This window comes from Ochotona princeps, chromosome 16, assembly GCF_030435755.1.
Source record: "Ochotona princeps isolate mOchPri1 chromosome 16, mOchPri1.hap1, whole genome shotgun sequence".
Classification (NCBI taxonomy): Eukaryota; Metazoa; Chordata; class Mammalia; order Lagomorpha; family Ochotonidae; genus Ochotona; species Ochotona princeps.
The window spans coordinates 31,138,417-31,281,451 of NC_080847.1; the positions used below are offsets into that span (position 1 = coordinate 31,138,417).

Sequence of the window (143,035 nt, forward strand, 5' to 3'; positions counted from 1 at the left end):
TCACCCTGGGTGTGAATCCGCAGGTCATCACTCTCCCTCACCTGTGCAATTCCCCCAATCTCCCTGCAAATTCTCAGCCCCAAGTTCCTGGAGCGCACTGCTGGGCGGCCTGAGGGTTATACCCTTGGAGCCAACCCTGCTGCTGTCGCCAGCTAGACAGGGGCAAAAAGGCCCCGGCAGGCCCCTGAAGTCACCCGTGGTTCCTGAGGAGCATGCGGGCTCAACATGACATCAAGCAGGCCCAGCCTGGCGCCACCCCTGCTGGTGCTGCCAGCTGGCAGGCAGGCCCTTATGTTCTTATTTTAGTTAAAATCATATCTGGCATTGGGGCCTATAATAATTTAATGCTATTTCCATTTTAAAATAAATACTACTTACCAAGATCATATTTTTCGGTATGAAGATATCAAAAGAAATACTGGTTTACTGCAAAGTTACACTGGGTAAGCATTTTGTGTTCACGTGTGAACCCCTGTATTCTAATACTACAGAACACTCATAGCAGTTACTGTGCTAAACACTTTGCACTCAGGTACTTCTCAAAATTATCCAGGGTAGTGCTACTTTTGTTACTATTGATTTTTACAGGGGAGGAATGAAGTTAACTCATTTGCTCAAGGTTCCACTGGTAGGTAAATGCCTGCGCAGGGTTTTAAGTCCACAAATGACACAATTTGTGGTCAGTGCACAACAATGTAGGGAAAAAAAATCTTCCCAGAGTAGAAACAAACTCTGGTCTGGCAAGGACTGCTCCATACTGGTAACAAGTACAACTTGTATATAAAAGTAATATTTATTAACTTAGTCTGTACAACACATCAATTTAGTCAAATCAGAAAGCCTACGGAAGACCTAACTGAATGCATTTTACGCTGCAGATAGGACAGGACACTGCCTTTTGCTTTGAAAACAAAACAAAATCCAAGAGAACAAAGCAAAACGGCTCCAATTTTTTCACAGAGCTGGGGGAGAAAGGGCCACGTGAGGACTCCCGCCTTATCTGCTCATCATCACGCTAAGGGTCCGCCCACTGCGCAGACCTCAGCCCCCGTGTTCGCTTCTCTGCTTTAAGGCAATCATCTTAGGGTCAAACAAACTCCCAAGTCCTTACATCTTCCTGAGGCACCACAGGTCAGTCTGGACACCATTCACTCTGTCATAGCCTTTTGAGCAATGGCAGCATTTTCCAAAATCTTCCTTCTCCATTCTTCATAATCCTGTGTCAGATCCTGTGGTCTGTTTGAGGGCTCTACCATCTTCTCTGTTGCTGAGGAAAAATCATCAAAAGAGTTCTTCAAATTTTTTGTGCTTGCAAAAAGAGATTAAAAAAAAGTAAACTAGTCTGAAGTGTTTGCTTTAGCTAATTAACATAACTGGGAATAAGAATTCCAAGACATCTAATAGCAGCTAACATTTATCAATGCCCTATTTTGAGCTTGATAGGCATGGAAGTAAACACTTTAAACAGTGCTTCATTTTCCTAAAACAAGATTTAATTATTTTTTATTTGAAAGGCAGTTTTACAGCGAGTAAGAGATCACCAGTATCCTTAATGAACATAGATGCAAAAATCTCCAACAAAATACTAGCCAACACAATGTAATGATACGTAAGACAGGTCATTCACCCAGAACAGGTGGGATTTATCCCTGGCATGCAGGGATGGCTTAACACATGCATATCTTAGCATGCTGGACTCTTTGCCATTGTTCATATCTATAATGTCAGGATACACTTAAATAGCAGAATGATGGACTTATGACTGTTTGTGAAGGACTGTTCTATAATAATAATATAGGGGAAATCATTGGTGGGGGAGGGGATTAAGGGAATGGGAATGGGAAATCCCAGAGCCTATGGAACTGTATCATTAAAAACAAACAAAAAAATCACAGATCTATAAATGAGATATACATCATATCAATAAACTGAAGAACAAAGACCATATGATAGTCTCACTAGACAAGGAGAAAGCATTGATAAAATCCAACACCACTTCATGCTAAAAACCCTAAGCAAGATAGGCACAGAAGGAACATTTTACAACACAACCGATACAATTTACAAACAAACCCAATGCCAGTGTCATACTGAATGTGGAAAAACTGGAAGCTTTCCCACTAAGATCTGGAACTAGACAAAGGCCGTCTGCTACTGCCATTGGAATTCAACATTGTACTGTAAATCCTTGCTAGAGCTATCAGGCAAGGAAAAAGAAATTAAAGGAATTCAAATTGGAAAAGAGGAAGTCACATTTTCTCTGTTTGCAGATGACACGATCCTATACATAGGAGAACTAAAAGGCTCAATAAAGAAACAGCTAGAACTCATAAGTGTTTGGTAAAGTGGCAAGGTATAAAATAAAGAAATGCAAATCAATGGCACTAGTATATACAAACAATTCCTGGGCTGAAAAAGAAGTAGTCAGCATGGTATCTTTCAAAATAACAAAGTAGATACTGAAATACTTTAGAACAAACCTAATTAAAGATGTGGAAGGTCTCTATTAGAAAAATTACGGAACATTGAAAAAGAAATAGAAGTGGAGAAATATACCATGTTCCTGGACTGGCAGAATCAACATCATCAAAACATCCATATTGCAAAAAGTAGTATACAGATTCAATGTGATACCAATCGAAATCCCAAGAACATTCTTCACAGAGCTAGAAAAAGTGATACAAAGATTCATCTGGAAACACAAGAGACCATGAATAGCCAAAACTATCTTGAACAATAAGAATCTAGCTGGAGGGATCACAATTCCAGACCTTAATACATATTATAGGGCGGCAGTAATCAAAACAGCCTGGTACTGAACAGAAGCAAAGAAGATCAGCGGAGCAGATAAGAAATACCAGAGAGAGCACCCCCCCACACACAGCCAACTAATCTTCAACAGAGAACAAAAAACATCCCAAGGAAAAAAGTTGGGTCTCTTCAACAGATGATGTTGGGACAACTGGATGACAGCCTGTAGAAGTAAGAAACAAGACCCTCAGCTTCCACCATACACAAAGATCAAATCTAAATGGATACAGAGCTAAACCTACACCCAGAAACCATCAGGCTCTTAGAAAAAAACACAGCAAACACTGTGTAAGACATAGGAGTGTGCAGACTCCTTAGAAACGACATCAGAAGCACAGGCAGTGAGGAGCAAAATAAACAAATGCAGCCACATCAAACCAAGAAGCTTCTGCACAGCAAAGGAAACAATCAAAAAAGTAAAAAAGCAACCAACAGAATTGTGCATTATACAACAGATGCAGGCTAATATTCAGGATATATAAAGAACTTCAGAAACACAATAACAAAACCAAAGAACCCTGTTAAGAAATGAGCAAAGGATATGAGCACATTTTTCAAAGGAACAAGTTCAAATGGATAACACACATGGTTCCATTTAACTCCGACAAGAATCACCCCAGGCAGAGAACTACCAACAATACCTGCTGGCGAGGATGTGGGGGAAAAGGTACCCCAATCCACTGCTTGTGGGACTGTAGACTTGTGCAGTCTCTATGAAAGTAGGTACAGAGAATACTCAGGCAACTGAAAATTCACTTAGGATTTGACCCAGCAATCCCACTACTAGGAATATGTCCAAAGCAACCTGGATCACCGTATTCACTGCAGCACAACCACTAACCGCAACTACATGGAAACAACCTAGATACCCACTGAGGGAGGACTGGATAAAGAAACTGGTGTATCTACTCTACGGAATATTATGGAATCTTACCATTTGCAACCAAACGGTCCCAAGTGGAGACCATTATGATTAGTGATAAAAGACAACTTCCATCCAAGATAGAAAACAAAAACAAATACATAAAGGTAAGTGAACACACACTTGCAATCTCACAAACGAAGGATGTAACGGAGACTAGAGTGCTAGGTATCAAAGATCGACAGAATTCTTCCTTACTTCTGAATAAAAGTAGGACTGATAAAACTTCTGAATGCATCTAGACAACAAAATACTAGCCCCTCTGCTATTGCTTATACCAACAGTGCATGACTCACATAAAGAGCAGAATGTTGGAGTCCAGACTCCAGCTGAAGGACTACTACTGTAAAACATGGCAGACAATGGGGAGGGGAGAAAGGGTAAGGGGGGAGGAAGCCAATACCTGCAATTTGTAAAATGGAAAAAAATCATTTGTCTTTATTTGAAAGGCAGTTTTACAGAGAAACATAAATGTAAATGTGGCCCCAAATGGCCAACAGGTCGTGCTGAGCTAATCCTTAGCCAGCAGCTAGGAGATTCTTCTGGGTCTTCCCGTGGGTGCTGGGGCTCAAGGACTTGGGCCATCCTCTCCTGCTTTCCCAGGCCATAAGCAGAGAGCAGGGTGGGAAGTGCAGTAGCTGGGATGTGAACTGGCACCCATACGGGATGCTGGCGCCTGGAGATGGAGGATTAGTTAGCTGAGTCAACGTGCCAGCCCCTAAACAGTATCTCATTTAAAACTCACTTAAAACCTACAGGTAGGTGCTAATATTAATCAAAAATCACAAGCCAATAGGTGGTGGTGACAATAGGTAAGTGAACAAAAGGAAACCATTAGCTGGAGCTCTTACATAAGCAAACTGGACCTTAAAATGGAAACATTTGTAGAGGAGATGAAAAAACAACAACAAAATCAATCTCCAGCAATTATAAACAGCCAACCAGCTGAACAAATGGTTCTATAACCAGGGACCTCCTATCAGACGACACCCTAAAGCAGATGCCCGGCCATGACCAACCAGGTGATTTCCCTACTATGCTTTCCAGTGCAGGCCAGTCTACAGAGACTGCTGCCCATGCTGCTGGGTGGGGCACTCTCGGGGGTCCCTCTAGTGGGGACTGGGACTCAAGGCGTGACGTCCGCACTAAGAAGAAATTTGGGACACAGGAGTACACAGGCGAGATGAACCAATGCACACTTCACTGAATTTTACTGGGCAACTTATACCATAATTGTTGTAGAGCAAGCAGGTGGATAAAGATTACTAACTAACTAAACAATAGCATACAAGCTGCCCTAACAATAGATCACAAGGGATTTGGAAAACAACCACCAGGTCTCAAGCAACAGGATAAGTAAACATGAGTTACTGGTAAACAAACAGATATAACTAAAAAAGGAATCTAACAGAACTTTGTTCTCAGATACGTTCAGGCCACAATCGCTAAAGAAAGAATTGATAGTGAAGATGCCTCACACCGCTCCAGGCAGGCTTAGCCAGCAAGACAGCCACAGTGAGCAGGAGCCCGCCTTCTGCTGCATTCTCAGTCTGCCCAGAAGGTCTGAGAGTCAGGGTCCCCTGGGTATCTGGTGGTCTGGTTTAGGGGGCAGAACTCCACAACTAATAAATCTCCACAGGGCGTGAAGCTCTTTCCACAGATCCTTCATCACTCTGTAACAGAGTGTTTCATTTTTTCTGAAGTCCTTTTCACAGTGTTAAACAAAGATTTGAACCTAGGCATTTTGTCTTCCGAGATGTTCTTAACTACATACTTCTATCATGGCCACCAATAGATTCTTGGAAAACTGTTCTTATCAAATGATTACTAATCATGATTTATTTAAAACCCGATTCTCAGGATGGGTATTTGGCCTAACGAGTAGTATGCAAATTAAGGGCCCAGTGTGGTAGCCTAGTAGCCAATGTCCTCCTTGCCTTGCATGAGCCGGGATCCCATATGGGTGCTGGCTCTATCCCAACAGCCCCAATTCCCATCCAGCTCCCTGCCTGTGGCCTGGGAAAGCAGTCGAGGACAGCCCAAAGCTTTGGGTCCCTGCATCCACGTGGGAGACCCGGAAGAGCTCCTGGCTTTGGATTGGCTCAGCTCTGGCCGTTGGGGCCACTTGGGGAGTGAATCAATGGATAGAAGATCTTCCTCTCTGTCTCTCCTCCTCTCTGTCTACCTGACTTTCCAATAACAAAAAAAATCTTAAAAAAAAAAAAAAAAAAAAAAGATGCAAATAAGATCCTTGCTTTCCACACTGGAATACATGGGTCTGATTCAAGGTTCTGGCCCCTGATGAGTTTATGCCAATGCAGACCCTGGGGGGGCAGCAGTGATGGCTCCAGTGGCTGGGTTCCTGCCACCCACATGGAGACCAGGGTGAGTTCCTGGCTCAGGACTCCAGCTCAGAGGCCTCTGTCTAACCTGGTGATGGCAGGCATTTAGGGAAAGAGTTAGTACTTGGGAGCTCTCACCCTAGGTCTCTGCTCTTTTTTTTTTTTATAGGTATAGTTCTTTTTTTTTTTTATTATTAATTATTTTGCATTATGTGACAGTTTCATAGGCTCTGGGAATCCCCCCTCCCCTCCCCTCCCCTCCCCCCTGGTGGATTCCTCCACCTTGATGCGGTATTACAGTTCAAATTCAATCAAGATTCTTTCCTTGCAAACATATACCAAGCATAGTCCAGCTACTTATTGTCTAGATAGGTTGAACAGTTTCTTGGGGAGACCATTTCTGGTCCGAAGTTAGAGCTAGTAGAATATCATCACAGTCAATTAAGAGTCCCAATATAACATCAACAGCAATTTGCAATATTATGGAATTGACATGGTTTTGAGTAACCAGTATGTTAAAAAAAAAAAAAAAAAGCAAGTCCTAACCACAGCCTATGATTTGCTCATTGACATTTCAATTTTAGTTTATATACAGGACCGGCTGCTATATACCTTAAAATGGCTATAAGGTACCATTCAGCTGTCTCGTGTCTATTTCATTTTAGTATTTAGCCATTTGTTGTGCTGAAGTATAATTTTGCTGATCTTGGCAGATTTTAGGATAATCTAGACTGGCTTGTAGCTCTAACAAGATATTTGTCGACATTTAAGGTGCAGAACATTTTTTTTGGGGGGGGGGGGCGGGTGTGCAGGAAAATCCTCAACACCATGGTGAGGAGTAAGGTCTCTGCTCTTAAATCAAAAAGCAACAGCAGCAAAAACGTTAAGTTGTTTGTCATTAGCGCAAGTAAGACTTACTCTTTGCTGGCAACTCAAACACTGTTTTCTGTTTTTTCTGTGGTGGAGTAGGTAAATCTCCAGGTTCTCCTGTGAGGAAAAATAAAAGTGTTGTCAACATTAATTCTTCTCCTATTCTTAATTGTAGTAATTGGGCATGTTTTGGCTCACAAGTAAAAATGAGAAACCTTGACTGACCAGTAACTAGGGGAAGGGGAAGGCGAGCGCTCCCCTCTTCCCTGACTTCCCTGGTCAGATCTAGTCTAGCCTCTGTGAGTGAAGGCTGGCATCTAACATTAGAGAATGCTACAAACAAAATCAATTTTGCAGACATGCAATTGTGGAATCCTAAAAAGTTTCAAAAAAAAAATCACCACGCTACTTAAAAACATAAATTTTCTCACTAAAAAATTGCTTCATACCAAATTTTCATAGATTCAGGAAGCAACTACTGTGTGTTAAAAAAAAAATACTTGGCTTGTGGCCAGTGCTGCGGCACGGTGGGTTACACTTCTGCCTCCAATGACAGCATCCCCCTAGGCACCAGTTCGAGTCCAGCTGCTCTACTTCTGTGTTGTGGGCTGAGGAGTTGATTTACATTACTTTAGCTGAGCACTCAGGAATTGGGCCTAGGGCAGTAGCACCCGGCCTTTGCAGACTCATTGGCGTCCTATTGTCCTGTTAATGGGCTTGGGGGAAAGAGGATATAATAGGGTAATAAAGAGGCTTAGGAGCAGATGGCTCCCACCACTTCTACCACCATCATGGTCTCCGTGTGTCGGTGCTTTTCGCTCGGACTTTCGCTGTGCCTACTATGCCGGCTCAGCTAGCCTCGACACTTCTGATCCCAGAAAGCAGAAGACAGCCCAAATATTCGGGGTACTGCACCCAGTGGGAGACGTACAGGAAGCCTCTGGCTTCAGTCTGGTGCAGCCCTGGCCATTTTTGCCATTTGGGGGCTCTCTCTCTCTCTCTGGATGTGTCTGCGCCTCAGCCTTTAACTCTGCCTTTCTCACTGAAAAAAAAAAAAAAAAATATATATATATATATATATACATATATTTGTTTTAATTTCTTTTAAAATTACTATCATCATTCTATGATAGAGTTCCACAGGCCCTGGGATTTCCCCTCTCCCCTCCCCAAACTCCCCTATGTTATTACTATAGCACAGCTCTTCATAGACAGTCACATGTTCATCACTGCGGGCGTGGACAACGGCAGTAACTCTGCCTTTCAAATCAACAGATCTTCAAGAATACTCACTGTCAATCTGCTGCCCGATCTTCTCCAGCTGCTTACACAGTCTATCAAATATGGCTTTTTTTACACCAGATGCGGCTACCATTTTGTTCTTATCCACTTTTAGCTTTAGAATCCTACAAAAGATTAAAAATCGATTTTGTCAAGAACAAAATAGCTTTCCTGGCCAAACAGTTTACCAACCTATTTCCTTTTCTGTTCATGCTTTAATAAGAGTCCCCAACTACCTAATTCTTCCTTTGTTCCAAACATATGTCATGAGCTATAATCATACAGATTTGTTTTTGTAAGCTCTTTATTTAGTCATTTATTGGACTGAGAGTTAAAATGCACATGGAATTTTGTTTTTGCAACAATGGAGCTCAGGAAAAACATTTGCTGTAATCCCTGATGCTTTTTAGTCAACTTCATATATTACTAATTTGCCAAATGACAACAACAGCCTCTTCTAAGTGTTCAATTCACTTAATCTAGGATCCAACTCAGGAAGAAAAAACAAATCAACCAACCCCCAACTCTCCTAATCCTAATAATTTCCCAGGAAGCACTATTAAAAAACACAACCAGGGCCTGGCACCGTGGCCTAGCAGCTAACGTCTTCGCCTTGAATGCACTGCAATCCCATATGGGCGCCGGTTCTAATCCTGGCAGCTCCACTTCCCATCCAGCTCCCTGCTTGTGGCTTGGGAAAGCAGTTGATGATGGCCCAAAGCCTTGGGACCCTGTACCTGAATGGGAGACCTGGAGGAAGTTCCTGGCTCCTGGCTTCAGATCGGCTCAGCTCTGGCCATAGTGGCCGCTTGGGGAGTGAACCAATGCATGGAAAATCTTCCTCTCTGTCTCTTTTCTCTGTATATCTGACTTTGCAATAACAATAAATAAATCTTTTAAACACACACACACACTCAAACCAAACTTCTTATTTAGGATAACAGATCCACGTAGACCCATTTTGCTCAGTATAACTGATTTTAAAAATGGAGTTATTTAACTACCCTCACTGGTTTCTGAAAAAGCCTTCTTCTATCCCTATATACACATACCTTTGCTGAACTGACAGGACATTTTCTACAAATAGCAGTGAAGAAATATCATTTCCAAGTATGGAGGTAACAGAGCTAAACATATCCAAATTAGTACATAGCCAGTGAGAAATTCATCCTTTAAAATTTTGATTTCTGTAATTTTACAGCAGTATGTTTTAAAAAAATCACACATGACCACTGTTTTAATGTCAGACTTCAACACTTACAATGGACTCTGAATTCAGAATACTTAGCTTCTCAATATAGCTGTCTGTTAGCAAGGGAATTTAAGCAGTCCTAGTCCCAACTTGCTGACTACATTCAGGGATAACTGACAATCTGGCCATTTGACCATTATTCTCAGTATTATTTATAGGAGAAAATGTGCTCGGAGTTGAAAGCACTCAGTGTTAAGTACCCTTTTGGAATAGAAAGCCCCTTTTCTTGGACGTTAAAGGAACACTCACCTGCATGCCGAGAGTACCGCAGCGGTAGTGAAAAGCGGCCTGGACAGGTCAAGCTCCACTTGCTGTGTCTGGGGAAGACTGGATTCATAGCTGAAGAAGTTTGGCGGAATTATTTGTTAGAAAATATCACTACAGAAGCAGCTGAAAACGCAAATCGAAACTTACAGGCTTTTAAAATGCATGACATCTGCCATCACTTTGGCCTTTTAAAGCAGAAAATGAACAAGGACAGAACACTAATTTCACTTTCCCAACGTAAAGGCTCTCCACGACCCGTACCTCTGCAGTATCTTTGAAGCCATGTTCACCGCTTCTGTACAGCTAAACTGTACTGCGAGGTCTCTGATTCCAACATTTGAATTCAGGCCCAGTAAACACTCAAAAGATTTAAGACAGCTCTGATACATCTTCTTGTTCAAACCAGAAAGTTTAATTAAATAAGCCTTCGGAAAAAAAGCACAAAGGTTCATATATTAGTATTCCTGAATACTTGTTTAATAAGTAGTATCAACTCTTCCAAATCAATTCGGAGGTAAATCCTTTTACTGTAAATGATTCCGTTTAGTCAGAACCATAAACACATCAAGCAGAGACGATTTGCTTGTGAGAACAATTTGAATTACTATGTACTATTAACATAGCCAAGCTGTGCTTTGGAAACCACGGAAGACACATATGTGGTTGCTTATTTTCTCAACAAAGGTGCCAATGGAAAACTTACATGGAAAATGAGGAAAGCAGTGAGTGAGCAGGGTGTGTGTACAGAGCGAGGAAATGAGCGCAGGGAACCGAAGCAGAAGATCAGAAATTCTGAGAAAGCAGACTCAAGGATATGACATCAGGGCAGGGTCACCTCGGACCAACAGGAGCTTGCTGGAGCAGCACTCCAGGATAAAAAGGCGTCGTAGGCACGAAGCCATGAGTCACTCAAGTGCAAAGTCTGTTCGTGAATATTACAGTTTCACATAAGGGTTCAAGGGAGGCTGCAGAAGGCCAACATAGTTTGCCTTTCTTTACTTTTCAAAAGATTTAATTATTTTCATTGGAGAGGCAGATTCACAGAGAGAAGGAGACAGAAAGATCTCTGGCTCTCTCCCCAAATGGCTGCCACGCCTGGAGCTGCGCCAATCTGAAGCCAGCAGTTGGGAGCAAGGTCCCGAGGCTTTGGGCCACCCCCATTGTTTTCCAAGTCACAAGCAGGGAGCTGGATGGGCAGCGGAGTGCCCAGGACATAAACCAGCATCCATATGGGATGCAGGTACTTGCAGGCAGAGGATTAGCTGGTTGAGCCACCCCCCACAACATCACCACTTAATGTCTCCATGGTGACAAAGGTACATTACACACAGCACACTGCTTAATCCTCATAGTCCTACCAAACGGAGGCCTGTATCCCTACTTCAAGAATGAGGAAAGTGGAGACTCACCGAACCAGTAACCAGCTTAATGTTTGGTCTCAACACCTAACTGCTGACTCTACAGCTTGTTCCCTGTGAAATGGAAAATTTAAAACCTGTGCTTTAGGACAATAAGCTAGAGCTGTGTGGAAGACAGCTTCTAGCGAAGAAAGAGGTGGCCAACCAATTAGACGGTACAGAATATTGTATACACAGAAAAAAAATTCCCAGCTAATTGTTGATTCTAAGGTTTATCCGGAATGACACACAAAAAAAGCCGGGGGAAGGGAGGAATAAATCAACAGATAAAAGTGTATCCTTTTGGCTCCCCCCCCCCGCCCCAAAATAAAAAATAAGTTACAGCTGCATGTGGCGTTGCCGCGCTCACCCTGTCCAGCGGGTACTTCATGCAGGAAGCTGCGAGGTCCAGGCACATGACCGCGTTGCTCGTCTCGGTGGTGCGAGCAGACAGGCCAGCACACTTCACCTGCGACAGGCGTAAGTACTCCTCCGCTTTCCTGGTTAGAAAGACGGACAACGCATCCCCTGAAACTGCAAGCGCGCAGCGCAGCCAGCTGGCCTGCGTCCCGCGCTCAGTTCCCTGCAGGTTCACTCAGGGCCGGGAGGACAAGCTCTCGCCGAACCAGCACCCTGACTGCAGACGGGGGCTCTCCGGCCAGAGGGAAAAATCCAGCCCTTCCACTGCCGGAGGGGGCACGTGCGATCAGAGGTGGGCAGGGTGGAACGGGGCACCCAGCCACCACCCCGGAGGGAGGGCATGTAAACACCGACTGCCCGCTCCCCTCCTGCTTCTGCTCAGTGGGCCTGGGAATTTGCATGTTTAGTAAGTGTCAAGAGGTTGCTCGCCTAGGGAACCTCTGCTGCCAACGTCGACTTGACCGAACTAAAAGAACTTCATTTCCGACACGCGGGAGATCCGAGGCCCTGTTCTTAAATCTTTAAGGCGGCCGCCTGGCCGCGCTGCAGCCTCCTGGGGTTTAATTAAGGCGGACTCCCGACCAGCCCCTTCCCGTCCCACTCGGCATCTCACAGACCCGGCAGACCCCACGGATGTCCACAGCCGCCGCTTCTCGCCACCCCCAGCCCCGTCGCGCGGGAGGATCGGGCCTCGCCCCCGGCTCACCTCAGCACCAGCGGGTCCGCCAGCCCCAGGCGCGGGGCGAAGCGCTCCAGCAGCGCGGACCCCATGGCGCCCGCACGCTCGGCTGAGGCGCGACAAAACGCGCGCCCGACGCGGCGCCGGCCAGTGACGGCCAGGCCCGCCCCGTCGCGCCGCGTGACTGGTGGAGACGCGTCGCCGAGCCCAGCCCACAGCCCAACCCGGCCCTGCTCCGCGCGCTTGCGCACCACGCGTGCGCGCGCCTAGGCGGATGTTGTGAACGCGGAGGGCGGCTCCCTTGGCCTCCCGTCCTTCCTAACAAACGCGTCCCGCTCTGCCTCGCCTTCCTGCCTGCCGTCTCCAGTCTGGTGGCGGAGCGAGCGCCCCTGTCCCGCAAGACCCCGCGCAGTGCGAAGACGCCGGGCTGCGCCGCGCGGCCTGTCAGTCCGGCCCTGAATGGCAGGCGCCCATGGCCAATGGCGGGGCCGGCTGCGGGCCCGGGGGCGGGGCCGGGCGGGGCGGGGCCGCGGCGTCAGCTGACCGCGAGCGGCTCCGCGCGGGGTCGGTGCTGCCTGCTGCGGGCTCGGGGGAGTCGCCATGGTGAGTGCGAGGGGGCGGCGGGGCCCCGGCCTGGCCTGCTGCTGCCGCGGCCGCCGGTGGCCGTGGTCACCCTGGAGCCCGGAGGGTGGCGAGGGGGCCGCTGCGGCCCGATGGGGGCGAGGGCCCCGGCGTGGCCTGCGGAATGGAGGACAGACAGGCCGCGGAAGGCCGCGGGCAGGCTGATCCGGGCCAGGGTGGGCGGCGGCTCCCGGGCTGCGGCGGCTGATCGGAGAGCCGGCGGCCCGCGGAGAAGCCGTCTCTGCGCGGAGGCCTTGGCCGTCCTGGAGAGAGAGGCCTGAGGCGGTATTTCAGAGCAGGGAAAGCCGGAGCGTCCGGGCGTGCGGAGGAGGAGGGCCTGAGGCTCCGAGGTGGCGCCGGACCCGCCCAGATGTGGCGTTTCCACCTTTGTGCTCAGTTTTGTTCCACGGGCCCCACACACACCCTTTTCTGTGTTGGCCTTTCTTGGGCCCACAGACCCCTTTGCTGCAGCGTTTGCGAGTTCTGGGCACCTGCTTACGTGAATTTCCTGGAAGGATTCCTGCAGTCTCCCTCTAGTCCTGACAGTTGGAAAAGAGACGGCTTTTTTCCTTTAGCGTTTGTTCCCTGAACATCCTGGCCCTACCGTTTCCCCGAAGATGAACTGTGGGAATGTTTCTTGTTGGGATGGGCGGCTTCGCACCTCTTCAGGATGACCAAATCGCACTGTGGCTGTTGGCTAGTAAGCTTAAACTTCCTCAAAATGTGCATCCTTATGTCTAGTCCCCACAAAGGCAAGTTACAGTTTGCCTGTTATTAGCGCTTGACACAGTCTGCACCAGACAAATCATGGCTTTAGAAGATGGTGTCCTGTATGTCAGTTTTAATTATCTCACCACTCACTCTGCAGAAAGGCCTCACTGTGCAGATGTTGATGTTAGCAGCATTAGATGTTTGATATATAGTGCTTTGGGGTGCCATACAAAGTGGTTTTGCTTGTTTCTCAAGAACTTTTGCAATTGGGAATTGATACAAGACCAGTATAAAAGTTTAAGAGCTGCCCTGGTGGTTCAACAGGGTAATCCTCCACCTGCAAGCGCTGGCATCCCATTTGGGCACTGGCTGCGCCACTTCTAATCCAGCTCCCTGCTTATGGCTTGGGAAGGCATTGGAGGGTAGCCCAAGTGCTTGGGACACTGCACCCACATGGGAGACCCTGAAGCAGCTCCTTGCTTCAGGTTAGCCCAGGTCCAGCTGTTTTAGCCATTTGGAGAGTGAACAAGTGGGTGGAAGGTCTTTCTTTGTCTCTACTTCTCTTTGTAAACCTGCCTTTCAAATAAAAATAAATCTCTTATAAACAAGTGTAAATTCAGGCTTTGCATGTTTCTGCACATATGTTGGCATCTAGAGGCCTTTGTAAGGAAAGGCACTTAAATGAAGGTCTGTTCTCTGCCCTCCAGTTCTGTGCTGGTGAACTGGCCTGGAGCAGAAAGCCAGCCTCAGTATTATCCTCACTAATTTTACTGGGAAAGACAAACCAGGTTAGCCGTTCTGAGCACTTTTGCATCTGCAAACAAGTGCTGGCCTCTTGGACCGTGGCCAGTGTTCACGCTCAGATTCGGTCCATCAAACGTTGTACCTTTTGAGGCATCGATTGTGCCAGGCAGGGATTGCTGATACCTGCGTATCCCACGTAGCCGATCGCTGGGGGAAGACACGCTTGCAGAATTTCTGTCTCCTAGTGTGAGGATTGCCTTATTTGTACTGTCAGCCAGGTGCTTTGGGGTCATGGAGGGAGAGTGGGTTTTGTGTATGGAGCTTGGTAAAGACTACAGGAGGTCATCTGGGAACCCAGGCTCTGAGACGGCTAGCAGACATTTTTCAGTGTCTGCCAATAAAGCTGTAGATACTCCTCAGGGAGAAGTATTGGTGAATTAGGACTGCTTTGGTGTTCAAATGATGTTTGGAAGTTCCCATTGCATGTCTTTAATTCTCCCTGCTTCAGTTTGTGCCATACTGGTTTTAAAACAACATGCATTAACATAATGCTTGTGAAACGAACTTGCAATGCTAGACACGCTTTGAGCTTTAGCTATGTCACTTTGTTCATTTCTCGTAACAGTGATACAAGTACTCTTTTCTTTAAAAAAAAAAAAGAGAGTGGGCCCGGCGGTGTGGCCTAGCGGCTAAAGTCCTCGCCTCTAATGCCCAGGGATCCCATATGGGCGCCGGTTCTAATCCCGGCAGCTCCACTTCCCATCCAGCTCCCTGCTTGTGGCCTGGGAAAGCAGTTGAGGACGGCCCAAGGCTTTGGGACCCTGCACCCGTGTGGGAGACCCGGAAGAGGTTCCTGGTTCCTGGTTCCTGGTTCCTGGCATCGGATTGGCGCAGCACCGGCCGTTGCGGCTCACTTGGGGAGTGAATCATCGGATGGAAGATCTTCCTCTCTGTCTCTCCTTTCTCTGTATATCTGACTTTGTAATAAAACAAATAAATCTTTAACACACACACACACAAAGAGAGAGATGTTTATTCATTGGAAAGTCAGATATACAGAGAGAAGGAGAGACAGAGAAGAAGGTCCTCCTTCTGCTGATTCACTCCCCAAGTGGCCATAATGGTCAGAGGTGAGCTGATCCAACGCCAGGAACTAGGAGCTTCTTCCGAGTCTCCCACGTGGGTGCAGGGTCCTAAGGCTTTGGGCCATCTTTGCTTTCTCAGGCTGCAAGCAGGGAGCTAGATGGGAAATGTAGCTGCTGTACCCATATGGGATGCCGACGAGGATTTAGCCATTGGGCTACTGCACCAGACCCACAGTACTCTTTATTATCCCTGTTTTATAGATTTTTTTTGAATGTGAGTGATTCACCCCGACTTTTCTCTTTCTGTGTCCCTTATATCTAGATTTGAAAGAGCTGCTTTTGGCCCCCAGCTAAAGCAGCTAAATCGCAAGCGTTAATTTGATCTTGATTCTCTGATATTGATAAATGTATTTGCAAATGGATCACCACTTTAGCATGAGAGAACACAGTTGGTGATCCGGCTTAAATGTAAAGATAGCATATTTATGTAATGATTGTTCCCACTGCATGCAGCACTGTCTAGGAAGAGGCTCCGGAGTAACCCTAGAATAGACATATGGAAGTGGGCATTGGCCTGCAGTTAGGACACTCAGCCCAACTCCTAGCACCTGGATTTGATGCTGGCCTCTTTCCTTCTTCCTTTTTTCTAAGATTTGTTTATTTGAAAGGCAGAGTTACAGAAAGGGGGAGGGGAAGATTTTCCATCCATTGGTTCACTCTGCAAATGGCTACAACAGCTGGGGCTGTTAACCAGGAGCTAGAAGCTTCTTCATGTCTCCCATGTGGGTAGGGGGTCTCTGATGCTTTCCCAGGCGTGTTAACTGGAATCTGGATTGAAAGAGGCATCTAGGACTCGAACTGTTGCTCATCTGGCGTGTTGATGCTACAGGCAGCAGTTTAGCTCACTATGCCACAAGCTTCCTGAAAATGCAGACCTTGGGAGGAAGTGATGATGGCTGAAATGATTGGATGCCTGCCACCAGTCTGGGGAACCTGGTTGCATTCCTGGCTGGCTCCTGGTTTGGCCCTCACCAGGAAAGTAAACAGCAGATGGGAACTCAAGTCTCAAATAAATGCAAGTAGCCATTTATAGCATAGCTATATTGTCTTAAATAATGTAATGTAAAGGTACATTTCACTATTACAGCTCTGTTTCTTCATTAATAGTCTATGCAGTGTGGTAAATGAAATAAGCCAGACAAAAGGAACAGTTGAAGCAGAGAAAGTGACTTGGCCTGCGTGACAGTTACTGGTTTTCCCATTTGGACAATGGAAAAGTTGCGGAAATGGCTGGCAGTGGTGACTAAAACAGTGGGAATCCACTCAGTGCCACTCCTCTGCACACTTCTGAAGATTTTATGGCTGTTTTATCACAATAAGGAACATATAAAAATGTTTTGGTGTATCATTACTTATTGCTAAGTTGGCCTTTTGAACTTGGGGAAATACACTTATTCTCCACTGCATTCAGCTATAAGGAGCCCAGCAGGCTGAGTGGTACCTTGGTTTCACTAGTTATTGGGACTGGACCATGATGAGTAGTAAATTTCATTAAGTTAAAAATCCACATATACTAGTAACCTCCTCACCTATGAAGCCAACATTTGCTGCTGATAGATTTTCTGAATAAATTCTTTAAGTCAAGTTTAGATGGCATCTAACTTTTTTGGAAACAGGGAGTTATTTATGCTTTTGGGAATGGTACTTGCAAGGGAACTCAATTATGCACAGTTTGTGCTAGGAAAAAATAAAGGAAAATGCATGGCATTATTAAGTTTTTTTTTTTTAAACTAATGAAGGAGAAAGTTTTCAGTTTTACTACTTCAGTTCAGAATTAGGTTTCATGAAGCTTGTGTTTCATTGTTAATCTCAAAACTGAAGTATTTTGATTGTCTTACATAATGGAACATATTTGATTTTACCTTCATGTTTGTGTAAGCCTCTGCTTTGGCTTTTGTAACTCATTGCATTGCAGTCTGTCTTTAGCTTTTTTTTTTTTAAGGTGGATGGATATCACATAAAGTTGACCACTTGAAAGTGAATAATTCAAGAACATTTAGAACATTTACAGTATTATACAACTGTCATAACCGCTGTTTAGTTCCAGAATCTTCTCAGCCAGAGTATTCCTCAGAAGGCAGCCTGATATTGGTTAGCGGCTATTTCCTCACTTTCCCTGCTGGTAACCATTAGTTAGCTTTGTGTTTCTATGAATGATTTATTCATTAGAGATATTTTATAAATGGAATCATACAGTGTGTGGCCTGTTTTATATCAGATGTTTTCTGCATTCATTTATGTATCATATGCCACATTTTATGGCTACATAATATTCTATTGGTTACATACACCATAATGTTTTGATACATTTACCTGCTGATTCTTTGGTTAAATTTAAATAAAACATATATTTTAAAACTTTTAAATGAACTTTTTCATTTGTACATCGAGCATTTATGAAATACCCATTATGTTTCAGGCCAAGGATTTAAAAACGATCATCATTTAAAATTTTAGTGGTATTCAATAGTAGAGGGTTTTTTGTTTGTTTGATTTGTTTTTATCTGAAAAGTAGATGAATGGAGACAGATCTTCCATCAGCTGGTACACTCCCCGAATGGCCACATTGGCCAGAGCTGAGCTGATCAGGAGCCATTAGTCTCTTCCAGGTCTCCCACATGGGTGCAGGGGCCTAAGGACTTGAATCATTCTCTGCTGCTTTCCCAGACCACAGGCAAGGAGCTGGATGGGAAGTGGAGCAGGCAGGACTCAAACCTGCGGCCATATGGGGTGCTGGCACTGCAGGCAGAGGATGAGCTTGCTTAGCCACAGTGTTGGCTCCTTGTGGTAGATGCTTAAAGGAGTGTTTAAATGAAGTTCTGACAGGGAAGTCTAATTCACTTTGCAAATAGACTTTTGCTAAAAGCAAAACACCAGTACATGACATTCGTCCATTATGACTGTAGATTTGTGTGTGCGATGGGCTGTGCATTTGATTAGAGTATTAGGTGGAAATTATCCCTGGTATGCAGGGCTGGTTCAGTGTCTGCGCATCAATGTGATACATCGTCGCAGTGTGATATATTACTTTAGTGAACTGAAGAATAAAAATATCAATACAGAGGAAACATGTAATAAAATATAACATTCTTTCATGATAAAAACCTTAGGCAACTTGTATGTAGAAGGACATAGCTCAACACAAGGCATGCCAAAGCTGCTCACGCTCACCATTACTATTCAGTATGATTCTGGAAGTTTTAGCTGTAGCCGTTAGATAAGAAAGGGAGGTCAAAGGGAGACAAATGAGAAAGGAATAAAAGGAATAAAAATATCCCCGTTTGAAGATGCTATTTCCATAGAGGAATCAAAAGACTCCACTAAGAGATGATTGGAACTCAGGAGTTTGGCAGTTGCAGAATATAAAAATGAGCATGCAAAGATCTTTATCATTTACTGCTAGTCACTAGTACATTCAGCTCTGAGGGGGCTTCAGAAGATTTGTGGGAAAATAGAATTATGCCTGGCATTTGGCATAGTTAGTCTGCTACCTGTAACATGTGCTCATTTTACATGAGCCGTGGTTTGGAGTCCTGATTGCTGCACTCAGTCTAGCTCCCTGCTAATGTCTCCGGGATAACAACCCAAGATGGGCCAGGTACTGGGTCCCTACCATTGCAAAGGAAACCTGAACCAAGTGCCAAGCTACTGACATCAGTCTGGCCTAGCCTTGTGTGGAACAGCCGTTTGCAGGATGAACCAGAGGATGCAAGATCTCCTTTCTTTTTCTCCCTCTCTCTGTCTGTATTTTCTTTTCTTTTTTTTTTTTTTTTAAAGATTTATTATTATTGGAAAGCCGGATATACAGAGAGGAGGAGAGACAGAGAGGAAGATCTTTCATCCGATGATTCACTCCCCAAGTGAGCCACAATGGGCCGGTGCGCGCCGATCCGATGCCAGGAACCTGGAACCTCTTCCGGGTCTCCCATGCTGGTGCAGGGTCCCAATGCATTGGGCTGTCCTCTACTGCATTCCCAGGCCACAAGCAGGGAGCTGGATGGGAAGTGGAGCTGCCGGGATAAGAACCGGCGCCCATATGGGATCCCGGGGCGTTCAAGGCGAAGACTTTAGCCGCTAGGCCACGCCGCCGGGCCCACTCTGTCTGTATTTTCAACCAAAGCTCCAACAAGTTCAAGATAGTTTTCTAAGTAGGGATATCTGTCATTTAATCCTATCCACGTAGTCTTTCAACATTTTAGAATTAGAAAAAAAGGAAGTCAGAAGGAACCAAATCAGGACTGTGTGGTGAATGCCTAGTAATTTCTCATCCATATTGGAAAACTGGTAAAACCTTCCTGGACATTTTTGATAACAGCTTTGGCCAACTTTCTCAAAGCGAAGTATTTATTATTAAATGTGTTACCATTATTTGGCCCTGCGGAAAGTCAACCAGCAAAATCGTGACTCCAAACTGCCCATGACCTTTGCTCCTGATTGTTCTGCTTCTGCTTCCACTGGAATGTTCCACCTCTTGATAGCCATTACTTTGTGTTTTGTCTTGAGAATCACACTGATAAATCCGTGATTCATAATCTGTCCAGTCGTTTGCTTCAGAATCTGATCCTATTTGCTTCAAATTCCATTGAAAAACTCTTGTCTGCAGCTGATCTGGGCCTAAGGTTTTGGTACCATTAAGCAGGAACCTTAAATAAAAGCATAAAGTCAGTTAGATTTGTGCAAGCTAAGCTGGCTGTTTCTATTGTTAATCATTGGGCCTTTTCAATTAGGTTATGGAAAAGATTGAAATTTTTTTCCTAACAAATTAGGTGAATGGTCTGTCACCCTGGGTATAATCTTGAACATCATGTTTTTCTTTTAAACGAACTAGGTGTTTGCAAACTGTCAATTTCACTTGGCATTGTCCACCATAAACTTTATAAAGCACCAGTGACTTCACCATTCTTCAACCCAACATTCACCAAATCATACTCTTCAAATTCGTGTCTTATTTTTCTTAGCATCTCACACTATTAGACATATTAGTGTTGGTTAATTTTGGTGCCAAAAAAGTTTTTTTTGAAATCTGTAATTTTTAAAAGATTTATTTACTTATCTGAAAGCCTGAGTGCCAGGGGAGAAAAGGAGGGGAAGAGTTTGATCTTCCTTCTGCTGGTTCACTCCCTACATGCCAGGCCTTAGATTAGACCTTGGAGCCATTTAGAGTTGATATCTACATCTACTGGGGGTTGAGGATCTGTGTCTTTCCTTTCACACTCCAGATCCAGGTTTCTCAGCACCGCTTGTTGAACAGTGTGTCCTTTCTGCCTAGACTGATTTAGATTCATTTGTCAAAAATAAGTTGCCAATAGATGTGTGGGTTGATTTCTGGGATTTCTATTCTATTCCATTAGTTTTCACGTGTGTTTTTAAGCCAGTACCAGACTGTTTTGATTACAGCTGGCCTGCAGTACATCTTGAAGACTGGTTTGTGATATCTATACCTTTGGTTTTGTTTTTTAAGATTGCTTTAGGGGCGCAGTGCTATAGCCTAACGGCTAAAGTCCTTGCCTTGCACGTGCAGGACTCCCATGTGTTTGCTGGTTCTAATCTGGGTGGCCCCGTTTTCCATCCTGCTCCCTGCTTGTGCCTTAGGAAAGCAGTCGAGTATGGCCCAGAGCCTTGGGACCCTGTACCCATGTGGGAGATCTAGAAGAGGCTTCTGGCTCCTGGCTTCAGATTGGCTCATCTCTGGCCATTGTGGCCGCTTGGGGAGTGAATAATCGGACGGAAGATCTTCCTGTCCGTAGATCTGAATTTCTAATAAAAATTAAAAAAAATAAATCTTGGGCCCGGCGTGGTGGCCTAGCAGCTAGAGTACTCATCTTGAAATGCACTGGGATCCCATATGGGTGCCAGTTCTAATCCCTGTAACCGCATTTCCCATCCAGCTCCCTGCTTGTGGCCTGGGAAAGCAGTCGAGGATGGCCCAAAGCCTTGGGACCTGCACCCGCGTTGGAGACCTGGAGGAAGTTCCTGGCTTCAGATTGACTCAGCTCTGGCTGTTCTGGTCACTTGGGGAGTAAATCATTGGCAGAACATCTTCCTCTCCATTTCTCCTCTTTGTATATCTGACTTTGCAATAAAAATTTAAAAAAACGGCTTTAGCTATTTGGGTTCTCTTGTGTTTTCATATGAATTTCAACACTTTTTTTCTAGGTCTAAGAAGGAAGTTGTATTTTAATTTGAATCCTGTTAAATCTGTCATTTGTTTTGCTAATGTGGCCATTTTGTTGATACTGATTTTGCAACTTCAACTTTTGAAGTCTTCCTCTATTTCCTCAGTGTTTTATAGTTCCTTCATACAAACCCTTCATATCTTTGGTTAAGATTTCATTTGAACATATTTAATTTTCTTTGTTGCTGTTGGGAATGGAACTGATACTACGTTTTTTTCTCAGCCATGGAGTTGTGTGTACACAGGGCATTGATTTTTTTGTGCTTTCATATCCTGCAACTTTGCAAACACTCATGATTTCCCATAGCCTGAGTCTTAGTCTGTGATCCTGTGTGGAGTATCATGTCGTCTGTGAACAGGAAAGCTGACCTCTTCCTTCCCCTTTGGATTTCTTTCTCTTGCCAAACAGCAAAATTGACATAAGTTGTCCTTTAATGTCAGAACTGGCTAACTCTAGCATCTGAAAAGTCCATCCTCCTAGAGTGATATTGAGTCAGTTTCTGAGAAAGAAACGTTTCTTTGTCTGTGTTACTATTCTGCCAAAGTTTAAGCTGTAAACTTTAGTAGCCAGGTGTAGCTGTGTGGTCAGGAATTTTCAAAAACAGATAAAAAGTTTGAGATGTAGAGCTAGAATGAGCCTATGCGAACATCTTGGAGAAGGGAGTGTGAGCGGAACTATAGAAATCACTGATTTGTTAAAGTGCTTAGGAGATTTTCATGGCAGTTTTGTTTTGTTTTTCAGCCTACGACACAGCAGTCACCTCAGGATGAGCAGGAAAAGCTCTTGGATGAAGCCATACAGGCTGTGAAAGTCCAGTCATTTCAAATGAAGAGATGTCTGGTAAGGATGGGCATGGGGGGAGGGGCGGTCCGCGCCCTCGGGTTCTAAGGAAGTTACCAGCATCGCCGCTTCTGGCAGATCTAACCCTCAGTGTCGGCAGCGCCTGTCCCGCTTCTCTCAAATGCTGTATGGAACAATTTCAACATGTTTACCACCCACGTTTGTAGCTGTAACTTGGATTGTCTTCTTACTCAAAAGTAAGCTCATGAGGACCAGAGACCCCAGGCTGCCTTTTCATAGCTTATAGTGACCTGAATTACAGGTCTGTTCAGTTCTATACCTTAAATCTGAGGAGTACGTGATATATGCACTCAGTAAATATTTGTTGAGTGAATGAATTTAAATGCTTTCATTTTTAATTCAGCTTGTTTTCCTGAAAATTTTTTTTTTCTTTCTTGTTATTGTTATCATTTTATGATACAGTTCCATAGGCTTCTGGGATTTCCCTTATCCCAGCCACAATTCCCTTCCCCCTTACCAAGTTCCCCTATATTGTTACTATAGTTCTTCATACACAGTCATATGCCCCATCATTGCAGGCATGGACAATGGCAGAGAGTAGAATCCTATTGTCAAGATACAGTAAACAGTTTCATTGGGAGTCCATTTTTGTCTGGAAGTAGGGATGCATACTGCATTGTATCCTCACATCTGGATATGATAATCTCCATTACACAGTTACTGTACATCCCCTTAAATGAAAAGCCACAATACAAAATCAACAACAGGAAGAAAAATAGAAATTTACAATGCCATGAAGTTAAATAACATGGTGCTAGATATGATAGTCTCCATTACACACTTACTATACATCCCCTTAAATGAAGAGCTGCAAAACAAAATAGCAGGAAGAAAAAAAAGTTAACAGCACCATGAAGTTAAATAACATACTACTAAATGACTAATGTGTTACTGAAGAAATGAACAAGAAAATCAAAAACCTTGAAGAAAATGATGCTGCTCTATGATCTATGAATCATTGAAGAATTTAATCAGAAGGAAGTGTTTTGAAGAGATGAAACCAACAAAAAAAAATCAAAATCCATGAGATACAGTTCCCGCTGATCTTTGTTGGTAAAATGTGTCTCCTGTAGGCAAAAAATAGATGGGTTTTGTTGTTTTAATCCACTCTACTAATTTATGCTTTTTGGTTGATGAGTTTAAGCCTTTTACATTCAGGGTTAATATGTATGGGTGGTAATTTGGTCCTGTCATTTTAGCAATGGGTTGTTCATTGACTTAGTCTTCTGTTATTTTACTGGGATGTTCTTTGCATTTGCCTTTGTTTTTGATGGTTTCTATTTCTTTTTTCTTTCATGGAAACATCCTTGAGTATCATTTGTAGAGCAGGTTTAGATGAGACAAAGTCTTGAAGTTTTTCTTTACTGTGGAAGAATTTTATTTCATTTTCAAAGACAAAGGAGAGCTTTACAGGATAGGTTATTCTGGGCTTAAAAATTTTCCTTTTCAGAATCTGGAATATGTCACTTCATTCTCTTCTGGCCTGTAGTGTTTCCTCTGAAAGGTCAGCTGTGAGTTTGATTGGGATTCCTCTGTATGTCACTTGATTTTTTTCACGTGCACATTTACTTTTTGTTCATCTGAAGAGAGCTTGATTATCGTGTGTCATGGTGAAGATTGCTTTTGGTAAACCCTGTTGGGAGTTCTGTGACCTTCCTGGGTATTGTTTTCCAATTCTTTCTCTAGATTAGGGAAATTTTCCCTTGTTGTTTCATTGAATATACCTTTAATCCCAACTTCTCTTTCTGCACCTTCTGGAACTCCCTTAACTCTTATGTTGGACCTTTTAATCATATCTTTTAATTCTTGGATACTTTTTTTTAGCTTGACCCAGCTCTGCTTCCAGCTTTTTGTTTCTTCATGGTGACAGGAAATAATCTTCTAATTCTGAAATTCTTTCTTCTGCCCCGTTCATTCTATTGTTGTGACTCTCCACCGTATTTTTAATTTGTTCTACTGTGTTCTTAATTTCTGATATATCAGCCTTGATTTGATTTATTACTGCTATTTCTTCTTTGAACTCTTGTTTGTGCTTCTCATTGTTGATCAGCAGCTTATAACAAATTTTCTGAGTTCTGTGTCCCCCATTTTCTCAATGTTTTTCTCAGTTAACTCAGAGTGAGCGAAACTTTTGCTCCCTTTTCTGGAGAGCCTTCAGTAACGTTCATAGTGTCTTTGTCTTTTCTTTTACCTTTTGTAGTTGCCAATCTGGTTGACGAAATTGTCTCTAAGGTGTATTACTTACAGGTCTATAAGTTGATTTTTATGTTCAATCAGTGCCCTGAAGTTGGAAAACACAGTTGTCCTGAATAATTGCTTTCTTGGCAGCACTGATTTTGTAGGCAACACTAATTTTGTCGCCCCCTGTTGACCAATAAGTCTGAGTATCTCCTGGAGTTATTTTGGGTGGAGTTGGTGGCATGCCTTGTCTGGGCTGTTTTTTCTGCAGAGCCTGTGCAGTGCTCTAAGATGGTGGTGATTTTGTTCCCAGCTTAGTTCTTGGGCAGCTCAGCTGTCCTCCCTTCAATGTAACAGTGCCTGGTCCTGTGACACTGATATCTGAGAGCTGCTGAATTAGTGCATGCGCAGTTTACCACTCCCCCTTTTGCAGTTTGTCAGTGTTCGGAGCGCTTGCCTCAGTGTCCAAGATGGCACCCATAGGGGCATCAACAAAGATCAGGGTGCTGTTAGCTGTCAGCTCCAGGGACCACACAGACCCTGCAGGCTGCAAGGCTGGCGCTATGGGCTCAGCTCAGTGCAGTTAGCTAGTACAGGCCCACTCTGGACCTTCACTTGGGGTCCACACTTGCTGTCCTGCCACCTGAGATGGCGCCAGGTGGGATGCTGCTGGAGAATTGTGGTTGCTGACTATCAGCTTGTGGGACCACACCGACCCTGCAGGAAGCGAAGTTGGTGCTACCCTCCCCACTTGGATCAGTTCGTGTGATCAGCCAGAAACAAGCCTCCTCTGTTGCTCCGTCAACTCCGTGTTCCACCTGTCCATACAAGATGACGCCCTGAATCTCCTACTCTCTCCACCTGTGGCTGGTCCCAGTCACCCAGCTCTATGTCACTTGCCTCCCGAGCTCCCCACACAGACCTAGGCTCCCACCTGGCGGTCACAAGAGCTGTGTGGAGGCCACTGCTGGATGTTTGGCTGGTGCTGGAAACGGATCGCCAGAGCTTGGATTGCTGGGGTCTGAGTGGCTGCTCGCCGACCACTGGTGGGGTTTTTTGGTCCACTGCAACACTGCTGTCCCATCACCACAGCTTCCCTGTGTCCAGGGGGTCTCCAGGTACCCCCCGCTTACTGCCTGAGCCCTAATTTTCCCCCTGTAATCTGCGTATTGTACTTCACCCTGTCAAAAGATTCTTCATCTTGTCAAACATATCTATACCCTATGCCACCATATTGCCCTACTAGTACTAGAGTTCTTCATCTGCTGACCGTCAGGTCTGAGGGCTACCCAGACCTGTCTTGGGTGGAACCTGTAGTAGGCCATGTTTTTGCAGTTTGCTGAGCCATAAATATGTTCCCTCCCAGCTCAGCATATGCTCATTCCCTTGGCTTGCCTTTGCCTCCTTAAACAAATTGATGCCCAATTCGGCTCTAGGGGGGTGAACTGGGCTGTGAAATCCACCCTGTTCCCTCACTGCCTATCTGAGATCTGTTGCTGCTCTTTCTGTGTTCCTGGTCTAATCAAACAGATCAGCAGGATGGGCGGTTCTTTGGGTTCACCTCCTTAGCTCCCAGTGCAAGTCCCTTCCCACCTTATTGCTGGTGGAGTTCCGGGTACTGTAGGATGCCACGTTGTTGCAGTTTGCTGAGCCAGAGATTAGTTCACTCCCAGCTCAGTGCATGCGCAATACTGTCCATAGCCTTTGCCTCCTTCAACAAAAAGGGTGCCCAGCTTGGCTCTGGGGGGGCGGACTTGGTTGTGACATCCACCCTGTTCCCTCAACACCCGTCTAGGATCTGCTGCTTTCTCTCTGCTCCTGGTCAAATCAAACAGACCAACAGGACGATCAGTTCTTTGGGTTCACCTCTGTAGCTCCCACTAAAATTCCTTCCCACCTGGTTGCTGGTATAGTTCTGACTGCCCATGAGATTCAGATTACTGTTTGCTGAAGGCTGCTGGGGTATCAGTCACTGCAACACCACACCATTGTTTCTGCTGCTTTCCTGTGTCTGTTTGTCTCCAGGTACTCCGCTGCTGTTGTCCTCTCCTTTTTCCTGGAATGTGCCCTCTCTGCTTCATACTGGCTAATGTTTCTCTCTCCATGCAAACGTGTCCTTACCCTATTCTGCCATCTTGATTCTCCTCCTGAAAATTTTTGAAAAGTTAAGCCAATTTAAAAATTATACTTACATTGATCCTGGCACGGTAGTCTAGCGGCTAACGTCCTCGCCTTGCATGCACAAGGATCCCATATGGGTACTGGTTCTGCTCCGGGAACCTGATAGCCCTGTTTCCCATCCAGCCTCCTGACAGTGGCCTGGGAAAGTAGTCAAAGACAGCCCAAAGCCTTGGGACTCTGCACCCACGTGGGAGACCCAGAAGTGGCTCCTGGATCCTGGATTCAGATTTGTTCAGGTCTGGCCGTTGTGGCTGTTTGGGGAGTGTACCAGTGGATGGGAGATCTTCCTCTCTGTCTCTTTTCTCTGTGTATCTGACTTTGCGATAAAAATAAATAAATCTTTAAAAAAGTTATACTTACACAAGGGGCTGGGTGTGATATGTAGCAAGCTAATCCTCTGCCAGTGGCACCAGCATCTGTCATGGGTACCAATTCATGCCCTGGCTGCTCCACTTCCTATCCAGCTCTCTGGATGGCCTGGGAAAGCAGCATTGGATGCTCAAGGCCCTGGACCCCTGCCCCCATGTGGGAGACCAGGAAGAAGCTACTGGCTTTGACTGGCTTAGCTCTAAGTGTTGTGGTCATTTGGGGAGTGGACCAGTGGATGGAAGATCTTTCCCCTGTCTGTCCTTGTCTGTGAATCTGCCTTTCAAATAAAAGTAAATAAATCTTTTAAAGAAAATTATATATATTTTTGTATTCTGAAATACAGAGTGTAAGATAATTTATATCGATACTATACTACACATGGTTTCCTTGCATATAAATTGGTAAAGGAAAATAGTCTTGGAATGCAGAAAATGAGTATATTTCTTGTTTCTCTTTCTGTTTATGGCTAGAATTTTTGTATCTGAAGGAGCCGTGTGCATTCACGAGTAGAGTGGGATATAGGGGATTTGTAAGGATTTGAAAAATACTGGAGTGAAACTGATTTACATGGGTATCATTCCAGATAGCACTGAAGAGCCTTTTTTAATCTTTAACCTATGACAGAGTAGTTGTTAGAATAGAATCTTGTTTTAGAATGAGTGCTAGCTCTGTTGATTGCAGATAAAATGGAACTAACAGATTTTCCTAGTCTCTAGACATTGAAAAGATGAGAATTGTACCAGGAAATTTGCAGACATGAAAGTCTTGTGAAGCTTTGCAGCCCCAGTGGGAAATGTGTGAATTTTTTTTAAAGAACAGAAGGTGAAATTGTTTAAGATTGATTTTCATGTGATTAAAAAATTTAAATGCTATGTACTTTTAAAACTATGTGTAATCTTTGACTTAAAGGGTTTATGTAACCAGCATAAATGTTTATTTGAAGTAAACAATCTCATCAATTATCTTGGTTTTTTTTGTTTTTGTTTTGTTTTGCAGGATAAAAACAAGCTCATGGATGCTCTGAAACATGCTTCTAATATGCTTGGTGAACTGAGGACATCTATGTTATCGCCAAAGAGCTATTATGAACTTTGTATCTTTTGATTGTTGAATAGTAAACATTTGGATTTTACTTCATTTTCTTTTAAAATTTTTATTCTTTTTTTTTTTTTTTTTGAAAGCCGAGATACAGACACAGAGATCTTCCAGCTGCCTGTAAGAGCTGAGGCTGGGCCTGGCTGAAACCAGCATCCAGAACTCAATTCAGGTCCTGCTCTCTCATATGGAATATGAGCAGTCCAACCAGTTCCTGTTCCTAGATTATACTCATTTCTTGATCAAGCTAATTATGCTTTTTTTTTTTCTTACTTGAAAGGCAGAGTCACAGAGAGAAGTAGACACACACACACACACCCTCCATCTACTGGCTCACTTCCCAAATGGCCACACAGCCAGAGCTGAGCTGAAGCCAAGAGCATCCTCCAGGCCTCCACCATGGGTGCACGCAGCTAAGGACCTGAGCCATCCTCTGCTGCCCTCCCAGGCCATAAGTGGGGAGTTGGATTGGAAGTGGAGCAGCTGGAACCTCAACCAGCACCCACATACGATGCTGGTACCGTAAACGACAGCTTAGCCAGCTATGCCCATGGCGCTGGCCCCTAATTAATGCTTTTTAATGACATTTTTCTGGAGTTCTTCATTGTCATAATTCAATGGTATGACCTATATAGACACACTAGATGAGAGAAATAAAAACTTTTAAGAATACTACTTTTCTGTGCTAAAATTCTTTCAAGTGGGCAGTTACTCTATCTCGATTTTTGAACTTCATGAAGTTTGGTGTGATGACTCAATTGGTTAATCCTTCGCCTGCCCCACTTCCCATCTAGCTCTCTGCTTATGTCCTGGGAAAGTAGCAGAAGATGGCCCAAAGCTTTGGGACCCTGCACCCGCATTGGAAAGCTGGAAGAAGGTACTGGCTCTTGGGTAGGGGAGTAAACCAGGAGATGGAAGATACTTCTCTGTGTCTCTTTTTTCTGTAAGTCTGCCTTTCCAATAAAAATAAACCTTTTTAAAATAAAAAGATATTGAGGCTATTAGGTAGTTGTTTTGTTTTTTATGTTCTGATTTTTGCCTTGAGGAACTCTGAAATGTTACAAAATTGTTCACAATTTCTTGCCCTTGCAAAATCAATTAGTATTTGAAAGAGAGATATCTTTATCTCTCGCATCATTCCCCAAATAGCCACAGTGGCTGAGTGTGGGTCAGACTGAAGCCAGGGGCTTCATTCAGATCTGCCTTTGTGGGTGGCTGGATTCCAGGGACTTGGATTATCTTAATCTGCTTTTCCACGGCACATTAGCATAGAGCTGGATTAGAATTGGAGCATCCAGGTCTTAAATTGATGCTCCTATGGGCTGTGGACCTCACAGGCAATGGGTTTGCCCACTGTGCCACAGCGCCAACTCCTAAATTTTTTTTCAAGTATGTGTTTGGAAGGCAGAGTGATAGAATTCCACCTGCTAGTTCCCATCTGCATTCATCAAATGCCCGAATCGGCCAGGTGTGGATCAGGCTGAAGCCATGGTTCAGGAATTCCATCTGGGTCTTTGGGATGGCAAAACCTCAGTACCTGGATTTCCAAGGCATGTTAACAGGAAGCTGCTGTGCCACAACACTGGCTCCTAAGCTGCTAAAAGAAAGGAAAGGCCAACTTGAATTCTGTCTTCACTTGAAGCCCCTCTGTCTGAAAGACTAAAGTTTATGATATCTACCCTTAGGTTCAGTGACTCCAGTAAGTTGTTTTTGCTTAGATTGGCTTATCTTTATTTTTGTCCTTAATCGTAATTTAAAAGATATGGCTATTTCTGATGAATTGCACTACTTGGAGGTCTACCTGACAGATGAGTTTGCTAAAGGAAGAAAGGTGGCAGATCTGTATGAACTTGTACAATATGCTGGAAACATCATCCCAAGGCTGTAAGTAATTAAGAATTTGAAAACTCTTACTTCTGGATTTCCTCCTTTGTCTTGAAAAATTTAGCAACTTTTTAAAAACCAATATGAAAGAATTCTTTAACAAATTGAGATGAACATTTTGGTAGATGTTCTGTTGTTGTAAGATTTTAGAGTAAATTTACTTTTATGTTTGTGGACAGATTTATTTATTTCAAAGGCAGGAAATTAGAAAGAGAGGGAACACTTTCATCTGCTGGTGCATTCGTCAAGGGCCTTTAACATCTAGGGTTAGGCCAGACCAAAGACAGGAGCTAGGAACTCCCTCTGGGTTTCCTCTATGGGTGGCAAGGACCCACGTACTTGGACCATCCTTTGCTGCCTTCCCAGGCATATCAGCAGGAAGTTGGATCTGAAATATAGTAAAGAGACTTGAACTGGCACCCTGATATGAGATACCAGTGTGGCAAGTGGGAACCAACCTGAATGCCACAATTAGAGCCCCCAAATTTACTTTTATGTCAATGGTTGGAAGAATTTTGGAAATAAAAAGAACATGCTATTTTATAGTGTCTTGACTTCTTCCACAGTTTTTCTTTTTGTGATTTCAGCTACTCATGGTCATCTACTATCTAAAAATGTTAAATAGAAAATTCTAGAAATAATTCATAGGTTTAATTGTTACCCTAAGTAGCATGATGAAATTTCACCCTAGGGTGTGAATCATTCTTCCGTCCAGTGATCGTATGCAATCTGCTTCCCTGTTAGTCACTTAGGAGCTGTCTTGGTTATCAGATCAATATTCAGAATTCAGGTAACCCGTACATACTAGCCTAACAGTGCCCCACGGTACCTTCATGTTCACATCACTTCATCTCATCTTACAGCTTTGCACATATCATTTCATACCATTACAGTAATGTACAGTACAACATGCTTTGAGGGAGGTTATCATTACATCACTTTTATGATAGTATAATCGTTATATTTTAGTTGCTAAATTCTTACTGTGCATCATTGACAGGTTAAATTCCATCATAGTTGAGTATGTGTGGGAAATGAATACTATCCATGATTTTAGGCTTTCACTGGGAATATATCCTCCCGTGAGTAAGAGGAGACTGCATATTCACATTTTTAGGGGTCAGTCAGTGGTTATGTCTTAAATAAGATGATATGTTTTTCACACAGAAGAAACATGGTTCCTGTTTATTTTGTGTTCATGTGTTCGAACCTAGTTAATATGAATATTGCATTTCTAATCAAGTGTTTCTTTGTAATTCTTCTAGTTACCTATTGATTACAGTTGGAGTTGTATATGTCAAGTCATTTCCTCAATCCAGGAAAGACATTTTGAAAGATTTGGTAGAAATGTGCCGTGGCGTGCAGCATCCCCTGAGGGGTCTGTTTCTTCGAAATTATCTTCTCCAGTGTACTAGAAACATCTTACCTGATGAGGGAGAACCGACAGAGTAAGTGGGCTTTTTCCTTGATTTAGTTGTATTTTTTCATTATAGAGTATATAAAAATGTACAGGAATAAGTAAGCAAATGTTAATAATTCCTCCATCAGTCAATTCTTGGTAACATTTTGTATTTTCCTTTTTTTTTTTTTTTTTTTTTTTTAAAGAAAATTATCTGGAAGGCAGAGTTATAGAAAAGGGCAGGAGAGAAAGAGCGAGAATTAGATTTTCCATTTTCCTGTTCTTTCTCCAAATGACTGTAATGGTTGGAGCTGGGCCAGGCAGAAGCCAGAAGCTAATTCCCCGTGGATGCAGGGCCCAAAGGGCTGCTTTTCCAGGTCCATTGGTAGGGAGCTGCATTGGAAGTGGAACAGCAGGGGTTCAAACTGGTACTTACATGGGATGCAGGAATCCCAGGTGGCAGCTTTCAGCTTCAGCATAGCCCATTAGATTTCATTTGTGATAAATACCTCCTCGTTAACGTGTAGTATGTGACTCAGCTGAATGATTTAAGCAAATCATGTCTTTGGATTATTAGGACCTGCGTTTTTGATTTTACATAACTGAGAGCAGTTTTCCATTATGTTAAATATTCTTCAAAAGGATGGCTTTTAAAATCAATAACATTTTGAAAATTGTACTTATGATCAAATAATAAAGTACAAGTATGGTCACTTTTTCCATGTACCAGCTGGTTTTTATAGCTATGGTCTGCTAGTTAATCTAGGATGTGTGATTATAATTCTGTACACAAGTTAGATACTCCAAAAAGAAAAAGCCAGGACCCAGCATGATAGCCTAGTGGTTAAAGTCCTCGCCTTGCTCGCACCAAGATCCCATATGGGTGCCAGTTCTAATTCCAATGGCCCTGCTTCCCGTCAAGCTCCCTGCATTTGACCTAGGAAAGCAGTCAAGGATAGCCCAAAGCCTTGGGACCCTGCACCCGCATGGGTGACCGAGAAGAAGCTCCTGGCTCCTGGCTTCAGATTGGCTCACTTCTGGCCATGGTGGCTGCTTGGGGAATGAATCATCGGATGAAAGATCTTTGTCTCTGTCTCTACTCCTCTCTCTATATCTGCCTTTCCCATAATGATGATAAAAAGCCATTCATAAAGACTGTATGTTTTGTATAGCCAGCGTTGTAGTTCCCAGTTTCACCATATTTTTTATCCTATAGAAGTTGTCTTCAGACACTTATGTTAACATGTTGCCTAGGATAGGGAGTTGAGATGTTCTGTATCTTCTTCCTGGTGTCCGTGCTAGGATTTGTTTCCCTTGAAATTTATTATTGAGATAAGGAATTTGTGGTTTTTATAAAATGTTGGTGTAGAACAGATAAGAAATATAGAAAGGTTGAGGGGTAGTGGTAAGTTGTTTTTGTAATTTAAATACCGTGTCAAGATTTTTCCAACGATTTCTTTTCAGTGAAGAAACAACTGGTGATATCGGTGACTCCATGGACTTTGTACTACTCAACTTTGCAGAGATGAACAAGTTGTGGGTGCGAATGCAACATCAGGGCCATAGCCGCGATAGAGAAAAAAGAGAGCGAGAGAGACAGGAACTGAGGATTTTAGTGGGGACAAATTTGGTGCGCCTCAGCCAGCTGGAAGGTGTAAATGTGGAACGTTATAAACAGGTGTGTGTTTTTTTTTATTTGTCACTTTTTCTCATGTTGTGTAGTATGAACTGAAGCTCGTTTTTTTTTTTTTTTTAATAAAAACTCTAAAAAATAATGCATTGATGAACATTTTTAGATCACGAAGTTTGGGGATCAGAATTGTTGAGGCTGCCTGGATAGCAGCTTTCCTTGAGCTTCTCGGTGAAGTTAGTATATAATCTCATTCAAAACTGCAGCAGAATTGGTTTTTTTTTTTCCCCAGCAAGTTTATTTATTTATTTATTTAGGTAGAAATCAACAGGCTGATTTTAAGTTTTGTATCAAAAAGCAAAGAACCTTAGCGGCACAACAGTTTTGGGAAAGAGGGACAAAGTGGGACTCCTTTCCGAACTCAAGATTTACTGTGAAGCTGACGTAAGGGAAGGTGATTGTTGGTGAGAGGGATGGACATGTCACGTGACGGGGAGAGTAAAACACTGACCACTGGGCTTCCCTTAAAGGCTCTGATACTAAATATTCTTTGTTTTTGAAAACCGTGTGGTTTATAACTAATAAACTCGGTAAATATAGCACAAAAGTAGCCACAGACAAAATGGAAGTGAGTAGGATCAGCTATGTTCCATTAAAATTTGGTGTACATAAACAGCCAGTGACCTAGATCTTCTGATCCCTAGAATAGACAATCCATAGTAGAGCCAAATACATATAACTAAAAGATACGAAAGTAACTTCTTTAAAAAAAAGATTTACTTATTTGAAAGGCAGCATGAGAGAGTGAAGGAGAGACAGAGAAATCTTCCATCTGCTGGCTCATTCCCCAAAATTTTCAGCAATGGCTGCATCTGAATTAGAACAGAGCTAGGATCCTGGAATTCCATGTGGGTTTTCTACATGGGCCATCTTCTGCTGCTTTAGCAGTTGTGTTAGCAAGGAGCTGGATTGGAAAGAGAGCTAGTGGCTCAAACTGGCACTCCTACAGAGAGAATGCTGTAATCACAGACACAGACAGCGGTTTGATTCACTTTTTATTTGAAAGGCAGATTTACAGAGAGGAGATGAGAGGGAAAACTCTTCCATGCACTGGCTCATCCCCCAAATGGCCGCAGTGACCGAAGCTGAGCCACTCTGAAGCTGGGAGCAAGGAGCTTCTCTGAGTTGCCCATGTGGGGTGCAGGGTCTCAAGGACCCGAGCCATCCTCTGTCGCCTTCCCAGGTTGTTAGCAGAGATTTGGATCAGAAGTGAAACAGCCAGGACAGGAACTGGTAACCATTTGGGATGCTGCTGCTTGAAGATGGGAGAATTAACCTGTTGGAGCCACAGCACTGGCCCACTAAAGGGAACCTTTTAAACAGATGGTGTAAGGGGATGGGCTGACATAATGGCTCAATTGGCTAATGCTCCACCTACAAGCACCGGGATCCTGTGTTGGCACCGGCTCATGTCCCAGCAGCTCCACTTCCCATCCAGTTTCCTGTTTATGGCTGGGAAAGCAGCAGAGGATGGCTCAAAGCCTTGGGACCCTGTACCCACAAGGAAGGCCCAGAAGAAGCTCCAGGTTCCTGGCTTTTGATCAGCTCAGCTCTGTCTGTTGCGAACACTTGGGGAATGAACCAGTGGATGGAAGATCTGTCTCTTCTTCTGTAAAATTGCCTTTCCAATAAAAGTAAATCTTAAAAACAAACAAAAAATGCTTTTGGAACAAAAGTATAAAAGCTCAATCTTGACCTTCATTTATGCAGTGTAGAATAATTCTTAAAAATGGAATGGAGATCTTAATATGAAACCTAAACTTATTAGGAGAAAATAGGGAGATCTTTATGACCATGAATTCGATAAATATTTCTTAATACAGAAAAAATATAAACCATAAAGAAAACAAGTTGATAAATCGGGCTTCTTTGTGACTCTTACTAAATAGAAATCCAGGATTTTTTATTTAAAACATCTGTAAGGTTATAAAATTTAAAGAATTATGGGTGAAAAAATTCTAAAATATGATTTTCAAGTTAGTAGTGAGATCGTGCTCCTTTTTGTTTTTCCTCTGTCGCCTGATTTAGATCGTTTTGACTGGCATATTGGAGCAAGTTGTGAATTGCAGGGATGCTTTGGCCCAAGAATATCTCATGGAATGTATTATCCAGGTAAGTGAGAAATTTTATTTTCTAGTGGGACCCATTTTACTTTCCATTGTTTACAAAAAATATATTGCCAAAAGAGAAAATAACGTTTTTCTGAATAAGGAATTCTGCTTATTACAACTTAATAACTTGTTTTGTATTAATGACTCCTATTCTCCCCCAAAATGTGGGAAAGAGTGATCTTCACATTTTCTAGGTCTCAGTAGCTTTAAAACTTTGCAGGAGTTCTTTGGTTCCTGGAATATTTCCATCTGGGTGCTGTTCAGAGACATTCAAAAGCAACATGGTCGAGTTTAGTTGAATACAACTTACATGATTTTTTCCCCACAAATATGAATTTTAAATGTCATGTTAGTTCAGACTGTTTTGTGAAGTATTTTTACTTGTATCAACCAATTTTTTGTTTTTCAGGTTTTTCCTGATGAATTCCACCTCCAAACTTTGAATCCTTTTCTCCGGGCCTGCGCTGAGTTACACCAGAATGTAAATGTGAAAAATATAATCATTGCTTTAATTGATAGGTAAGACCTTTCTGCTCCAGAGACAAATATTCTGGCTTGGGCGTAATAATACATTCTTTGTGAATTATTTGTGAATTTTGTGAATTATTCATGCTTTTCATGTGATTATCCAGTAATTCAGCTTTGCTAGTGTGTTTATTAGGTGCTTGCCTAACTTAGGTACAAATGAGTTTCGTTGTGTGGGAGATGTGGAAATACTGAGCCCTTTTAATTTATGCATTTTATGGGCATTGACATTGTTGTATAGACCCATCATTTATTCTTCCAAATCAAAGGCTCAAACTTGTTCTGTATCATAATGCAAGTCATCGTCCGTTGGGAGTGATGTGACTGAGTGCTCTGCTAGGTAGAAATTACATATAGTTGGTTAAAAATGAAAGGTTAACTAAAATTAATCGCTGTTAACACATTTTCTCAATTTTCTGATATGTTTGGTAAATCCCTTGTAAGTTTCAGTCATTTACTTATTTATGTATCTATTTATTTATTTTAGCCATCAGTCTTGATTGGTTAAAAATAAAAACTTGGTCAGCATTTTGACACAGCACGTTAAGCTGATACTTGAGGTGCCAGCATCCCATGTGAGTGCTGGTTTGAGTCCTGGCTGCTCCAGTTAAGATTCAGCTCCCTGCAGTGTGCCTGGGAAAGCAGAAAAGGGTGGCTTAAGTATTTGAGCCCCTGCGCCCATGTGGGAGACCTGGAAGAATGTCCGCACTCCTGGGTTCACCCTAGCCCAGCTGCAGTCATTACGGCCACTTGCAGAATGAATCAGTAAATGGAAGACCTCTCTTTCCTCCTTTGAGATTCTGCATTTCAAATAAAAATAAACCTTTTTTTAAAAAACAAGACTATTTTAAAAATCTATGTAAAACTTGGCTTCTAATAATCGCTGTAAGAAGTATTTGGCAACTGTGCTGCCTTGGTATCCCTGCCGCATACATGATCATTGTCAATGTGAAAACAAAGTCAAGATGTATTTCTGTAAATACCTTTAGTAACTAGCTCATTAAATTTTAAATTTGAAGGACTCAGTTTTCCAAAATATCAGTTCAATCTTGGGCAGTAAAAATTATAGGTTTCATGGGGCTGCCCTTAAAGGAAGTTGTGTGTGATGTGGGATGTGATGTCACTCAGGTATCTTGTCAGTACTGACTCTTGTGAGTCTAACAAAGTGACTCTGTAGGTAGAAACAATGAAATAGACATTATTTTTAATAGCTTATTGAAAATAGTATATTTACCTTAAAAAGTACATTAATGGGCCCAGCATGATAGCCTAGCAGCTAAATCCTCACCTTGCATCCACCCGGTTCCCATATGGGCACTGGTTCTAATCCCGGCTGCTCCACTTCCATCCAGCTCCCTGCTCATGGCCTGGGAAAGCAGTAGATGACAGCCCAAAACTTTGGGGACCCTACATTGTCGTGGAAACCTGGAAGAGGCTCCAGGCTCCTGGCTTTAGATCAGCTCAGCTCCAGCCAGGGAAGCCACTTGGGGGGTGAACCAGTGGATGGAAGATCTTTCTCTCTGTTATCTCCTTCTCTCTGTATATCTGACTTTCTAATAAAATAAATAAATAATAAAAAAAATTTTACATTGGTTAATTAAAAAAACTTTAACAGTAGAATCATGGTAATTAAAAATCATTTGCTTTTGTAGTTGTGTTTCAAACTTTAGTAAAATTGCAGTATTTTAAAGGTTATTCATTTAAATCAAAGCAATTGGAAATATTTGTCACTTTAGTGTATTTTTATTCATGTCAGTTAATTTGGCTTCAGAGTGCAGAGAATCAGCCTGTTGAAATCTATACAGAGTGATATTAAGTAAAAAAAGCCTATAAAATAGGGTATTATTGGCAAAACGGTTGTTAAAAATAAATTAAGGGAATACATTTAGAATCCTGTTTTAACAACCTTTATTAATGAAGTATCATTCATGATTCCACTACCCAAATATCTCTGTCATTTTAAAAGTAAAGTTTTTTTTTTTTTTTTTTTTAGATTAGCTTTATTTGCCCACCGTGAAGATGGACCTGGAATCCCAGCAGATATCAAACTTTTTGATATATTTTCACAGCAGGTGGCTACAGTGATTCAGGTTTGTATAGATTTTTTTTTTTTTTGAGTTCTCAAAACTTTGAAACTTCTCTGCTCCAAATTGTTGTATAGTTTTTTAAAATAAATTATGTGGTTTTCTAAACATTCCAGTCTAGACAAGACATGCCATCCGAGGATGTTGTATCTTTACAAGTCTCTCTCATTAATCTTGCTATGAAATGTTACCCTGATCGTGTGGACTATGTTGATAAAGTTTTAGAGACAACAGTGGAGATATTCAATAAGCTCAACCTTGAACAGTAAGTTAAAGTTGCATTTTGTAAGCAACCTTGTAAAACACTTTTTTGGTCCCAGATTTCTTTCTCAATCGCTATTTTTTTCTCACTTGCTTCTCAAAATGTTCGCCTTTGTCTTATTGTAAGCATTTGTTAAGACTGTCATGTTCTGTGGTTGTGTACAGTAAGGAAAAACTGCCACTCTCGGACCAGAGACAGCTTTTGGAGACCATTGTCTGCAAATTAGACTCCCCATTATGCAAACATTTCCTTGGGGGCTAGCCTTGTGATTTAATGTGTAAAGATGCTCGCTGAAGCAGCGTGTGAGTGTCCTGGCTGCTCTCAGCGGATGACCTGGGAACAGCCACGGAAGATGCCCCAGGTGCTTGAGCCCTCTCACCTATGTGGAAGTCCCTTGCTCCTGGCTTTGACAAGGCCCAGCCTTGGTGGTTGCTGTGGCTGTTTGGGAAGTGGATTAGGGGGACAGAATCCCCTCTGTGTGTCTCCTTTGTCTCTACGTAACTCGCATAACTAGATCTTTTTTAAAACAGTTTCCTACAGATGAATAAATTGCAACCAGATTGTGGCATATGTATATTTAAGGTGTAGAAATCCAGTTGATTTAAAGATAGTTTTCTTTTTTGAGCTTGGATTTTGATACCATCAAAGAACATATATAGTAAATACTGTATTCTGTCCCCCATTTTGTTTTACACTAGCTATCCAGTTACTGTAAGCCTGTGGCATCCTCTAGTGGCCATTGAGGGCATTTCTCCTAGCAGTTCCCTGTGTCCTTCCTCAGATGCTGGTGAAGTTGGGTCAAATGGGGCATTCCTTTTTTCCACTCTGTTATTCAGAATTTCACCTATTGTCCTCTTTCTCCTTTTCAAGTCCCTTCTAGTAGTTCAGCTGTATCAGGAAATTTTTAATTTCTTCCCCTCCCCTCTTCTCTTTAAAGATCTACTTACAAAGGGCTCTTCCGTCTGCTGCCTTACCTCTCAAATGGCTACAACAGCCAGGGCTGCGCTAGGCTGAAGCCCAGGCCTTCAGAATTCCATCCAGGTCTCCCATCTGGGTGGCAGTGGCCTGTGTTCTGGGGCCGTCATCCGCCTGCCCTCTCAGGGACGTTAGCACCTGATGTGGGTGTGAGCAGCCCGAGCCGGACCTTTATCCCCTGTGTCCTCTAACACCTGCCCCTATAACTTCCTTCTGCTCCATTTTGTTGCCTTCTTTTCTTTCATACATCCTCGTATCTCTGGGATCTCAGAAACAGTCCAAAACTCTCCTCAAGTGATCTTTAAAGTAAGCAGAATAATTAGAAACCTCAGCCCCTGAAGATCTTACAGATTCCTGGATATGTGTTAGTCTTCCTGGAGCGTTTCTGTAAGCTACTGTCTTAATTCGACCTGCTTTTCCTTAATCACCAACATATGCCGCGCAAGAGATAATTTATATATTTTATTGAATTGTTGGTTTTAGAAAGCATTTTTTCCTCTTTATTTTTTACTCTGAATATGTAATACTTATTAGCTTCCCTAGGAACCAAACCATCACTTGAAATATTTTTCTTATAAATATAAAATTGGGATATGCCTTTCAGTGCAGTAGTACTTGGTATACTCACATTTTTTGAGTCCTGGCTCTGCCTTTGATACAGCTTTCAATATGCTAATACACCGTCTTGGGCAGCAGCAGGGATAGCTCCAGTGCTTGGGCCGCTGCTGCCCGTGTGGAAGACCTAGATGGATTTCAGGGCTCCTGGCTCAGCCCTGGCTCCGGCCTGGCTCAGCCCTGGCTCAGCCCTGGCTACTACAGGCGTGTGGTGATGAACCAACAGATACAAGATCCCTGTGTCTTTTGTCATTCATGCATACATTTACTTTTTAAGTAATGAATGTAAAATTCAAGGAGCAGGACTAGGGAATCTTTTTCTGCCAGAGGTCATTAAGATATTTATGATATGTGGGCCATACAAAATTATCAACTTAAAAATTAGCTCGCTGTAGATTTATTGAAATTCAGGTCTCGCCTGCTGTTGCCTTGACAACGCCAGGTGTTCCCTTCTCCTGTTAGTCACCTGAACTCCAGTACAATGTGTTCATGAATGGGAGACAATTTATTGTATCTTATTTTGTGTCAGTAGAACAATAATACGTGAATAAATATTTATGCTTTATGGATATCTTTGTCCTTTTAGAGAAAGATCATTGGCATGTTTTGGAGTAGTGTGATTTACTTGGCTCACTTCCTTTAAGCGGTATAGAACTTTATGATCTTTATGAAGCAAGTTCTGTTTGTGTAGAAAGTTAATATTATTCGCTATAAGGCTTCTGTTTTTCTTTTTGTAGTATTGCTACCAGTAGTGCAGTTTCAAAGGAGCTCACCAGACTTTTGAAGATACCTGTTGATACTTACAACAACATTTTAACAGTCTTGAAATTAAAACATTTTCACCCACTGTTTGAGTACTTTGATTATGAGTCCAGAAAGAGCATGAGTTGTTATGTGCTTAGTAACGTGCTGGATTATAACACAGAAATTGTCTCTCAAGACCAGGTAAGAAAATGCTAACATGCTGTTTTAGGAAAATGATGCTGTAGTTTTGATTGAGAAATCTCAAAGAGATGGGAGGGGAGAATAATTTAATACTGAGGAAAGATCACAAGTAGTTTATGTGTTATCTGAATTACAAGATTGGAGAATTGGAGAAATCACAGATAATTAACACTGGGTCCATAGCTGAGGGATTTCATGGAAATTGTATTATGAAGAAGCTATGTGTGGTTTTCAATCAAGTTCCCTAAAACTTACTTTTAATTCAGTTTTCCTGCAAACTTTTGAAGGACTTCTGTGTGTGTGCATTGACATGTCTATATAATTTTCTTACAAAAGAAGGAATTATTTTGTTGATATTAATTTGTACCTTTACACAATTGAAAATATTTTTGATGGTGGCTTCGCATGTCAGCTGTTTGACCTTAATGATTTTATTGTGCCCCTCATGTTACAGGTGGATTCCATTATGAATTTGGTATCCACATTGATTCAAGATCAGCCAGATCAACCCATTGAAGATCCTGATCCGGAAGACTTTGCTGATGAGCAGAGCCTTGTGGGCCGATTCATTCATCTTCTGCGATCCGAGGACCCCGATCAGCAGTACTTGGTATGATGTACTGCTTCCTGTAACCCTTCTCCACCTGCTAGTGAAGTCAAGTAGTTTACAATGGTTTAATAGGATTTATGATTTTGAAAGAACTACTAAATAGAAGGTTCATGGCATCCATGAATTTAATTTGCATAGAAATGCTGGAGCCTGTGAGGTACAAGTTTCTAGTTTCTTCTGTAAACTTCTTAAGAATTGCAGAAAAGCCTGTCTTCTTTTACTTGGGTATCCCATGATTGTGCTGTATTCATTTTCTTATTAAATTTTGTATTTACTTTAGAAATATTCAGCTGTCTATCAAAATAAACTTTATAAGAAACATCTATATTATTTATGTTTCTGTGGTTTGCAAATATGTTATATTTGTCACGCTGCATATGTTTTAAAGACTTTAAGCTTCAACTTGCCTTTTCCTTAATTTGTTTTGTTTCTGCTTAAGGTAGTCAGATGAAATCTGTCTCTATTATTAAGCCTCAGTAAATCTGAAATGAGTGAAACATATTGCTGGAGAAAAGGTATTGGCTACTGATAGCAGGCGATTTTAATGATGGAAAAGTGCGGTTTGGGTCCTTGATTATTGACAAAGTGGTTTAACTATTGTTGGTTGCATAGGATGTTGACTAGTGTAATGGAAACATTTATTTGAGGATAAATTGTTGACTGTTTCCTTGTGTTGGTTATCCTTGTGGTGGCCGACACTCCTGTCCTGCGTAAGGATTAGTCTGAAGTGCAGGGTTGATAATCTGTTGGTAGTAAGATAGTCTTTGGCTTGGTCTTGACAGTCATTGTGTGTCATTATTATGGTCTGTGTATGATCTCTTACATTGACTGTGCAAGTATTTTGAGTGATTGCTTTGTGTGAGACTTTTTTCTTGTGTGTGTCTGTGTGTATTTTCATTTGCTTTGTAACCAAATGTAGCTGACCAGATAGTATGGCTTGAATTTTGAGGTTTTCTTTTCACTTTTTTCTGAGCCAACATTATTTATTTCACGGTGGCTCTTTTCAAAGTGAATTGACGTTTCTGTTAAATGGTCCTAATGGTTTTCTGAATTAGGAAATATAACATGCTAGCCATATACATACAGCTATTTGTTTGTCATAGTAATAGCCAGTGTTTTCCAAGTACATGCCTTGTGCTGGGTACTGGTAGTATGTGTCCTTTCATCTTCTCAGTAACCCTAGGAAAAGTATAGCAGTCTATTTCTCAAATGGGACTTGTACCCTAGGCGTCATTTGCTTAGGTCACACAGTAGTAATATTAGAATCTACTTTTTTTAAAAAGATCTACTTAGTTTTATTTGAAAGGCAGACATACAGAGGGAAGGAGAGGCAGAGAGAGAAAAAGAGATCTTTCAGCCACTGGTTTACTCCAAATGACCATAACAGTCAGGCTGAGCTTATCCGAAACCAGGAACTTCTTCCAGATCTCTCCATGTAGGTGCAGGAGCCCAAGGACTTGGGCCATCCTCCACTCCTTTCCCAGACCATAACTAGGGGAAATGTGAAGTGGAGCAGCTGAGACACGAACCGGCAACCGTAAGGGATGCCAGTGCTACAAGAAAGAAGATTAGCCTACTGAACCACATGCCAGCCCTAGAAACTACTTTGAAATATAATCTCTCTTACTATAGTTTGTATGTGGAGTATGAAAATACATTTCAATAGATCTGTGCTCCTGACTAGCTACCTTGCACAGGTTACACAACCTCTGGATCTTAACCTTCATGCGTGAAATGAGGTTAGTGTCCGTCTTAAGGAGAATGTGATAACTCAGGAGATAAAAAAATATCTAAGTGCCTTATGATAAGCCTGGTGTAACCTGGTGTTTTAATTTGCAAAATGGCAGCAATGGTGTATATAGAGTCTTTGAATGAATGATGATCATTCTGTGGGAAAGATGTGTTCATTCATTTATTTTGTTTTTGTCAGATTTTAAACACAGCTCGAAAACATTTCGGAGCTGGTGGGAATCAGCGGATCCGCTTCACACTGCCACCTTTGGTATTTGCAGCTTACCAGCTAGCTTTTCGGTACAAAGAAAATTCCAAAGTGGTGAGTTTATTTTTAAGTATGTTGCTACTTTTTCCTTTTTTCCTCACTGAGTATGGAGAGTGTGTGTGTGTGTGTGTGTGAGAGAGAGAGAGTGTTTTGCTTTTAAACCTACAAAAAAGACAATAGCATAGTAAAAATCCACTTTCAGTTAACTCTTAGTTTATTACTTACCTGATGTTAAGTGCTCCTGATACTTGTAGATCACATACTAGTTGAGGGGTCACCGTCAGAAATAGATTAAAACCATTGAAAGTTATGCTAAATGAGATCAGCTTATAGCTAATGAAAGGGCCCAGCATTGCATAGTCACTTTCCTAAAAGCTGTGTGAATTTCTTTCTTTCCCGGTTTCATGGTTAAGTCTTCAGCAGTATAATTTGAAGAAGACAACCTTAATCTCACACTTGAAAATTGAGTGACCATGTTTATGTGAAGAAATAAACCTTAATGAACTTAATTTTCTTTTTTAGGATTTATTGATTTTAAAAGGCAAATTTACAAAGAGAAGGAGAAATAAACAGAAAGATCTTCCATGCTGGTTCACTTCCCAAGTGGCCACAGTGGGCGGATTCTAGCTGATCCAAAGCTAGGAACCAGGAGCTGCTTCTGGATCTCCCATGTGGGTTCAGGGTCCCAAAGCTTTGGGCCATTCTCCACTGCTTTACCAGGCCACACGCAAAGAGCTGGAAGGGAAGTGGAGCAGTCGGGATACAAAGCAATACCCATATGGTATCCCAACAGCTGGAGGTGGAAAATTAGCCAGTTGAGCTACCATGCTAGGCCCTAAACATAGTTTTTTAATAATGGGTTGAAAATGATTATTCAGTAGACCTACCATTGTGTTACAACTACTTCCAGCCAATTTTTATAATGGATGCTTCTTACTGATACTCTTCTCCAACGTTTGATGAATCTAACAATTAAAAATGTGACAGTGGTAATGCAATTATTATAGAAAAGGTAAACCTCAGTAAAGCTAATTTTTGAGAATGCAGAATGGGGGTGAAAAGGGGAAAGAAAACAGCAACTATAGACAGGTGGTACAGCAGGTTAGGCTGCCTCTGGGGATGCTTACTCTACACTGAGGTACTAGTGCAAGTCTCAGATGCTCGGCTTCCAATCCAGCTTCCTACTAATGCGTACTGGGAGACAATGGATAATGTCTTGAGTGCTTGGACTCCTGCCATACATGTGGGGGACCTGGGTGGGGTTTCAGCCTCCCGACTTCAGCCTGGCCCAGCCTTAGCCGTTTCCGCCATTTACATAGTGAACTAGGGAGTGAGAAGATCTCTCACTACTCGGTCTCTCCTACTTTTCAAGCAGATGTGCATAAATAAATAAACATTAAAAACAGTTCATACACAAAAAGTATGTTTAAATAACAACCGCTATACTCAAAGCAATGTGTACTGCATCACAACAGACACATAATTCAGTGGAACAATCCGGAAAGTCTAGGAATAAAATGATGTAGCAACAGACAACTCATCTTAAGTAAGGGCAGCAAGAGGATCCAGTGTTTTGGTGAAGCAGTTAAAACATCTGGCTGCTGCACTTGCAATCCAGCTCTACGCTGATGGTCTAGGAGGGCAGTGGAGGATGGCTCACGTGCTCGAGGCCTTGTACTCACGTGGCAGTCCAGATGAAGCCCCCGGCTCTGGCCTGGGCCCTGGCCACTTGGGGAGTGAACCAATTGTCGTAAGATCTGTTTCTCTGTGTGTCTCTCCCTCTCTCTGTAACTCTAGCTTTCAGATAAATAAAGGCTTAAAGAAAAAAGAAGGGAGAACCAAGAACGCACGGTGGGGAAAATGAAGACAGTAGCCTTCATGAAATAGTATTGGGAAAACCAGATGTCTACAGGAAAAGAATGCGCAATTGCATTCTTACCTTACAATATATGCAAACATTAACTTGACATGGATTAAAGACTTCACTGTAAAACTTGAAACTGTAAAGCTCTTAGAAGGAAACCTCACTCTAGTCTTGGCAGTGGTTTTTTTGCGGGGGATTTCACACCAAAATCTCAAGCCATAAAATAAAAATAAGTAGGGTCTTAGTAAATTTTGTTTATTTAGACCATTCAGTTTGTGTCTAACAAATTATTACTAAATACAATGCAAATTGTTTTTCTGAGAGGGCAGAGCAGACGTTCGGTGTAGGGATCAAGGTCGCTTGGGACACCCATATTCTAGTGCTTGGGCTTACCCATGAAACCAGCCCCCCGATAGGCACCCTGGAAGGCAGCACATGATGTTCCAAGTATGTGGTCCTTCACCCCCTGTGGGAGATACCCGGATGCCCTAGCTATTGCAGGCATTTGGGAAGTGAGCCAGCAGATTGGAGATTTGTTTCTGTCTGTCTCATTCTCTCTCTCTCTCCTTCTCTCTCTCTCTCTCTCTCTTTTTGGGTTTCAGATAAATTAAAGAATAAGGGGGAATAAATTGTTCTGTATATGTAGTTTATGAAATATTTTCCAACCATCAAAATGATCTCAAATAACTTCTGTGTGAGGAAAATTGTTATAATAGAGTAAGAGATAAAGAGAGATTGTAGTGGCTGCCACTGTGGTTTAGCAAATTAAGCTGCCACCTACAGTGCTAACATTTCCAGTTGAACACCTGTTCGAATCCTAGCTGCTCCACTTCTGATCCTGCTCCGTGCTAATAATGCCTGAGAAAGCAGCAAAGGATGACCTAAGTACTTGGGCCCCTGAACCCATGTGGGAAACCAAAAAGAAGTTCTTGGCTTTGATTTGGCGTAGTACTGGTCTTGGAGTGTGAACCAGCAGATGAAAGACCTTTCTTCCCTCCCCTCACTGTCTGTAACTTTGCCCCTCAAATTAATGGAATAAATCTTAAAAAAAAAAAAAAAGGCTACATGCAAATTATCTACAGTTTGAACCCAAGTTTATTTAATTTTTCTTCAGAGGACTTAAAGTAAAAACCACTTACAAAGATCCAAATTGTATAGGAAAAAGAAAGGAAAACGTTACTATTAGAATGTTATTAATGATTATTATTCAGTGGTGGATTAGGGAGAATTTTAACTTTTAAAATCCTTTTATGGGGCCTGGCACAATAGCCTAGTGACTAAATCCTTGCCTTGCAAGCACCAGCTTCCCATATGGGCGCAGGTTTGTATCCCAGCCTCTCCACTTCCCATCCAGTTCCCTGCTTGTGGCCTGGGAAAGCAGTAGAGGATGGTCCAAAGCCTTGGGACCCTGTACCCACTCTGGTCATTGCGGCTACTTGGGGAGTGAACCAGTGGACAAAAGATAAAAATAAATAAATCTGGACCCAGCGGCGTGGCCTAGCAGCTAAAGTCCTCGTCTTGAACGCCCTGGGATCCCATATGGGTGCCGGTTCTAATCCCAGCAGCTCCACTTCCTGTCCAGCTCCCTGCTTGTGGCCTGGGAAAGCAATCGAGGACGGCCCAATGCATTGGGACCCTGCACCCACGTGGGAGACCCAGAAGAGGTTCCAGGTTCCTGACTTCGGATTGGCACAGAATCGGCCATTGCGCTCACTTGGGGAGTGAATTATCAGATGGAAGATCTTCCTGTCTCTCTCCCCTCCTCTCTGTATATCTGACTTTGTAATAAAAATAAATAAATCTTAAAATAAATAAATAAATCTTAAAATAAATAAATCTGTTTTCATACCTTGTATGTGATTTCCTACTTTTCTCAATTTGTGAATGTATTACTTTTTGATCAGAAAAAACAAATACCTAAACATTACAAAGGCAATAGCCTCAGGTGGATATATTGAGAAGACATCCTGTGTGCTTCCATAGGAGAGAAGAAAATGACAAGAGTATAAGACTTAAGCTTTCACCTTTTTTTTCTGTTAAGATCCTAAGTAAAATGAAAATTTTTTTCATTTTTTTTTTTTCATTTAATCTTGACCTTAAGATATTTTCTCATTTCAGGATGACAAGTGGGAAAAGAAATGCCAGAAGATTTTTTCATTTGCTCACCAGACTATCAGTGCTTTGATTAAAGCAGAACTGGCAGAATTACCATTAAGACTTTTTCTGCAAGGAGCACTCGCTGCTGGAGAAATCGGTTTTGAAAATCATGAGACAGTAGCCTATGAGTTCATGTCCCAGGTGAGGATCTGTTCTTTCTGGTTGTCCATTAGTAAGTTTTGTTGAGTTCAGTCACTTATTACAGTGGTCGTGCACTGAATAGGTAACTACTGCTTTCCCACTGTCTTGGAACTCTAATATATTTATATTGATTAGCATGGAGCAGCAAAATTGATCAGTTCCTGGATTTGATGGAATTTAAGGTCTCCATGGGAGTCATGGGAACAGTGCTTCATGGAGAGAGTTCCTTTATCTCGGTTCACTTTGGAACTTCTTGGTTAAACGAAGGTGGGGTAGTTTTCCTCATTTCAGCATACCAACACAGTTACATCCTGTGCTGCTTCATGAAAGGGTACCACAGGCTCAGATTCCAGGGAGCTGTGGAGTGTGCCACAGGCTAGGGGCTTCACTGGACGGACTGGGGGAAATGTTGGGGTGCATGGTTGGTCCCTAAGAGTGTTTTGTGTCCCACCAGGCGTTTTCTCTGTATGAGGATGAAATCAGTGATTCCAAAGCACAGCTGGCTGCCATCACCTTGATCATTGGCACTTTCGAGAGGATGAAGTGCTTCAGTGAAGAGAATCACGAACCCTTGAGGACTCAGTGTGCACTTGCTGCGTCCAAACTCCTGAAGAAACCCGACCAGGGCCGAGCCGTGAGCACCTGTGCACATCTCTTCTGGTCTGGTAGAAACACTGACAAAAATGGGGAGGAGGTAGGTTGTTCTTGACCCTGTTTTGATACACAGGTTCAATGGCCATGGCCTTGTGCACTGGAGGAGAAACATCTGGAGTCTTCAGAAATTTGATGTCGGAAACGGCATTGTTTTGTTAAAGGAAAGAAGTGGAGGGGCTGCGTGCAGTGCTGGCATCCTATATGGTGTGGTTTGGATTCCTGCTGATGTGCCTGAGAAAGCAGTGGAAGATGACCTGGGTGCTTTGGCCCTTTGCATCCATGTAAGAGACCTGGGTGAAGTTGCTGGTTCCCGGTTTTGGTTGGCTCAGCTCTGGGTCTTAACAGCCATTTAGGGAGTGGTTGTAAGCTCTCTCTCTTTCTGGATCTCTACCTTTAAAATAAAATAAAAAGCTTTTTTTTTTTTTTTTTTAGAGGGAGGGAGTGGACAATAATATACAGGAAATCTCATCCTGTGTCAGAGTCTCTGCTCTGAGGATATTGTAAACAGCGCAGATTCTGTGTCCCTGTCTGCTTCGAATTCACTACTTGCAAGACAGAATTATTAGAGAAGACAGAATCTCAGTGGCAGCTTAACCTACTGTACCACAGTGCTGGCCCGTTTTAAATTTTATCTCTCTCTTTTTTTTTTTTTAAGATTTATTTCTGTGGGAAAGTCACTGCTGATTCACTCCCCAAAAGCCAGAGCTATGCCAGTCCAAAGCCAGGAGTTCAGAGCCTCTCCCAGGTCTCCCACGTGGGTGCAGGGTCCCAGGCCCCAAGCAGGGAGCTGGATGGGAAGTGGGGCCTCCAGGATGTGAACCGGCTTCCATTTAGGATCCTGGTGTGTGCTCCCGTTTTTAATTTTCAAATACAAAATGAAGGCTGAAGTTTCTTTAAAATAGGTAGGAGGACTGAAGTATTTGATACTGAAGTATTTGATACTGAAGTATTTGATACTGAAGTATTTGATACTGAAGTATTTGTGTCACAATAGGATGTTTACGTTCCATCGTTGTGTTCAGTAACTCCCTGCCCTTTTATTTTAGCTTCATGGAGGCAAGAGGGTGATGGAGTGCCTAAAGAAAGCTCTAAAAATAGCAAATCAGTGCATGGACCCCTCTCTTCAAGTGCAGCTTTTTATAGAAATTCTAAACAGATATATCTATTTTTATGAAAAGGAAAATGATGCGGTAAGTGAACTTCAAGTCTTCCTGGTGTTGCTGTTAAGTAAATGTTCCTAAGTGTTTGACTGTTGCTCTGACGAGGCTTGGTACATACACGTTTATTCTGTTTTGTTCGGAGGAGTCAGAGTTTGCAGGGCCCAACTGCTGGTTTCTTCTGTTCTCTAGAATCTCTCTAGTGTATTACTCTAGTGGGAGAGCCAATATGTGCAAGAACATTCCCAACTCTCTTGTTTCAGGTGATAGAAAATAACCCTTGTCTATTTGAAAAATTGCAAAATAATTCACAAATGCTAAATAAGCTGATCCAAGTAGTTTAAATGCATTGTTATTTTAGCAGTACGGTAGTGGTCAAGATGTGTAGGTTAAATGAGATGTTGCTTTCGTTCTTTTACTGGTTGTTGTTACTCTGTGTGTAACATAGTTACTGATGGAGGAACAGCCAATAGTTGCGATCAGTTGATGAGAGTCATGTAAGTTGCGCTGAGTCATGTTTTGTGCGGTACATGCTTGGTCCTGAAGGTACATGTGTTCTTTTGTAGGTAACAATTCAGGTTTTGAACCAGCTTATCCAAAAGATTCGAGAAGATCTGCCAAATCTCGAGTCCAGTGAAGAAACAGAGCAGATTAACAAACATTTTCATAACACGCTGGAGCATTTGCGCTTGAGGCGGGAATCACCAGAATCCGAGGGGCCAATTTATGAAGGGCTCATCCTGTGAGACAGAAGCAGCTCTCCACACTCCTTCCCTGTACATCCAGTGAGGGTTTAATATGCTAGGCTTCCCTTTCATAGATTGTGCCTTCCAGAAATGCTGAGGTAGGTTTCCCATTTCTTACCTGTGATGTGTTTTGCCCAGCACTTCCAGACACTCACCTGCAGGACCTTAATAAAGTTTCTCACCCTGTAAGTGTTCAAGTTTGTCTGATCACCCCAAGTGGCATGACTGATCTGCTATTTAAATTCCCTGTGATCCTTTTTTTTTTCTTTTAAAACAAAAACAAAACAAGAACAACTTCTCTTGGCTACTAGTGAAGCTTTCCTTCCTTTTGTTTGTTTCATTGTTGACTGTGTGTATTTTCTTCATTGCTGGGGACTAACCCAAAAGTGTCTGTCTCTGTTCTGTAGTCCAGTTGAAGATTAATTTAGAGGAAGGAAATACTGTATGTGAAATTCAGCTTGGGCTGTTCCCTAAATGCAAGATAAGGCCATGTGTACTATTTTCCCCAAAACTAGAATGTATGAATGCATGTTGAAGAATTTTGAAACACCATGGTCAAAATCAAAAGCTATATTTTGCAGATTTGGACTCATTTACTCGGAACCTGTTTGTCCCCTGGGTATATTTATCAAAATAATTTGATTCTAAATAGTGCAAAATAGAAAATTGTGATCTATATAATTTATGTTTAAACTTCATTGTAAATTTTATGGGAAATGCATCACAGTTATCATAAATTTCCTTTTTTTTTTTTTTTTTTTGCACCAGTGAACAATAAAAATTGCTATTAACAATTTTGGCTGTTTTTCATACCATCTTGCTTGATAGAGAAACTTACAGAAATCCTGTGGCGTCCAGGTGACTTTATCGTAGGTTGGCAGAGCTCACTGTTCAGCTGATCACTTATTGAACAAGGTGCCGTTTATTCTTTTAGTTATTTGTTTCCTCTGCCGTTCCTGAGCCATGATGAATTACCTCAGGCCCTACAAGGCTCACTGCCCATTTGAGTTACTTGAGTGCAACAGGTTATCATCAAACTTAGTACCATGAAATAATATATGTTCATCTCAGCGTTCTGTAGATTAGAAATTTAGAAACAGTGCAGATGGTGGTTCTGGTAGCAGTCATGGTTTTGGCCAGGGTCGCTGTCACCTGAAGGGTTGATGGACTCCTGTGTAAGCTCACTGACTTGGCTGTTAGCCTGCGGCCGTCGTTCTACCTGTGGTCCCCTCCGTAGTGTCACACAGCTTGGCAGTGGCTTCCTCAGAGTGAGGGATCAGAAAGGGGCAGAGGACAAGAGCAAGCCACAGTGTCTTTCATGACATAACCTTGGAAGTTGCTCCTTGTCATTTCTGCCTGAATTCTTCTAGAAGGAAGTTGCTTAAATCTAACCCATACTCAAGGATAAGGGAATTAAGCAGCACAATTTGGAAGAAGTAGCAGATGATTTACAGAGGTTCTTAAATGACCACAATTGCTTAACACCTCACCGTCTGCCTCACATTGTTGTAGTACTTGTTAAGTTTTACAAGCGCGTGTTTCCAAAGTTACAAAATTAGTACCATCAAAATCTGTGAAGTAAGCCAAGACTTCCTGTGGCACAGGCTGATCTACCAGCTTTGTCTGTCTTGGGCAGGTGTTAATTTTCCCTGCAGAAACGAGGTTAAGGGTTGTGGCTATTTTGCTTCCATGTTCAGTGAAATGCAACTGGAAAAGAGTGGAAATGTAACTGGGAAACACAAAACTTGAAACACCTGCATATGAGCTCAGTGGGAGAGGATTAGTTGGGAAGAATGTTTCTGTATAGGGCATGCAGTAACTCATTTTCTGGCTGGAGGTACAGGTATCTTTTTCAAATAAGCTTCATTTATTTTTGAAACTCTGTTATGGAGAGGAGGAGACAAATCTTCCACCTGCTGGTTCACTCCCCAGATGGCTAGGATAGCCAACCCTGGACCAGGCATGTACTGCAGTTCTGTCAGGCTTGGTTTGGTTTGTCTTCCTCTTGGGTACAGTGGTTTCCTTGCGTCATACTGAACAATGGTGAGCTTAACCTGTAGTGCCATATTTAACAGCTCAAGAGTGAGCCAGGGACTGATATAAGTTAGGTTCTTGCCAGTGTGGAATGAGGTAAATAAATATTTTTTAAAGTATTATTTGGGGCCCGGCAGCATGGCCAAGCGGCTAAAGTCCTCGCCTTGAATGCCCCGGGATCGCATATGGGCGCTGGTTCTAATCCTGGCAGCTCCACTTCCCATCCGCTCCCTGCTTGTGGCCTGGGAAAGCAGTCGAGGACGGCCCAATGCTTTGGGACCCTGCACCCGCGTGGGAGACCTGGAGGAGGTTCCTGGCTCCCGGCTTTGGATTGGCGCGCACCGGCCCATTGCGGCTCACTTGGGGAGTGAATCATCGGACAGAAGATCTTCCTCTCTGTCTCTCCTCCTCTCTGTATATCTGACTTTGTAATAAAAATAAATCTTAAAAAAAAAATAAAGTATTATTTGAAGATTTATGCATTTGAAAGGCATAGTGACAAGAATAGAGATCGCCCAACTATTAGTTGGTTTCCCAAATGACCATAATAGCCAGGCCTGAGAGAGGATGGATTTACAGAGGAGGGACAGAGCTTCCATCTGCTGGTTCACTTCCCAAATGGCCACAACAGATGGAATTCAGCTAATCTGAAACCAGGATCCAGGAGCTTTTTCTGCGTCTCCCAGACAGGTGCAGAGTCCCAAGGTTTTTTTTTTTTTTTAAGATTTATTTATTTTATTACAAAGTCAGATATACAGAGAGCAGGAGAGACTGAGGAAGATCTTCCGTCCGATGATTCATTCCCCAAGTGAGCGCAGCGGCCGATTCTGTGCTGATCCAAAGCTGGGAACCAGGAACCTCCTCCGGGTCTCCCATGTGGGTGCAGGGTCCCAAAGCATTGGGCCGTCCTCGACTGCTTTCCCAGGCCACAAGCAGGGAGCTGGATGGGAAGTGGAGCTGCCGGGATTAGAACCAGCGTCCATATAGGATCCCGGAGCCTTCAAGGCGAGGACCCTAGCCGCTAGGCCATGCCGCCGGGCCCGTCCCAAGGTTTTGACCCATCTTCTTCTGCTTTTCCCAGGCCATCTGCCAGGAGCTGGATGAGAAGTAAAGTAGCCAGGTATGGGATACCAGCACTTTGAAGTAGAGGTTTACCTTGTTGAGCCATTGTGCTGCCTCCCACTGAGTGCTTTCAAGAAGGAGGATGAGCAATTGTAAGATTCATGAGAAATTTGAAGGCACTGGGAACATAACAGTTCAGGAATAAATACACCATCATAGACACTGAGGGGGAATCTAACTGTCTAGATTTCAAAGGAATCTTCCATTACATTTGCTATTTCATTCTGAAAACTCCACAAATTCAAGCAGATTGGGATTGAAAGCATTCCTAACAGAATTCTCTTTGATGGGGCCCAGTGCGGTAGCTTAGTGGCTCAAGTCCTTGCTTTGCATGCGCCGGGATCCCATACTGGCACTGGCTGATGGACCGGCTGCTCCAGTTCCCTGCTGGGAAGTGAACCAACGGTTGGAGGATCTTTCCTCTGTACATCTTTTCAATAAAACTTTTAAAAATCTTTTTTAAAAAGTTGTCTTTGATGATGGGGACGTCAGACAACATAATGTAAATGAGAGGAGTTGGATGGAAAATTTCTGAAGGAGGCCTTGCCTTTTGCTAGGATTGTTCCCATCAGAATGCCTAGAGGATGAGTTGCAGAAACGAATCCAGTTGGCTGTAAGTACACATTTGCTATACACTCAAGAAACCTAGAGGAATAGCTAGTTTTTTTTTTTTTTTAAGATTTATTTATTTATTATTTGAAAGATTACAGAGAGGAGAGACAGAAAGATCTTCCATCTGCTGGTTTACTGCCCAAGTGACCGCAAAGGCCAGAGCTGAGCTGATCAGAACCCAGGAGCTTCTTTCATGTCTCCCACATGGGTGTGGGTTCCCAAGGCCTTGTGCTGTCCTCTACTGCTTTCCCAGGCTACAAGGCAGGGAGGTGGAGCAGCAGGATATGAACTAGGCCCATAGAGGATCCCGGTGTGTGCAAGGTGGTAGCTTACCATTCTAGCCCCAGGAATACCTAGTTTTGATGAAAGAAGTTTCCAAGTCAATTGGAAGTGGACTAGGATAGGTTTTATACAGTTACCTTGTAGTGTAACAATAAAACTGCCATGCTTCCAGAATCTGGAGGCAGACTCTGCCCCTCACTGTAGTGTTTAGCTTTTGATCAGAAATCCTCCCTGTTATTGACAGGTACTCAGTCCTGGCTTGGCGTATTCCAAGTTCTTATCTGTGTGCAGGAAAAGAATTGAAGGTGTACAGGAGAGCAAAACTTATTGAAAGGATTTTACACCTCAGATATGCGTGTGGGCAGCCTCTCAGGAGGAAGAAAGGGATACTGTACCCACCAAAGTTGGTCTTGTCATTTTATAGGTAGGGGGTGGTGCATGGGGCAGTGCCAAATTGAACATTCTAAAGGAGGAGAAGATTGGGTGGGGCTTGAAAACTGCACTTTTCTGGCCCTTTTTGTGGGATCTCGGAAGTGTTAGGGCTTCTCTGCTTAGCACTGGGGCACATGTGGTCCTCTCTAGGGGGGTCGTGGCATCTAACGCAGGGTGGGGAACAGGTGTGTCGAAGCTGTGGTTATGTTGGGTATTTCCAGCAGCGCATGTTAGAAGGAGCTGGGCTGCTCATACGGCTGGGACACCTCAGCTTACTTACCATAACCTACCCGTCCACATCATTCTAGCTAAGTAAAACCTTCAGCTATGATTTAAACCCATTTGCACTCAGCAGCGCTAAATGCAAATACAGGGAACCCTTTGGAAGCTCCGTGGCGATCAGGTATGATTTCTTAGAGTTGTCTGCTGTGTCATTGCAAACCAAGTCTGCTGTGTTTTGTAAATAAAGCCTTATTGTTTTTCATCATATTCATATATACAAAAGTGTCGGAACATTGCCATATACCGACAAAGAAGAGTGACTAAACAGGTGAGCCTTATCGGGGAATGAAATTAACAACGGGATAGTGTGTGAAAATTTGGCCAATTTAATACAAAGCTGAGTAGCAGTGATCTAAGTGTTAAACAGGATGTCTGCACAGGAGTTGAAATATTCTAAAACAATTTTGTCTCAACCATTTTTATCTTCTACACATCCTCGTACCCACGTTTCTCAAACATTGTTAAACCTACAGATTATCTGGGGGTCTTGTTAAACTGCAGGTTCTGATATTCAGCAGGTCGTTTTGGGCCAGAGGTTTTGAACGGGCCCAAGTAACGCCCATGCTTCTAGTGCAGCCACCACTCTCAGAATAACAAAGCCCTGGGTGTCCGTTCCATAAACAACATCGCAAAGATGCAGTCCTTGCAGGAACTTGTTTCGCGTACTGCTTTTTTATTATTTTTTTTGAAGGCAGAGAGACTAAGGGGGATATTCGATATTCTATCCACTGACTCATTCTTCAGATGCCCGCCCCCAACAGCTGGAGCTGGACCAGGCCAGGCCAAAAAGAGGAGCTGGATTGAAATCCAGGTCTCCCCAGGGGTGACAGGGACTCAGGTACTTAAGCCATCATTTGCTGCCTTCCAGGGTGCACATTAACAGAAAGCTGGATCAGAAGCAGAGGTGGGTCTCCATCCCAAGCAATCTGATATAAAATGAATGTGTCCCATGCGCTGTCCTAACTGCTGGCTAGAAACCCGCTCCACTTACTTTTGCCATGGGCTGCAAGTTTCCTTGTGGCAAAGACAAGATGAAGTGGGTGGCAGTGGCCTACTTTCCTTGACTGACTTGGAGCATGAGGGGTTCAGATGATCTGGCACAGGAGGCGCTTCTGTCACATGTATATATGAGGGTGAATCTTGGCCTTTCCAGGGCACAGCAGTTTGATGAATGCTTTTCTGAAACTCATGTGGCACAGTGGGTACAGGACAGGGTTGATAGCCGAGTTCAGCCAAAGGAGCCAGAAGGATGTTTCATAGAGCGAGTGCCGAATGCATGTCCCATGGCAGGCAGCTCGGATGATCGTGAGCAAAGTGTAGGGAGCCCAGCACAGGCCAAACACACACACGATGATGGCCAGTGACTTAGCCACTCGCTTGTCTCGGGAGAGCCGCAGGCGGCTGGCGAGGTCCAGCCCACCTGGGACACTGCAGACCCGCCCCCTGGCCCTGTAGTTGTTCTGTTGCGGTTGTGTTGCTTTCATTCTGCCATCCACCTGCGGAGGGGGTAAATTCTGAGCTCCAGAAACGTCCCAGCAAAGACTCAGGTGCCTAAGGGAGGTGTCTGGATCTTCTCTCTTCCTGCTCTTCCTCTCAGCTGACTTAAAAAACACGATGTGCTTGTTTTGTTTCCTCTTCAAGTCCACCTCCAAGCCGTCTTGGCTGGGAGCGGTGTTGTCCTTCTTCAGGGAGGCACGCTTCCGGATGTTGGCATAGATACTCAAGCTGAAGTAGGTGACGCTGATGAAGGGAGTGAAGAATTCAATGGTGGAGGCTGTCATCAGGAAATACCAGTTGTAGAAGAACTCAGCATAGCACTGTCCCCGGGGCAGGATGCTTTTATTGGCCACGTACTCCCAGCTGATGATGGCGGGACCGTAGAGGAGGAATGCTGCCACCCACACCAGTGCCATCTTGAGGATGGCATTCCTGGTCATGTCCTTCTGGGCCCTGTAAGTCACCTAGAGGGAGGGCGCAGGCAGCTCAGGAAGGTGCTGACAATGAGGCTAACCATCAGTTGTTAGTTTGGGTGGCATTTGAGGGATGGGGAATTTTTTGGTCCTGATGCAGCGGAACTCTCGACTCTCCATGTGGATGTGGTCGTTTGACTAACTTTTTGCACATGCCCGCATTACACGCAGGGCCTCTAATTCAGAGCAATGAAAATCTATCCAGCATGGGAGGGTCTCGGGGGGATGGAACCCATGCCACGCAGTCTCTGGGCTCCTGGAAAGTTAGAAAACTCCACTTCTGCAGCATTTATATTTAGGAGATGATTCTCACAGCAGTAAAGGGGATGGGAGACAAGGAAGATCCGGGCTTCAGCAACAATGGAAATTGGTGATTTTCATTCTCAGCTGTACCTTACAAACACTTGAAGGCATTTTTCTAAAAATGCCAATATCTTGGCCGCACTCCAAGCCAATTAACATGAGTTGAGAACTTCAGCTATAAGTGAAGCAAACGTGTGGGTGCTGCAGAGTGGACTTGGCAGTGGCTCCGAAAATGGTGTTTCTGCTAACATGGTCTGGTAGCTATTAAGAAGTTAAAGCTGGCTAGTATTTTCTTTTCCTGTGATGAGGATGGATTGCTTATAGAAAGGTATGTTTTTTGAAAGCCCAGAGGAGAGTCCTCTGAATTCTTCCTCTATTTTATTTACCACTCATGTCCAGCTTACTGATGAATATCTTTGAGCCTTATCATCCCCATCTGTAGAGTGGACCTAAAGCCGCCTTAGTTTCTACCTGTCTTACATAGAGGTGAAGACCACAGGAATTTGCCCTGCCAGAGACCGGTTCCAAGGGATTTAAAGCCCTGGTGTTCCGATGGGAAAACAGAGGTGCCAGCATGTGCCTCAGGTCCCCCAAGGCGTAAATGGCCAAATTAAGAAGGGAACCAAGGTCTAGGGACTCCCCTCCGAGGTCAGGCGGAATAAACAAGCGATGTGCAGACTGCTCAAGCAGACTCTGTCTCAGTTGTCCCTTGCAGAGCCGGGGGAGGGGTCATGAACTCCTGGGCCGCGGGAGAGCCCTCGAGGCAGTCCTGGTCACAACCACGGCAACAGCACTGATGTGCCACCACGCGCGGCCCTGAGGACGCCTCCCGAGAATGGCACATTATGAGGCTTTTACATTTCTGTATGTAATACTTATAAAGTAGCTTGTGTTTCAGAGACACCTGAGACCCCATGCGGGAGCGCTATGGGCCCACCCCCGCCCGCACGCCCACCCCCGTTCTTAGAGGAGTCCAGACCCTACTTACCGCCTTGGTGACAGACAGGAACCTGTCATAGCTGATGAGGACGATGTTGAAGACCGAGGCGGTGCACACAAGGTAATCCGTCACCAGCCACACTTTACACAGCGTCTTCCCCAACTTCCACTTCCCGGTCAGGACATAGGGGATGTACAGTGGGATGCAGACGCCTCCTGAGGGCACAAAGGGGCGCTGAGCTCTCATCCCGCTGCTGCAGGGTCCCCGCGCTCCCTGCGCCCCGCAGCGCTCCAGCTCCCAGACTGCCGGGCTCCCCCGCTCTGGACCTGCACTCACCCACCAGCAGATCGGCCACTGCCAAGTTGAGGAAGAAGAAGTTGCCACGGGAGCGCAGGCTGCGATCCACGGCGAAGGCCACCACGACCAGCGCGTTACCCAGCACCGTGGCCAGCGCCAGCAGAGCCATGAGCGCCGCCAGCAGTGCGGCCTCGGGCACCGAGAAGTGGCCAGCGTGCGGCCCGGGGTGCAGCACTTGCCCGGGCTCCAGCTCTGGCTCCGGCCCGGGTCGCAGTGCCGAGGAGCACGCGTTGCCAGACAGGTTGGGCTCCATGCCGCAGCGAGGGCTAGCCGGGCGCAGCGGGGCTGGCCAGGCGATCCTTGCGTCCGGAAGCGGTGCAGGGCAGCGCGCGAGGCGAGTGCGGGCAGCGGAGCCGGTGGCGCGCGGGCTTGGGGCCCCCGGGTGATGGGGCGACGGGAGCGGGCTGCACCTTGGGCACTCCTCTGAGGAGGGTGGGAAGCAGGTACCGCGGCTAGCAGCACCGGGTCTGGATTCCCCGCAGCAAGTTGCTATTCTGTCCAACAGTTTTCTGTATTATTTCAATACCCGCGCTTGTAAAAAGACAGCAAACACTATCGGAGGGCACAGAGTAGATGTGAAATTTGTTATATCGGTCCCAAGAACACCCACTTGGAAGGCCTTTCAGCTGCTGGCCCTGTCCCATCCCAGCCTCACCCCCACCCCCGCTCTTTTCTCCTCACCCTCTCCGCCTCCACAGATCTGGACAAACGAACAGGGAGGGGATGGGGCAGGAAAAAGCATAGATTTTTCTAAAAAAGCAAAAACGGGGAACCTGTTTGTCCTTTTCCAGAAATAACAAATCCGGACTTGGCGACTTGGAGGCCGGACCCCTAGAGGGCAGGAGGGAGGGGTTGTCTGCCGCGCCGCTTCAGCTCCCTCCCCACGGTGGGAACCAGCCTTCGGTCCCCTCTAACCAGCAGCTTGCCTCTGCTTCCAAGTTGTGTTTGGTTCTGCTCTGTTTTGACTCACTGGCCCCATGAGTTCCTCTGAAGAAGTTAATGGAAGCAAAAAGTTACTGTTTTGTAACGTGTTGCTAAATTGTCTTTGCAAAGGAACTGCTGAGCAATTGAATGAGCCCTAGCCGCTTTAAACATGTTCCCGATGAGTAGTTGGTGAGGGGTGCTCTATTGTTTTGGATCCCTGGGGTTCCCTCTCGCCTGACCCAGCCCCTCTGCTTGTCTAGGGCTTTCCTGTGAGGAACTGGCTCAGAGTCCAGGTGTCAGGGCTGGTGAAGTCAGGGGTGGGAATGCGCCTTTGCCCCCAGAGGGACTGAAGGGTTCCTGGTGCCTGGGATGGATGTCTTGGGTGGCAGAATCTGTTTGTCCTGTCCTCCCTGAGCCATGGTGTGTGTGTGTGTGTGTGTGTGTGTGTGTGTGTGTGTGTGTGTTCAGGGGAGGGACGGGAAGAGGGACTATTTCTTAAAATGACCCAGACTTGGCAGTTGCTTTATTTGCCTGTAGCAGACTTAGTTCTAGCCATGGAACAGCTGATGTCATGCACAGAAATGGTCAGATCATTGGGCGGGAACGACCACTGGGCAGGAACAGGTCCTTGAGGATCACTTAGTGCAATGACTGGCAAATCTTTGGAAACCACAACTCACAGCAAGAAATACTTATTAACTGTGGCCCAGTGCACGCGTGCACACACACACACACACACACACACACACATTCAAGTGAAGAAACAACAAAAACAATAACAAGTGCAGCTGGCAGTATGCATTTGGATGCGTTAGGTTTTGTTCTGTGTGGGCAATGGTCCTCAACTGGCTGGTAACCCTTATTTGAGAAACAACATCCTAGAAGGGATCGTTCATTTGTTATGTGGGGACACAGGCCAGTAGGAGAATGGAGTCACCCAGAAGAGTACAGGCGGAGAGCAGCCCCAACTGGGATCTTCTGGCTGAGCGCTCCTGGGCTCTGGACTGACACTGACATGGCCTGTCACGGAGATGACTGTCCCTTTCATGGGGGCAATGATGCTTTCAGGGCTGGAAACAACTGTGATGATTGAAGAAGGAAGAAATAAGCCAGCACTTATCTCCCTTCATTCTGCCAGAAAGACCCCTTTCCTTTGATGCCACACTAATTGCTGCTAATTAGTAGCAATCACTACACCCCCTACTTGGGAGATGCTGGGTCCACGGGAGGGGGCAGAAAGTGCCATACTGGCCAGACAGAGCTAGTGCTGCCTGGTTGGAGGGTGATGGGACAACACACTCTTGCATGAGTAACATCTCCCTTAGTATGGGCTACTAAGTGTCTGGGGAACCATTTCAAGGGACAAAGTCCTACTAGCCACTGGCTCAGTTACATTCCTCCCAGATTCCTATGTAAGTCCTGATTCGCAGTATGGACTCGGGGTTGTTAAGATGGTATTTATTTTTTTAAGGAAAATATTTATTTTTATGGGAAAGATACAAAGAGAGAGGAGAAATGGAGAGAGTACCTTCTATCTGCAATGGATAGCTGCAATGGCCAGAGCTGAGCTGGCAACCATATAGGATGCCAGGTCTTGCTGGCAGAGGATTAGCCTGTTGAACCATTGTGCTAGTCCCTAAGGTGGTATTTAAATGGGGTAAAAAGTCTGGGGCCAGGACTGTGTTGCGGTGCGGTGGGTTAAACTGTTTCATCCACTTGAGTGCTAAAACAGAATGTTACATTGACCAGTGACAGTCACAACAAAGTTTTATTACAAGAGGCAAGGCAACTGCTGATTGGATGGCCAGGCAGACCACTGACATCCCTTACTGGAGTGTCGCCCCAAAGGGTACATTCGCAGGGTTTTTATAGGGGCAGTTTACAAAAGCTCCAAAGGGGCAATTTACAATAGCTTGTAAAGGAGGGGAGGAAAGGCCACACATTCCCTGCCTGTCTCAGCTGGGCAGCCCCTGCCTGACTCTTCCCCGGTCCAGTAATTAAGGTAACCGGACTCCAGCCTGGAGGCCACCTGTGAGATAACCAGACTCTGGCCTTGGCGTCATCTTTGGGTTGATTAGGCTGGGGCCTTGACTCATGCGGATTGAGGGCCACTGGCACTAAAGGTCACATAGGCCGGTAGGCCTGCAGGCTCACACAGTTTCTTAGCCAAGCAAGCAAAGTGGAAGTTACCAAAGTGAAAAGTATTGTAGTAGGCACTGAGCCATGTTTACTCCATGTTGATTTCAACTCTACAAAGCCACAGCTCAGATGCCTACCTCCCACATCAGAGTTCGCATCTTAGCTGCCCTGCTTCCTGCTGGGCCAGGTTCCTGTTGATCCATCTGAGAGGCAGCCAATGATGGCTGAAGTACTTGAGTTCCTGTTACCTATGTGGGAGACCTGGATGGATTCCGTGGCTTCTGGCTTCAGCCTGACCCAACTTTAGCTCTTGTAGCTGTTTAGGGAGTTGATGAGCCAGCAAACAGATGGAAGATGGAGCTCTCAATCTAATGGTTTAATTAATTAATTAATTTTTTTAAAAGTATGGGCTCACAGGAAAAAGGCCCAACGTGAGTGGTGTGATTAAGTCCGCTGCCCAGAAACCAGGAAAAAAACCTCACCAGAATCCAGTCCTGACGTCTGGATGTGCCAGCCTCTCAAGCTGTGAGAAAACACGTTTCTGCTGGGCAAGCTGTGCGGTCTTTTGCATTTTGCTGTTGATTATTTGAACAGACTAGTATAGTGTGCCACCACTAACCGGGTACGAGAGTGTGCCGTGGCTGACTTCCCTGCTCTGGGTCGCAGTTTCCTCGTGTGTGAAAAGGGATTCTCATAGTCATTTCTCTGCCCCGTTATGGAAAGACTCAATGACCATGCAGAATGCATAGATTACAGGACAGATGGTTGAGTGTTCGGTTAATGGGAGCTGCAGTGATTGTAGTTACCCGTTTAGGGGATTATCACCAGGACACTTCAAATCTTGGGCACATCTTAACAGCTGCCCCCTGCTGAGTGTTCTCTGGAATAGATACTTGAAATTTGTCTCAGCACATGAGAACCAAATCTGCTCCAAAAAAAGAAAAAAAAAAAAAAAAACAGCTTGGCTATTTTTTTAAAATGGAAGTAAAAATGGTCTTATTATTTCTATTGTTTTGGTGCCTGGACTTCTTGCTTTGCTGTGAGAAGAGCTGATCTCCCTTCTTTGCCGGGCTATGTGGGACTCTTGCACACAGTTCCAGAATGGAGGTGGGAGACTGACCTTGGGGCAGAGTGACCTCCGTCTTTCCTGGGATCCACCGTCACGGTCCTCAGCCCAGCTCTCACTACGGGGTCCCCTCCTCTAGTGTAGAGTAAGACCATTCACTTGTTGGGTGAGCCTGAGGAAAATCTCTGAGTCTCATTTGATCAGCTGTCACTTGGTGGTGATAGGAGCTGGCAGCATTGTGGTAAGGATTACTGGGCAGTGGGAGCATTTTTGCATGGTGCACAGTACGTCCATATAAGCAATAGATCTTACAGCCTATAGGTAAACAGGGTCTCCAGACCCCAAGCTGGAGGTAACGCTTCCTGAATGTGCACCACTCTAACTTCTTCAGGATTCCTGCAAATTCTTTGAGGACTTTTCCCAAGACTCACTCTTACAGCTTAAAATTCTGCTTCCTCTGTGGATTGCCTTGGTATTCCAATTGTCCCATCTATTTCTTTAGGGGGCACAGAAACTCAAATAGGAAAGTCAGTTATTTCCTTGATTTCCTCACAACCATGCCTTGAGTAAGATTTGGAGAGAAGACCCAAAAAGGCTTATATTTCAAAAGTAGAAACTTAGCAAATCTGAATGGAGCCTCAGTATTTGCTAAAAATGCCTTCCAGTCCCCCACCCTGGCTCTGTGATTTTGCGGGCTGCGTCACCCTCCACAGTGCCGCAGGCTGGCTGTATTATCTCGGCTCGTTGTCTCTGCACCCTTTTCTCAGAGAAAAACAGTTTCCCTTTACTCTCATGACTATCAATCTGGTCATCTCTTTTTTTTTCCAGGTTTCTACTGCCATTTCTAGTTCAAGCAGTTTATCATTCTACTTCTCTGGATCAAAGATCATTCCTCCGTAACAGAAACTTCAGAGGCAGCTGGAATTTTAACATCTTCTAGCACTGTTATCTTTTAGTTTATCACAGAGCAAAGCAAAACATTCTTTTTTGTCTACCTAGACAATGTAACAGGCTCAACTAAAAATCTACTGATAGTACCAGGAGTTCATTACGGTGGCTGATTTCAAGTTTATATATGAAATCAAATAACTGTTACATATAACTAATAAGCAATGGCAAGTTTGTTGCAAAAATGCCATTTATGTTTGCGACAAAACCCACAAATACATATGAATAGAGCTAACAAGAAGTGTGCAATAGTGTGAAGAGAAAAATGTAAACTTTAGTGAAAGACTCAACAGAAACACTGAATAAATGGGGAGATGTGGTTCCAGGTTTGTAAGACCCAACAACGTGAATATATCAAGATGCTTGAGGTAATCCATACATTAAATTCAACCTTAACTAAATCCCACAGGATTATCAAGCAAAGTTCACCTGGAAGAGAAAATGCACAAAAATGACCAAGCTATTTTTGAGAAAGATGAAAGGGACTCGCTCTTTTGATTATCCTGTCATATTATAGTCCTGTAATGAGTAAGGAGATGGTACAGCAATAAACAGACATGATAATTAAACAAAATATGGAAATTAACTTATAAAAGCAAGGTATTTTTCATAAATAGGGAAAGGGTGATTTTAATATATATATATTTTGAAATAAAGGACCAAAACCTAGGAAAAAATAATGTTAACTACTATTTTATTCAAGGGAGAAAAAGATTTCTGATGAATTAAACTCAAGAAACAAAGAAAAACAAGTCTGTGTGTTAGTAACTTGAGGAATTGCTTCAGAAATCAATGAGATAAGCAATCCAACAAACATTATAAAATAATGTAAACAAGTTATTGACATGTGATGCACAAATGATTCCCTAGAATTAGTAATCATGTTAAATGCAAATGAAAACAAAAAGATTTTATATCCCATGATGATCAAAATAGTTTAAAATTATAGCTGATAGCCATGATTGGCAGAGATATGAGACTTCAATTTCTTACGAGTGCCAGTATAAATTAATGTCTGAAAATGTGGAGGGGCTGGCACAATGACTCAACAGGCTAATCCTCTGCCAGCAAGCGCTGGCATCCCATCAGGGCACTGGTTTATGTCTTTCCTGCTTCATTTCTCGTTCAGCTCCCTGCTTATGATCTGGGGAAGCAGTGGAGGATGGCACAAAGCTTTAGGACCTTGTACCCACATGGGAGACCTAGAACAAATCCCAGACTTTAGCTTGCCTCGGCTCTGGCTGTTGCAGCTATTGGGGAGTAAACTAAAAGATGGAACATCTTTCTTTCTGTCTCTCCTTCTCTCTGCCTTTCCAATAAAAAAACAATAATAAAAGAAATTTTTAAAAGAAAATGTGAAAAGCTCTATTTCTTGACCAAAGAATTTCAGTTTTGAAATCTATCAAAGGTAATCACACATATGTATAAAGAATTATATAAAATGGCAGAGAGTCCAGCATCCTATCGTCAAGATATAGTAAATTGTTTCATTGGGAGTCCATCTTTGTCTAGAAGTAAAGATGCATACTGCATTGTATCCTCACATCTGGATATGATAATCTCCATTACACAGTTACTGTACATCTCCTTAAGTGAAAAGCCACAATACAAAATTGACAGCAGGAAGAAAAATAGAAATTTCCAACACTATGAAGTTAAATAACATGCTACTATATATGCTGCCATTGTCCATGCCCACAATAATGGAAATATGACTGTGTATGAAGAACTATACTATAGTAATGTTATAAGGGAACTCAGTGAGGGGGGGAGGGAAGGAAAATTCCAGGGCCTATGCAACTGTACCATAAAATGATAACAATAAAAACAAATAAAATGTAAAAACAATTATATAAACTGATGTTTACTGGGCCTGTCACGATAGCCTAGTGGCTAATTCCTTCCCTTGCATCTGCCATGATTCCTTATGGGCACCAGATTCATCCCAGATGCTCCATTTCCCATCCAGTTTCCTGCTTGTGACCTGGATGGGCAGTAGAGGACGGCCTGAAGCCTTGAGCCCTGCACCTGCGTGGGAGATGCAGAAGAAGCTCCTGGGTCCTGGCTTCAGATTAGCCCAGCTCTGGCCATTGGAGCTGCATGGGGACAAAAGATATTTTTCTGTCTCTCCTTTTCTCAGTAAAGCTGCCTTTTCAATAAAAATAAATAAATCTTTGCAAAAAATTTGATGTTTGTTGCAAAAATAATGATGAATAGAGGGCCTGGAGCGATATCTTAGTAGCTAAAATCCTTGCCTTGCATGTGCCAGGATCCCATATGGGCACTGGTTTGTGTCCCAGCTGTTCCACTTCCCATCCAGCTCCCTACTTGTGGCCTGGGAAAGCGTTAGAGGATGGCCCAAAGTGTTAGGACACTGTACCCAACTGGGAGATGTGGAAGAAACTCTGACTCCTGGCTTCAGACTGGCTTAATTCTGGTTGTTGTGGCCACTTGGGGAGTGAACCAGTGGACAAAAGATCTTTCCCTGTCTCGTCTTCTCTCTATAAATTTGACTTTCCAATAAAAATTGAATAAATCTTTTTTAAAAGATTTATTTATTTATTTAATTGCAAAGTCAGGTATACAGAGAGGAGGAGAGACAGATAGGAAGATCTTCCATCCTATGACTCACTCCCCAAGGACCGCAACGGCCTGTGCTGTGCCGATCCAAAGCCAGGAGCCAGGGACTTCCTCCACGTCTCCCACGTGGGTGCAGAGTCCCAAGGCTTTGGGCTGTCCTCAACTGCTTTCCCAGGCCACAAGCAGGGAGCTGGATGGGAAGTGGGGCTGTCAGGATTAGAACCGGTACCCATATGGGATCCTGGCACATTCAAGGCAAGGACTTTAGCTGCTAGGCCAGTGCGCTGGGTGCAAAAAATGAATAAATCTTAAAAAAAAAAAAAAAAGATGAAGAGTTGGAAGCAACTTGAAGTTCTCTCAGTAGGGGCTGATGAATTAATAAAATGCTGATATATCCTTCGGTAGATTGTAAATTCATAAATTTGGTCACATTCTTCCCCCTTCTTGCATCTTCCCTTTTAAAGTGATGTTGCCTTAGTGAAGCCTACCTGCAACGTCCTGGCAAAAGAAAAATAAAAAAGTGATGTTGTAATTATCCTGACAAAAACTAGAGTCTCCCTGCTAGAGTCTCCCTGCTCCTTCAACCTGGTTTGTCTGTGTGACTTCCTGCGACTAACTGGACAAATAAAAGGCTTGAAAAGCTCTTTTGCATAGAGGGCTTTGTTTTCCAGTTATCACTGGAGCTGTGATGGTCCCACGTACCTGTGCTGAGGCAGTTTTCTGGAAGATAAGAGGCTATGTGAACTGCTGAGGCGCAGGTTGATATTCTGCTAACTTTCAGAACACGGGTGAGGCCATCTTAGATCCTTGTGCCACTAACTCATCTTCCAGCTGACCACAGCTGGCCACAGATGTATGAACTCAATCACAGATTAAACTGGATTGGATTGGAAGAACTGTGCAGGTTCTGCCCCTCCCCCCTTTTTAGAAAAGGATTTATTTATTGTTATTGGAAAGGCAGATTTACAGAGACAAGGAGAGACAGGGAAAGATCTTTTGTCCACTGGCTCACTCCCCAAGTGGCTGCAACGGCCAGTGCTGAGCCAATTTGAAGCCAGGAGCCAGAAGCCAGGAGCTTCTTCCACATCTCCCAAACAGGTGCAGGGTCCCAAGGCTTTGGGCCATCCTCTAACGCTTTCCCAGGTCACAAGCAGGGAGCTGGATGGGAAGCGAGGCTGCCAGGATTAGAACCAGCGCCCATATGGGGCTCCTGGCACGTTCAAGGTGAGGACTTTAGCCACTAGACCCACCTTGCCAGGCCCACCAGGCGTCCTTTTAAAGCTGCTAAGTTTGGGGATGATTAGCACTGGATGATTGATAACATGAAATTTCATGCAGCAATGAAAATGAATGAGGTGAATACATGCATGTTATGGCACTGACATGGGAAGCCCCTGAAGTGAATTAATACAAAGACTGCAATTCTACAGACTGTTTTATTGCTTTCTAATACGTTCCCTTCTTTCCCTCTTAAGTTAGGCAAGGTTGATTTTTGTTTTGTTTGCAACCTGATCATAGATGTCCCTGGTAAAATACATTTGGGCAACCCCAAGGTAAGCAGATTTCTTTACTGTATGACTGGACCCTCCAGCAAAGGCAATGTATGTAACTGAACATAAGCATTGGACTATAGTACTTCCTTCCCGTCATCCCCTAATGTGTCAAGAGATTACTGTGCATGTCACACGTTTTGGGAAAGGCTGTCCTGTCTGTAGCTCCAAGGATTGTGCTATTTTTCTGCTGTTGTTCTCAAAGGTTTCCCTACTTGTGTTGTTCTCTATCAATTATCTCATTCCCTACACATCACAATACAAATATATAGAAAATGGCCTCTACTTTGAAAGGTATCCATCTAATTGTCTTCAATTGGTGAATAATGATAACTTTCTCCAGTGTACAGCATATCAGAGCCAAGAGATATGTTCTGTAGAATAGAACTGATCTACATACTACCTAATGGGATTTTGTGACAGGATCTTGCTGGAGATGTGGGGGACATGTAGCTACTTTGTCTTGCAAGGTATTGGAATAGAAGCGCTCATCAGAGAAATGTGAGACATGCTCAGAGCACTGAGGCAAGAGGTGGAAATCCTGGACTGTGAGTCAGACCTTGGTAAGCCAGCCGATGGACCCTTGGAGGGTTTCCGAGCCTAAGTTTGTTTGGTTTACCATTAAAACCATGGTTGTAATAAAATTCATGCTGTGGGGACATTCTGGTACTCAGATAAATTACTGAGGGTGAAAGTTGGTTGAATAACAAAATGCTGAATCTGTAGATATTAACCATGGTCTTTTTTACTGCAAACTGGCAGATACCCAGCCTGTCCTAGATAAAACTAAAAAGGAATTTTGAACAACTGAAAGTGCATAAATATCCATGGAGAATCTAGCTTCAGGCAATACTGGACACAGGGGATCCAGCAAAGTCAGCAAGTTCTGCTTCTATTAATTCTTGCACATTGAGTTTCTGTGCCGTTTCTTAACTGGAGGAGGGGCTGGGAATGAACAAGAGCCCACTAACGTGAATGAAAGGTTCTCAGGCTTCACTGCTCATGCTCTGCTGGCTCACATCTGGACTTCACTCAGCGACATTACCTACCTTACCTGTGTGAGTTTGATACCTATACGTAGACCTAGAATTGGGAAGAAAAGGGCTGCTAGTCTAACTTTCGCTTTATTCTTTACATGTGACTTTAGCCAATTCCATTTCTCTTCAATCCAAGAAATGACCACCTCGGGTACTTGAAAGGCAAACCTCTTATTTGGGGAGATGAATGGGAGATATGTAGAATCATACTTAGTAAAAATGGATAGAACTGAATTCAGTACATCCCATCTAGCCCCTGGCTCAAACTTCCAGTGGTCCTGAGTCCTAATGAACTTCTGGATTTTCCAATTGGTAGGAAAGAAAATCCTATTGCTGGTGGAAAAAAAAAAAAAAAAAAAGAGGAAGCAAGGGGGAGAGGAAGGGAGGAAGGAAGGAGATCAAAGTAAGAGAAAGAAAGGAAAGAATAAAATGTGGAAGAGAGAGAGAAGATGTGAAAGAAGGCAGGAGCAGGGGTTAAGCGAAGATGCCTGCGGAGTCCCTGGTGGATTGGGGCTGGGGGACCCTCTCTCCAATAGCTTCTCTCCTATAATTTCTGAGGAGCTCTATGTTCGGATGTCAAGCTTATTGATGGCAATAAGAGAAGATAAGGTCATTATAAACTGCAGAAAGCACAACAGGTATCAAGAAACTGAAGACCACTCCCTGGTCCCACTGACTGCTTGTGGTTGAAGATTTATAACTCAGCCTAGAGACCCTGCACCTGCCCACCTCTCACTGCTCTTCTTTCTACTGCCTGTATTCCAATCACAGTGGCTTCCTGCACCCCACTTCCTGCCTCAGGGCTTTTGAACATATGATATCATTGCCCTGCTGTCTGGAACCTGTGTTGCCTCTTCCCTCATCTTCTTCTGAATCTTTCTTTTTTTTAAAGATTTATTTTAATTACAAAGTCAGACATACAGAGAGGAGGAGAGACAGAGAGGAAGATCTTCCATCCGATGATTCACTCCCCAAGTGAGCCGCAATGGGCCAGTGCGCGCCGATCCGAAGCCGGGAACCTGGAACCGCTTTCCGCGGCTCCCATGCGGGTGCAGGGTCCCAAAGCTTTGGGCCGTCCTCGACTGCATTCCCAGGCCACAAGCAGGGAGCTGGATGGGAAGTGGAGCTGCTGGGATTAGAACCGGTGCTCATCTGGGATCCCGGGGCGTTCCAGGCGAGGACTTTAGCCGCTAGGCCATCGCGCCGGGCCCCAATTCTTTTGAATCTTTAGGGTGTTTTTTCCAATTTTGAACTTCCAACTCCTTCCCTACCGTCGGCTAGCTACCATATCATTGAGTTTATTTCTTACTAATTTTCAGGCTATAAACTGAACGTTCTGTTTCCTTAAAATTCATATGTTGAAATTTCAACACCAAATAAGGTGCTATTGGGAAGTGGGACTTATGAGCAGTTACTAGGTTGAGTATTCAGAAATGGAATTTGTGCCTCCAGAAGGATCTAAAGAGATCAGAATTTGCTTTTCTGCCATGTAACCTTCCTGAGAGATCACAGTGTAAAGACCGGTGTACTAAGAATTGAACTCTGAATCTGCTGGTGCGTGGATCTGGGACTTGTATGTCTCTAGAACTGCGAGAAATTTCTGTCACTTACAAGCCATCCAGTTTCTGGCACTTTTATTATAGATCCGCCAGAATGACAACACACTTCATAAATATCTGGATATATCCTCCCTGCTGGTTCATTTTTGAACTGTGGTCTCCTGCAGCTGTAGTGGATGCCCCATGGAAGCAAGGCCATCCATCAACCACTGTGTTGTTCCTGACCATGGCATCTAGCACAAGATGGGTATTCAGTATTTGTTGAATGATAAATCAGGCCTTTCGCTTTATAATTCATTTCCATGTACTTGAGCTTGTATACTCTCAGTTAAATGAGAGTATGAATTGAGAGATTCATTTGCTAAATGAGGAAGCAGAGACTGATAGAGATGGAGGGAGATGCTTGATGTTACAAAGCCAATGAATGCTGGATCTGGGCCTGGAACATCCAGGTCGCTGGCATCATTTTGCCTCCTTGATGTTGTGCTTTAAGCTAAAAATGAAGATTTTCCATTGGCCTTTTCTCTCTTGGCACATATTCTCTAGGCCTGTCATCCCCAGAAGAGAGAAATTGATGACTGGCTGGTTGCTTCTTTTTCATAAATCTGTTTAGTCACTTTTTTCTACCATCTGTGACAGAGGGCGCTTAATGAACTTGACCTGTACAGCCCTAAGGTCAGCAGGAAGGCCAGAAAGGGGCCTTGGACACATCTCTGTTCACTCATGGACTGAGTTATCCCACAAGGTCAGACTGTCTTAGAGTCGTCAATTTTTGGGAAAGCATTGGTCCTTTTTAGCAGTTTTCTGCATTATGGGGTGATGTGGCTATAGGATTCCATTTTTTTTTTTTTTTGGCCCAATGTTTGCAAAATCAGCTGACCACCCAAAAAACCCTCATGAACCAAATTCAGTTTTACTTACATAGATGGAAATTTCCAGAGACTCCTTATAGGTGAGCAGTATAGCTTTGAACCTAGAACATGAGTGTGTGACCTGTGTTGGGCATGGCATCAGAGCAAAAGTCTTATGGGTGGTGAATGGAAATGCCTGGGAAAGATGTGAGCCAAGATTATGGAGTGAGGGAGAAGAAACTCTTCCCCCTTTCCGCTTATGAACAAGGCTGTGGGATGATGTAGTTTTGGGAAGCTACCTTGGTCACCTTGAAATCATGAGAGGAATGTCAGTGTACTGAGGACAACAGTGTGAGAGGACACACACAGCTTGGACCTCTGGGACCTCGCTGAGCTTTCTTCTGGATTTTTGGCTCCTCCTCCTACTTGGGTGTTCTCTGATAAGGCTGAAATAGTCAAATGTATCCTAAAATATATTTTCCATTTGGACACAGAGTTCTATCTACAAGTTGTTATATTATTCAGCTAGATACTAGGTTGTGGATGGGGTGAGATCCTGTTTATGATAATAATCATTACATCTTTACCAATTCCGTTTCCCACATGCATCCCCCACATGAACTCACATAGTTATTCAAATAAATGAACTTTTAAAAATGTCACTGTTGGGGGCCCGGCGGCGTGGCCTAGCAGCTAAAGTCCTCACCTTGAACGCCCCGGGATCCCATATGGGCGCCGGTTCTAATCCCGGCAGCTCCACTTCCCATCCAGCTGCCTGCTTGTGGCCTGGGAATGCAGTTGAGGACAACCCAAAGCTTTGGGACCCTGCACCTGTTTGGGAGACCCAGAAGAGGTTCCTGGTTCCCGGCATCGGGTCGGCGCACACCAGCCCGTTGCGGCTCACTTGGGGAGTGAAACATCGGATGGAAGATCTTCCTCTCTGTCTCTCCTCCTCCTCTCTGTATATCTGACTTTCCAATAATAATAAATCTTTAAAAAAAAAAAGTCACTGTTGGGCCTAGTGCAATAACGTAATGGTTAAGATCCTCGCCTTGAACGCACTGGGGTCCCAGTTGGGCGCCGGCTGAACAATATGCTATTAAACGAAGAATGGATTAGAGAAGAAATTAAAGATCAAAAAATTTATGGAAACCAATGAAAATTCAGATATAACATTCCAAAACTTGTGGGACAGCGCCAGAGCAGTGTTATGTGGTAAGCTCATTGCAGTTGGTGCTCATGTCAAGACCCAAGAAAGGCATCAAATACAGGAATTAAGCACACACCTGCAGGAATTGGAAAAACAGCAGCAGAATGACCCCACACACAAAAGGAGGCAAGAAATTGTCAAAACAAGGGAAAGTTAAATCAAATAGAAATAAAAAAAACTATACACAAAATCAACGAATCAAAAAGCTGGTTTCTTGAGAAGATAAATAAAATAGGCACCCCACTGGCCCAACTGACAAAGAAAAAACAAGAGAAAGCGAGAATTAACAGCATCAAAGGTGAAAAAGGCTACATAATGACAGACACTGCAACCATTAAGAAAATAATTAGAAATTACTACAAAGAACCATAATCCAACAAATCAGAAAACCACCAGGAAATGGAAAGGTTCCTAGACTCCCACCACTTACCAAAACTTACCTCAGAGGCAACAGAAGACCTGAACAAACCCATAACCGAAGCAGAGATAGAGTCAGTGATTAAAGATTTCACAGCAAAGAAAAGCCCAGGCCGATGGCTTCACCACAGAATTCTACAAAACATTCCAAACAGAAATAACCCCAATCCTCTACAAGCTCTTCAAAACAATAGAAAAGGAAGCAACTCTTCCAAACTCATTCTATAAAGCCAACATTACTTTAATCCCAAAACCGGATAGAGAAGGAAAACTACAGACCAATCTCCCTGATGAACATTGATGCTAAGATTCTCAACAAAATCCTAGTCAATAGAATTAAAAAAAAAATCAGACAGAACATTCATTCGGAACAAGTAGGATTCATCCCTGGCATGCAGGGATGGTTCAACATTCAGAAATCCATAAATGTGATACACCACATCCAAAAATTGAAAAGCAAAAATCATATAATAGTATCAATAGATGCAGAAAAAGCTTTCTACAAAATCCAACACCACTTTATGTTAAAAACCCTAACCAAGGTAGGCATAGAAGGAACAATTCACACCACAATCAAAGAAATATATGAAAAACCCAATGCCAGCATCATACTGAATGGAGAAAAACTGGAACCCTTTCCACTGAGATCTGGATTAAGACAAGGATGCCCGCTATCACCACCACTATTCAACATAGTCCTAGAGGTACTCGCTGAGGCCATAAGACAAGAGAAAGAAATCAGAGGAACCCAAATGGGAAACGAAGAAGTCAAACTTTCACTATTCGCAGATGACATGATCCTTTACATAGATGAACCAAGAAACTCAATACAGAGGCTGCTAGAACTAATATGAGAGTTTAGTAGAGTGACAGGGTACAAAATTAATGAACAAAACTCAACAGCGATAGTGTATGCAAACAGCCCCACGATGGATAAAGATCTAACCAGCAAGGTACCATTGAAAATAACAGAGAAAAGTATGAAGTATTTAGGCATAAATCTAACCCAAAATGTCAGAGACCTTTTTGAAGAAAACTACAAAATACTTAAAAAAGAAATTGAACAAGACCTCAAAAGATGGAACAACATCCCATGTTCCTGGATAGGTAAAATCAATGTCATTAAAATGTCTGTATTACCAAAAGCAATATATACATTCAATGCAATCCCAATCAAATGACCCAAAACATTCTTCATTGAACTGGAAAAAAATGATAAAAAGGTTCATTTGGAAACAGAAAAAACCACGAATAGCTAGAACCATCCTGAAGAATAGGAAGTTAGCAGGGGGAATCACAATCCCGGACCTCTGGACATACTATAGGGCAGTGGTTATTAAAACAGTCTGGTACTGGTTCTGGTACTGGCACAAAAATAGAGCGGAGGATCAATGGAGCAGAATAGAAACAACAGAAGGGAACCCACACAGATACAGCCAAGTAATCTTTGACAAAAAGACAGATGACAATCCAAGCAAATGGGAAGGTCTGTTCAATAAATGCTGTTGGGACAACTGGTTGATAGCCTGCAGAAACAAAAAGATAGATCCACATCTTTCACCATACACTAAGATCAAATCCAAATGGATAAAAGACCTAAACCTACATCCAGAAATCTTCAAACTTCTGGAAGAAAATGTTGGAAACACCCTGCAAGATCTAGGGGTAGGTCCTGACTTCCTAAAAAAGGACACCAAAAGCACTAGCAATCAAGACCAAAATAAACAAATAGGACTTCATCAAACTAAGAAGCTTCTATACAGCAAGGGAAACAATCAACAAAGTGAAAAAGCAACCCACAGAATGGGAGATCTTTGCACACTACATAGGTGATAGAGGGCTAATCTCCAAGAATATACAAAGATCTCCAGAACAACCAAAACACCAAAACAAACCAAGCACTGAAGAAGTGGGCACGGGAAATGGGCAGACATTCCACAAAGGAACAAACCCAAATGACAAACAAACATATGAAAAAATGCTCAAGCAATAAAGGAAATCCAAATGAAGACAACAATGACATACCAGCTAACGCCAGTAAGGATGGCACACATACAAAAAACCACCAACAACACTTGCTGGCGAGGATGTGGGGAAAAGGGAACCCTGCTCCACTGCTGGAGGGGCTGCAGACTTGTGCAGCCTCTATAGAAATCAGTATGGAGAACACTCAAACAGCTAAAAATCAACATACTATATGATCCAGCAATGGCACTCCTAGGAATATATCCAAACACCTGTTACATGAGAAACCAACATACACCTCTACGTTCATAGCAGCACAATCAATAATTGCAAAAATTTGGAAGCCACCGGAATGGCCACCAACAAGACTGGATAAGAAAGCTAGGTTCATCTACTCCATGGAATACTACTCAGCTAGTAAAAAAACGAAATGCAGTTTTTTGTGGCCAAATGGGCCCAACTGGAAACCATTATGCTAAGGGAAATGAGCCAATCCCCAAAGGTTAAATACCACATGTTTGCCTTAATTTAAGATGAAATGATGTCAATCTGGAAAATAGTACCTGGATATTGTTATATTATTTCAATCTCAAACAGCCTGTATCTAATGCAATAAGATAATGTGATACAATCTATGAATCAACAATCAATGTGAGTCAGACTGCTTATAATCTACATCAAAGAATTGTTTTTTTTTTAAAGATTTATTTATTTTTATTACAGTCAGATATACAGAGAGGAGAAGAGACAGAGAGGAAGATCTTCCGTCCGATGATTCACTCCCCAAGTGAGCCGCAATGGGCCGGTGCGCGCCAATCCGAAGCCGAGAACCTGGAACCTCTTCTGGGTTTCCCACGCGGGTGCAGGGTCCCAAAGCGTTGGACCATCCTCGACTGCTTTCCCAGGCCACAAGCAGGGAGCTGGATGGGAAGTGGAGTTGCTGGGATTAGAACCGGCGGCCATATGGGATCCCGGGGCTTCCAAGGCGAGGACTTTAGCTGCTAGGCCACGCCGCCGGGCCCGTACATCAAAGAATTGTAAAACCTAATATACCTTTATTGTCCTATATTATTCCGTAATGGGGAGGGAGAGCAGAGAAATCTTACATCACCCTAGAATGTGTGAGGAAGACGGAAAGTATAACCTATCAGGATCATAACTGGTAACTCATAGACAACAGACTCGAATCAGCATTAGACAATAGTAAAACTACAAAGGCATATGGGGGGAATCAGGAGGTCATATGCATGGAGCAGGGGGTACTCCAGAGTGGAGCAGGTGGACAGGAGGAGGCTTGTATCCCAACCCTGAAGATTCCCAGATCCTCACCAAGGACTATCAGTACAAGCACCAAGGACTACATCCCAACTGCCAAGGAGACCACAGGGAAGTGGAGTGCCTTTGGAGGCTGAGAACTCTGAGGTCACCCACCACCATTTGGATCTACCACATGGGATGGAAGAAGTCCAAATCCTGCCTTGCAGAATCCAAGGTCATCGGAATGACAACCAGGAGCCTGAGCAGTCCGCAGAAACAGTAAACTTCCTTTGGGACTAGGGAGGCGAGCTTTCTCTGGTCCTTGCCTGGTTCCAACTTTGGGTCCCCACCCTCTCTTGCAATGACCATTGGGGTCACTCCAGAAACCCCTCAAAACAAGCAAGCAAGCAAGCAAACAAACAAACAAACAAAAATCTAAAATAGATAGAGAACAACAAGGAAAGCTTAGAAACAGACAGGAAATGGTCAGCGTGGATGCACTTACACCTCACTAGGTGGGACACAAAGATTAGTCACTCCTCACTGGGGTGTTGAAGATTGCTCTGCACACCCCTCCTAAAACTGTTCACCTAAACTGTTGACACATGTCTTGTTAGAGTTATAGAGTTAGACTACCTGAAAAACAGCCAGGTTCAGCAAAATCATGCTTCAACGCTATAAACTGCAAAATACTAAAACTAAAATAGACATGAGACAGCTGAATAGTAATCTATAGCCATTTTAAGATGTATAGAACCCGGTTGAATATAAACTAAAATTGAAATGTCAATGAAGAAGTCACAGGTTGTGGTTCAGGACTTGCATTTTTTAAAAAACATATTGGTTACTCAATACCATGTCAATTAATTCCATAACGTTATAAATTGTTACTGATGTTATGTCAGGGCTTTTAATTGATCGGGATGATACTCTGCCGGCTCTACCTTCAGACCAGAGAAGGTCTCCCCAAGAAACCGTTGAACTTATCTGGACAATAAGATGCTGGACTTTATGCTTGGTAAAATGCTTGCAATGAAAGAATCTTTACTGAATTTGAACTGTAGTAATGCATCATGGGGAGAGGGTTTGGGGAGGGGTGGGGGGAATCCCAGTGCCTATAAAACTGTGTCACATAATGCAATGTAATCAATAAAAAAAAAAACCCACTTCCTTCTATGCACACACAGCTACCGGGGCATGCTGGCTGAACCCACTCATGTTGGGCACCTGGTGCCATGGCACTTTTGAGATTACCTAGAGGCAGGACAGTGGGCAATGTTCAAGCTCTGTCTCCTTTGAATAGTCAATTTAGCCATGCCCAGGTGGCACTTACCCCTATAAAAGGATAATTCCAAACTTTGTTGGTAAGGGCAATACTCTCATTTTCTCTTGAGGTTGTACGTGCTCCCTCTTGAGTGTGTACTTCCATCTGTTTTTATATAAATCTTGTGTCTCTACTCACCTTTATGTTTCCTTGAATTTCTGTCTCAATTGGAGGTAAGAATTGGACCAAGCCTAGCTCTGTAGCTGTCTCCATCTTCTCACGTTGGCTTTATTCACAGCTGGCGAGGATGGAGGTGGAATGGGATGTGGTATGATTCAATCTTGTAAGAGAAGGAAGGAGGAGAGGTGTGAGTGGTTTGGTTTGGCTTGCATTCTTTAGATACCCTTGTCCTTCTAATGCCCAGGTGACTGCCATTTCAGCTATGAGTGACCCTCTGGGCTTGTTCCTGTCCCATTTTTGCTGTTTTACAGCTATGTGACCTGAGAAAGTCTTCTCCTTTGTTCAGTTTTGTCTCTGAGTTGTAAATTGAGAATGTTTCTACTGCATGGTCAACTTACGGTTCCTGAAGTTCTTAGGAAAAGAATTTGTGTCTTAGCCCTGAAACTTCCACTAGCTGTGGGCATCTTTGTCATAGAATTTAAGTTCCCTCATTCATGAGGCAGATAACACATCAGATAGCACAATGAATCCCTTGGGGTCTTTGAATCAAACCGATTCCTGGTTTTCATCCCAGACACTCTTTGCTAACTGGTTGAACAAATGGTTAGGCACTCGGAGTTTTTAAACCCTCCCAGGTGATTCTAAACTGCAGGAGGATTCTGGAACCAATGTGCAGGAGGGTGGCTGTGGGCATTACATGTGAGAATGTGTGCAACCCAGGGAAAATGCACGGATGTGAACTGCTGTCCATACAGGATGCTGGCACTGAAGGCAGTGGCTTGGCCCAATCCACCACAACTCAGCACCAACTCAAACCCCCATTTCTTTGTGAACTGAGGCTAACAATGGTGCCTGCTTAATAGGATTCCTGAGAGTGTTTAAATGAATTCATGCTTGCAGAATATTATAGTACTGATGGGATTGCTCTGTTGTGGCAAAAACAAGTTCAGCACAACATGAACTATTCCAACCATTCAAAAATATGTAGTTCATTAGCATTAAGTACACTCATGTTGTTATATATTTACCTAATAGGTTTTGTTTGGTTTTTATTTTCTAGACTCTGTAGAGTGCTTAGCATAAAGTTTGACTTGTTCTAAGCATTTAATCAGCTCCTTCCCTCTGTCCCCGAGTCTAAAATATCACAAGATTTCAGTTATTTGTTTTATACTGTGTATGAGGACGATGGTGGGACACCCCAGGTATATGGGTATATGACTTAAGCTCTCTGCCTCAGGTCTTAGTATGTAAAATAGAGATTAGAAAGAGCCTACTTAATAGGCTTGTGATAACGATATTACCTGTGTAAAGCTCTTCTAGTAAATCTAGCCATGCTTGCTGTTTAATAAACATTGATGACAATGAACAACAGCAACAGCAAAATGCAGGCAGCATGGCAAGTGCAGTTGTTAGAAGCAAGCGGTGATATTACATTTGTCCCAAAGACCAACTATTTGTTGCAAAAAGAAGATGGAGTTGCTTCTTTAGACACTGGTGAGTTGGGGCAGGGAGGGGAAGGGGACTCCTCTGACTCCTGCCTCCCAAATGTGCTCTTTTTCTGTATGATGTCCCCAGTGGCTCCCTGGTCCCTAGAAAGCAGCTAAAGTTGAGTAGAATCATAAACTGCTATCCTTGGCAGCCCAAGGCCCTCTCTTAAATTTCTATTGGGTCTTCCTGCCCTCCTACTTTCATGCCTCCCTTTCACACCCTGCTCCTACAACACATATTGTCATGATGAAACTCATCACCAACTTTAAGGATAAACACATCATCAGAAGGCCAATTATAACTTTAGAATATTTTTTTATTATTATTGCAAAGTCAGATATACAGAGAGGAGGCTAGATAGAGAGGAAGATCTTCCATCCGATGATTCACTCCCCAAGTGACCCCTACAGCCGTTGCTGCGACAATCTGAAGCCAGAAGCCAGGAACTTCCTCCAGGTCTCCCATGCAGGTGCAGGGTCCCAAGGCTTTGGGCCGTCCTCGACTGTTTTCCCAGGCCACAGGCAGGGAGCTGGATGGGAAGTGGAGCTGCCAGGCTGCTAGGCCTCGCCACCAGGCCCAGTTTAGAATATTCTACTGAATATTTGAAGGGCACAAGGGGGCATGTCATAGAGCTACCACCTTCCCAGGTCTTCCTGGGGAATCCTCTCTCTCTGTGCACAATCCTCATCTCAGCAAAGCACGAAGGCATGAGCACTATCTTCCTCATTTGTTTTTGGAAGAGAATGAGAATAGTACATCTCTGGGAACAGACTTGCAATAGCTACTCTTTTTTTTTTTTTAAGATTTATTTATTTTTATTGGCAAGGCAGATACACAGAGAGGAGGAGAGATAGAAAAGAAGATCTTCTGTCCGATGATTCATCCCAAGGCTGCGCTGATCCGAAGCCTGGAACCAGGAACCTCTTCTGGGTCTCCCACGCGGATGCAGGTTCCCAAGGCTTTTAGGCCATCTTCGACTACTTTCCCAGGCCACAAGCAGGGAGCTGGATGGGAAGTGGAGCTGTTGGGACATGAACTGGCACCCGTATGGGATCCCAGCATGTTCAGGGCGAGGAATTTAACCGCTAGGTCACACTTCTGGGCTACGCTGCCAGGCCCAACAATAGCTATTCTTTGTCCAGCAATTTCACTGCTAAGGCTTTTCCTGCATTTATATGTGTACACATACGGACTGAAATTTGCACTAGGTTATTCCAAATATCAGAAACAACCCAAAATGTTCAGCAGTAGAGGCATGTTTAAATAAGCTGTGCATTTCCCCGACAGAAAGAAATAATACAGAAATATTTCCAAGAGATCTGAAAACAGCAAGATTCCAGCTTGTATAAGAAAAACTATGTTTGGAGGAATATAAAATAACGCCCTTGTGAGGAGGAAAGTTGACTGACTGGGGCAGATAGGGGTTGCAGGGAAAATTTTGTGGAAGTACATTTGTATTTTAAAATGTGGATCTCCAGAGTGGGTCTGTGTACTAGTGAAGGATACCCAGTTGGGCCACCTGCATCCTACATCACACTGAGCCTTGGATTTGCGTGTCAGCTCAGGGTCCTGATTTAGCTTCCTGCGGATGTGGAGCCTGGGAGAGCAGCAATGGAGCCTGTGCCCACACCTAATGCCTTGTTAGAAAAAATACTTATTTCATGAAGCAGATTTATTTTTATATTTTACTTCTTTTTATTATTATCATTTTATGATACAGTTCCATAGGCCTTGAGATTTCCCTTATCATCTCCCCAATTACTCCCCCCCACACACCGAGTCCCCTATATCATTACTAATGATGGACAGTCATATTGTTCATTATTGTGGACATTCATATGTCCATTACTGTGGGCGTGGACAATGGCAGAGAGTCCAGCATCCTATTGTCATATAGTAAACAGTTTCGTTGGGAGTCCATCTTTAGTGTGGAAGTAGAGATGCATACTGAACTGTATCCTCACATCTGTACATGTTACTCTCCATTTCACAGTTACTATACACCCCCCAAATGAAAAGTCACAACACAAAATCAACAATAGCAAGAAAAATAGGAATTTACTTAATGAAGTTAAATAATAAATAATTAAAAAAAAGAAAAATAGAAATTTACGATGCCATTAAGTTAAATAACATGTTATTAGATATGAGAGTCTCCATTATACAGCTATTATACATCCCCTTAAATGAAAAGCCACAAAACCAAATCAATAACAGGAAAAAAAAGAAATTGACAACACCATAAAGTTAAATAACATGCTACTGAATGACTAATGTGTCACTGAAGAAATAAACAAGAAAATCAAAAACCTTCTTGAAGAAAATGATGCTTCTGTAGCATCTATGAGTCATTGCAGAATTTAATCAGAAGAAAGTATTTTTAAGGGATGAAGCTAACAACAATAAAAAAATCAAAATACATGAGACACAGCTTCTACTGATTTGGTTGGTGAAATGTGTCTCCTGTAGGCAACAAATGGATGGTCTTGTTTTTTCATGTATGACATTTGATTGAGCTAAGCCATTTACATTCAAGGTTAATATGTATGGGTGGTAATTTGGTCCTGTCATTTTAGGAATGGGTTGTTCAATGATTTAGTCTTCTGTTGTCATTTTACTGGGATGTTCTTCCCATTTGCCTTTGGTTTTGTTGGGTACTATTCCTCTTCTCTGTCAAGAGAACATCTTTAAGTATCCTTTGTAGGGCAGGTTTGAAAGAAGCAAATTCTAGATCCAGGCGGGGGCCCAAGCAGCTTGGCCCCGGGCCGCCATGCGGCCCGGGTGCGAGGGTCCCTGCCACGATTCCAGCCTAACACAGCCAAGCTTTCCACCACCTGCGCAGCGGAAAACTGGACAAGGGGAAACCCTAAGACGGACTATGTCAATCAGTGGACTCTGCACCAGCCTCATCATACCTGGACTGTTGCTGATGATATGTTGGAGCTTCTAATTGATCGAGGTGACGCTCTGCTGGCTCTGCCTACAAACCTGAGAGGGCCTCCCTGGGAGGCCGTTGAACTTGAACTGGACAAGTGGGATGCTGGACTCTGTATGGTGTAAACTTTTAATTAGGGAATCTCAACGGAACTTGAGCTGTGGTTATGCATCAAGGTGAAGGAATTCATGATGGGGGAAGGGTTTGGGGTGAAGGGGGGGGAATCCCAGTCATGTAATGCAATGTAATTAATGAATAAATGAATATTAAAGAAAAAAAAAGAAAAAAAAATTACATTGCTTATTAAAAAAAAAAAGAAAGAAAGAAGCAAATTCTTTTAACTTTTATTTATTGTGGAAGAATTTTATTTCATTTTCAAAGACAAAAGAAAGCTTTGCTGGACATGTTATACTGAGCCAACACTTGTTTTCTTTTAGAATCTGGAATATGTCACTCCATTCTCTTCTTGCCTGTAGAGTTTCCTGTAAGAGATCTCCTGTGAGTTTAATTGGCATTCCACTATATGTCAATTGATTTTTTTCATGGGTACATTTAAGGATCTTTTCCTTATATTCCATTGAAAAAAACTTGATTATTATGTGTCTTTGTGAAGATCGCGTTTGATAAACCCTGTTGTGAGTTCTGTGCCCCTCCTGGATGTTGTTTCCCAATTCTTTCTCTAGATTAGAGGAATTTTCCCTTATTATTTCATTGAATACACCTTTAATCCCAACTTCTCTTTCTGCACTGCTGGGGTCCATGCAGCGGATGTGGGGAACATGAAGGTGTGATGAGTATTGTTCCATTGCAAGCAGGGCCATAGGGAATTTCCTGCTGCATTGCAGGACCCTGTGGATGTCTCTACAGCCACCTGAACGCAGCTACACCTTTCTCTGCATGGACACCGGACCACCCTGTGGAAGTATTCTAAGCCACTCAGGCATTGTTTGCTGCACAATTGGCTTTTTACTATCAATGCGAGCTTGGAGGTTAATGTCAATAATAATACCTTGCAAAAGGGCCTTTTATTATACATGCTGTCTTGTCTGTCCCCATAAACCTTAGGCTAATCAAATAATCTGTATTTAAGGTTTCATTCTTTGCTTGATCTTTAGGTTCTCCTTTTCTTTGTGATACAAGATTGAGTTGTAGAATAAGAATTGTAGTATGAACTTCTAGAGTTTTTAGGTGAAACAAACCACAGAATTATTCTTGAATACACCCACTTGACCATGATGTCAAAAGTCTGTTCCAGAGTTTGTGAAGTTTTCTGCATAAATAAAGCAGACAGCTTTATTGCATTTGTCCATTGTGATCATGAAATTGTAGTGGTCCATTTCTTTTCTACGCCTACTCCACTCACCATTCATGAGTTCTGAACTCAGCTGGAGCTGGACTCTGGCACTGCACCTTCTGGAACTCCCATAACTCTTATATTTGGCCTCTTAATAGTGTCTTTCAATTCTTGAATAGTTTTTTTTTGGCCTGATCCAGCTCTGCTTCCAGCTTTTTGTTTGTTGTCCCCTCGTGACAGAAAATATCTTCCAATTCTGAGATTCTTTCTTCTGCTTGCTTCATCCTATTTTGGAGACTCTCCACTGTATTTTTAATTTGCTGCACTGTATTCTTCATTTCTAATATATCAGCTTTCATTTGATTCATTTCCAGTGTGACATATTCCTTGAACTCCTTGAATGCCTGCTTTATGTGCTTCTCGTTGTTGATAAGAATCTTTATAACAAGTGTTTTAATTTCTGTATGTTGAGAGAGCCTAACGATCTATGGGGCTGTCTAGCACAGCACCTCAGACCAATGTCCTGACGAGGGCAGCAGTAAATAAGTTCAGGAAGAGTCTTCCCCTTGGGGCGTGGCTGTGTGTCCTGCCTGCGGGGTGACCTTTTAGCTGATTGGTCGCTTCCCACGTGCAAGGGTGACCTTTTAGCTGATTGGCTAGGTGTTATATATAAGCAGGTTGGGTCCTGGAACGGAGAGCAGACAGAGCAGAGAGGCAGACAGAGTAAAGAGAAAGAAGGAGCAGATGGCTTTCCTGTTTGCATGCTGCCTGATGGAATAAAGAGTTTCTACACAGTCACTCAGCATCGGGTTTTCTTCCACGGGTCCGGAGATTCCCCGAATCTGGTGCCGTGACTCGGATCCATTTCAGCCGGTAAGCCGCAAAACACGGGACAAGGTAAGCAACTGAGCACAGCTCAGGAAGCCGCACACGCGGGAAAAAGGTCAGTAGCTGAGCATAGGCTCAGGAAGCCACTTTTGCGGGGATGCGTGCATCAGGTTCGCAGGGTAGCGACGAGAGGTTCGCAGGGCAGTGACGAGAGAGGTTCACGGGTTAGTGACGAGAGAGGTTCACGGGTTAGTGACGAAAGAGAGGTTTACGAGTTAGCGACAAGAAAGGATCGTGGGTTAGCGACGAGACAGCCTTCGGTCAGGGAATAATACCTTTTAACACTATGGGGAATCTGTCTTCTAGTATGTGTATGCAAGAGCTGTTATGGAAACTGTTGAAAAAACATGGTACTCCTGTGAAGGCTAAGACGGTCCTTGCATTTTTGCAGACAGCGGGTAGGGTTTCCCCTTGGTTCTTAGATGCAGGTCTTCTGACTCTGCCCCAATGGGAGCGCCTCGGGAGAGACCTTCTGCGGGCTGAGCGGAAGAGTCCGTTACCGCTGGGAACCATTGGTTTCTGGACCTTGGTTAAGTCTTGTCTTACAGAAAGGTCAGACAAGTTTAAGGAAATTTTGCAGGAAGGGGAAGATCTGTTGCGAGAAATGCAAGAGGAAGCTTCTTCAAAAGGAGCAACTAGTGAGTCAGGAGGATCAGATTCAGAGGAGAAAGAGGAAGCCTCAGGGAGCGAATTGGATGAGCTGGTAGAAAGACTAGAAACTGCGTCGGTGAGTCATTCAAAGAAATCCTGGGTACCTAGACTCCCACCAGGAGACCCGCCCTTGGTACCTACGGCTCCTCCCTGGACTGGTGATTGGGATGCATTAGGGGTCCGGCCACACGACCTCAATGTGGAGGAGAGGCAAAGTTGGAGAGAATTGCGTGGCCCTGGGCAGGTCTTTCCCGTACAGGAGGACCGAACCCCAAATCCCCTGTACGCTCCTGGGTCCCACTAGATTTCAAGCTAGTGCAAGAGTTGAATTATATGCCTTCATTTACCATTTTGTTTACTAGGTTCCACAGTGATTTAAATCATCACAATCCAATATACAGAGATCAAATATCTTTCTTTAAATTGACTAATGATTCATCCTTTTATAGAAAATGTCATTGACACTTAAAGTCATTTGATAAAAGCTAATGAATTCCTCAGCATTCCTTCAGAAAAGTAAAAAAGAATTTTAATAGTATATTGGTAAATCTTGTAACATACAAACTTGAACAATGAGAAGAACTATTTGGGTCTAAGTTCATGTTTATAAGCAGAAAACGGATAAATTACTAGAAAAAATATTGACAACATGAGATCATAACACTTTGGAATAGGTTTTAGGGACTTTTCTTTGCATGTGCACATGTGCTTGTCTTTCAGTTCTTGTTTACTCTTACAGTGGTATTTATTCATCTATACTTGAACCTCATAAAATAGTTTTTATTGTTCACATAATAAATGAACATTTAAGAGTTGTATAGACAAATGGGATGCAAAATTTACTACAGTTTTTATATATACCCGTGTATCTATATATGTATATATCTAGGAAGACAAAAGGAAAACCTGAAGATGGTGAATAGAGTATAAAATAGTACCTGAAGATAATTATAAAGGCCTTTTAAACCAGTTTAGATCATATCACAGGTGATACTATATAACCTCATGATATCAACCTAAAATTAAAAGGCTTCAAAATGTACTTGCAATGAATACATTCAAAGCAAATATTGAAGCCCTCTTACTGTGTAACTGGTATATACATTTTATAGTACATTTGCTTTGGGATGTATTAAAGAATATGTAGTCTTCCGTTAAAAAAGGAACATTCTATTACTGCTGCAAATAAATCATGAGATGACTGTTCTTTAAAAGAAAGATTTATTTTTTTGTGGTTATAGTAAACGCTGTTGTCATGAATGTTTCTTATTAGATATAATTAGAAGAATGGTGATTTATCAAATTAGCGAAAGAGGAAATTATTGTATAGCATGTTTTGTACTCCTAAACCAGAAAGTTAAGATGGTCTTAAAATTGCATTGGGAAATGCTAGATATCCAAGTATATGAATGTTCCTAATTTTCAAGAGTATAAATTTTGTTCTGAATTTGCTATCAAACATTCCACTGGCATTCCATATAATCCCATGGGTCAGACTATAGTAGAGCATGCTCATGCCATACTCAAGACTCTGTTAATTAAACAAAAAGAGGGAGTAGGAGCCTCCCTCTTCCCCAATAGCCCAAAACACCAATTAGCTCTTGTTACATATATTTTTAATTTTTTGATTTTGGATTTGCATGGCCGCTGTGCTGCTGAGCGGCATGCCTTGGGCGATGGCCCCTGTAAAGACCGGGTTATGTGGAAGGATGTCCTAACAAAAGCATGGCGAGGCCTGCATCCTGTCTTACGACGGACGCGAGGTGCAGTTTGTGTTTTTCCGCAGGATTCTGAAGGACCAGTGTGGATACCCGAACGTCTGACACGTGTGGTGAAGGAGCCTCCTCAAGATGAAGCCCCCGATGTGGTGGATGCTAATGACTGCACTTACAACAAGCTTGGCAGCGAACGGACACGACCAGGACCTTCACCTGTGGATGATAGTGAGGGCATGGCCAATGCCCCTGCCGGTGACCAATGACAGCCATATATTGCCTACGTTCTTTACCAGCAATGAGAGCATTGGACTACCCGCTGTCCCTTGGGACAATAAATCGATACCATAAGGAACATAAGTATCATCTTGCCTGGTACTGTGTGCTTCCAAGCCTGGGCCTATGCTGTAAATGAGACTCGACCTTGCATCCTGATGGCGGATCGGACCATAGGGAGGTTTCAGGATAACTGAACTGATGGAGTAGCTATGACCATGACTGCCACCGCTCCTTGACTCTGCCCGCAAGCTGAATGTGGCAATGGTCTGTGACCGGAGTACGTCAGATACTGCCATGCTGTGCTGGTGTTTGGAGATGGCCCCCGGAATGGACGGGATGTCAAAGTACTGTGTCACCCAGAAGAGTGGCCCCAGGTTTTGCTGTGACAAATTTGTTTTCCATCTTTTCCAACTCAACCTTTTTTGGGTATAATTATTCATATGGTGATCCTGCTCAGTGTTCGCTCAACCTTGGAATGCCTGAGTACTGTGTACCAGCAATGGTGGCCACTCAGATATATCAGCTTTCGCTTGGGCTCGTGGGACAGTGATACAGAACTGTGCCTATATCTATAGTAACTCACCCAGTTGGGAAGAAAATGTAAATGTGACCTGTGAGAGTAATGTCTCTATACCCCCTGCCTTTGCATGTGTTTCCCCACCATTTATGTTTTTGGTTTCCCATTGGTTCAATGTTTCTTATTTGAATTGTAGTGAATATGGGGGTGGTTTGACCCAATGTTGGAATGGGTTAGGCACTGCTGTGATGATAATGGCAGCTGGTCCTTGAGGTTCGATAATTTAACCAGAGAGCTCCACACGCAAATTCTTTCCATCAATGCCATAGGGGTAAGAGTAGCTTCAGTAGAGCAGTGGCCCGATTGGGTCTTGAGAGACCTTCCATTTGCTCGCCAGTGGGCTGGTCTAACCAGCGTTGGTCTGCTCCTTGTCATTCATGTGCTCTGGGTTGGCCGCATCCCCTAATTTGAGCGTGGTGCCATTAAGCCCAACAGCAAGTGCTAGTACAAGCAGTGCTTGTGCTCCATAGACGAGAGTCCCCCAAGGTATGGCTGAACATGCTGGACCAGTAGTCAAAGACGGGTAAGTATCTGATATGGGCTCTACCAAACTAAGACAGGCGCCGCGTCCATGGCTGCGCGGTCAGCCCATGACGGCTAAGGAGAGTGCTAACTCGGAACACCTAAGACAGGCACGGTCCCTTGTTAATTAAACAAAAAGGGGGAGCTGTTGAGAGCGCCTAACGATCTATGGGGCTGTCTAGCACAGCACCTCAGACCAATGTCCTGACGAGGGCAGCAGTAAACAAGTTCAGGAAGTGTCTTCCCCTTGGGGCGTGGCTGTGTGTCCTGCCTGCGGGGGTGACCTTTTAGCTGATTGGTCGCTTCCCACGTGCAGGGGTGACCTTTTAGCTGATTGGCTAGGTGTTATATATAAGCAGGTTGGGTCCTGGAGCGGAGAGCAGACAGAGTAGAGAGCAGACAGAGTAGAGAAGCAGACAGAGCAGAGAGGCAGACAGAGTAGAGAGAAAGAAGGGGCAGATGGCTTTCCTGTTTGCATGCTGCCTGATGGAATAAAGAGTTTCTACACAGTCACTCAGCATCGGGTTTTCTTCCATGGGTCTGGAGATTTCCCGACACTGTATCCCCCATTTTCTCGATGTCTTCCTCAGCTAGCTCTGAGACTGGGAAAGGCTTTTTCTCCTATGCAGGGGAGTCTTCAGTAATATGCATTGTGCCTTTGTCTCTTCTTTTGCTTTTGGTCATCATACTTATTGTTAGCAGAATCCTCTCTTTTGGTTGGGTTTCTAATCTCTGTCACCCACACATTTACAGTTTGATTTTACTTATTGCAGTTGGTACACAGCTCATTGTTTGCAGCCAATTGTGCCACTCCCTCCAGCAAGTTCCAGGTCTGGGTTCTTATGTTAGATTTACATCTTGGTCTCTAGCCTCAGCTCCTGGCTCACCAGGCTCGACCTCATGTGACACCATGCTTAGGCTGCACTATTGTCTGTACAACCTTTCTCGTATTTGCAGCTGGAGCAGGTCCCAGGATTAGAGAGACCCCAAGAGTCCTATATAACTAGGTTTTCCGTGGTGGTAACATTGCCAGAACCTGTTGGCTGTTAGGTCTGGGGGCCACACTGTAAGAAATTATTCAAATATCCCACCCTGGACCCAGTGCCATTTCTTCTTCCTCACAGCTCACAAAATTTGCGCCAGTCCAGCCATCCACCAATCAGATGAAACCCAGCATTTCACCTGTGACTACCACCCCAATCTTCCAGCCCCTTCCCCAACCCTGCCCACTCCCCAATCATCCGTAGGCATTCCCCTCAGGCACCAATCCCCTGGGGCCTGCCCTCAATCCCTCCCAATCCCCTTCCCCTCCACACACCCTGCAGACAAAAAGGACCCCAGGTGCGGCTCTCTCTTCTCTTTCCGGCTTCCCTTGCCTCCTTCCCCTTCCCCTTTCCCCCCTTTTTTTCTCTCCACCACCTCCATCCCGTTGGAATAAACCTCTTAAGCTACCTCTTTGTGTCTGGTGTTTTCAGCTCATGGTAAAGAACCAAGTTGCAGGAATAAGCTGTGCTTAAAATACCGTAATATCATATGAACTAGAACTCAAACTTTTAAAAATAACTAACACATGGACCTATTTTGACTGGTACAATGCCATAGTTGGTATTATTTTCCTGTGGGACCAGTGCAATGCACTGAACTCAGTGAATTCTCGCAAGCTCAGTGCAAGCTCATTGTTGTCCCTGCAGTCTCAAAATCCCTGCCACAGTGTACAATATGGTGCCTGATGCACCACTACTAGAGTTCTTGATCTGCTGGCTGTCAGGTCTGAGGGCTACCTGGGCCTGTCTTGGGTGGAACCTGTAGGATGCCACGTTGATGCAGTTCACTGAGCCAGAAATGATATCACTCCCAGCTCAGCATATGCTCAGTCCTTTTGCTTGCCTTTGCCTCCTTAAACAAAATGGTGCCCAATACAGCTCTAAGGGGCTGAATGGGCTGTGAAATCCACCCTGTTCTCTCACTGCCCATTTGGGATCTGTTGCTCTTTCTGTGCTCCTGGTCAAATTAAACAGACCAGCAGGATGGGCAGTTCTTTTTCTGGGTTCACTTCCTTAGCTCCCAGTGAAAGTCCCTTCCCACCTGGTTGCTGGTGGAGTTCCGGCTGCTGGTGGAGTTCAGATCGCCATTTGCTGAATGCTGCTGGGGTATCAGTGATTTCAACACCACACCATTGTTTTCTATACTTTCCTGTGTCTGTCAGTCTCCAGGTGCCCCTCTGCTATTGATCTGTCCTCTCCTATTTCCTGGAATGTGCTCTCTCTGCTTCACACCGGCTAATGTTTCTCCATCCATTTAAATGTGTCCTTACTCTATTTGCCATCTTGATTCTCCCCACATGATGCAGATTTATAAGCATAGGGTACTCTCCCCCTTCTTTTCCCTTCCCCTCTTTTCTCCCTATATTCCCATCTTATTATTTGTCCTCAAGTTATTTTAATATCATAGTCACTAATTTCACTGTTGAAAGCTTAACTGTCTGACATGTAAATGTATAATGAAATGGCAAGTATGGACAAAGGGAGAAAATAAAATAATGTAACGTGAAAGTATAGTTATAAATCTTAACAGGGATCGTACTATTCCTATTGCCTTTGGTACAGGCTCTGTGATCTGAGCCTCAGCTTGCATTCCTCTGTAAAGAGTAACTCATGAAACTGGGAGTGACACAAGGGAACAGCCAGAGTTGAAACCCTCCATCACAAAGACCCAGATATCTTCATGATTTACGTTTCAGCACTACCCTCTATTTTTTTCTTTAGCTTTTTTCTTGTCCTTTTCTTTTTTTTTTATTTTTTGTTTTAAAATTTGAATTTTATGGTACAATTCTATAGAGTCTGGGATTCCCACCATCTTAGTTCCCACCCTCCAGCTGATTTTTCCTATATTGTTACAGCAGTATAGTGCTTCATAAGGAGTTATAATTCCATCAGTCTGTTATTTAAGTGTGTCCTGACATTGCTAGTATAATTTCAGATAGTCCATCATCCCATTGTCTAGATATTTCCAACAGTTTCATTGGGAGTCCATCTTTTATTTGGAAGTAGGGATCCATGCTTCATTGTGTCTTCACATCTGGGTATGGTAGTCTCTATTACTCCATCACTATACATTCCAATTTGTATGATGGTTTCCTCATATTAGAAAAACATACGGTATTTCTCTTTTTGTGATTGACTTATTTCACTGAGCATGATGGTCTCTAGTTGGGACCATCTAGTTGCAAATTGTATAATTTCATTCTTTTTAATGACTGAATAATATTCCATGGAGTAGATGTGCCAGAGTTTCTTTAGCCACTCCTGTTTAAATGGGCATCTGGGTTGTTTCCATGTCTTTGCTATTGTAGATTGTGCTGCTGTAAATACAGGATTACAGATCCCCTTCTCAGATGCAATTTTCATTTCCTTTGTGTATATTCCTAGGTGTGGGATAGCTGGGTTATGGCAGGTTTATTTGCAATTCTCTAAGCACTCTCCATACTGATTCCATAGTGGTTGTACTAGCCTACACTCCCACCAGCAATGAAGGAAGTTACCTTTATCCTCATATCCACACCAGCAGGTGTTAGTATAGTTCTGGATGTAGGCCAGTCTCACCGGAGTTAGGTGGTACCTCAACGTGGTTTTCATTTGTATCTCCATGACAGCTAGGAAGCCTGAGGATCTTTTCATATGTCTGTTAGCCACCTGAATCTGTTCTTTTGAAAAATGTCTGTTCATTTCCTTTGCCCATTTTTTAAAAAACGGTGTCTGGGTTTCCAAAACTCTTTGTAAATCCTGGATATTAGTTCCCTATCACTGGTGTAGTATGCAACAATTTTCTCCCATTCTGTTGATTGCTTCTTCACTTTGTTAATTGTTTCCTTTTCTATACAGAAGCTTTTTAGATTGATGTAGTCCCATTTGCTTATTTTTGTTTTGACTGCTTGTGCTTTTGGCATCTTTTCTAAAAGTACTTTCTTCGTTTCTATTTCTTGGAGAGTATTTCCTATGTTTTGCTTTAATAGTTTGATGGTTTCTGGGTGTAGATTTACGTCCTTGATACATTTAGAGCTAAGTTTCGTATGATGTGACAGGTGTGAGTTTTGCTTCTTAATTCTGCACGCTGCTATCCAATTGTCCCAGCAGCATTTGTTGGAGAGACCAGGCTTTTCCCCTGGATTGTTTTTAGTTTTCTTGTAAAAGATTAGTTGGCTATACACGTGTGGGCTCCCTTCTGGTGTTTCTATTCTGTTCCATTTATCTTCTTTGTTTCTGCACCAGTAAAGAACTGTTTTGATGACCACTGCTTTGTAGCATGTCTTGAGATCTGGAATTGTGGTTCCTCCAGCTTGATTTTTATTCTTCAGGATGACTTTGGTTATTTGCGGTGTCTTGTGTTTCCAGATGAAAGTTTGTATCTTCTTTTTTATTTCTGAAAAGAAAGTTATTAGAATTTTGATTGGGATTGTGTTGAATCTGTCTACTACTTTTGGTAATATGGACTTTGATAATGTTGATCCTGCCAGTCCAGGAACATGGTAAGTTTCTCCATTTCTCAAATAATTTTCTATTTCCTTTTTAAATGTTTTATAGTTTTCATCATAGAGGTCTTCCACATGTTTAGTGTAGCTTAATTCCTAGGTATTTAAGATCCCTCTCCACTATTTTAAAGGGAACTGTACTTACAATTTCTTTCTCATCCATGGAATTATTTGCATAGACTAGTGTCATCGATTTGTGTTCATTAATTTTGTATCCTGCTATCCTGCCAAAGTCTCTTATGAGTTCCAGTAGTGTCTTGGCTGAGTTTTTTGGTTCTCCTATGTAGAGAATCATGTCATCTGCAAACAAGAATAATTTCAGTTCCTTGTTTCCAATTTGTCTTCCTTTAATTGCTTTTTCTTGCCTAATAGCTCTGGCAAGGACTTCTAATACTATATTGAAGAGTAGTGGTAACAGTGAACAACCCTAACTAGTTCCAGATTTTAGTGGAAATGCTTCCAATCCAATCTTTCCCCATTTGTTATGATGCTGGCATTGGGTTTTTCATAAATTGCTTTGATTGTGTTGTAGAATGTTCCTTCAATGCCTCTTACTTAGGGTTTTCAGCATGAAGTGGTGTTGGATTTTTACCAAATGCCTTTTCTGCATCTATTGAGATGATCATATGTTTTTTATTTTTCAGTTTATTGATGTGGTGTATCACATGCCTGGGATGAATCCCACCTGGTCTGGGTGAATGATCTGCCTGATGTGCTGTTGGATCCTGTTGGCTAATATTTTGTTGAGGATCTTTGTGCCTATGTTCATCAAGGATATCTCCGTGTAGTTTTCATCTTCTGTTGTTTCTCTATCTGGCTTTGGTATTAAGGTAATAATCTACCGTCTATTTTGAGAGCTTTGCAGGAATTCGTAGGCCCTGCTGAAACAAATACCCAAGATTCTCAGGGGCTCCGACAGACCATAGTTCCTCTTCATCAACGACCAATCCAAGAAAGGTCTCTTACATTGCGGACCAATACATGAGGTGATGCGTATCATTTAACCCTTGCTTGAAGCTGCAAGATCCAGGCCCAGTGCAGTGGCTCAGTGACTAAATGCTCACCTTACAAGTTCAAGATCCCATACGGGCACCGTTCATGTCCCAGATGCTCTACTTCCCACCCAGGGCCGTGCTTGTGACCTGAAAAAACAGTTGAGGATGGCCCAAAGCCTAGGCACCCTACACCCACGTGGGAGACCGAAAGAAGCTTTTAACTCTGGACTCCTGGCTTCCGATGGGATCAGCTCTGGCTGTTACAGTCACTTGCAGAGTGAACCAGCAGATGAAAGATCTTTCTGTTTTTTTGTAAAACTGCCTTTCCAATAAAAATAAATCTTAAAAGAAGGAAAGAAAGAAGAAAGAAAGAAAGAAAGAAAGAAAGAAAGAAAGAAAGGATGAAAGAAAGAAAGAAAAAGAAAAACTGCAAGATTCACTCTGTCTCTAATCCCTTAGGGAGCCTGTAAATTGAGCACCAGCTGCCTGACTCTGCACATTGCAAATAAACTACTTTCAGCTATTCCATGGGGTAACCCATTGATTTGCTGCACACTGGGCAAGTGGACCCAGTTTTGAGGGTCGATAGCTATTCCTCCCACCATTTTGGGAAGTGTTCTATAACAGTGACAGCCCAAGTAGTAAGGTTCGTTACACCCACATGGCAGACCTGGATTGAGTTCCTGGTTTCCAGTTTCAGCCTGACCCAGATTTGGCTGCTGGGGAATTTTGGGCATGAGCAGTGCACAGGCACTCTGTGCTGTGTCTCTTTTGTTTTCTCTTTCTGTTTCTGAATAAAAGTTAGAAATAGTTGGGTACTTTTCATTTACTATTTAATTCAAAAATTCAAAAATCAAATGACCACGATTAAAGCAAAAAGACTTGTCGGTGCTTGGTACACATAGTATGTATTCAATATCTCGTAGCTGATTATTACAAAATTATTATTATTGGTCCAAGAACAGCTAGTCCCACTTAAAGGCAGACCAAAGGCAGTTTGGAAGAGTGTGCAGGGAAATGTTTTCTGCAGTGCTTCCTCGTTTAAAAGACCAATTCGGCACCTATATCTTGACTTACGCATTTTTTGTTCAACGGCTAGTCTTAAGGCATTCTGAGTGGCATGGAAATGAGTGGTGACTACCTGGGGCAGGATGAGAAGAAAAACAGCACAATGCATCAAGGAGTCAGAGCCAACATGGCAGAGGGAGAAAACTACAGTTTAAATGGGCTCAATATTTGACAACAAAGACCACTCAGTTGCCATGGAAACAAAACACCTCTCTGAAGCAGACACAGATAGGATCAGGCACATGTCTTTTTTTTTTTTTTTTTAAGGCTAAATTGATAGCACAGAACGACAATAAATGCCCCTGAAATTACTCTATCTGCTTGAGTAAATGAGGGTGTGCAGGCAACAGGCTGGGTAAAATGAAGATATCTAATATAGGCTGATTGAAGTGGCCTCCAAATGCATAAGAAAACTGGTATCTGAAGCTTTGGGGCTGTTGTTTGGTGACCAGGTCCCAGACACTGGGCTCTTCTGGAAACATGGATAAGAGTGACGACCCGGGGCAAGGAGACAACGCACCACTAAAGATCTTTTTTTTTAAAAGATTTATTTATTTTTATTGGAAAGGCAGATACATAGAGAGAGAGAGGAGGAGAGACAGAGAGGAAGATCCTCCATTCGATGGTTCACTCCCCAAGCGGCTGAATGGCCGGAGCTGAGCCAAGCCGAAGCCAGGAGCCTCTTCCAGGTCTCCCACCCTGGTTTAGGGTCCCAAAGCTTTGGGCCATCCTTGACTGCTTTCCTGCTTTCCCAGGCCACAGCAGGGAGCTGGATGGGAAGTGGAGCTGCTGGGAACAGAATCGGTGCCCATATGGGATCCCGCCCATATGGGATCCCAGCGCGTTCTAGGTGAGGAGCTTAACTATACCTTAACCATTACACTATCACACTGGGCCCTAAAATTTACATAAAAGTTTGAGTCTGAATGCTTGTAATGGCATTCGTCTTGACTGAGTGACTCCTTTGATTGTATCGAATCTTTTGGTGTGAATTGAATGGTTTTCTGGTTTGATAAATCATGTAGGTAAAGAGAGCAACTAGGAGAGAGGTGGGGAATGTTTTACTGATTTATTCACATTTATTCAGACAATAAGGTGATTTGTAGAGGTGACCATTAAAAATAAGAAAAGGCAAATATGGGCCCGACACGATAACCTAGCGGCTAAAGTCCTCACCTTCTCATCCTTCATTGTGTCCTCACATTGCACAGTTACTACGCATTCCCTTAAATGAAAAACCACAAAAACAAAATCAACAACAGGAAGACAAATAGAAATTTACAACTCCATGCAGTTAAATAACATGCTACTGAATGACTAATGTGTCGCTGAAGAAATGAACAAGAAAATCAAGAACCTTCTCGAAGAAAATTATGCTACTCTATGATCTATGAGTCACTGAAGAATTTAATGAGGAAGAAAGTGTCTTGAAGAGACGAAGCTAAATTTAAAAAACCACCAAAATCCATGAGATACAGTTTCCGCTGATCTTCGCTGGTGAGATGTAAATCCTGCAGGCAGAAAATAGAAGGTTTCTGTCTTTTAATCCAGCTACTAATCTATGATGTTTGATTAACGGGTTTAAGCCTTTTACATTCAGGATTAATATATATGGGTGGCAATTTGGTCCTGTCATTTTAGCAATGTATTGATTTAGTCATTTGTTATTTCACTGGGACGTTCTTCATATTTGCCTTTGGTTTTGGTGGGCACTATTCCTTTTCTCTGTCAAGAGAACATCTTTAAGTATGACTTGTAGGGCAGCTTTGGCATATTCTTTCAGCTCTTCTTTACTGTGGAAGAATTTTATTTCATTTTCAGACAAAGGAAAGCTTTGCGGATTTGTTATCCTGGGCACACAATTCTTTTCTTTTAGAATCTGGAATATGTTGCTCCATTCTCTTTCGGCTATAGAGTTTCCTGTGCGAGTCTCCTGTGAGTGTAATTGGTATTTCTCCATATGTCAATTATTTTCAGGTGTACACTTAAGAATCTTTTCCTTATAGTCAATTGAAGAGAGTTTGATTGTCATGCGTCGTGGAGTAGATCACTTTTGGTCAACCCTGTTGGGAGTTCTGAGTCCCTCCTCTAGTCTGTTTCCCAACTCTTTATCTAGATTAGGGAAATTTTCCTTTATTGTTTCAATAGATACAATTTTAAATCCAGTTTCTCTTTCTTCACCTTCTGGAACTTCTGCCACTCTTATATTTGGCCTTCTAATAGTGTCTCTCTCTTTTTTTTTTTTTAAAGATTTATTATTGGAAAGCCGGATATACAGAGAGGAGGAGAGACAGAGAGGAAGATCTTCCATCCGATGTTTCACTCCCCAAGTGAGCCGCAACGGGCCGGTGCACACCGATCCGATGCTGGGAGCCTGGAACCACTTCCGGGTCTCCCACATGGGTGCAGGGTCTCAAAACTTTGGGCCATCCTTGACTACTTTCCCAAGCCACAAGCAGGGAGCTGGATGGGAAGTGGAGCTGCCGGGATTAGAACCGGCGCCCATATGGGATCCCGGGGCTTTCAAGGCGAGGACTTTAGCCACTAGGCCACGCCGCCGGGCCCATCTAATAGTGTCTCTTAGTTCTTGAATACTTTATTTAGCTTGACCCAGCACTACTTCCAGCTTTTTAATTGTTTCCCCAATGTGACAAGAAATATTTTTCTATTATTATTTCTCTATAAATATTTTTCTATTATTCATTCTATTATTGAGACTTTTTAATTTGCTCTATTATGTCCTTCATGTCCAACAATATGGCTTGATTTTGTCTCAGTGTTGTTATTTCCTGTGTGACATACTCCTTAAATTGCTTGAATTCCTGTATGTGCTTCTCATTGTTGACAAGAAGCTTCACAACCAGTGTTTTCAGTTCTGTGTCCCCCATTTTCTCGATGTCTTCCTCAGTGAACTCTGAGGTCGGCAAAGGCTTTTTCTCCTTTGTAGGGGAGTCTATAGTAATATTCATTGTGCCTTTGCCTCTTCTTTTGCGCTTAGTCATTGTACTTCTAGTTGTCAGATTCTTCTCCTTGAGGCAGGTTCCTAAGCTATGGCACGCCCAGGTCTACAATTTAATTTTACTTATTGCGGTTCTTTGTTTGCAGTCACTTGTGCCACTTCCTTCAGTGAGTTTCAGATCTGGGCTCTTATGCTAGACTTCCACCAAGGTCTCTATAGTATCAGCTCCAGGCTTACCACTCTCCACCTCCTGTGTTCCCATGTTGAGGCTGCACCACTGTCTGCACCATCTTTCTTCCACTTCTGGTTGGAGCAGGTACCAGGAATAGGGAGACCCCAGGTGTCCTAAATAGCTAGATTGTGAGTGGTGCTGATCTTGCTGGAACCTGCTGGCCATTAGGTCTGAGGGACACATGGACCTATTTTGAGTCATAAGGTGCCAAAATGGTTATTGTTTTCCCTGTGGTACCAGTGCAATGCACCTGGCTCAGTGAGTTTGCTCCCAGCTCAGCGCATGCACAGCTCACTGTTGTTCTTGCAGTTTCAAAGTCTTCACCACTCTGTACAAAAGGGCACCTAATGTGCCACTGCTGGAGTTCTTCATCTGCTGGTTGTCAGGTCTGAGGAATACCCGGATCTATTTTGGGTGGAGCCGGTAGGATGCCACGTTGTTGCTGTTCTCTGAGCTAGAAATGAGTTCGCTCCCAGCACAGTATATGTGCAGTCTGTCTCATCGCCTTTGCCTCTCTACACAAAATGGCACCTGATTCATCTCTAGTGGGAGTTTGAACTGTGACATTCATCCTGTTCCCACACTGCCAGTTTAAGGTCTGCTATTTTGTCTCTGCTCTTGGTCAAATCAAACAAACCAGCAGGATAGACTGTTCTTGTCTGAGTTCACCTCCTGAGCCCCTGGTGAACTCCTCTGCCCACCTGTTTGCTGGTGGAGTTCCGGCTGCTGGTGTTCAGATGGCTGCTTGCTGAATGCCGCTGGGGTATCCGGTCACTGCAGCACCATACCACTGTCTCCACTGCTTTCCCATGTCTGTCTCCAGGTGCTCCTGTGCTGTCAGTCAGTCCTTTCTTATTTCCTGGAACATGCCCTCTCTGTTTCACTCTGTCTAATGTTTCTCCATCTGGATGTGTCCTTACGTTATTCTGCCATCTTGCTTGCTCTCTTTTATTAAAGATTTATTTTTATTGTAAAATCAGCTTTAGAGAGAGAAGGAGATCCAGAGAGAAAGATATTCCATCCACTGGTTCACTCCCCCAAGTAGCCGCAATGGCAGGAGCTGAGCCAGTCCAAAGCCAGGAGCCCAGGAGCTTCTTCCGGGTCTCCCACACAGGTGCAGGGTTTCAAGGCTTTTGGGCCATCCTTGACTGCTTTCCCAGGCCACAAGCAGGGAGCTGGATGGGAAGTGGAACAGTTGGGGCATGAACCAGCATCCATAAGGGATCCCAGTGCATGCAAATCAAGGATTTAGCCACTAAGCTATGGCACTGGGCCCTGCTGCTCCCGTGTTTTAAAGGCTGTGTGTGTGTGAATTCTGAACACTAAGATGGATACTCTCCAAGAGATTTTATGAGTAAAATGTCAAAGTTGCGTTTACTGAAAATTATGAGTATACTGTCAAGTTTCAAGGGTCAAATCCACACACCGGCATAGATTGAAACACATACAGAGTATGTGAAACTTTTCCTAACTACCAAGTGACCTCCCAGCATGGGAGAGGGGAGATGAGGTTTTAGCTGGGTGCTTTACAATATAGACAGGTCTGTGTTTCTGACAAAACTAAAGGCAAAGTTGAAAGGCAGATCACAGCAGAGACGTTCTGGCTGAAGGAGAAAGAAGGAGGGCCCAGTGCCCCCACAGACTTCCTCTGTTGGGACTTCTTTTATGGACACTCTGGAGCTGAGTTGAGAGCTTCTTTTAGACTAAACTCTTCATTATTTGCAAAGGAAATTAGCACCCCTGACCACACCAGAGTGACTTGTCTGAGGCTTGCAGTGTTATTGTCCTACAGACAAAAGCAATAGTGAATCAGAAAGATCCAGGATCCCTCTGCCCGATGACTCCCACCCCAACCTTTCTTTTTTTTTTTTTATCCATTTTATTGTATTGTTGTTGACAATCTTTACATAGTTAACTATAGTTGAAGGAAAAACAAGAAAAAGAAAAAAAAAGGTTCAGGGGGATAGGGAGGTGGGCAATGCTATTATGTCCATATTGTTTCCATCATGTATCTGAGGTAAAGGGGGATATTGAGGGAGAAGCCCCACCTGGTTTCCCGCCCACCCCAAGTCCCGGATGTGGGGCATGCTCTGAGATATGTGCTCAAGTGGAGTTAATAGTTCTCCAGTTATGAGTCACTGCCAGTTTCGCTCGATGAGGTGGTCCACTGATTGATATGGTCCATCATGAAGTCTCCATTTGTCCCATATTTCGCTGCCAACATGTAGCTGAGATGAATGATTGTCCTATTCTGTCTTCTGTCTTTTCTTGGTTAGAATTCTGAGTCCAGCAGTTCAAGTGGGGAGATCTCCAAAGATACTTTGAGGTATTCCCAGATTAGTTTCTTGTGTGTTCTAGCAAGCACAGGGCCCGGCACAGTCCATCACCCTGATCAGCTGGTGGTTGCAATTGCTGGGTTGGTTCTGTTTTCAGTCCCGAGTTGCACTGGAACCAATGGGTGTTGCAGTCCAGTCTGGTTCGGCCCTTACATCAACCAGTGGGAGCTGCAGCCTAGTTGGGGCGACCCACAATAACCCCCACCAGACCGCCCCCTATCCTGGTTTGCCAGTATGTATAGCAGAAGACCAATCTGTCCCCCATCCCATTTGGCTCTGGTACTTGTCAATGGGTATTAAAGCTTAGTTTTATCTAACCAACTCAACCATCCAGCCCTCACAGATATTGTTGAGTACCTCTCTATCTAGCCATCCCAGCCCCCATCCTAGTTTTCATGCCCTCCCACGGGAATAGTGACCCAAGAAGGGGGAACCCACTTTTTCCCTCCCAGGTCTCTCTGTCCCGGTTTATGCACTCTTTAGGTGGTCCTGTGATTTGACTCGACAGAATTAGTCCCCAGTGCCAGCTTCTGCCAGCTGAAGCTGTGGCCCTGATCTAGTCCACATGCAGCGCACAGGTGTTGTAGCCTTGCTTAGTCGTGTCTGTCTCTATCCCAGCCCACGCTCTCCAGTGGGAGTGGCTGTCCAGCGAGGGGGCCAGCCCCTTAACCCCCCCGCCAGCTTTGCCCCTCCCTTCCTGGATCTCACGTGTGCTGGATGGGTGCTGCATTCATATCCAGTACAGGCAACCACGCCCTGGCGTTCCAGAATGTGTAGTGGTTTTGTCGCAACCGAACCTGGCCCATTCCACACTCTGTTCTGGTGATCGGATTTGCCAGAGGATGACATGAACTGATTCAGCCTGGTCTGCTCCTGACCCATGCCGAATGCATGCCAGTGGGAAACTTTCCATGGCCTATTCTGGGCTGTTTCCAATCATGCTTCTCGCGCTTACCTGCAGGGACTGTGTCCTGCCAGAGGAGTTGCCCAGGCTCCTCCATCAGAACCCCTCCCAATGCCAGATTTTGCGCTTGCCAGGGGGTTCTTGAGCCAACCCTACTCAGTTCACCTCCTTTCCTAGCAGGAACAGTGGCTTTTCCTGGCTGGCTTTCACCCCATTCTGACTCTTGTTGTTGGATGTTTCAGCCCAGCCATGGCTCGTCCATACCCACATACAGCTCACACATGGCTCAGAAGGGGATTGAGACCCAGCCTAGTCAGTCCCACATCTACCCTGTTTCTCCATAACACCAGATGGTGCTGGGATCTGAACCGGCCTGGTGCATCCAATCCCAGCCCACACTAGTGCCTCGGGTGACTGCAACTGTTTTCTAGATAGAACGCAGCCCCCATTCCAGCACATACACCCCATGGTGGGAACCTCATCCCAGCTGTGGCATCCCAGATTGGGACCGTTCCTGGCCGTAAACCACGCACCTGCACGTGGTTGCTCCAAGGACCATTAGGTGCCAGCCTGCTAGACAAGCCGGAGCTTATCTTTTACTTGATAGGTGTTCAAAGCTCAGCCTTATTAAGGGATTGGAAGTTCTTCAAAGGAAGAGTTGCTGGTATTGGGAATCTTTAGGATTGACTCAGATCCCAGAAACAGTGGGGTCACTCTAGAGCTATCTCAGCAGCGATTCAGACGTCCAATACCCCAGAGCTCCCCGGCCGGGCGGCCAGCAGGCTCAGCTCGCCTCTGGCAGCCGGAGGTGTAATCCTGCAGGCCCGAGGTTGCGCCCCTCCCCAATCCCGTTCACCACCCAATGAGGGTGGCGGGTGGGCCCCGGACATGCCCAGTCACGGAGGCCTCCCCCCTCGGCGTACTCACCCCGGAAGGAAGCAGGCCCCGCACCCTGGCATGTCCGGGCCCAGCCCGCCATGAGCCATGGGCACATGGCGGACTGGGTTCGGGATCCGAGCTAGACGTCCTCTCCCGCAGCCCTCGGCTCGCCTCTGGCAGCCGGAGGTGTAATCCTGCAGGCCCGAGGTTGCGCCCCTCCCCAATCCCGTTCACCACCCAATGAGGGTGGCGGGTGGGCCCCGGACATGCCCAGTCACGGAGGCCTCCCCCCTCGGCGTACTCACCCCGGAAGGAAGCAGGCCCCGCACCCTGGCATGTCCGGGCCCAGCCCGCCATGAGCCATGGGCACATGGCGGACTGGGTTCGGGATCCGAGCTAGACGTCCTCTCCCGCAGCCCTCGGCTCGCCTTCACCCCAACCTTTGTCAAGGATGGGGATTGTGACTGCCCTGATAATGGACCTGTTCTAGTTAAACACAACTATGAAGGTTAATGACCTAGTGACTAAGAGCAGGTACTGAATCTCAGGGATGGAGTGAACCAGAACCAGTCTCTGGAGAGATTAGAGGGAGGGAACTGTGCCTGTCCCATCTCCATCTTGGAGATTATGGTTCCACCAGGCGCAGGGAGTACAAACAGGGACTCAAGGGCAGAGCCATTGGATAGCACGGCCAAGATGCTGTCATCTGCCCTGGTAATATCACTAGTTTGTTGCATCCTTTCATCCACTCAAGAAATACTTGTTATATTCCAACCAGGTGCCAAGCACTGACTAAGCAGTGGCCAATGAACCCCTGTAAAACAGGGAGCATGAAAGGTTCAAGGGGTAAGAAGCCATCTGTGGAAAGGAAATTGCTGTGAAGGCATGGCTAAGGGACTGGTCTTGGTGGTATGAATACCTGCATGTTTTACTGATGAATTCTACAAGCATTTATTGAACACAGACTGTGTCTGAGACCGTGTGAGGCACTGATACATATGATAAGAAGGCAGACATGATGGAAGTCACTGTTGAAAGGGGAAGCAGGAATATGTGAGAGAAGCATTAGTTGTAAGATGTGCTACTCAGGAAGAATGCAAGGGGCTGTGAAAGGAGAAGAGCAGACCCTTTATACTGGGAGACAGAAGGGACGGCATGTGTGTGCAGATTCTGAGGGGTAGGCGGTCAGTGCACTGGAGGGACAGAGAATAGGTGGGTCACGGTAAAGTTGAGTGGAAAGTTCAGAGTTCCTGTTAAATTCCTCTTACCTCCTGAAGCCTCCCACATTGTCAACACCTTCTGCCACAAAGGGATACAGTTGTTACAACTGATCAACTGAGGGACTGCCATGATATCCTTGCAGCTAAAGTCCTTGTCTTGCACGCACTGGGATCCCATATGGGCACCGGTTCTAATCCCGGCAGCTCCACTTTCCATCCAGCTCCCTGCTTGTGGCCTGGGAAAGCAGTTGAGGATGGCCCAGAGTCTTGGCACCCTGCACCTGTGTGGGAGACTTGGAAGCTTAGGCCGTTGCTGCCACTTGGGGAGTGAATCAATGGATGGAAGATCTTCCTCTCTGTCTCCTCCTCTCTGTATATTCGACTTTAAATCTTTTTTTTTTTTTTAAAAAAAAAAACCCAACTGATAAACATGGATGTGTCACTATCACTCATGGTCTATCTTATGTCAGGGCTCACTGCTGCAATTGGATAAACGATGGGTTTTGTCAGATGCATAATACCATTATATGCATTGTTATACATCCACCATTATAGTACCATACAGAGGAGCTGCACTATGATGAAAATCCTGTTTTGCCTTCTTATCTCACTTGCTAACCCTTGGACAGACCCTGATGGTCCAACCATCTCCACAGTTTTGCCTTCTGGAAGGTGTCAGGTGGTTGAAATTGGGCAGTATGCATACTCTATGGTTTTATTTATAGGGACTTAAGAAAGATAAATCTAGGGCCCGGCGGTGTGGCCTAGCGGTTAAAGTCCTCGCCTTGAAAGCCCCGGGATCCCATATGGGCGCTGGTTCTAATCCCGGCAGCTCCACTTCCCATCCAGCTCCCTGCTTGTGGCCTGGGAAAGCAGGAGAGGACGGCCTAAGGCTTTGGGACACTGCACCCACGTGGGAGACCCGGAAGAGGTTCCTGGTCCCAGCATCGGATTGGCGCACACCGGCCCGTTGCGGCTCACTTGGGGAGTGAAACATCGGATGGAAGATGTTCCTCTCTGTCTCTCCTCCTCTCTGTATATCCGGCTTTCCAATAATAATAAAATCTTTATAAAAAAAAAAAGAAAGATAAATCTAGATCGAAAGAAGATCAATGGCTATCAGGCTAGAACTGGGATGTTTTTGGGGGGTGGAGGAAGGGGCAAAAGAAGGATTGACTGGCAAGAGGTACTGTTTGGGATGTGAAAATATTGTGCGTCTTTGTTGTAATAATTATAGAATTCTATACTTTTGTCAAGCTTATTGATATGTACACTTGAACTAGATGTGAATCGTAATGTACGTTGTAATGCAAAAAGATGACACAGAGAACTGTTTATTTTGCTATTTCCTCTAATTTATAAAAGCTGTGATACATAGCGTATATAAATATGATGTAGAGTAGTAAACGTTAATGTATATGCTCTGTATAATATATATTATGTATAATGCTATGTATCATGTGTAGTATAATGTATAGCATATTATATCCTGATATTGACTGCCTGAGATTTCTCTCATCTCACTTGTGCTTATTATTCATGTATATATTAAGTTCTATACAGTTCTATACTTTCATATCCGATACCACAACTAAGACACTGGTTAGCTGTAATATTATGAGGATGCCTACTGTTCAGATTTACAACTGCACTCTGCTCTCTGTTCTTAGCTTTCTCAGGTCCTCATCAATCTCAGGTTTTCCATTTATAAGATTTTGTCACTTCAAAAATGTCACGGGAAGGGAATCATACAATAGGTAACCTTTTGGGATTCACTTCTTTGCAAGCTCAGCAAGATTATCTGGAGGCAACCCAATTGTTAGACACAATCCATTCGTTGTTTGCATTTTTGAACTGCAGGGTGTGGTGGGTGGGATGGTTAATTTCAAGTGTCAATGTCGTTAGGCTTCAGTGCCCAATTAATCAAACACGAATCTAAGTGCTGCTTCAAAAGCACAGTATTTTGGAGCAGCGGTTAACATCTGCATGCGGTAGATTCGAAGTGGAAGAGCCTGCTCTGATTCATGGTATGGGAGTATCATAGTTTATTTAGCCACTCACTTGCTGACATACATCTGTTCTTTCTAATTGTTGGCTGTTAGAATGAATTGGCCAAACACATTTTAAATTCTCAGGGATGAATGCCCCGGGCTGAGGCTATAGGTTATATGGCAGTTGTGTATTTGATTTTTTTAAAAAAGATTCATTTTACTTAAGAGAGCTACAGAGAGAGCAGGGATGGGAGGAAGCAGAGAAAGAGGGAGAGATTGAGAGAGAGAGAGAAAGAAAGATAGATAGATAGAGAGAGAATATGATTTTGCAGGTTCTTCCCAAATGGTTGCAATGACCAGAGCCGAGCCGATCTGAAGCCAGGACTTGTTAGCTTCTTTTTGGGTCTCCCATGTGGTTACGGGGCCCAGAGACTTCCTCAATCCTCCATTGATTCCCAAGCCATCAGCAGGGAGCTGGGTTAGAAGACTCGCAGCCATCGCTCAAACCCATGCCTATGTGGAATGTGGCTACTGCAGGCAGAGGATTAGCTCGCTGTACTACCATGCTGACTTCATGTGTTCCAGTTTTTAAAGAATGTGCTCAACTGATATCCAAACTAGCCACATCACTTTGTACTCCCATCAACAGTATATTCCCAGTTCCTCTGCATTCTAATTAGCATTTTGCTATTTTTTGTTGAAAATGATTTTACACTCCAGGAGCTACTGTCTGAACAGCTGAAGTCAAAGGTTTTTAAGTTCTCATCCTCCAATCAGATCAAGAGCTGGACAGAATGTAGTTTCAATATACTAAGTGCAGGAGGCAGGCAGAGATCTGCCGGAGCCCAAAGTTTTCCGGTAGTTAATTAACCTAACCTAGCACAACAGGAGGCAGGAGGGGCCAGGTGGGGTTTCTGCGCCATTGAGTGGTGCAGGAGGCAGGAGGGGCAGGGTGTGACCCGAGGAGCCTCCGAGTTGATTTGGTGCGTTGGATTAATTTGAATGGCACAAGAGGAGGTAGGAAGGACAGAGCTGTCTGAGCTGTCCACACTGTCACTTAGCCTGACAAGTGGGTCCTTGCCATCAATCGGCTGCATCACAGTGTGTGTGATCAGCTCTTTCTAGGGATTCTTTCCTTAAAATTCCAGGCCCTGAGGTCTCTAAACTCTGCCCTCGGTAACTGCCAGTCGTCCCTCCAAGCAGAAAACCGAAGTGACAACGGGTTCCTGTCATTTGTTTCTCTTCATTCGCGGATCTCAGTCCTGCCATGTGCATTTTTGGGGGAATGGATGGTTCATATCATCTGTCCAGTTTTCTAGTTGTTTATGGTGAGAAGGTAAATTTACTGCCGGTTTTGCCCTTACCGCCAGAGGCACACATATCACCTGTGTTCTTATTTATTTATTTTTGTTTTATTTTGTGTGTGTGTGTGTGTGTGTGTGTGTGTGCTGCTGAAGTGAGTGCAATTTGTGTTCTTATAGTAGGGCTAACATAATCATGAACCCTGGGTTGTACAGGTGTGGGGCTGTGTGAGGGATGCAGTCAGTGAGCAGGTCAACAGGAACTGAGTTTTCTTAACGTTTTAAGAATTTTCAGTTATGGGCCCTGTGTGGTGGCCTAGCAGCTAAAGGCCTCGCCTTGACCCTGTCAGGGATCCCATATGGGCGCCGGTTCTAATCCTGACAGCCCTACTTTCCATTCAGCTCCTTGCTTGTGGCCTGGGAAAGCCACCAAAGATGGCCCAAAGCCTCGGGACCCTGTATCTGCGTGGGAGACCTGGAGGAAGTTACTAGCTCCTGGCTTCAGCTCAGCTCAGCTCCAGACACTGCAGTCACTTGGGGAGTGAATCAATGGACGAAGATCTTCCTCTGTCTCTCCTCATTTCTGTATATCTGACTTTCCAGTAAAAAGAAAGAAATCTCTTTTTAAAAGAAGAATGTTCAGTTGTGTCCTGAGCTGGTCTCCTAGGCCACACACATCCGGTCATGGAGATTGACACTTTCTCTCCTTCGGAGTTGCAAAGCACAGGGTATTTTACATTATGTAAGCTGACAATTCTCAAAAGGTTTGTGGGTAATTCATAATACAAAAAAAAAAAATCTAAAAACTAAGTGTGGAGTGTGAAACTTGTTAGCACTAAAATAAACTTTTCTTTCGATTCCATTTTCCCACCAGCTTTTTAAAGTATCATTTCCTCGTGTGTGTATGTGTGTGTGCTTCCTATTGTCAAAGTCAAATTTAAAATGCCCAGGACTGGAATTCAGGTTGCAATTGGTTGGAATCCAGGCCTCTCTACTGAATGATTTCTTTGATGTTGGGTGATTCGTAAGAACTCACTGAATGGGATAAAGTGAGGAAACAACTTAGGGAAGTGTGGGGACGAGGCAGGAGCAGGGCTGGGTGTCCTGTGAAGTCACTTCGTAAATCAGAGAACACTGCATAAAGGTGGGGCAAAGCTGTTCTTCTCGGCGCCTTTGTGGCTGGGAGCAGGTGCGTGTGCCCACGTGTTAAGGTCCTTCTGCAGGGCATTCCTTGGATCACATCAAGAATTCCCCCCACCCCCCAGATCATCAGTCAAACCACCTCTCTACTTCTTTGAGGTTCATCCAGGTGAGCAGGAAGAAATCTGAACTGTTTGAGACCTCAGAACCTCATCTCAGCAACTTCTCCCCTGATGTTCCATGCTGAGGTCTCAGGACTCTTCCCTGTTCCTGCGGCACAGTACCATCCCTCCTGCCTTGGGATTAGGGAGCTAGGTTCCCTGCTTCTGGATCCTTCCATCCTCTATTCTGTGTCCTATCCCATCTCTTCTGGAATCCTTCCCCTTTCTTGCCAGTGGCTGTCTTGAAGATTTTTTTTTTTAAGATTTATTTTATTTTTATGGTGAAGATCTACAGAGAGAAGGAGAGACAGAGAGAAAGATCTTCCATCTGCCAATTCACACCCTAAGTGGTTGCAATGGCCAGAGCGCGCTGATCTGAAGCCAGGAGCTGCTTCTGGGTCTCCCACCTGGGTGCAGGGTCCCAAGGCTTTGGACCATCCTCTACTGCTTTCCAGGCCACAAGCAGGGAGCTGGACAAGAAGTGGAGCAGCTGGGACATGAACTGGCATCCATGTGGGATCCTGGTGCAAACAAGGCGAAGATTTCAGCTACTAGGCCACTGTGCTGGGCCCATCCTGAAGGTTTTAGGGTTAAGTTTGATGTCTTCCCCAGGCCTCTAATCCAGAGGGTCCCACCTGGGTCACCTGGGATAATGTCTCCTGACATCTGTCATTGTCCTCAGAAGCAACTGGTCCAGGTTCAGTTTGTCCATCCCTCAGGTAATGCGCTCTGCGGGCTCTGTGAGGTCCCCCAAGGCTGCGGTTAATTGGTTAATTGTGTTCGTTTGTCATCTGCCGGGTCTGACAGAAGGACCTGGAGGCTCAAGAGAAAACAGGCTGAAAGGGCTTCGCACTACTTTGCCAAGAACTGAGCGTTTTCTCTGGAAAGTAACAAGGCGCCCTCTAGTGGAGAACACGAGCCAAAATTTAAGCCTGGCTTGGATTCTGTTTTCAGAGGCCAAGCCAGGCCTCCCTCCCATCAAAGTGTCAGAGACCTGCCTGTCTTCTCCCACCGCAGCTGTTGGCGTCTGTGGCGGCGCTCGCTTCCTTTCCCTCGGAAGAGGCTCAGGCATGCAAGGGGCCACTTAGGGCGTGACTGCGGGTGCCGAGACAGACCTCACCCCGAAGAGACCCCACCTTAGACTGGGGGGCCTCCTTCTTCTTCCCTGCTCTCCAGTATATGTACCATCTGTCCACATCTGCTCTCAGGAACAGCCTGCAGCAGGACTCCATTCCCCAGGCTCTCAAAGCTCCTAGCTGTACAATGAGTCATCACCCTACAAGGGTTCTGTACTTGGGAATGCTGGCGGGATTATAAGGGGCAGAAGGCCTCAGGCAACCTTCCTTGACCCTGCCTCTGACCCAGGAACGATGCCAGTGATGAGTCTTTGCCTGCTTGATTGGAAACCAGAACCGTTTGGCTGTTGGTATCCTATTATAAAGCAATGCTTGGGTTCAGCTTGTCCCTTTGCCAAGATGGGCTTAGTTGTAGGTGCCTGTTATACAAAGAGGAACGTGACACAGAACTTGTCCCGGAGCCCAGAGCCTCTGACACAGGTAACAGGTGCATCGGGACCTGAGAGTGCTGGCTGGTGGTCCACAGCTAGGTTCTATTTGGCTGGCATGGTCATCAACATTTCATAAGGAAGATTTCTTGGTGGGAGGCTATGTTTGTACCATTTGCTGCTGGACTCGGACTGGCGCCCACCCTTCCTTACTGTGTGTCCTGCCTGGTCCCTGTAGAGGAGCAGCCCAGGCTGGAGCGGGGTGCTGATGGCATCTCAGGAGGAGGACACCCCAGTGAGGCCTCCGTCCTGGTGGGAGAAGGTGGTGGCTGGACCTCAGGTGGGTAGGACATGAGCTGAAAGATGGGCTGCCCTCGAGTTTGGTTTTGCAGCACAATGAGTGTGAATCAGCGGCAAGAATTCTAGGCCAGACTTTCCAGAACAGAAATGAAAATGGAAATGACCTCAAGAGAAAGGTCAGCTGGTTTGATAAAATTTCCATACATTTGAGAGGCAAAGAGGCAGGAGTGCAGGGGGGAGAGAGGAAGAAAGAAAGGGAGGGAAGAAGCGAGGGAGAGACAGAGAGAAAGAGAGAGAGAGAAAGTGAATATGATCTTGCATCTACTGGTTCACTCCCGAGATGGCTACAATGGCCAAGCTGAAGCCAGGAGGCAGGAGCTTCATCTGGGTTTCCCACATGGGTGCAAGAATCTTTGTAGTCATGCCATCCTTGATTGCTTTCCCAGGAAGCTGCATCAGAAGAGCAGCAGCTGAAACCTTAAACATAGGAAAAGCTGGTGGTGTGGCAGGCAGAGGCTTAAACTCGCTGAGCCGCAGCACCGGCCCTGGATGCACATCTAGAGAGACAGAGGGAGAGACAGAGAGGCCTTCCAGCTGCTGGCTCAGTCCCCAGACCTTGCCAGGTTTTTGTTTTGTTTCGAGTGTGTTTTGGCATCAGGTGCAACATTGTGAAACTTGTTCTTGTTGTGGGACAGCCTGTGTCACAGTCCTGGCTGTACTACATAAACCCTTTTCAGTGCCCCATCCAACCGGCCTTCCGTCTGTGTACCACCACGCCCCAATTCTTGCCCTTCCATGTAGCAGAAGCTGCAGTTTCCATGATGTTGCAAATGCAAAACCAGCACCTGCTGGAAATATGCTTGTTGTTTTTTTTTTTACATAATAATTTATTTTTCTCTTTTTTTATTTATTTATTATTTTTAATTCATTAATTACATTGTATTATGTGACACAGTTTCATAGGTACTGGGATTCTCCCCACCCCTCCCCAAACCCTCCCACCATGGTGGATTCCTCCACCTTGTTGCATAACCATAGTTCAAGTTCAGTTGAGATTCCCCCATTGCAAGCATATACCAAACATAGAGTCCAGCATCTTGTTGTCCAGTCAAGTTCAACGGCTTCTTAGGTATACCCTCTCTGGTCTGAAGACAGGGCCAGCAGAGTATCATCCCGATCAATTAAAAGCTCCAACATATCATCAGCAAAAATTTACATCATTATGGAATTAATTGACATAGTAATGAGTAACCAATATGTTAAAAGTAAATGCGAGTTCTTAACCACCTTCTGCGACCACCTCATTGACATTTCAATTTTAGTTTATACACAACTTATAACATACATAACATAACATGTTATACATAACATCATATCATCTTAAATTAAGGCAAACATGTGGTATTTAACCTTTTGGGATTGGCTCATTTCCCTTAGCATTATGGTTTTCAGTTTGGCCCATTTGGCCACAAAGAACTGCATTTTGTTTTTTTAATAGCTGAGTAGTATTCCATGGAGTAGATGAACCATAGCTTTCTTATCCAATCCTCGGCTGATGGGCATTTTGGTTGCTTCCATGTTTTTGCAATTACTGATGGAAATATGGTTGCAGGCAGTGTTCCCACAACGCCCTTTAAGTCATTCTAATGTCATAATAAAATAACGAGAGGGGAAGGGTGGCCTGATGCCAGGAAAGGTGACTGTGGAAGCCTGCCTTTGTTGCAACCGCTTTCCTAGGAAAGCCTTCATCCTACAATGCACTTGACTCCGTAGTACTTCTGCTCTTTCCCAAAATGGTCATGGAAATGGGTGGTTTTCTGGCCCAAACTTCACTCCTTTTGAATATTGGGTTAAACCTCACTCCAGACACCACTCCTGATGCCTCTCTTTGTATAAACAGATGGCTCAAATCTCGCCAGTTTATTATTATTATTTCTTTTTGGAGTGTGTTTTGGTTTTTTGCTCATTCTTTCTTTCTCTTGATTATGCCACCACTTATTTCTTGATCATGTTTGACTAAATCCTGCTTGCCTGTATACCTTTAATGCTTCACACCTTGATGGGTGCTCCTGGAATAAGTCCAGCAGGGAGAGGATTGTTGGGGGAGGAAGCCCCTTGCCCTCAACCTTAGTACACTTAAAATTTGCATAATGATGAAATCAGCCAGCAGTGAAGTTATCTGGGCTATTTCCTGTCATGTGACGCATAACAGTAATCTGAGCAAGAAATGAATAAATGATGACAGGTTTTTTTAAAGGCATATTTATTTTTATTGGAAAGTCAGATATACAGAGAGGAGGAGAGACAGAGAGGAAGATCTTCCATCCGATGATTCACTCCCTAAGTGGCTGCAATGGCCGGTCTATGCCGATTCAAAACCAGGAGCCAGGAGCCTCTTTCGAGTCTCCCACGTGGGTGCCGGGTCCCAAAGCTTTGGACCGTCCTTGATTGCTGTCCCAGGCCACAAGCAGGGAGCTTGGATGGGAAGTGGAGCTGCCGGGATTAGAACTGGCACCACCCATATGGGATCCCGGCGTGTTCAAGGCAAGGACTTTAGGTGCTAGGCCACCATGCTGGTCCCGATGACACAGGTTTGTAAAGGACACAGGCTGTGGATAGCAAATATACCTAGTTAAGTAAATACTTCGGCCTCAAGGACTTTGCAACAGCATCCATATTTTGCCTTTGATTTGGTTGCCTTCAGTTCTTTCACAGACCTTTTCCAATAGTACTGTTTTGGATAATATCTTTTTTTTTAATTTTATTTTTAAAATTTATTTGAAAGGCAGAGAGACAGAGAGAGAGAGGAGAGAATCTTCCACTCTCTGGTTCGCTCCCCAGGTGATTGCAACAACAGGGTGGGCCGGGCCAAACTTTATCTTTGTTTCCCAGATGGGTACAGCAGTCCAAACACTTGGGTCCTCTGCTGCTGCTTTTGCAGGTGCCTGCTGGATTGGGTTTGGAACAGCTGGATCTTGAACTGGCATCCGTATGGGCTATGACAAGACCACAGGTAGAGCCTTAATTTGCTACACCGCAAACCTGGCCCTTGATTAATATTTGATGGTTGAATGAGAAGACAGTTAAGCTGGCTCCAGTGCTAAGGAAAATGAGAAATGCAGCCCTTCTTGAGGATTTTTAGAGGGAGAGTTAAGGGGGAGGATTATGAAAAACTTAGCTTGGTCCCCAGGACCTGTTGCTAGTCCTTTTTTTTTTTTTTTAAGGCATATTTATTTTTATTGGAAAGGCAGATATACAGAGAGGAGGAGAGACAGAGAGGAAGATCTTCTACCTGCTGGTTCATTCCCCCAAGTGACCACGATGGCAGGAGCTGAGCCAATCCCAAGCCAGGGGCCCGGAGCCTCTTCTGGGTCTCCCACGCGGGTGCAGGGTCCCAAGGCTTTGGGCCATCCTTGACTGCTTTCCCAGGCCACAAGCCGGGAGCTTGGATGGAAAGCAGAGCCATCAGGAATAGACCCGGCTCCACCCAAATGGGATCCCGGTGCGTTCAAGGCGAGGACTTTAGTCGCTAGGCCACGCCGCCGAGCCCTGCTAGTCTTGATGATATTGTTTTCCGTGTTTTCACTAGTAAGTCCTCAACAAACATTCGGGCAGTAAACCAATAAAGGTAAGGTTGGAGTCTGCGCACAGGAGCAGGGCAATGTTTCCTGGGAGAGCTGGCTGAGTTAGGGGCCGGTGCCCACAGCCACCTCTCCTGGCTTCAGTAGTGAGGAACCGGGGAAGCGTCAGCCCAAGGTTTTCCCTCACAGAGTCCGTGGAATGGGTCCCCAGATAGCCGTGCAGGCCAGCTGTGGTATGGGCCGTACCCGCCTGGTGTGGTGGTGGCTCACAGGCTCAGGCTGCGCTGCCTGGGCGAGGCGTTCAGGGTAGTCTCTCGAGTCTGGTTGGTTTCAAATACTGAGTCTCGCTGGGTTGGTTGGACTGGACAAGTTAACTCATTGGTGACTCTATTTCCCCATCTGTAAAATGCCTGTCTCATAGGATTAAATGCGTTGTTGATAATGCAGGTATAAGTGCGTGGGCAGCGGCCCGGTGCAATAGCCTAGTGGAAGAAGGCTCCTGGTTTCAGATCGGCTCAGCTGCAGTCACTCAGAGAATGAACCAGGGAATGGAAAATCCTTCTGTTTTTCTTTGTAAATCTGACTTTTCAATAAAAATAACAAATACGTCTTTTTTCTTTTTATAAAAAGCATATGGGCAGGTACTTGCTGAATGTTAGCTATAATTGTTGCAGGAATAAAAACAGAGCCTGATTTGACATCCTTTGGAAGTACCGTTTGTGGTGTGTCTATACTGATGGAGGGAGAAGGGGGAACGGCTGACTCCTCGTGGTGAGTGTCCTGAGAGATCACTTATCTGATATAGCGCCCAAGCAAGTCTAAGCATTACGTTCATTCTCTTTCTATACCCCATTTACATGCCGGTATGGCCTATTAGGTTTTTGGAGGTCCTTCCAAACGCCGATCCTTCGCAGCCTTCGCCCCAAATCGGTCCTAGTGAGTAAGGGCACCGACCGGGTCAGCAGCCCGCCCGCCAGCAGGTGGCGCCGAGGCGCTGCCGGCGGGGCTGGCCGAGGCCGGGGGCGGGGAGCGCAGGCTTGCTCTCATTGGTCCAAGGACCTCGCCGGCTGTCCACTCAGAGGCGCCTACGTCATCACGTCCTGGCCCCGGGGCGGCCTCCCGCGGAAATTTGAAATGGCCGGGAGGCTGCGTGCGGGCGGCCGTGTGGCGTCGGAGGCCATGGAGCAGGCGCTCGCTGCGGAGCTCGGGGAGGAGCGCGCGGCCCCGCAGGAGGGTGAGTGTCCACTGCGCTGCCCGGCGCCCGGCGGGAGGGACGGGGCCGGCCAGGCTGGCGGGGACCCGCGCCCAGTCCCCGGGGGGACCCGGAAAAGCCCTCCCCGGGGGACTTGGTGGGCCCTGCGCCGTTCTGTGGAGCAGGCTCGTTCTTCCTCCCTTTCTTCTTTTTTTGTGGGCGTCTCGGACATCAGAGCCACTTGCTTTAGGACAGAAGAAAAGCTTGAGCCCTTGCCTTGGCTAGCGATCCTACTCAGTGTCCTGCCCGGAGTTAAGGATGCTGACAGACTGGAAATGGAACGTGGAGATTCCACTGATAACTCTTTCCTGACTTTTTTTTTTTTCTTCCTTTCTTTAACATTTCCAACAGAGTCTGGTAGAGCTTCACTTAATTCTGCTACTCGCACACCTTGCAAACCTGACCGAAGTTGTCTAGGTTCAGTATTCCTACTAGGATTCCAGAGCCAGTGGCTTTGCTCTGGGATGAAGATAGAGGAGATAATGTGTGTGTGACGAGCCTTTTTCCAAGTGGCTGTAAAGAAAGACACATACTGCATGAGACTGTTGATTTGTGAGTCCAGAAAACCCAGACTCAAAACGGGATGGTGATTGGAGGAAGCGGAGGCGGGAGGTGGGAAGCTGCTGGTCAAAGACCACAGACTTTTAGTGGTACCAGGGATGAGATCTGGAAGCCTAGTGCATGGTGTAGCCTCAAAATTTGCCAAGAGACCAGATGTCACATGTCCACACACACACACACACACACACACACACGGACCGTGTGAGGTTATGGAAATGCTGGCTAGTTTTCTTGTGGCAGTGATTTCATAGCAAGATGTATCTCAAAACGTGCTGTGCAGCTTAATTACAACAGCTTCTATTTGTCCGTTAAACCTCATAAAACAGAAAAACGAAACAGAAAGACTGGCAGGCCCAAGCCAGAAGCCAGGAGCGCCATCCTGTTCTCCCTGCTGGGTTCCAGGGGCTTCATCTGCTTCCTGCCAGCCACAATACCAGGAAGCTGGATTGGAAGCGGCATCACTGGGGGTCACCCACTCTGCCACAGCGTCAGACCCGAAGTATCGTTTCTTTAATAAACAGGCATGTTGTTGAAGTGGGAAGACTATTTTTGCCTTTTCTGTATTGGTGAAGAAACACGGTGAGGAAAGTATCAGTTCCCTCTGTGACTCACGCAGTCGGTGTTTGTGAGCGGCAGACCCTGGAGGGCAGTTCGTTCCTCTCGAGGGTTAAATACTCTCGGTGGCCTGAACAGAGGCAAGACGTGGCAGGAGTGTGTGCGTTAATCATAGTCTCTGGTGTTTTTTGCCTGAAACCGCTCTCATTGCTGCCCTTAGCATTGTTTCTTTAGTAGTCACTTTGTGTGTTTAAAACATCTTGTTGTTCAGAATTAGGCCTCTGGCCAAATCATGCCTTAGGAAACATAATTACATTCAAACCTGGTGTGATTGGCATGTTCTGATCTTTTCTTAAACAGTTATTGAAATTAGTGAGGAGGGACTTGGTACCTTATGCATTATTAAGAAGCTCCCATCCTTGTTTATTGAGGGGGCCATCAACAGACTGATACCGCAGAAAATGAAGTCGTTTAAGACTAAAAAGTCATTTGAGAGAGAGAATAGGAAATAGGCTGCTTTTAATACAGCAATGCAGAATTATTAATTAAATTTTTTTTAACTAATTGGAAAGAGACAGAGAAAGGAGAGAGAAAGAAATATCTGTTTTCCATCCCCGATTCATTCCCTACATGCCCACAGTGGCTGGGACGGAGCCAGCTCAAAGCCCGGAGCCAGGGTGACAGGGACCTGGTCACTGGAGCCAGTATCTGCTGCCTTGGCAGGAGGCTGGGACCTGGAGCAGAGCTGGGATTCTGATTGGATGCTGGTATCCCCTGGGGCATCATGACTGCTGCACAATGTCCGCCCTATGACATTGTTAAGGAAAACAATCCCCAAAAGATAGATTGTTACAGGTGATGGTTGGAGGAGTTGCTACAGAATCCCCCACAACAGGGCAGTCACTGACAGCAGGCTAGTGGAAGAAAGTAGCTGCTGCAAAGCACACAGAGCAAGGGGCTTGGAGCTGTTGCTTAGTGTTGGCACTCCCTGAGGAGCAGGGGTAAACGGTGCAGGCTGGAGTTGAGAGGTGTGTGTTTGGCTCATGTTCAAATGCCTGGTTGACCCACAATGTTCATTATTCCCTTGATTGATCAGTGATAATGAGTGCTTTAGGGGATTAAAAAAATATTTGTAAGGCGGAGTGACAGGCAGGGAAAGGAAAAGAGAGAGCTCATCTGTTTGCTGGTTCACTCCTCAGCTGCCTGAAACTGCTAGGGCTGAGTTGGGCTGAAGCCAGAAACTCCATTCACTTCTGTGCTGAGGATGCCAGGAACTCAGATGTTGGGCGGTTCATGCATTAGCAGGAAGCTGGATTGAAAATTGATCAGTGCTTGATTTTGTTCTCTGGTGTGGGGTGCCAAGGTCACAAACAGTGACTTAACCCACTGTGCCACAACACCTGCCCCATCCCATAGGGAGTTTTGATGATGGCAAAGTGGGTTCTAGGTCGTAGTTACTTTTTCCTCAGAGCCTGGAGTTCCTGGAAAAGAACTCCCTCAAGACAAGATAAACATCAAGATGGTATCTCTCAGAAGATGACATCATGAGTCTGCTGACTGTCTCACGGCCTCAGTTTCGTGAGCTCATTGTAGTAAAATCAGAAAATTTGAATGAGGAAGGCTCGGAGACCATGGGAGACCAGGATCTGATGGTACCCAGCATCTACATCAGAGGCACTGTGTAGGGGAATGATTTTAGCCACTTGCTTAATAGCAAAAACCATAGCTGTTTTCTTTAAGGAAAACTTCGGTGGTTTCTGTTTAAAACAGTCCATTGAAAAACCTCACAGAACTACGCAACCTAACCCAAGAAAGATCTGAAGCTCTGTTTTGAGGTAGAAGTTGGATGTTATACTCTCACATTTTATAGTAGCTAATATTTGGAATTAATTTAGATGTTCATCAGCTGACTCTAAAGAAAAGCTGGTACATATAGATGATGGAATACTACTCAACTATTAAAAAAATTAAAATCCTGTCTTTTGCAGCAAAATGGCATGCAACTAGAGACTATTTTGCTTAGTGAAAGAAACCAGATCCAAAAAAGATAAATATCATGTTTTTCTCTGATTGATGGTGGCCAATATATGGAGTGAAAAAAGAAAAATGGATTGTTGGCCTTTTGGCTAAGATCAAATGTAACTATTTAGTGGAGGATTAAGTTCATAATTAGGAAGGAAGTCAAAAATGTCACAGAAATTAAAAGAAGGAAGGAGGAAGGGACAGGAATAGTATATTCCTAGAATTGTATCTTATGAGTTGCATGTAATCTGTTCTCTTTATATTCATGAAAAATTATCTTAAAAAATAACTAGGATTTTGAGATATTTTCATGTTTGAAAAGCTGGTTTTTGTGACAGTGATAGAACTAAGCAGAGCATTCATAGCCCAAACCTTGTGTGTGTTTTGTTTAGAGTTTCAAAGCAAGGATGTCCAAATAGAAGCACTTCAACTTCTCTGCAAGTCCTGGGATAGTCGGGCCTGCTTATCCTTGTTTTTCTTTTAGGTTTGTTTCAGGATGAAGATTCATGCAGTAGCTATAGCTGTCAGGAGAAGCCATGCTCTCGTTTAAAAAGTTTTGTACCAGAAGGAAAAACCGTTTTCCCTGAAATTTTCCAAACAACTCAGCTTTTGTTCTATGAGCGATTCAGTGCCTACCAAGATTACATTTTAGGTGAGTAGGTTCTTTTTTTTTTTGCTTCTTTTGTCTTTTTAATTTCGTATGAAGATTGTCGCAGGCTCTCAGCTTGCCAGGTTTGCATTCTGAGAATGTCCATTTAAATGGCTACATTAACTCATCTCTGTGCATTCTCAGCTCTCCTTGTGTTCAATTTGTAGCTGACTGCAAGGCCTCTGAGGTGAGGGAATTCACAGCCGAGTTCTTGGAGAAGGCCCTGGAACCATCTGGATGGCGAGCAGTCTGGCACACGAATGTGTTCAAGGTGCTTGTGGAGGTAAATTGAATTCTGTTGTTAAGACATTTGTCTCTAGCTGTAAGCGCTTCGCTTCAGACTGGTATAGCCAAAGTGCTTATTTTAGTCCAAGTTTATGAGCTGATTGAAAAGAGCATGTTTTTTCACATCTAATTGCTCTGGTATTCTGCAAATGCTGAAGACAAGAGAGGAAGAGAAACCCGCATTACAGTGTGGTGCCGGTGTCCTTGGAAAAAAGGGGGCACATTATAAGCCTGTTAAGTGGAGGAGGTATTTTATATCGGTTGAAACATAGGGTCCTAATTATGAAGTCCCTGGAGTTTCAATTAAGTTTTTACCTTCTTAGCTGTAGTCCATTACATGGTTTAAAGTTTTTACCTTCTTGGATGTAGCCCATTACATGGTTAAAACCAAACAGGCACTTTTAAAACTAGCTGATTTTTTGCCTAACAAATTTGTAGATATGCAGTAATCTCTTGGTAGCATGCTCCATTGCAGAAAGGAAAAACAATCTGATTTTTCAACTGGCTGGGTTCTTTTCATTGCAGTTAAACTGTAATCACAGCTGTGAGTTTTTGTCAGTGTTTGTTAACTGGACCACAAAAGGCCCTGTTAAGCTAGCACGTTAAACCAGGGAGTGTGAATGCAAGTTGTTGTTGCAGCTCCTTTAGAAATGGCATCACACGTTGCACGCTGGTTATGCCATGCAGGGCTGTGGTTGTGGCTACTCCTTCTGGGTTTTTAGAATTTTGGATATGTGAGTCTTTGGTTGAAGCTCAAGTCTATCTGATGCAGCTAGTGCTGCCTATCTCCAACCAGTCCTCTAAAAACAATGAAAGTTTTTTTTTTTTTTTTTTTAAAGATCTATTTATTTATCCGAAAGGCAGAGTTACAGAGAGAAGGGGGAGAGAGAGAAAGAGGTCGTGACTGTCCATTATTCACTAGTTCACTCCCCAGATAGCTCCAATGTCCTGGGCTGACCAGACTACAGCCAGGAGCCAGGAGTTTCTTCTAGGGCTTTCTTGAGACGCAGTGGGGAAAGCACTAGGGTCCTTGGACCATCCTCTGCTGCCATCTTAGGTGTTGTAACAGGGAGCTGGGTTGGAAATGGAGCAACTGGGACTCAAACTAGGGCTCATATGCAGTGTTGGCATTGCAGGCTGTGGCTTAATGTGCGATGCCACAATGCTGGTAGTGAGTGTGAGAATGAGAGACACACAGAGAGAGGTCTTTCATTTGCTGGTTTACTGTCCAAATGGCTACCACAGCCAGGACTGGGCCAGACTGCAGCCAGGAACTAGAAACTCCGTCGGCAGAGTCAGTGACCAGGATGTACTTCCTAGCTCCTGGCGTCATCCCTTCTTTTGTTTCTACTACTTGCTTGCTCTGACTTTCAAATAAAGAAACAAATCTTACAAACAAAATAAGTAAACCTTGAAAGAGAAATAGAAGTGTGCCAATTTTCTAATGCATTCCATTAAATAGTGGTCTTAAACGTTGGCCTTGTGGCCTCTGACTGTTCAAGAACATGTAACATCCAATATCCTGTTGCCCTTGGTGTCCTGCCTCCTCACCTCTCTTGCTCCTCCCCGCTCCTCCCCTCCTCCCACCCTGCCCCTCCCCTTTCCCTGTTCTTTCGGGTCCAGCCAGAAGCCCTGGCTTTCTGCTCCAGCACCTTCTTGCTTCTGCCCCTGGAGCTTTTGTTTTATTATCCTGCTCAGCTCAGCTCAGGCGTGACTTCTCTTGGCCAACTCAGCAAAACATGGTCACCCCTCCCCTCCTGCTTGTTATTCTCTGCCACATACTGTCTTCTTATTTACAATGTTAGTGTCAGACCTCTTTTATTCTTTCTATTATGGAGGAAGACTGACTGTCCTCATTTCAAACTTTAAGAAAAAACACAGGCTTCCAGTGGTATTTTGTATCTATGTATTAATTTTGATTTCCATGTGGTAACTTCCATTTAACAACTTCAGGTCACAGCTGTGGACTTCTTAGCCTTGAAGGCAGTGGTGAAGCTTGCCGAGCCCTACCTCTGTGACTCTCACATGAACACCTTCACCTTGGAGTGTATGAGGGAACTGCTTGACCTCAAGGAGCAGCGGCTGCCCCTGCAGGAGCTCTGGGTCGTATTTGATGGTTCTGGAGTGTTTGACCAGACAGCACTTGCAATTGAACATGTCAGGTAGGAAGAAGAGCTGATAAAAATAACCTCATGGTCAGAAATTCTGGATGAAATGAAGTGATTCTGTTCCGAGTCAAACCTGAATTGAAACTTGAAACTGTGAACTTGATCACTGTAGGACTTTAGAATATTCAAAGAATAAGTGGGGAAAACTTTTAAAAATGTTTATGTGTGATAATTCCACGTTTGCAGGAGAGTTGGAAAAATAGTGCAGAGAATTCCTTTTTATTCTTCATCCAGTTCCCCAGTGTTGAAAGAAAGATAGCAATTCTTAGCTTGGTTTGTATATATTTAGAAGCTGCCTTAAAAGTTGTGGATGCTAGACTGATATATTTAAATGTAAGGGGGCAGAAGGAAAGAGCAAGGGAAAGAGAAAGAAGAGAGTTGTGGACCAGGCTTCATGCAGTTGTAAGAATAATTGATACTTTTTCACAGATGCGTCTGGTCAAAGAAGATGACTTTCAGTCTGCTTGGATGCTCAGGGAGTGTCTTCATGGTTTCAGCCTTTTTGGGGCATGGTTGATTTCCACTTGCACAGGTGTATGTTTTGCCCCTAACATAAGAAGGAAAGTACATCAGACCTAGATTACTACATGTATAGATTTTAAAATATTTTCCAGTAAATCTTTTTTTATCAAATAGCTCCTGCTATAGACAGTGCTTTTGGGTCTTCTTTTTCATATAAGCATACACTCTAAATTAGGCTTGGTGTTAGCTATTTAATAACCATCTTCTGTTCACCTGGGAACTGGAAGCACAGATAATGTAATGACCATAATCTTGATGTTGCTGGGTGTGGTGTGGGTTTAGTAGTGCTTTCAGTTTCTATACCACTAACTAGCCTGGTTTTGCTGAGATGAATTTGAATATTATTCAGAGAAGCAGGATACATCAGGCCCCCCTTCATACTTCTCATGGACAATTGCTAATTGTAAGAATGCTTACCTGTGCCTGTCCGGAACCACAATAACCCCTTTATGTTCTTTGATTTTAAAGAAGCCCATCAGTTGAAGTGTTTGAAGGTAAAGGAGTAACTCATAGGTTTAGGAAATTAGGAGTCTGACATTATGGCTGTGCTAGAAAGACAGCTGTGTCTGGGGTTGCTAATGTTAGAGGGGCCTGGCTGAATTTACTCTTGGCTTTGAGGGCTCAGCTTCTGGTCAGTGCTCAGAGAAGGGCAAACTAGGAGACTTGGGGTTGCTTGTTGACGTAATAAGTATGAGAGCACCAGGTCCTCAGTGGAATGTGGGTTATGCGTGGTGCGCACAGTAGATACAATTGCCATCTTTGGGGCTAAAGGTGAGAGATGAACTTCCATGAAATAGCCCCTGTTTACTATAGTTGATACAATCGTTTTAATTTACACCTTACCCTCTTCAAAACTCCGATGCTCTGAGCCAGTGGTTGCCTTTGAACGATACTGAACTCCTTTTCAGGTTTTTCTACCAAAACATTTGGAGGAGTTGGGATGAAGAAGAGGAAGATGAGTATGATTATTTTGTTAGATGCGTTGAACCTCGATTGAGATTGTAAGTATCATTACCTTGGACATGTTGGAAAAAGTTAAACCTGCTTTTATTTCACCTGTGTGATGTATTATGTACACATTTCCGGAGCCCACAGAAGCAGAATGATTTGCAAACAGTACAACGCCTTGACATATTATTAAATGAAACTTATCAAAGTACAAAAAAACCTGAGTTTAGTGTTTATAATACCTGGGAGTTGAAGGACAGCCAAGTTAATAGCTCAGTGTCCTATAAATCTGAATAAAATTCAGTAGAGCTAATGTGTTTAAAAGTTCTTTGTTGAACTCAAACAGTTGGTTTTTTTTCTTTTTTTTTCTTTTTTTTAAGATTTTATTTTTATTGGAAAGTTAGATATGCAGAGAGGAGGAGAGACAGAGAGGAAGATCTTCCATCTGATGATTCACTCCCCAAGTGGCCACAACTAGAGCCGCGCCGATCCTCTTCCAGGAACCTCTTCCGGGTCTCCCGTGCGGGTTCAGGGTCCCAAAGCTTTGGGTCGTGCTGTACTGCTTTCCCAGGCCACAAGCAGGAAGCTTGATGGGAAGCAGGACTGCCAGGATTAGAACCAGCGCCCATATGGATTCTGGCACTTGCAAGGTGAGAACTTTAGCTGCTAGGCTATCACACTGGGCCCCAAACAATTTTTTTTTTAAACATTGAAATTATTTGAATTACAAAAGACTATTTTTTGTTAAGATTTATTTTTGGGCCCAGCGCAATGGCCTAGTGGCTAAAGTCCATGCCTTGAATGCACCGGGATCCCATATGGGCGCCGGTTCTAATCCTGGCAGTCCTGCTTCCCATCAAGCTTCCTGCTTGTGGCCTGGGAAAGCAGTCGAGGACGACCCAAAGCTTGGGATCCTGAACCTGTGTAGGAGACCTGGAAGAAGTTCCTGGCTCCTGGCTTCGGATCAGTGCTGTACCGGCCATTTTGGTCACCTGGGGAGTGAATCATCAGATGGAAGATCCTCTCTGTATATCTGACTTTCCAATAAAAATAAATAAATCTTTTAAAAAAAGGTAGATTTATAGAGAGAGAAAGACCTTGTATCTGGTGATTCACTCCGGAAGTGGCTGGAATGTTCGGAGCAGAGCCAGTCTAAAGCCAGAAGCTTCTTCTGGGTCTCCCAGTGGGTGCACCATCCCAAGCCTTTGGGCCACTCTACACGCAGCAGAGAGCTGGATGGGAAGTGAGGCAGCCAGCACGCGAACCGGCACCCGTACAGGATCCTGGTGGCTGCAATGCAAGGATGTAGCCACTGATCCATGCTCTGGGCCTATTATCAACTTTTCTTGCTTTCTATTTTTGAGGAGTACTTTTCAAATAATATGGTTTAACTCAGTTTCTGTAGTAAAATACACTAGACTGATGGATTTATCACAGGGTATCCTGCCTTAAATCTTATTTGACAAATAGATGAAAAAGACTAAATAGTTAATATTGGTGGTAAATTGCAATTTTCACAATGCAAAAGTACATTCTCCTAACTTATATCTTGACAGAAAAACCATACAGAAATACTAAAATTAACCATGTGATCCCAATAATCTCTACCATTCTTATTATAGATGATATTTGTCCACTAGATGGTGCTCTAAGACTAACAATTGTTACATTCATGAGCAGTAATTTAATAGGCAGAAGAATAAAATTAGAACTTGTACACCAAAAAAAAAGAAAAAATGTGTAGAAGCTATTTTTTTTCCTGTGTGAAAGACATTTGTTTGATTATTGAAGATAGTATAGCTTTGCATTTTTGTGGAACTAGGGCTGATTTCAATAGTAAATAGTAAAAATGTGAAAGCCTGATGAATGGCTCTATCTGGTTTAGAATTATACATATCTTATTTTCAACTCTTATTAAATTTGGCTGTAATTCCTATTTAGTCTTTCCGGTTTTACCATTGTGTATATCCTGTTTTCCTATATTCAATAAAATGCCAGATTTAAAAAAGCCTGAATTTTTTTTTTTTTTATGTTTGATGTATTTGCTTTTAAGAGCAGTCTTTGGTTTTATTTAAGTGAAATGTAATGATACGTAAGTGTCTTGTATCTGGCAGATTTCGGTCTTTACCTGGAGAAAAATTATGTTCTGATTTGACAGTTCTGATTTGACAGTACATGTCCTAAGAACAGGAAGTGATTTACATACTTAGCTGGCACAGATGGGGAGGCAGAAGGGAGGGTCTGCTTTCAGTTGTGGAGAGGAAATCATGGTACTTGGTGGGGAAACTGGATGTTATCAAGTACAGGCAAAGAAAAGTCCTTATGCTAAAAAGCTGGAGGCAGGATTTTTTTCTAAGATTTATTTATTTTTATTGGAAAGGCGGATATACAGAGAGGAGGAGAGACAGAGAGGAAAATCTTCCGTCCGATGATTCACTCCCCAAGTGAGCACAACAGCTGGAGCTGAGCCAATCCGAAGCCAGTAGCCAGGAGCTCTTCCAGGTCTCCTAGATGGGTGCAGCGTCCCAAAGCTTTGGTCTGTTCTCAACTGCTTTCCCAGGCCACAAGCAGGGAGCTGGCTGGGAAGCAGGGCCGCCGGGATTAGAACCGGCGCCCATATGGGTTCCCGGCACGTGCAGGGCGAGGACTTTAACCTGCTATTGCGCAGGGCTCATAGGCAGGATTTAAAAGGGATCAAACCATACTGTTTTAATTTTGCACTAAGTGCTAAATATTTTCTAATTCAAAATCTACTGCTTCAGAGTTTAGGGATCTGAGATGCAGATATTAACTCATGGACTCCAGGCCACAAGTATCAATACAGTGAAAAGAAATAGCTAGCAGGCTTGGGTATCTGAAATGCTAGGAAGCATTTAAAAATAACTTTCAGTCTTAATCTTTGTAACTCATTAGATCCAATCACAAAGTCAGTGGTTCAGCCTGCAGTTTCTCATTTGCACAGTGGGTATCCAGGATATCTTTCAATGACTGTGGATTCAGTAAAGCAGATGAAATTCTTGCTCTCTAAGCTTCACCCAATTCATTTGTTTGAAAAGCAGAAAAATGTTATTTTTAAATTAATTTTAACAAATATTTGGAGTTCACCATAATTTGATGTAAATTTGTTTAAGATATTGTTCTTAGATGATCAGGATAGACATTGAAGGCAGGGTTTGTTTTTAATGCTTATTTATTTTTCATGTACTTGAAAGATAGAATGAGGGAAGGAGGTAAGAAGAGATACTGAGAGAGAGAAAGAGAGATAGGCAGAGAGAAAGAAAAGTTCTGTTTCCTAGTTTGCAATAGCCAGGGCTGGACCAGGCTGAAGCCAGGAGCCTGGAACTCCATCCAGGTCTCCCGTGTGAGTGGCCCAAATACTTGAACCATTACCTGCCGTCCTCCCAGGTACATTAGCAGGAAGCTACATTGGAAGTAGAGTAGCTGGGACTTGAACCAGCACCAGGATAAGATATGTGGGGATCCCAAGTGGTGATCTACCCTAGTATGCCACAGTGCCCACCCCAGGCAAGTGTTTTCCTTCTTCTTCTTCTTTTAATATTTTTTTGTTTTTATTGGAAAGGCTGATTTACAGAGAGAAGGAGAAACAGAAAAATCTACCATCTGCTGGTTTACTTCCCAAAAGGGCTGCAACAGCCAGAGCTAAGCTGATCCGAAGCCAGGAGCCAGGAACCTGCAGCCTCTTCTGGGTCTCCTACATGGGTTCAGAGTCCCAGGACTTTGGGCTGTCCCTTGCTGCTTTTTCAGGCTACAAGCAGGGAGCTGGCTGGGAAGTGGAGCAGCCGGGACACAAACCACCCATATGGAATCCTGGCGCTTGCAAGGATTTAGCCACTGAGCCATTGTGTCAGGCCCCTTCAGTCAATTGTTCTTAACCTTTATTGGTACTTATAAGCATCTCCAGGGGACTTAAAAAATCTCTTTACTTCCAGAGACCAGTCTAATTGGTCTGGATGAAGAACCTAAGTGTTTGTAGTTAAAAACTCTGCAGCCAGCATTCCCAAGCTCTGGCCCAAGGCAAGTCAATATGGTTAGTCAATATTTTTAAACTAATTAATTAATTAATTGATTAGTTTTTATTTAAAAAGCAGATTTTTCAGAAAGAGAAGGAGAGACAGAGAGATATCTTCTACCCACTGGTTCACTCCGAAATGGCTACAACAGTTGTGCTATTGCCAGTCCTAAGCCAAGAGCCTGGAGCTTCTTCTGGGTGTAGGGGCCCAAACACTTGGGCCTTCCTCCCCTCTTCTTCCAGGCATGTTAACAGAGAGCTGGATTGCAAGTGGAACAGCCGGGATTTGAACTCTTCGTAAGGAGAAAAATTAGTGAACGTGAAGAAGTGGTGCTGTTCAGAAAGACTTGGCATGCATCTTGGGTTATGTGCTGTAACACGCTATCTGACGGTGTTCAAGACTCAATGGGCTGTCTTAACGCTAGGGAAATGTACCAGGAAGGCAGTGAATTTCAATTTGCTTTTCAACTTTCAGGTATTATGACATCCTTGAAGATCGAGTTCCTTCAGGACTCATTGTTGACTACCGGAACCTGTTGTCTCAGTGTGAGGAGAGCTACAGGACGTTTTTGAATCTGAGAAGCAGTTTGTCAAACTGTAACTCTGATTCGGAGCAGGAAAATATCTCCATTGTGGAGGGGTTAAAGTTGTATTCAGAGATTGAACAGTTGAAACAAAAGCTAAAGCTTATTGAGAATCCTTTGTTGAGGTACGTGCGTCTTTGCTGTTCTTAGCGGTTGACCTCTGCTTAGCAACTGTCTTACCGAGAACTCAGAGGTCTGTTTGGTTTCTTTAAGATATGTGTTTGGTTATCAGAAGAGATCTAACATCCAAGCCAAGGGCTTCCGTTCCAATGGTCACAAGGTCACCCACGTGGTCTCTTCCACCATGATGATTGGTCTGTTGCGGTCCCTGCTCAGGGACAGGTTCCATGAAGAACCTTCTAAGGAAGACACAGAAATTCAGGTAAAAAAAGTTTCTTGCTCTCCAGGTGACTGCTTTGGATTCCCTGAATGTTTTCATGATTAGCACAGTTGTTTCTAGAAGCTTCCTACTGCTGGTTTTCTGTGGGGAGCAGGGAGAGTGTTACATGTCAGGAACTGCCTCAGTGCACTAACAAAGGGGATACTTAATTCTGTAGTTAGGGCTCTATTTTCAAAGTGAGACGTGAAGGCACTTGGGGTAACACTCCAGTTGCTTTGAGGGGGCTATGCATTTGCCATATGTTGTTGTTTTCTAGTTCCATAGTGATCCACTGTCTGCTATAAATGCCTGCTATGAAGGCGACACTGTTATTGTGTGTCCTGGTCATTACGTGGTACATGGCACATTCTGCATTGCTGACTCCATTGAGTTGGAAGGTGAGTACGGAAGAGCTCACACCAAAATCTCATTCGTGGTACCTATAAACAGTAAATCTTGGATTCTGTTGACACTTCACGAATTATTTCCAGTGAATTGCCTGGAGACATTATGTATTTGGAGCATGCGGAGGGGGAGTTGACCCATTTGACCCTTTGTTGAGCCACTTGAGTTGTGGTTGCTTATTTCTTGGAAAAGTGCTCACAGGCACACACAGAAGAAAGATCACTGTGAAGAGTCATACCTCCGGACTCTTGGTGGTTTATGAAAAGGAAATCCAGTTACTATGACAAAATTATTTCTAGCAATACTTTTTCTCGGTTTAGTATTTTTCTGTTTATTGCTTACTTTATTGTATAACTGTGGGAATGTAACTTTTTTTTTCATTTCAAATTTGGCATGTTTTTGTGAGAAATATAGTAAAATGTTTAAATTAAAAACCATACTAGAAATTGTTTCAATTGCTTAAAAGCTTGCTGAATGGCACACATACTACATTTATATCTTGACCAAAGTATGGTTTTGATGGCATCAGTATTTAAAAATTCTACTAAAGTAACTTTTTAGTAGTTATAAGCTTATTCTTCATTTGCAGTAATGTCTGAATGTAGCTTACCTTCCAATTGTTAATCTTGGTCCTATGTATTTCCATAATATGTCAAATTTAGATGCACCTGTTCAACTGTTTGTCAGAACAGCTTTAAGTTAGCAATAAAAGTTGTAATGCAAAAAATTGTATATCGTTTGGGGACTTGTGCAGCTGTTCACAGACTGCTGAAGCTGCGTTCTTTATCTTTATCTTGTCAAAACTTCTTAATGGAAGCAAGGCTGGGAGTTTAATTTCCTGCTGTTCGCCAATACATTGTCTTACCCCCTCTTATGTTTTATGCGTGTGATTTTTGCTCTTATTCTTCTCCATATTTGATTTATAATGGATAGATGTATATAAATAACACATCTGTGGTATAAATTACTGCAATAAAAACATTTTTTTGGCATAGTGAAAATAACATTGATATTGTAGATTGTATAGTTGATAAGAATTCTTCCTAAATTGGAGAGGAAATTATAATGTAATTGCCAGGGTATCATAAATAACCACATAGAGTTCTGATAGTTATGTGTAAAAGTGACTATAAATTTACTCACAGGACATTTCTGAGAATTGGAATGAAATGATGTCTCTAGTGTAAATCTATGGAGTAAAATAAAGGCTTATCTGATACTGATCTACAGCAAACACTTAGAACACATATAGTGAGTGCCTACAGTTTACATGATATTACCAGTATTTACAGCAGGTATTTTGTGTTTTAAAAATCCATTTATTTTAACGATGGTTTTATGTTTTAAACTGCTTAGAGTATGTAATATATTTATGTAACAACCTTAGTTCTTTTCCTCAGGATGCAGTTATTTAAAGTTTTAAAAAATTTCTCTGCTAATAAAATTCAGTGATAAAGTAAAATCTGTCCAGTATAAGCAGACACATTCCAGACACATACGAAGAACTGGATGCAAAACCATTCGTATTGTTTGTAGTTTAATAAGCTGGAGCCCATCCCTGGTTTAGTGTGTGAAGTCCTCCTGCGCTGGCTAGTGCTTCCAAATGTTTGTACTCAGTGACTCTGCCTGTTTAATTCAGTTACTTCTTTGGTTTACTCATTTACTCTTGAGACAGAGTTATTTCTTATAAATGTATCTGTGCAGTTCCTATTTTATGAAAAAGTTAGGCAAGTTTCCTATTTTCCAAATATTCCAATTATTTTTGATAAGCCCTGAGACTCTCAGCTGGCATTATTGTTGTTATTAGGATGAGCAGAAATCCATTGTTATTCTTTGGTTAACAAGGTGGATTGTCTCTTCCAGTAGCTGAACCTCTTTGAAATTAGTGTGTCATTTAAGATAATACTAAAAGTAGATAATCTTGAGAAATGCTTAGGTTTACTCAAATGTAATTTACATTAAAATCATAGAATTCTAGAAGAAAATTTCAAACCTTTTTTTTTTTAAAGATTTATTTATTTTTATTGGAAATAAAATACACAGAGAGAATGAGAGGCCGAGAGGAAGATCTTCTGTCCACTGATTTACTCCCCAAGTGGCTGCAACGGCCAGAGCTGATCTGATCTGAACTGAAGCCAGGAGCTTCTTCCGGGTCTCCCACGTGGGTGCAGAGTCCCAAGGCTTTGGGCCATCCTCGACTGCTTTCCCAGGTCACAAGCAGGGAGCTGGCTGGGAAGCAGGGCCGCCGGGATTAGAACCGGCGCCCACATGGGATCTGGCGTGTGCAAGGCAGGAACTTGAACCTGCTCCTGTTTCAAGCCTTTTAAACTAGGTGTGAATCCTTAGGATGATTTATGGTTTTTGTTTTTGTTTTTTTAGGAGTTTTGTAGATTGATTTAGTATTGAGCTGGTCTGGGATGGTTGATAGGATGTTTTCCGATATAAGGACCAGCTAGGGAAATGTTATTTTTGTTAAAGATTTATTGTATTTATTTAAAGGGCAGAGAGGGAGACAGAAAGTTCACTCCGTCCAGGTTTCCTACATGAATTGAAGGGACCAAAGTACTTGGGCCATATTCTGCTACCTTCCCAGTCACATTAGCAAGGAACTGGATTGGAAGCACAGTGGCTGGGACTTACACCAGTACCCTCAAATGGGATGCTAGCGCCACAGGTATCAGCTTCATCTGTGCCACAAGAGCAGCCCTGTGAGTTGTGCTTCTGAAAAAAACATATTTTCGAGGAAGGTACAGGGACATTGAGAGATGGAGTTCCTGTTCACTAGTTCATTTCCCAAATGCCTACAATGGCCGCAGCAGGGATGGGACCAGAGCCAGAAACTTGACGTAGGTCTCCCACATGGGCGGCAGGGACTCAGCTGCTGGAACTCTAAGCTGGGCCTGTCAGGGTCTGCGCTGCAGGGACTTGGAACCTGGAGCTGTTGCCAGGGCTCAAAGCCAGCTACTCCAGTAGGAGATGTGGGTCAAAGACCTAACCCTGGGGAGTTATTAAAACTGGGTAAATTAAGTTAAACAAGATGTATGAAAAGCAACTTTAATTTAATTGCAATTGGATTGATTCTTCTCAAATTATCATTTGGATCACTTGAACTAGAGAAATGCGTTACAACAGTTTTGTTTATACATTGTCCTTGGCCCATCTTAAGTGTTCTTGCTCTTTTCCTTAGGTTATGGTCTACCAGATGAAATTGTGATAGAAAACAGAGGCAAAGGAGATACTTTTGTGGATTGTACAGGTGTAGATATTAAAATCTCAAACATCAAGTTTGTTCAGCATGATGCTGTAGAAGGAATCCTAAGTAAGTATCCGAGCTTGGGGGTATTCTGGGCTTTGAGGGAAAACTTTGCTTTGTGTGGAAGACAGAAGTTAACGAAATCAGCACTCGAATATATGGAAGGCTGGTTATTTGTGTATACAATGGAATGATTTAGGAAGCTTACGTCAAAGTGAAAAATAAGTTAGTCTCTTGAAAACTTGTTAATGTACATGCATGCACATATGTGTACTTCACTGAGTATCTTGAAAGGCAGAATTATTATTCTGATTATACACTGATACATATTTATATGTAGTTTTTCTATGTATAATGATTTTTTTAAAAATGTATTTGAAAGGAAGAATTAGAGAGAGACAGAGAGATCTTCCAGCTGCTGGTTAATTCCTCAAATGGCTGCAATGACTGGACCTGGGCCAGGCTGAAGCCAGGAACCTGGAGCTTCTGAGTCTCCCACAAGGCGCCAAACACTTGGGTCATGGTTTGCTGTTTTCCCAGGCCATTAGCAGGGAGCTGGATTGAAAGTGGAGCAGCTAGGACTCAAACTTCTACCCATATGGAATGTTGGTGCTACAGGTAGAGCTTTAACTTGCTATGCCACGATGCCAGCCCCTCCACTGATGTCTTAGCTGCTAGCCCAAATGCCTGCCCCAAGACGGCTGTTTTTAGATTTTATAAAATAACTGAAAATAGTCATTGTTTCATATTTTATGAATTTGTAATCCAGTTAGCAAAGTTTAAGTGGTATCTTCTGAGAAATAGAGTGTCTAATGTCAGTTTTAAGCTCGTACTAATGCCAGGAAAGGCACATTACCTCTTAAAGCAGTTTGAGTGTTTTCATCAGTTATTCACCGTGGCAAGACTACGTTGGACAACTGTGTGCTGCAGTGTGAAACTACAGGAGTCACGGTGCGAACGTCAGCAGAACTTTTAATGAAGAATTCAGACTTATATGGTGCAAAGGTGGGATAATCTTATTTTGGGGGATGCACGTGGGAAAAAAATCTGAAGGTGTACTCCTGTTTCTTTTTTTTTTTAATTCATTAATTACAATGTATTATGTGACACAGTTTCATAGGTACTTGGGTTCTCCCCACCCCTCCCCAAACCCTCCCACCATGGTGGATTCCTCCACCTTGTTGCATAACCACAGTTCAAGTTCAGTTGAGAATCCCCCATTGCAAGTATATACCAAACATAGAGTCCAGCATCTTGTTGTCCAGTCAAGTTCAACAGCTTCTTAAGTATACCCTCTCTGGTCTGAAGACAGAGCCAGCAGAGTATCATCCTGATCAATTAAAAGCTCCAACATACCATCAGCAAAAATTTACATCATTATGGAATTAATTGACATAGTAATGAGTAACCAATATGGTAAAAGTAAATGCGAGTTCTTAACCACCTTCTGTGACCACCTCATTGACATTTCAATTTTAGTTTGTACACAACATATAACATTCATAACATAACTTGTTATACATAACATCGTGTCATCTTAAATTAAGGCAAACATGTGGTATTTAACCTTTTGGGATTGGCTCATTTCCCTTAGCATTATTACCCTGTTTCTTTAAAGGAGTTCAGACTACTAGGTCTGTCAGTTGGACAGGGTTCTTTTATTTAGCGATTAAACGTAAGAGCATTGTAACATTTACAAAGTAGATCTGAGAAAGAAAATTATAAATCTCACAGTTAACTCTTTGGTGAATTGCTTAAAATCTGGTTTAACATGTAATACTTGTACATTTCTGGGCTACTGTGAAATGTTCCACAGCATGGACATGTAATACCATGTAATACCATGTAATTACATGTCATACCATGTAATTGTGTTGCTCAATTTCTTACGTTTTCTTGCTGTTTGGAGCCTACCAGCTTTGCTTTTCCAGTTCTTTTTTCAGAATATAATGTATTGTCATGCCACTGTGCTGCCAAACACCAGAACCCATATTTATCCTATTTTCTTTTGGTACGCATTATCCAACCTCCTTCCTTCCTACCCTTTCCAACCTTTAGCAATCACTGTTTTAACTTCAGATCAGATGTGTGTGCATTAATTGTATAATAATTATACAATGAATTCACATTTGAAAGAGAAGATGCTATATTTGTCTTTCTGTTTCGGACTTATTTTCCTGAATATAATGATCATCAATTTCATCCATTTTCTGCAAGATTCCATTTATTCTTATGGCAGAATAATCTTCCATAGTATACATGCACTACATTTTCTTTCTTTTTTCCTTTTCTGTATCTAATTATTGTGAACAGTGCTGTGGCAAACATGAGAAGACAGGTATCTCTTTCAAATGGCGATTTCATTTGCCTGGTATATATATATTCAGAAGCACAGCTGGGCCATGTGGTAGATCTGGTTTTAATTTTTTTGAGGAATCTCCAAACCTGTTCTCTGTGACGGCTGGCAACAGTGTAAAAGGGTTTCCTTTTCTGCCTGTCTTTATCAGCATTTGTTACTTTTTGTTGTTTTAATGGCTATTCTAACTGGAGTGAAGTGATGTCTCATTGAAGTTTTCGTTTGCATTTCCCTGGCAGCTGGTGAGCATTTTTAATGTATTGGTTGGCCATTTATAGTTCTTTAGAAAAGTGTCTATTCAGACCCTTTGTACATTTCTTTTTTAGGATTTATTTTATCTTTATTGGAAAGTCAGATATGCAGAGAGGAGGAGAGACAGAGAGGAAGATCTTCCATCTGTTGATTCACTCGAGTGACCACGATGGCTGGAGCTGAGCCAATCCGAAGTCAGGAGCTCGGAGCTTCTTTTGGGTCTCCCTCTTAGGTGCAGGGTCCCAAGGATTTGGGCCGTCCTCGACTGCTTTCCCAGGCCACAAGCAGGGAGCTGGATGGGAAGTGGAGCTGTTGGGATTAGAACCGGTGTCCATATGGGAATCAGCGCCTTCAAGGCGAGGACTTCAGTTGCTAGGCTACCACGCCAGGCCCCCTTTGTGCATTTCTTGATAGGATTTTTTTCTTTTCTTTGTGGTGAAGTTCCTTATTTATTATGGATATTAATCCTTTTTCAGATGAAGAGTTTGCAAATCTTTTCTCCCATTTTGTTGATGTCTTTTACTCTTGGTTGTTTTCCTGCACAGAAGCTTCTTAGTTTGACACAATTCTACTTGCTTATTTTTGCTTTTGTTTCCTTTACTTTTGGGATCTTGGCAAAGAAGCTGTTGCCTATGGGCCAGTGCGGTGGGTCAATTGGTTAATCATTTGTCTGCAAGTCCTGGCATTCCATCCATATGGGTTCATGTCCTGGCTGCTCCACTTCCCATCCGACTCCCTGCTTATGGCCTGGTGCTTTGTGACCTTGCACCCATATGGGAGACTGAGGAAGCTCCTGGCTCTTGGCTTCAGACTGGCTCAGCTCCAGCAGTTGCAGCCATCTGGGGAGTGAACCAGTGGATTGAAAATCTCTGTTTTTCCTACTCTCTGTAAATCTTCCTTTCCAATAAAAATGAACAAATCTTTAAAACAAAAAGAGAGAATCTTTTCCTATACCAATATCTTGAAGTGTTTCCACTTTATTATTTATTATTATAATTGTATAGTTTCAGCCTGAGATTTAGGCCCATGATCCATTTGAGTTAATTTTTATGTAGGGTGAGAGGTAGAAAAAGGTAGAAGTCTTTTGCTTATGGTTAGCTAGATTTTGTTTGTTTGTTTTTTAGCACCATTTATTGAACAGACTGTCCTTTCTGTAAGCTGTGATTTTGGCATTTTTGTAAAAGATAATTTGGCTGTTGATTCATAGGCTTATTTCTAGAGTTTTGATTTTGTTCTATGTGTCTGTTTTCATGCCAATACCATGCTGTTTTGATTACAGTTGCTCTTTAGTATATCTTGAAATCTGATATTGTGATTTTTTTTTTTCCAGTTTATTTAAGATTGCTTTGACTATTTGGGATCTTTGGGGTTTTCATATAAGTTTTTGGTTGGTTTTTCTTCTGTGAAGAATATTATTCATTTTTTAAAAAAAACTTAGGTAGACAAAAAGAGAGAGACTGACTGACGGGAGACCTACTATCTGGCTTACTCACCAAATTCCTATAATGGTCAGGGCTGGGCCAGAGCCAGCCTGGGAACCGGAAACTTGGTCTGGTTCTCCTATTTGAGTCGTAGCGACCCCAGTGCTTGGGCCATCACTGCTTTCTCCCTGGATGTTCACTAGCAGAAAGTTAGAACTTCAGGAGCAGAAAGTGGAAGTGGAGCTGGGAATTGAATCCAGGTACTGTTGTATAAGATGTGGGCATTCTAAGTAATGTTTCAAATGCTAGACCAAATGCCTGCCACATGCTACAGTCATTCATATCTAACGGGGCTTGTGTTCAATCTGTAGATTGTTTTGCATAGTACGAGCATTTTTAATAATCTTATAATTTGTGAACATGGGAATGCTCTCCTTTGTGTCTTATTTAGTTTATTGCAGAATTTTTTTGTGATTTTCACTGTAGAGATCTTTGGTTACATTTATTTTTAGGTATTTTGTTTTTTTATGCTTCTTTTGAATGAGGTTTTTCTTTAATATCCTTTGTTAAAGTTGTCCCTGTATGTTTTGTTGTTACAGTTATTTGAATTTTTTTTACAAGTTCTTTGTTTTTGTTTTGTTTGTCTAGAATGACAAGATTATTTGAAAGGCAGAGTGCAAAGAGAGGAGAGCCAGAGAGAGAGAGAGAAATGAGCTGATATTTTCCATCTGTTTTATTCTCCAAATGGCCAACCAGGAGCCTAGAACTCTCGGTCTTCTATGTGTATGGCGAGGCCCCAAGTATGTGAGCCATCACCATTGCACCCAGGGGGCACATTCTTAGGAAGCTGGAATGAGAAGCAGAGTTGAGACTTGAACCCAGACACTAGGGTGTATGGGTCGTAGGTGTCCCAAGCTTGGAAGTGTAGTAGGCTCATAACATCTAGGTTCGTATAAGAATGCTATATGTTATTTTCCTAAAAGAATCACGTAATGACAAATTTCTTTTTTTTTTAATTTATATTTTATATTGTTTACATAGTTGAGGAATACATGCCTGTGTAGATCTCTGATTAGGGTGGGAAGGACTGGAGTATGGAGGAAGGTGGGTGGGGCAAATGTTTCAGTTTTTTTTCTTCTCCTGTGTCCACTGTAGAAGGGAATGGAGCTGTTCCTTGCTGTCAAGCTGCATCAGCACTCAGGGATGGACCAGGGTCATTTGATGATGCCTTAGAGATAATAATGTGGGGAGGAGTGTTCTGAGGGTGTTACTTGCTACAAAATATTAAGAAGCACAAATTTCTACCTTGTTTTTTGAGTAGTGTGAAAAGGATGATTTGAAAAGCTGTTTGTCTAGAATGACAAACAGGAGTCAAGTGTTGACCTTCTGAACTAGTGTTGTGTGTGAATGTGAGTATAGTGTGTGTGTGTGTGTGTGTGTGTGTTCAATTTTTAATTTTTGATGTTTACATAGTTTGACAAGGATGCACCCATCTTGTCATGCACCCATGAAAACCGCGATTAGGGTGGGGAGGGTCGAGGTATGGAGGAAGGTGGGTGGGGCAAGTGTTTCCAATTTTCCTTTTCTCCTGTATCTGTGCGGCGGGGGGGAGGACAAAAGAGAATGGATGCTGCTCCCAGTCGCCAAACTACATCAGTACCCAAGGATGGGCAATGTCTACTTGATGTCATCTTAGAAAGCCGACATGGAGAAGAATGTTCCAAGGGCATTGCTTGAGTGGTTTTGATAGTTTCAGGATGCTGTTGGTTTTGTTACTTTGAGATTGAGAAAATCTTCCCAAGGTCCATTGGCTGACAGAGTCCATCCTAGTTCATCCACTTACCCAGACACTTGCTGCCAAAGCTTGGCCAGGAGAGTTGTCCAACCTGTTCTTACATAGCACTTGACATCCTCTGCAGGCCTACCTGGCCTGGCCATCATGCCCTCCTTATGCACAGGCATGAACCATCGAGGAGGCCCAGTCCCAACACATACATTCCAAGGTTATACCACAAATCCTAGAATCTTCCCTGTGGCTGGAGTTTTGAGTCCAGTGATTCAGCTGGGGAGTCCCCTAAGAAGCCTTTCATCTGGGGTGACCTCAGATCTGACTCTTGCAAGTACCAGCTAGTACAGGGTCCTGTGAAGTCCATCACTTGCATCAACCTGTATGCACACTGGTGATTATAGTTGCCTGGTCATTTCTATCCCCGGCCCTTTGTTCTGTGCAAACTGATGGGTACTGCGCCCCAGCCCAACCAGTGTGCCACAGACCTGGCCTTTGTGCACACCAGTGGGAACTGTAACCTAGTTTGAGTGACCCCTAATAGTTCCCTCCAGGCCTGCCCCTAATCCTGGTTCCTACATGTGCCAGTATGTGCACCAGATTATTCTGGTCTGTGTCGCATGCTAGTCAGGCTTTCGTATACACCTATGGGTGTTGCAGCTTAGCTCAGCTTACCCCACCCCAGGATCCCATCCACATGTATACCGATGGGTATTGCTGCCTTGTCCAGCCTGGAATGCTCCCAGCTGTGCTCTCAAACCCACCAGCAGGAACTGCAGCCCACAGAAGAGTGCCCCCAATTTCCCTACTAGACCCAGTCCTAAGTCCCAGATCTTGTACTTTTCAGGGGGTGTTGCATTCCAATCCGACACGACTTGCACCCTGTCCTGCAGTGTGTGATTTTTGAACCTGTTGAAAATGGAGCAAATGGAAATGTTGATTATAAATACCTAAGAAAGATAACCTGTGTAACTTTGTACTGTATGTTTGTACTGTGTCAAAGCTATGAAATGACTGTAATAAACCTCTTTTAGATTTGCCTTTTAAAAGCTGTTTCTCATTACCTCAAATTCTAACTTGCAGGGTGCTGGTATAGAAATATATCCTGGGAGTAAGTGTACCCTGAGTGACAATGGGATCCATCACTGCAAGGAAGGGATCCTCATTAAGGTGAGAACTGACTCACACATGCTTTCTGAAGGTTAGATTTTTCTCCTCAAAAAACTGTGTTCTGGTAAATCTTATGTTGATCTAATTTGTTTTCTCATTTTGAAGAGCAAACACAGTGTGTAAGTTGTAACGGTATCAGTAGTTGATGTTTGAAAGCCTCCTATAGGAGTGTTTTGCTGCCTTTAGATCTGCAGACATGACGGACATGCTGTGTCACGCAGGCGCAGAATGTGCTACGAAGTATTAAGAGGCGTAACTTTCTACCCTGTGTATAGAGTAGTGTGAAAAGGTAATCTGAAAAGCCGACAGTGTTGAACGTGACATCTCTGAAAACATTTGTTTTCAATGTTGCAGGACTTCTTGGATGAACATTATGACATTCCTAAAATATCCATGGTAAATAATATCATACATAATAATGAAGGTTATGGTGTAGTCTTGGTGAAACCTACTATTTTATCTGACCTGCAAGAAGAAGCTGAGGATGGAACTGAAGGTATGCTGTGCTTAGTAATTTTAAAATATAACAATAGGCTTAATTTACTTTATTCCAGAATTAAACTCTGATCGAGAGCTGACTCTTCCTGTTCTCTCTAAAAAAAAAAAAAAATGACCACCATATACCTGGGCATGGAGGTCATGGTAAGCCATTTCAAGGTCAGCTAGTTCAGCTCTTCATTCAGAACCTTGATGTTTGGTTTCTGTTCTGTGGCGTCCTTCTGCTTGGCTTAGGAGTTAATGGTAGGGTGGTAACTCCCGGTCGCATTGGGTAAGGACGGAGGCAGTGCCAGGTGGGAGGCTGCATTTACTGGAAGAGATAGTGGAGTTTGCCTCTGTTTTGCATTAGTACAAGTGCTTCCCTGACACCTGCCTTTCTTGTCAACAAAGGTGACAGCCAATGGAAAATCATGCATTTCAAGACATGATGCAAGTCACGGTTAAGTTTTAGTCACAGAGGAGGATTAATGTGGCTGAGGAAAGTTTAAAGCAGTTTTGCTGTTTTTTTTTTTTTTTTTTTTTTAAGATAGAGTTACTGAGAATATGTGTGTGTGTGTGTATGTAATATGTAAATTACAGTGTGAGATTCTTTTGCCATTTATCAATCATTGACATAAGACAGGGCAGGGGTGGAGGGGATCATGAGGGCTAGGCAGAGTTTGCTGTGCGATTGGGAGTTCCTTTAAGAAAGTAACACTGTTGAAGTCAGTGAATCCTAGCTCCTATGACAGTAGTGCTTAGCAACTATTAAATACCCAGAAAATATCTGTTGAGTGAGATTCTAAGATGAGGAGGGAAGAGAAAAACATCCAAGATCAGTGATGTGTATGAGGATCAGAAGACCTTGGCACAAAGAGCCGGTTGAAAATGCTCATGACAAAGAGTTTGTACAAGCCAGTCAGTTGGTGGGAAGAAGTTAAGACGTGGGACTGGTGTTGGCGCACAGTGGGTTATACTGTCTGGGATGTTGGCATCCCGGATAAGTGCCAGTTCTAGCCCTGGTTGCTCCACTTCTGATCCAGCTCCCTGCTAAGGCACCTGGGAGGTGCCTTAGGTCCAAGTGCTTGGGCTCCTGCGGCACAGGTAGGGGAGTTCCACAGTGTCAGACTCCTGGCTTCACCCTGGCCTGGTCCTGGCTCTGTGTCCAATTGAGAAATAAAGCAACAGATGGAAGATCTCTCTTTCTCTCTGTCCCTCCCCCCACTCTCTGTAATTCTGCTTTTAAAATAAGCAAAATAAATCTTAAAAGAACAACAAAAATTCTCTAACAGTTACGTAGACATACACTTGTTTTACTTGGGTTAGCTTGTATATTTAATGTAATTTGTCTTTTTCCTCAGAGTGTAAAGTACTTAAAATTCAGACAAGTGGGGAGGCAGATGCAGCTGAAGGAGTGGATCTGGAAGAGTTGATTGAATGTGCAAGTGGCAAGATGGAGCATGGAGCAAGATCCGACCTCTCTGAGCAAGTCGAAGGGAACTGTGAAATTGTAAATGAACTGGTAGCTGCCTCCACACAGAAGGGCCACATGAAGAAAAAAAGGTTGAGTGAACTAGGGATCACACAAGCTGATGACAACTTAATGTCGCAGGAGATGTTTGTTGGAATTATGGGGAACCAGTTCAGATGGAATGGGAAGGGGAGTTTTGGCACATTTCTGTTTTGACTGCAATGATATAATACATAGCAGAATACTGAATTTGCACAGCCGCCCTGACGATCACTGCTGCTCTTGTAGTTTGCTCTGTGTCTGTATTTTATACTGATACATTTGGATTTTAGTGGAATGTAGATTGATTTCTGCCTGCAAATTTTGTACATAAAATACTCCCTCTTTAAAGGAAAAGTTGTAAAAACATAAAATTGAAAAATATTTGGTGATTTCTCATCTAGAAAGTCTTGCTTTCTTAAAACATAGTTCTTTCATATGAAGACTGGTAGTAACTTTCTGGTGTGTATATACTTCAACCCAGCACTTCATAGAGCAGGAAGAAAAGCAGGGAATACAGACAGCTACACAGAGGTGCAATAGTTGTCCTGTGTCAGTGTTCTTAGAACTGTTTTTTTCTCCCAATCCTAATTACTACAGATCTGATTTCCATTCTGTATTTGCATAATACTTGTCTTAAAATAAAAGCTTTTATGATTGGGAAGTTATCTACCTAATCAGACTTATTATTGAGAATCTGAGTAGGGTGCATTTTATGTTGAACTATGCAATCATCTACACAGTAATGGATAGCGTAACAGGCTTGAAACAGAAGTGAAGTGCTGTTGAGGACCCGTATGTGTGGAGAGCGTTTGCACTATTGCTGATTGTGAATGAAAAAAGAAAGTTTTTTTTTACTCACCATGACAGTATTCTGATCCTGTTTCTTAGATAAAATGATTGCCTATACAGCCTACATGTTCTTTGTATCACTTGTGTATTTTAAAGCACAGCTTTTAAAAATATTTATTTAAAAATGTGTATCTATTAATGTGCCTACTGATTAAACATTATGGTGATAAAATAACAACGTTCAATCTTTTTTTTTTTTAAAGATTTATTTATTTATATTACAAAGTCATATATACAGAGAGAGAAGGAGGAGAGACAGAGAGGAAGATCTTCCGTCCAATGATTCACTCCCCAAGTGAGCCGCAACAGGCCGGTGCTGCACCGATCCGAAGTCAGGAACCAGGAACCTCTTCTGGGTCCTCCATGCAGGTGCAGTGTCCCAAAGCTTTGGGCCATCCTCGACTGCTTTCCCAGGCCACAAGCAGGGAGCTGGATGGCAAGTGGAGCTGCCGGGATTAGAACCAGTGCCCATATGGGATCCCGGGGAGTTCAAGGCGAGGACTTTAGCCACTAGGCCACGCCGCTGGGCCCCCAACATTCAATCTTGTTTTTTTTCACACTTATGTGGGACAGGGTGCTGGTGGAAGATATGTAGCATATAAATTTTTCGCATCCTCGTGGTGTTTTTGAAAGGATACTACATTTCTTCCCTAAGTTTCATTCTATATGTATATTTTTAAAGATTTATTTATTTTAATTGGGAAGTCAGATATACAGAGAGGAGGAGAGACAGAGAGGAAGATCTTCCATCCAATGATTCACTCCCCAAGCAGCTGCAACAGCTGAAACTGGGCTGATCCGAAGCCAGCAACCAGGAGCTTCTTTCGAGTCTCCCACACGGGTGCAGGGTCCCAAAGCATTGGGCCGTCCTCAACTGCTTTCCCAGGCCACAAGCAGGGAGCTGGATGGGAAGTGGAGCTGTTGGGATTAGAACTGGTGCTTGGGGAGGGGGGAGGGCAGGGGGAGGGGTTGGGGGAACCTCAGAGCCTATGAAATGATGTCATAAAATGAAATGCAATAAAAAAATTTAATAAAAAAAAAAGAACTGGCACCCATATGGGATCCCAGCACATGTAAGGCGAGGACTTTAGCCTCTAGGCTACTGTGCCAGGTGCTATATTTGTCCCTTAATTTTAGTAACTAATAATGCTTATTTTTCAGACACTACTACATATGGAGAATTTATGTTAGGTTTATTGTTTGACCTTGGAGGATATTTTTCTTTTACATTTTTTCTTTTGATTTTGTTGTGAAAAGGTTTAAAAAAAATGGTGATTAATTCTCCAAAAATTTCAAATACTGATTGTAAAATATTCTTATCAAATTATTATCTAAATGAATTCCCACTTTATCTTACGATTTAGATTTTATAATTTTCAAGTGTCGATAGAATGATAAAATTGTAGATAAGTCAATACCTCATTGTTTCTTTTTGTAGAATTTTTTTTTCGGATTTCACTGTATCTCTGTTTTAGTTTAAATCTAAGCTTATAATTTTATTCATGTGGTCAATTTTTAGTGACTAGGCCTAATGTGCTCTTTTTTATTTTTATTTTTTAATTTTTTTTAAAGATTTATTTATTTTATTACAAAGTCAGATATACAGAGAGGAGGAGAGACAGAGAGGAAGATCTTCCGTCCAATGATTCACTCCCCAAGTGAGCCACAACAAGCCGGTGCTGCGCCGATCCAAAGCCGGGAACCTGGAACCTCTTCCGGGTCTCCCACACAGGTACAGTATCCCAATGCATTGGGCCGTCCTCAACTGCTTTCCCAGGCCACAAGCAGGGAGCTGGATGGGAAGTGGAGCCGCTGGGATTAGAACCGGCGCCCATATGGGATCCCGGTGCGCTCAAGGCGAGGACTTTAGCTGCTAGGCTGCCACCGGGCCCATGTGCTCTTTTTTATTTATTATTTTTTAAAAATATTACAAGGCTTATGGGAGTTACAGACCCCTGTGGGTCTCTGATTTCTATTAGGATTGCGTGTGGGGGCAGTGGCAAAGGTGAGTGAGATAAATGTTTCAGTTTTCCCACCTGTGAGAAAGAGGAGAAAGTATAGCATTTCTGCTGTTACACCACATCATCCCCCATGGATGGAGAGGATTATTTGAGGCCCCAATGTAGGGAAAAATGTTCAAGGATATTATTTGAGTGGTCTTGATGATTCTGAGAGTTACTTCTGAGACGAGCAATTCTAAGGCCCCTGGGCCACCTCAGTGAGTCTGCAGATCGAGGTGCTTGCTGTAGATCCAGGCCTGGAGTGTTGTTCAACCTGTCTTCCTTCCCATCTTTTGATGGAGTCTCCTGCTGGCTTAAATGAGCTGGCTCTCCCATCCTTCGTGTTCTTCTGGGTATGATCTCCATTCTTGCATGAAGGTCAGTAACTGAGGTGTCTCAGTTCTGCAACATGTGCTCCAGGTTAGCAGCACGTCTGTGATCTTCCCTGAGGTTAGGGATCCAGTGCAGTGGTCAGGCTGCTGAGCCCCCCTAAGAAGCATCACCTTGTGAGGTCCTCAAACCTTGCTCTTATGTCCCCTGCACCAGCCAACACATGTGCCAGTAGATGTAACTGCTCAGCCCTGCCCCAGCCCTGGCTCTCAGATGAACTGGTGGGGGCTGCAGCCTAGCCCAGCCCAGCCCAACCCCAGGCTCAGCTCTTGCACTCATTGGTGAGTGCTATGGTCTAGACAGGGTGAACTGAAGAATCCCTACCTGGCCCACCCTGAG

The 143,035-nt window shown here is 43.6% G+C and overlaps 4 protein-coding genes across 5 annotated transcripts; 2 read left to right on the forward strand and 2 right to left on the reverse strand.

The window, feature by feature from the left end:
* Positions 1 to 774: 774 nt before the first annotated feature.
* On the reverse strand, positions 775 to 12,554 carry ORC6 (origin recognition complex subunit 6). Of its 2 annotated transcripts, none has more exons than XM_058674052.1 (7): positions 12,269 to 12,554; positions 11,513 to 11,642; positions 10,007 to 10,170; positions 9,728 to 9,817; positions 8,239 to 8,351; positions 6,994 to 7,062; positions 775 to 1,267 (listed from the first exon to the last, which is right to left on the reverse strand). In XM_058674052.1, exons 1-7 carry the CDS (start codon positions 12,331 to 12,333, stop codon positions 1,149 to 1,151), a joined length of 750 nt encoding a protein of 249 aa, XP_058530035.1. In that variant the 5' UTR covers positions 12,334 to 12,554; the 3' UTR covers positions 775 to 1,148. The 2 variants fall into 2 exon arrangements, with proteins under 2 accessions (XP_058530035.1, XP_058530036.1); XM_058674053.1 differs by having other exon boundaries at positions 12,180 to 12,275.
* Positions 12,555 to 12,710: 156 nt separating this feature from the next.
* Positions 12,711 to 50,408, forward strand: VPS35 (VPS35 retromer complex component). The gene is made up of 17 exons (XM_058674050.1): positions 12,711 to 12,844; positions 22,380 to 22,478; positions 28,224 to 28,320; positions 30,083 to 30,206; positions 31,472 to 31,654; positions 33,070 to 33,283; positions 35,324 to 35,407; positions 35,816 to 35,925; positions 37,925 to 38,021; positions 38,132 to 38,280; positions 40,605 to 40,812; positions 41,267 to 41,422; positions 43,353 to 43,475; positions 47,404 to 47,583; positions 48,038 to 48,277; positions 49,284 to 49,427; positions 49,961 to 50,408. Exons 1-17 carry the CDS (start codon positions 12,842 to 12,844, stop codon positions 50,138 to 50,140), a joined length of 2,391 nt encoding a protein of 796 aa, XP_058530033.1. The 5' UTR covers positions 12,711 to 12,841; the 3' UTR covers positions 50,141 to 50,408.
* Positions 50,409 to 55,854: 5,446 nt separating this feature from the next.
* Positions 55,855 to 58,966, reverse strand: LOC101516988 (histamine H3 receptor-like). The gene is made up of 3 exons (XM_004584105.2): positions 58,454 to 58,966; positions 58,166 to 58,332; positions 55,855 to 56,865 (listed from the first exon to the last, which is right to left on the reverse strand). Exons 1-3 carry the CDS (start codon positions 58,725 to 58,727, stop codon positions 56,020 to 56,022), a joined length of 1,287 nt encoding a protein of 428 aa, XP_004584162.2. The 5' UTR covers positions 58,728 to 58,966; the 3' UTR covers positions 55,855 to 56,019.
* Positions 58,967 to 114,026: 55,060 nt separating this feature from the next.
* Positions 114,027 to 140,301, forward strand: SHCBP1 (SHC binding and spindle associated 1). The gene is made up of 13 exons (XM_058674757.1): positions 114,027 to 114,103; positions 117,744 to 117,911; positions 118,076 to 118,191; positions 120,147 to 120,355; positions 121,792 to 121,884; positions 126,337 to 126,570; positions 126,659 to 126,827; positions 127,102 to 127,222; positions 130,417 to 130,548; positions 131,369 to 131,487; positions 137,381 to 137,467; positions 137,822 to 137,963; positions 139,306 to 140,301. Exons 1-13 carry the CDS (start codon positions 114,049 to 114,051, stop codon positions 139,629 to 139,631), a joined length of 1,971 nt encoding a protein of 656 aa, XP_058530740.1. The 5' UTR covers positions 114,027 to 114,048; the 3' UTR covers positions 139,632 to 140,301.
* The last annotated feature ends 2,734 nt before the right edge of the window (positions 140,302 to 143,035 follow it).

What these genes read in the sequence shown, in the direction of transcription:
- LOC101516988 (XM_004584105.2), bottom strand. Translation starts at nt 58,727, where the DNA reads ATGGAGCCCAACCTGTCTGGCAACGCGTGCTCCTCGGCACTGCGACCC. An exon ending in AGTGGCCGATCTGCTGGTGG is followed by an intron (nt 58,333 to 58,453) that starts GTGAGTGCAGGT and finishes TTGTGCCCTCAG; the next exon opens with GAGGCGTCTGCATCCCACTG. An exon ending in TCCTGTCTGTCACCAAGGCG is followed by an intron (nt 56,866 to 58,165) that starts GTAAGTAGGGTC and finishes CCCTCCCTCTAG; the next exon opens with GTGACTTACAGGGCCCAGAA.
- SHCBP1 (XM_058674757.1), top strand. Translation starts at nt 114,049, where the DNA reads ATGGAGCAGGCGCTCGCTGCGGAGCTCGGGGAGGAGCGCGCGGCCCCG. An exon ending in TGTTCAAGGTGCTTGTGGAG is followed by an intron (nt 118,192 to 120,146) that starts GTAAATTGAATT and finishes TAACAACTTCAG; the next exon opens with GTCACAGCTGTGGACTTCTT. An exon ending in GTTGAACCTCGATTGAGATT is followed by an intron (nt 121,885 to 126,336) that starts GTAAGTATCATT and finishes TTCAACTTTCAG; the next exon opens with GTATTATGACATCCTTGAAG.
- VPS35 (XM_058674050.1), top strand. An exon ending in CTGACAAAAATGGGGAGGAG is followed by an intron (nt 48,278 to 49,283) that starts GTAGGTTGTTCT and finishes CTTTTATTTTAG; the next exon opens with CTTCATGGAGGCAAGAGGGT. An exon ending in ATGAAAAGGAAAATGATGCG is followed by an intron (nt 49,428 to 49,960) that starts GTAAGTGAACTT and finishes GTTCTTTTGTAG; the next exon opens with GTAACAATTCAGGTTTTGAA.
- ORC6 (XM_058674052.1), bottom strand. Translation starts at nt 12,333, where the DNA reads ATGGGGTCCGCGCTGCTGGAGCGCTTCGCCCCGCGCCTGGGGCTGGCG. An exon ending in GCTTCAAAGATACTGCAGAG is followed by an intron (nt 9,818 to 10,006) that starts GTACGGGTCGTG and finishes AAACTTCTTCAG; the next exon opens with CTATGAATCCAGTCTTCCCC. An exon ending in GCGGTACTCTCGGCATGCAG is followed by an intron (nt 8,352 to 9,727) that starts GTGAGTGTTCCT and finishes AATCTTTTGTAG; the next exon opens with GATTCTAAAGCTAAAAGTGG.